The 132,929-nt window shown below is 44.6% G+C and overlaps 1 protein-coding gene across 1 annotated transcript; it reads left to right on the forward strand.

The window, feature by feature from the left end:
* The first annotated feature begins 7,927 nt into the window (after window positions 1–7,927).
* pclob (piccolo presynaptic cytomatrix protein b) lies at window positions 7,928–121,335 on the forward strand. Its single transcript, XM_031821403.1, has 34 exons — window positions 7,928–8,077; window positions 11,069–12,380; window positions 12,919–13,881; window positions 23,715–24,683; window positions 25,373–26,740; window positions 31,179–32,096; window positions 32,232–33,839; window positions 34,311–35,438; window positions 62,712–63,497; window positions 63,788–70,226; window positions 70,609–71,204; window positions 71,321–72,391; window positions 72,572–72,837; window positions 72,999–73,785; window positions 73,955–75,044; window positions 81,748–81,839; window positions 86,120–86,195; window positions 87,532–87,657; window positions 94,676–94,784; window positions 94,900–94,967; window positions 95,097–95,350; window positions 97,089–97,148; window positions 98,455–98,585; window positions 101,649–101,675; window positions 103,810–103,903; window positions 104,970–105,041; window positions 105,491–105,742; window positions 108,695–108,773; window positions 109,155–109,349; window positions 112,160–112,298; window positions 112,849–112,916; window positions 115,991–116,134; window positions 116,556–116,701; window positions 117,490–121,335. Exons 2-34 carry the CDS (start codon window positions 11,277–11,279, stop codon window positions 117,631–117,633), a joined length of 21,369 nt encoding a protein of 7,122 aa, XP_031677263.1. The 5' UTR covers window positions 7,928–8,077; window positions 11,069–11,276; the 3' UTR covers window positions 117,634–121,335.
* The last annotated feature ends 11,594 nt before the right edge of the window (window positions 121,336–132,929 follow it).

Raw genomic sequence — 132,929 nt, forward strand, 5'->3', positions numbered from 1 at the left:
ATGCACTCTTTTAATAGCTTACCTCCCTGTCAGTGAAGGGCTGTTGAGTCAAGAATCGAATTGAGGGGGTATGAGAGGGTATGACATAGGCCTACCTTTTATTAAGGAACACTGCAAAAAGCACAGACCCACCACTTGTTAGCTTAAGATTTAGAAAAAAATAAAAGGCATCCGATTATAAAAATGTATCTATAACAGAGCTTTGGTCCAAGATGCATTATACTAGAAACAAGCTGTAAAATATGTGGGAAAGACATGACTCTGATGCATATGGGGATGTCATTGCTTCGTTTCTTTGACATTCAGCAGCGGATCTAAACTTCTATAGCCGATGAGACAAAAAGTGACATTGCATGGGAAGTGTAATCTAATTATGTTATTATCAATTGATTAAGCTGTTAACTTTCTATACAATAGATGATGTTTAAACCCAGACAGCACTAAGGGAAACATCGGAAACATCGGTAGGCCTACTCTGTCTAACTTTTGAAAGTACCATTCTCAGATTCCTAATGGCTCTCAGATGTAATTATCTGTAAACAGGGACAGTTTCGTTGCAAACAAGACACACTGATTTGGCATTGGAGAAATATGATAAGATAAGCAAACATATAGGCCTGTCTCTCTGTCCATTCTTTGCCTGTAATTTCGGTAATTTATGTGGTATTAAAAATATTCTGCTAATATGTAAAATGTTATAGAATTGCCTGAAATCTTTATAAAAAGGCTGTTTTCTTGGACCTGCAAATAAAATGATAGATTCATGCAATGCTTTTTTACTATGAAGTAAATATTTTAACCCCTACTCTTATCCAATGTGGTCTGCAAACCCACAACCTTCTGGCCTGCAGTCCTGTGTGCTATCACAAATCCTGCGTTGCCATGTAAATGTTTACAGGACAAAGAGCTGTTTCTAAAACTGCATATCTAAGGCTCTGGTCTGTCCACTAAGTGAAGGTAAATGGTAGACATGTTCTCTGCTCTTTGTTTTAATTGTTATTTTTGGTATAGTTATTCTTTTTTCAAGTATTCAAGAAGAGTTTAGGTCAAATATATTTTGCTGACAGGAGAGCCATACATTTTAACTTCAGAGAGGTCTGATTTTATCCATGTAACCCTTATTATCAATAACGTTCACTCCCTTACACTCCAAACAGACTAAAACCAGTAGTATTCATGTTAGTATATGTACTGTAACTATAGCCTAGGGTCTTACAGAATGACATGTACAGCTGAGAACACAACTATATTGCGTGGTGCCAGTGGCAGTAAGTAGTATTAGGGGTAGTAATACTTACTCCTTCTAAGCAGCTGGAGCAGAAGCAGCATTACACTGTACAATCATCCTCAGGCCTCTTATGCTCCGTGCATTCTCTCTATCCCTCTTCTCTCCTTTCCTCTCCTGCTAGAGATCACTAATGATTTCCTGCCAGCTCCTGATTCGTTCATGTGGTCGAGAGGAGATTAGGGGGCTTGCTCCACATTATCACCTGGATTCTCCCAGGAAAGTAGGAGAAGAGGGGGAGCGGAAGAGATTGGGATGAGAGGGATGGAGGGAGATATGATTGAGAGAGGGAGGAGGGAGGGAGGAGGGGACAGTGAAAATGGTTAGTAGGATGCTGGCCCTTTAAGAGTATTTTTAATATGGCAATAATAATTGGTCGCTGTTCAGGAAAACCTTAGCAGGGGCATGAGACTGACACTTTTCACTTCCTAAAAGAGTAGTAGAGGGACAGGGGGAAAATACATTCCACTGGCACTATAGCAAAGCTTGGTACTTTTAACCAAAGCCTTCACTCTTAGAGTTAAGGGAAACTCAAGGAACCCTTGAGCTTGCTAGTAAATGCTGCAAAAGTTGCACATTTTGGTTGTTTGAGGGGATCTTGGAGGAACCTTTAAAGGCCCTGTGAGGTCAAAACAACTGATTTACCTGTGTTTTATATATACACTGAGGATACAAAACATTAGGAACACCTGCTCTTTCCATGACATATCAATCAATCAATAAAATGTATTTATAAAGCCCTTTTTACATCAGCCGATGACACAAAGTGCTATACAGAAACCCAGCCTAAAACCCCAAACAGCAAGCAATGCAGATGTAGAAGCACAGTGGCTAGGAAACACTCCCTAGAAAGGCAGGAACCTATGAAGAAACCTAGAGAGGAACCAGGCTCTGAGGGGTGGCCAGTCCTCTTCTGGCTGTGCCAGGTGAAATCTATGATTTTGTCAAGAGGTGCGTAACTGGTGGTATGGAAGTCAAACGCAGGAGAGCCGAACTTGGTAAATAGCCGGAGCCGTTTAATGTACATAACTACCAGCATACATAAATAACAAAACACATGGGCACAAAAACCCGTATCGCACCAGTCACATAAAGCACACATACTTACAATAAACAATTCCCGACAAGGACATGGGGGAAACAGAGGGAACATATACAACATCTAATTAGGGAATTGAAACCAGGTGAGTGCCACAACCAGACAAAACAAATGGAACATGAAAAATAGATTGATGATGGCAAGAAGTCCGGTGACGTCGACCGCCGAACACCGCCCGAACAAGGACAGGAACCGACTTCGGTAGAAGTTGTGACAGATCTCTTATTGATGTCACTTGTTAAATCCACTTCAATCAATGTAGATGAAGTGGAGGAGACAGGTTAAAGAAGGATGTTTAAGCCTTGAGACAACTGAGACATGGATTGTGTTTTTGTGCCATTCTGAGGGTGAATTGGAAAGACAAAATATTTAAGGGCCTTTGAACTGGGTATGATAGTAGGTGCCAGGGGGGGCAACTCTACAAATTTAACATGATTATTGACATTATTCTAACAGGTGCTAAAAATAACTATCTGAAAGCCACGCCTCCAACAAGCCAATAAGAGGTGTTCCTCAAGGAACCTTTTTGACCTGGAAAGGTAACCCCCTGTGTGGCAATTTTTACAACCCCAAAAGGTTCTTCCAGGCTCCTTTACTTCTAAGAGTGTAAGATGGCTACATCCATCACATTTTGTTAGTATGGTGGTACTGTTAAACAAGAACAAGCAAAAAAATCTATACTATAACCTTTTAGATTAAAAATAATTTGCTCGCTATAAACATGGTATTAGTCAAGAATTAAACAAATTAAATATTATACCACAATAGAGGCATGCATAATTCACCTTTACTAGACCAGAGTTGAGGTGTCCAATACTGTCCAAAATAGTGAGACTCTGTTTTAAAATGCATTCCTAGAATTTCTAGGAATTAATTTTATTCATATTCCTGACAAATTCATTCCATCTTTATGGCATCAGTGAAACAGTTCAGTGTCCCACCTGGTCTCAGTGTCATGGTCTTGTTACTCATCTACAGAGTACCGTTCCGGGTCCATATTTTCCCCTCCTCAGGGCAGATGTAAATTTAATGACGCTGGCAAAGTGTATGTGATCAGGTTACTGTATTGATTACATAGTGACCCTGCTCCGCTCTGCTCTGTCAGAGACTCAGAGACACAGAGACTCAGAGAGACCAACCAGGAGCAGGACTAGTAGCAGGCATCAGCTCCATGCAGGTTACAGCACCACACCGCTCTGTTCCAGGGAAAGACATGCCGGGCAAAAACTGCTTTGCCTTTCTGAAAGGCAAACATCAGAGGTAAGATACGATAACCTAAGTGTTATGGTCGTCGACACAATTGTGGTTAGCAACAACAACAAATATGTTACATGACACAGAACCTGTACACGGCAGGTGACTATTCAACTATTGATAGGGAATGGATCATTCAGAACTGAATCACCAAGAATAAAGTGTATGTTTTAAACAACTTTATCTCACAAGCTCACATAGCTGCACTGCTGTCAAATAATGAGTTGCTGGTTTGAAGTTGCAGTCTGACTTTCTGTTGATGTGCTGTTGAGTCGATGATGATAGCCAGCTTAATCCTCAGACAGACTTTCATTCAAATGGGAGAGTGAAAAGGAGGGGAAGAGAGATACAGGCAGGGAGTGAGAGAGAGAGAGTGAGAGAGAGAGAGAGAGAGAGAGAGAGAGAGAGAGAGAGAGAGAGAGAGAGAGAGAGAAACGTCTTTGTGCTTCATGCTTGAGTGAGCAGTGAAACATTGCTAGTGTAGGCTGGGTTGTGGATCACAGAGGCTGTTTGTCAGAGACGTGCCCCCATGTCCATAACATACTGGGATGACTCTAAAATGGCAGCCAGGTTGATGTAATGACTGGGCCTCAAAGGAAACTCTCTCCTCTCTGTGTCACAGTTATGTGATATGTACTGTAGCTAAAAACTGTAGAATGCAGGAAACGTTAAACGTTTTGTGTATTTGATATATTAAAAAGAATTCTGAAGTTTGTAATTTCCACTTTGAAATTTCTAACTTGATTTTCCCTTATGAAAAATGTATCAACCCCAATAAAAATGTCCATTAATTATAATCTATATAAAAATGCACATTTCCTGTTGCTGCAGATTTATTTTCCTGTTGTAGCGACCTGGTTCGAATTAAGATCCTACATCTATATGGAATGACAAGGCCTACTGCTCATAATTATGTGATTTTGTCAGAAAATGTGTCTGGTAATAGACCAATTTTACTCTGACCTATATCATAAATGCAAATTTCACAGATGAGATATTATTCATATTCCAAACATGAAGACTACTGCTATAATTCCCCATTGCAACCAGCTTTGTGTAAGATAGCAGAACAACAGTCAAACTGACAGTACAGTGACTAATGTCTATTAGTTGTGTACAGTAACAGATGAGGGTGACATTTTGACCCCAGGCCTTTAAGAGGGTGTTATTTAATAATGCTGAAGAACGGAAGTAATTTCAGCCCGAGTGAGCAGGGCAAAGCTTCATCCCCAGATGATTGTGTGTGTGTGTGTGTGTGTGTGTGTGTGTGTGTGTGTGTGTGTGTGTGTGTGTGTGTGTGTGTGTGTGTGTGTGTGTGTGTGTGTGTGTGTGTGTGTGTGTGTGTGTGTGTGTGTGTGTGTGTGTGTAAGACATATCTGGTCCTTTCCATAGAAAGAGAGAGAGAGAGTCCATCTTCCTGCTGATCTCACATGACACATTTCTTCATGCCCACTCACCACTTGCTCTCCGTCCCTCCCACACACGCACACACACACACACACACACACACACACACACACACACACACACACACACACACACACACACACACACACACACACACACACACACACATACACTCCACTCACAATGATGGACTGTGTTTGTGTGTGTGTGTGTGTGTGTGTGTGAGTGAGAGTGTGTGTTTGAAATCCTTGCTAAATCCTGTCCCCTGCTGATAGAGTCAGTGGTGCTTTATTATCATCCTCATAGCAGATGAGTGGTCTATAAAGGCTGGGAGCTGGTTTGCCCCTTGGTGCCACAGCTCTTTCTTCACAGCTCGCTGGTCGGAGTGCCATATACTGCTCTAAGCTTCAGTACAGCTGAGATAGTCAGGTGCCAGATATTGCTCCTAGCTTCAGAATAGCTAGTATTTTGTGTTGGTCTTCCCATCACTACCATGGAAAATGTTTCACTATACTCACCATTTGAGGTATTTGTATGTATTATGGATCCCCATTACTCTTCCTGGGGTCCAACTAAATTAAGGCAGTTATATAAAATTGTAAAAAACATTTAATTTCACAACACATTAAGTGCTTGCCCTCAGGCCAATACTTCTACTACCACTTCTACTACAACACAAAATCCATGTGTACGTGTGTGTATAGTGCATATGTTATCATGTGGGTGTGTATGCATGTGTCTGTATGTGTGTCTCTTCACAGTCCCATCAGTTCCATAAGGTACATTTCTACTTGTGAAGCCCTTTTGATTTCAGAAGCTGCTTGATGAGTGTAATAAACAAGCAAAAAGACTGATGTCCTAGACTCAGCATTACTTGAGTATTTCCTCTGAGTAACCCCACCTGAGCAGAGAGAGAGATAGTGGAGAAGGCCGTCTGTCATCCACAGCCCATCATAGTGACACTGGGCCAGAGAGGATAGCCCAGCAAGTCTCCTCTCATTACATCTGCACTCTGAAAGAAAAACTAATCTGGGACAGGTGCCAGTGTGCCAGCATGCCTAGGTCTGTAGAGGAGAGGAGGGAGAGTCTAGACTGGAGGAGCTCTAGTGTATGTAGTGCTGGGGCCCTGTGGTTGTTGTCTCTTCTTACTACTGAACACTATAATGTTTCTTCTCCTCCTATTACAGTATGTATTTCTCTGGACTAACCACATTTGCTGACGCTGAAGAGCGGTGTCTCTCAGCTAAGACCCAGGAGGGATTGTCTATTTTAAAAATGCAATAGATACCTAAAAATTGGTCACAGAAATAGAGGTACTGTAGATTCTAGATGAGCTGAATTGTGGGCCTGTGGGTGTTCTACTTCACTAGTACTTGATGCCTGTGTGAATGTGATGATGGGCCCAGAGATGGCCATATTATGCTCACTGTGTAAGCAAGCCATATTAGGGGTGCTGAGGGTGTTGCAGCACCCCCTGATACATTTATATTATTTCAAAAACAATATTAATAATAAAATACAAATATTACTCTTGTGTGAACTAGGACTTTATTACTCCTGTATAAGTAGAAAGAAAAAAAATACCCCCCCCCCCCAAGTTGCTAAAGACAGACTAGACTGTTAAAATGCGTACTTAACGCCCCACACTGAAAACATGTTGTTGCATGTTCTGCAGCATTTGTTGCGGCTGAAGTCCAGTCAATTAGGCCTACATGTCGTGATTTTCCAAACGCCATTTGAGAATACTCTTTCAGGGACTCGTGTCCAATCAGGTTTCGATGTGACAACACAATCCAGGCATTCTGTAACTCATGACAGTAAAGTTGTTGTCGATATTTTTCCTGGCAGGCTGGACGCTTGTCTTACCTATGACTTCAGTGTTCTCTACGGGTTGCCTACTGGCCAGGGCAGCGTGGTTAATAGTTTAGGAACGAGCCTATCCATTGTCACTACCGCGATGGGTGAGTTTACTTTCTATAAGAATATGTCATTCTTATTATACGGTTTGTCACGTTTTCTTTAACTGACAAGTAGGCCTACCTGTTGTCATTTGTCAGGCAAACATTCATGTATTGTGTCGTTTTGTGCCAACAACATGGCGCATAAAGTAAGGGAGAAGTGGGGATAACGTACTCAGTTACCTTATGCCACCATATATGGGGACAGTATATTTCACTAGCACGGGCTTCCTGAGACAAAGCCTATTGAAATCAGTTGGAGAACAGACTCCTGCATGGAACTTAGATTCATTTGAAGTTTAAGCCAAACATGGTTTTGCTACAAGTGAAGTGGGAAGAGACACTAATCCAAAGTATATTTTTTGTCAAATATATGATTTGTCATTTTTTCTTCTTTGGTCTTGAGCACATGGATGCAGTAGTCAATGATTATTCTTTGCACATGTATTCAATCAATCCTGCACCTATTGGAAATAACCCACTGGGCACAAACATAAATTCAGAATCATAAACACAACCTACTCGGTCTAGGTTTCAAATGTCTGATATAAGAGCCCAAGCATGATATAATATAATTATCTGCCTGACCAAAAGGCCAACCAATGAGCGAGCTAATAATATGATGCATTTAATTGTTCTTTTCTTTTCTTCATTAGGATCCCCATTAGCCGACGCCAAAGGTGACACCTAGTCATACTGGGGTCTCAAAAAGACATTACAGACAAAATAGTTGACAATTTACAAACATTTAAAACATGAACATTATTGATGAGAAATGCAAACATATGGCGCATGTCATTTATCGTTTAATGTGTGGCTGCCGGGGATAAGTCGCCGTGTGCCTTTAATTGAAATGTTCCTGCATGATGTATTGTGATTAACTGGCTGTCAGAGGGTAGCGCATGCGTATGCAGAGAGGCGGAATCAGTGGATGCTGTAGACTTGCGTTGCTCTGTGCCCGCCATCCCTCCGCAGCCAGGCAGACCGCAGAAACTGACAAGAGTAGCCGACTGACGGAGGGCTGAGCCAAGATGGGACGAGACATCTGGTACGACAGAGCCAGCTCAACAACAGGTAGCATTTGCGTCTTGTTTTTCAGAGAACCGTGTGATGTACATACATCTGTTTGATAAAGTGCCCGCGAAGGGTGAGGAATGCCGGACTGAATTATCCCCGGGAATGCCTCTGGCAGGGGGTTTCTTTATGGTGTCCACAGGGATGATGGCGGTTCCGTTTTTTTTTTATATATATATTTTTTACAATAGCTAGACTACGAGATGGGGGCGAATGCAGGTGTAGGCTAATGTCAAGGGTGCACATTGCTTCGTCCCGCAACGAGACATTGTTTACAGATGGCTCGTTGCGGAAGCTTCCGTAGCCTGGCGTCCTTTGGCTCGCTGCGGAACAAGCAAGGGCGCACCGAGCGAAAAACGGCTGAGCCAGGGGGTTCCTCCATCTCACTGCCGGGAGGATCGTGGTTTCAGAGCTGTCATATTTAAGGTCTGGTAGCCTACTGGTAGCCTACTCCACTATGCGGATTGCATCGTGTATACTCAAGTAGAGTTGCAGCTAATACAGCCTGTCTGTTTGACTTACCGACTGATGCAAAATCACGACCAGGCGCGGAGGAGATAATAGGTTAGACCACCCGTGTATCTATTTAAACTCGCATTGGCGACTGCCATGTCATTACTATAATGTTTTAATCTGATATCTAGGAAATTATATAAATATGTATTTCCATATCAGAGTTTAGTTCTCATTCATCATTTGTTGTCTCCTGTCCGTATGTGCCTGCGGTTTCTCTAGAGAGCACCAGATTGTGTGTGTATGTGTGTGTTTACTCGGGTTTCCGCTTTAAACCAGACTTTGGATTTAATTTCCTCTACAGTAATACTGGCTGTTGGGTGAAAGCATTCATTCGCCATTTAATGGGGCTACAGAGGTCACACGTTTTAAAGTGGCAACAAGCCTATGGGGAACGTGATATATTCCTGTGTAAATATGAATGTGGTTATAACCTCAGTACTTTAATTTGCTATGCAGTCTCCGCCTCCCATGACTGTGTAGGACCGTGGTCTGTATTGTATTTCTGGTTGAAAGGGATCTCTCTGGCTTGATTATGTATGAAACCGTGATGGCTCTATGCTGCTGTCCATGGTGCCGAAAGCCCAACAACAGCCCATGCTGAGTAAATCAAACCGAGACGCAATCATTAAAGCCTCAGCTGAAAGCACGCGACAATTTAATTTGCACATGATCAACGTTTTCAGCTGAGATATCGGTCGACAGTTACTTGGTTTTAATTTACACCCGTGTGCCACAGAATGTATATTCATATCCATGATGTAATTATTTAAAATATCAGTTCATAAGACACCACATGCTGTGATAAAATTTTGCAAAGAAAAGCATAGGTACACTGTCGAGATTCTTGACAAGGGTCATATTACATTATGCTTTTTTTTACACCTTTCATTGCCTACATTTGTTTATTGTATTTTAGTTAGTATATTGCCAATTTTAATATCCAAATGTAAGATGTAGGGTATTCACTATTCAGCATGTTGTTGCCACATGACAAAAAATCTCTCTCTCTCTCGAAAAGGTTAACATGTTGCATGGACAATCTGTTGCCATAGCCATGCAGTAATGTATGAATATGTGTATTTTCGATGCAGGATGTGAGAAGAGAGAGGTGTATCAGGGTGCAGAGCAGTAATAACAAACAGAACTCAGAGACATTAATGGCATTATGTGACCTGTGTCCTCATTACTTTCCAATATATCCTGAGATGTTGCTATTTGTTTACCATCCTCAGCCTGCCTGGGGCAGCATGTTTAATCAGAATATTGTTAATGCTCTCTCTTTCCCTCACCCTACCTCCCTTCCACACTTTCTCTCTCCCTTACCCCTTCTCTCTCAATTCAATTCAGTATACTTTATTGACATGGAAAGTCAACACTTACATTGTAAATGTGTACATATAGCGATGGTGAAAGACAGGAATATGCTAGACTGTTTGTAATTAAGCATTAATAATGATAGTGATTGTCGTATTAACAGGAATTACAACAAATAATAATAAAGAATAGGCAAATATAAGTAATCACACTATACTTCTCACTGGCTGTCCCACAGGTTGTGGCACGAGGCCACACATCTGGCTGCTAAAACACAGCATTTTGGTTTGCAGATCTGTCTCTATCACTTCCTGGGGGCAGCATGAGCACAGCCTGGCCTCTCTGGACAGCCAGGTTTGCCTGTGATGACTGATCTCCATGGCCAGGCTGTGATCAGTGAGTCTGTACATAGTTAGTGTTTTTCCTAAATGTTCTATCATTCACAGTGGTCAGATAGTCTGCCACCTTGCACTGTTTGTTTAGAGCAAAATATATATTTTTTGTGGTTTCTTTCCAATAGGTGATATATTTTATTTGTGCCCTGTGATAATTTGGTTGGCTTGGTAATGGTTAGTGAATTGAGACTCAGGACCATCTCCCTGAGGGAACTTTTCTCCGTGGTCACCTCTTGGCAGTTGAGGGCTTTGTAATGGTAGGAGTGGTGGGTCACTTGTATACAAATTATTACAACATTTAGTGGCTATTTTTAAAATATGAATCAGAAGAGGGAATTGGCTTAATTCTGCTCTGCATGTGTTGTTTGGAGTTTTTCTCTACTCTGAGAATGCTCTTACAGAATTACAGAATGTAGGATTTCAATTGGGTGTTTGTCCCATTTGTCAAATTCTTGTTTTGTAAGCAGACCCCACATTTCGCTCCCATACAGTGCAATTGGTTCTATTATTGATTTGAATATTTTGAGCCATATCCTAATTGGTATGCCTAATTTTAGAGATATTTTAATGGGCTAGAAAGCCCTCTTTGCATTGTCTTTCAGTTCATTCATGGCCATGTTGAAGTTCCCAATGGAGCTGCTTTTTTGTCCCATAAATGTCTTTGTGTGTGTGTATGTTCTATAGGTGTGAATCTGTGTGTTTCTCTCTCTCACACGCCACTCCCCTCCCCCCTCTCTCTGTGTCACCCTCTCTCTTGTCTCTGTAGGAAGTCTGGTGTAGAAGCTGAACCAGAAGAGAGCCCAGGCAGCAGTAGTAGCAGCGACAGCAGTGGTGGGGCGGTAGATGCCCTCCCCTCAGCCCCAGGCCCAGTTCCTCCTCAGGCCCCTGTAGGAGAGAAGAGAGAGGACAGCTCCTGCTTTGACAGCTCTGTAGACTCCAGCGAGGAAGAGGAGGACAAAGAGGAGGACCCTGCCATGTTCTCTAACTTTCTAAGTGGGGCCAACCCCCTCAGCTCTGTCTCCTCTGCTGTCAGAGGAGGTCTTTTTGGGGACAATGGGGAGGTTGACAAACAGAAAGCAGGCCCTCAGCATCCTGGGTCAGTTCCTGGCCCTGGGAATGCCCCACAGCAGCAACAGGGAGGACCCCAGCTGCAGGGGAACGGTCAGGCTGGTCAACCAGCCAAAACTAGCGGGCAGAAAGCCCCCGCTAAGGGTGAACCACAACAGCAAGGACCTCCTAAGGGTGGTCCACAACAGCAAGGACCTCCTAAGGGTGGTCCACAACAGCAAGCCCCTCAACAGCAAGGACCTACAAAAGGTGGACCACAACAACAAGCCCCCCAACAGCAAACCGCTGCTAGGGGTGGACCACAACAGCAAGCACCTGATAAAGGTGGACCGCAACAACAAGGGTCACCTAAGGTTGGCGCTCAGCCACAAGTGTCCCCTAAGGGTGGACCACAACAGCAAGGACCTGCTAAAGATGGACCCCAACAGCAAGGGTCACCTAAAGTTGGAGTTCTGCCACAAAATCCTAAGGGACCACAACAGCAAGGACCTGCTAAGGGTGGACCCCAACAGCAAGGGTCCCCTAAGGTTGGAGCTCAGCCACAAGGGTCACCTAAGGTTGGAGCTCAGCCACAAGGGTCCCCTAAGATTGGCACTCAGCAGCATGGTTCCCCTAGGACTACACCACAGCAGCAGGGTTCCCCTAGGACTACACCACAGCAGCAGGGTTCCCCTAGGACTACACCACAGCAGCAGGGTTCCCCTAGGACTACACCACAGCAGCAGGGTTCCCCTAGGACTACACCACAGCAGCAGGGTTCCCCTAGGACTACACCACAGCAGCAGGGTTCCCCTAGGACTACACCACAGCAGCAGGGTTCCCCTAGGACTACACCACAGCAGCAAGCCGCTGCTAAAGCCGGACCTATGGCTGGAGCTAAACCCCTGTGCCCAGTGTGTAACACTACCGGACTCAACCTACACTCCAAGGAGCCACCCAACTATAACACCTGCACACAGTGTAAGACTGTCGTCTGCAGCTTCTGTGGCTTCAGTCCTCCTGACTCTGGCGTAAGTAGAGCTTAATTTGTTATTAATTTATCATTATTAAACAGTAGGACAAATATTTATATTTTTGACCTAGGATCACCTTGTAGCATTAGTATGAATGACATTCTGTGTCAAATTTGTTTTGTATTTTTTTGTACAGTGGAGAATTGAGCATGCTTGAGCCTGGCAAGTGTGGTTTCATAAGTCAGTGTATTAACTCTAGTTACCACTTAGCAGGCTGCTTAAACAGAGTAGACTGATTTAGTGGCAGTTCATTCAGCATGAGGCATTGCCCACTGCAGTCATTAACAGAATATGAAGGTAGTGTTGTACGGTAAAGGCAGTAGCAGGAGATAAAGACACAGGGTTACTTTAATATTCACATCTTTTTTTTACGATAAGTCATAACCTTCATTATTTTGTATATAGTATGTATCTAGTATGGATTAAGGATTAAGAAAAAAAAACTGAGATATATTGATTGCAGTTTTTTCTTTGTTCATCTGTGAGAAAACCAAAAACCTTTATATTATGCGTAAAGCTGTGATTTCTATTGTAGGGTGAGGAGTGGCTGTGTCTGACCTGCCAGATGCAAAGAGCACTCGGAGGCTCAGACCCACCTGGAACCCCAAAGATGAAACCCCAGCCTTCACCCAACAAAGCCTCTATATCTCCTGCACCACAGAAGAAAGACACCTCTACACAAGGCTCCATCCAGAAAAACCCTATTACATCAGCAACACAGCCACCCAAGGCAGAGACTGCTAAAGCAGCAGACCCTCAGACACCGGCTAGCCCAGTACCTGCCCAGAATGCACCACAGGAGAACCGGAGAACATCAGGGCCTCAGAAACCGCCAGAGCAGCCAGGCCAACCTGGGCATAAGCAGAGTAATGCCACCCCATGCACACAGGAGGAGCCTGGGAAGCCTCAGCAAGAGCTTCCAAAGGATCGAGCCTCTCCTGCCAACGTTGTGCCACAGCTACAGGCTCAGGCCCCCAAGCAAGAGTCAGGGGGCTTCTTTGGTTTTGGTGGTCCTAAGTCTCAGCCTGCTTCCTCAAAGGCTGAAGATTCAGTGTCTGGTAAGATGTTTGGCTTTGGCTCCTCCATCTTCAGCTCTGCATCCACTTTGATCACCTCAGCTGTTCAGGATGAGCCCCACACCACACCACCAGGTTCCCCGAAGGTGTCTGCAGCAGCCCAGGCTTCTCCCAAGATGCCTCCTACAAAGGAGACCAAACCACCTGCTGCTCAGAAAGCAGAGGAGAAGAAAGCAGAGCAACCCCAACAGGCCAAGGTCCCCCCATCAGTACAGGTCAACGTGGACAAACCCCCATCAGAGCCTCCAAAGGGAACAGCATCCTACCAACCATCTCCCAAAGCAGGCCAGTCCATCTGTCCACTCTGCAAGGTGGAACTCAACATGGGCTCCAAGGACCCTCCCAACTACAACACCTGTACCGAATGCAAGAACACTGTCTGCAACCTCTGTGGTTTCAACCCCATGACAAATGTTACTGAGGTAAAATGGCTATATCGTTTTAATTCCGCTGTGGCTGTATTTATTGATGAATATTTGAAAACTATTTTCACATCTACAGTCGTTCTATGCTCTGGTAATGCTTTATGTAGACCACTTGGTTGTGTCACTATAGGATTTACAAGATGCTAGAGGTCTTCATGGATCCACCTGTACCCGAATACCCAAGACCTGATCCAGGACCCGAGCGGGTCCGGATCCAGAATTCTAAATAATGTCACGGTTTTGTGTCAGATCTGATAGGATTGTCTCGGGTATGTGTAATTTTAACTGACTTGTCCGGAAAGACCCGTACAGATCCGAACGCAACTGCTACATTTGAGATAATTGTATAATTTATGCTGCTGCTCTTGCTTTTCACAAGAGTGTCGCTTGTTGTTTGCCAATCATAAGTAATCAAAGCGGCAATAGGCTAAAGTCACAGAGCCTCTGTATGTGGAAAAAGTTAGGAGATATCTAATCAATGGAAGATAGAATTAAAATGATGGAATTAAAAGTTAAAGGAGAAGGATAGGCTACAACGACCAAAAGCCAACAGGTAGGCTGCTATTTAATTTTCTGAATGGATTTATTGTTGTTTGTGACTGTGTAGGACAAGAAAGTTCATGCAGCCTCAATTAGCCTAGCTAGCTAGCTTAACTAGCTTCTCCCAGTTTAATGCAGTCAAGACAGGTCCTACATCATCATATTGGATGATAAATAACCTTGCTATGGCAGCTATTAGTCTACTAAAGCACGAGTCAGATTGGTTGGTTAGTGTCTCTCCCTCTCTCCCTCCTACCTGCACCCCATGTCACTCGCTCTCATTCACAGTAGCCTACGCACACAGCACGACCCATGTTAGAGCGCCATCTCTCTCTACCTCTTCTCCCACGTACTTTATCAGCTCCGGTTGATAAAGTAGCTTAAAAATGGACTTTTCTGCTGCTTCTCCCACTTGGATTGAACCGGGTCTGGATCCGACCAGGTCTATACGGAACGGGTCTAATTGTCCTCACGTCCATTTGGAACGGGTCTCTATATTTAAAAAAATATTTATGCATATCAGGTCCGGATGGGAAAGTCCCATGTCCATTTTGGAACGGGTCCATCTTTTTGGAACGGGTCCACTGTTCAAATTACTTCAAAATTGACTGCATCAATATAGTGCAATGTAATGCTATGTAATATAAATGAACTGCTATCACTTTACTACACGCAATTAAATCTTAACATTTGATGCTGACAACTTATTAAGTTGCATTGCATTCAATGCATTGAGATAGAAACTGGGTTTCAGGAAGGATAATGTATACAGGCCCTACATCACACTAAATTCTGATTTCTACACAGTGGTCACTGCCACTCAGACTCACTCAGGTGTATATGATGGTTATAAAGTAAAGTATTTTTAGGATATTATGATCTCTATGAGAGTTGTAATGGGCTTGCTTAACAGGGCAATCTGTGATTGCTACATCAATATTTGGATTTATAAATTCATGATATACAGTGCATTTGGAAAGTGTTCAGACCCCTTTATATTTTCAAAATGTTGTTACGTTACAGCCTTATTTTAAAATGGTTTAAATTGTTTTATTTCCCTCATCAATCCACACACATTACCCTATAATGACAAAGCAAAATCAGGTTTTTAGAAATGTTTGCAAAAATTATAAAAATAAATAATACATTTACATAAGTATTAAGACCCTTTACTCAGTACTTTGTTATAGCAGCTTTGACAGCGATTACAGCCTTGAGTCTTCTTGTGTATGACGCTAAATGCTTGGCACACCTGTATTATGGGAGTTTCTCCCTTTCTTCTCTGCAGATACTCTCAAGCTCTGTCAGGTTGGATGGGGAGTGTTGCTGCAAAGCTATTTTCAAGGCTCTCCAGAGATGTTTGATCAGGTTCAAGTCCAGGCTCTGGCTGGACCACTCAAGGACATTCAAAACTTGTCCCGAAGCCACTTCTGCGTGGTCTTGGCTATATGCTTAGGGTCTTTGTCCTGTTGGAAGGTGAACCTTCACCCCAGTCTGAGGTCCTGAGTGCTCTGGAGCAGGTTTTCATCAAGGATCTCTCTATACTTTGCTCCATCTTTCCCTCGATCATCCCCACAGCATGATGCTGCCTTTGGCAGGTCAATGAAGAGGGGAGCAAAATGTTGACTTTTATACGTACAGTTAACCACAGAATTTATAACTAGGGATGCATAAAAGATACTGTTATGACCTGGTCTAAAAACAGACTGATGTACATTTAGAATACATTTCAAAGATAAGAAACATATTGGCTGAGAATTAATTCAGGATTCTAATATTTTAGCTAGGCAATAGAGTTTAGAAATAAGGCGATAATTATTTAGGTCATAAGGGTCATCACATTTGTGAAGGGACAGTACATTTGTGAAGGGAGAGTACATTTCCTCTTAACCCCTTAAACCACTTGAATGTTGCTTTAGCAGTATGCTTAGGGTCATTGTCCTGCTGGAAGGTGAACGTCTGTCCCAGTCTCAAATCTCTGTAAGATTGAAACAGGTTTCACTCATTAATTTCCCTGTATTTAGCGCCATCCATCATTCCTTCAATTCGGACCAGTTTCCCAGTCCCTGACGATGAAAAACATCCCCACTGCATGATGCTGACACCACCATGCTTCACTGTGGGGATGGTGTTCTCGGGGTGATGAGAGATGTTGGGTTTGCACCAGACATAGCGTTTTCCTTGATGGCCAAAAAGCTCAATTTTAGTCTCATCTGAACAGAGTACCTTCTTCCATATGTAAATTGTTGAAATGAAAACAAAGATTCACTAGAAGTTGACAGGTTAACCGTTTATTCAGCTGGAGGCTGGCAGAGGGAAGAGTAGTCGATTGACTGACCAGGGTCAATTAAACCACAGTTTCTCTCAAATAAAACGCCTACCGAGATAAAATGAGGATTAAATGCATCACTTATTCCTTTCTTCTCAGTTATGATGCCAGATTCAGAAAGAACTTGCTTAGGCAGGGAAGAAGAGGAATTTGTACTCTTCAGTTAATTTACTGTTTTGCAAAATATAGAAGGATCACCAGCAGAGTCAGCTATAGAACTTAAAAAATAGCTTGATTTAGCTTTCTATTTTTCGAGATAGTACATTTGTTTCTCAATTCACTGAAAAATTGCCAGTACACTACATAATGCTAAGATTTCCAGGCCTGATTTCTCATCGAATGAGCTCATCTGAAGGGTTAGATCTATCTTTGACTCTGAATTGTTTAAAAGGGGCACGTTTATCTGCCAGGGGAATAAATATGGAAGATAGATGTTCTAGAGCCAACTCAGTGTCAGCAATACAGGAGATAGTGGCTAAATCAGAGTAGAACATGTCATGTTAAAACCCTTGAGGAGAAAACATTAAAAAATGTATCTTCTTAATTAAACGATGATTAGTATTTTGCTGTTTCTTATGGGACAATGATCACTGAGATCATATGCAAATACTCCATTAGAATTAAATCAATCAATCAGGAGTTACCAGGATTTCTCCCATTTAGGCCGTGTGGGTTTTGATATCACTTGAGTCAGATTCAAATCAATGCATATACTCTGAAATTGATTTGAGGCCGGGGATAGCCTATCCAGATTCAAATCCCCTAAAATGACCAACTCCGAGGACGACAAAGATGCTTAACACTCGAATATAGCAACAATAGCATCCGTCATGGAGGCAGGGTAGCCTAGTGGTTAGAGCGTTGGACTAGTAACTGAAAGGCAGTTAACCCACTGTTCCTAGGCTGTCATTGAAAATAAGAATTTGTTCTTAACTGACTTGCCTAGTAAAATAAAGGTAAACAAAAAAAAAATGCCACCGGGGGGGTGGTAAATCCCAGCAACAAATACATGTGTATTTTAGTTTACGGACACATCGACAACCAGGAGCTCAAATTTTGTGGAACAGAAATATTTCAAGATTGGGAAGCCATGAAATTAGATTTGACAAATATGGCCACTCCTCCCCTTTCTTTAATCTGTCACATCTAAATACATTATAATCATTTACTTCAATGTATTTATCAGATAAATAACAATTTAACCATGTTTCAGAAAGAACCAGAATGTCAGGACATGAGTCCTGTTCCCAAATATCAATTGTGGCCATTTTTTAAATCATACTTGGCACATTTAGGTGCATTAGCCCAAGAGCCCTATGAGATTTAAAGTCATAGGAGGTATTCAGCTCATTCCCATAAGAGCTAACAGGCATTTGCAGCTATTTGTTGAGTGAGCTGAGACTTTGCCAAGGTCCTTGGCCAACCACGTGAGAGCAAAGCAGACTGAGCATTTGACAGACCTCCCTCAAGTCGCTGGATGAAGGGACTGGGGGGGAACTGGGAAAGCAGTGTTGGCAGAGCTCAGTCCACCCTGATGAAACTCCTGCCAAAGGAGTGGAGCTGCTGCAGGGGATGGGAGTGGCTGCCAATGCTCCATTCTGGGTGTGCACAGGAGGCCTTGGGGTGGCTCCTGTTGCAGGGTTGTGGCTGCCATGCCATGAAACATAAAATTAGATAAAGAATCTACTTGTAATAGAGCATGCTGGGAAATATGATAATGATTGGGATGGTTTTGGTTCAAAGTGATCTGCACCAGTTTCAGGCCTATGTATTTGGGTAAAACTAGACCCTCAAAATAAGGCCTTGTGAAATACATATGGTATGGTGTTAAAGATTATTACATTTTGAATGATAACATATTTGCTTTTGATCTCACTTGGTGAAGTCCAGAGAACCTAAAAATAGATGAATGCAACAACCATGTCTCTGTCACTAACACATATAATTATGGATGGTAACTCTACAATTTGCTCGAAAGGCAAGGCACTCAGGGAAAAATTTGAATAAGACTTTACACTAAGCAGTAAGTATGTTAATTTAACACTGTTCCAGTGTCTATTTAGGTCCACAGACTCAATACTTAGGAGTTGAATGTACTTCCGTGCCGACAGAGATGGCCGCCTCGCTTCGCGTTCCTAGGAAACTATGCATTTTGTTATTTTTTTACGTGTTATTTCTTACATTGATACCCCAGGTAATCTTATGTTTCATTACATACAGTCGGGAAGAACTACTGAATATAAGAGCGAAGTCAACTCACCATCAGTACGACCACGAATATGACTTTCCCGAAGCGAATCATATGTTCTGCCTTCCACCTAGGACAACGGAATGGATCCCAGCCTGCGTCCCAAAACAAAGACGTCGTAAAAGAGGGAAACGTAGCGGTCTTCTGGTCAGGCTCCAGAGACGGGCACATCGCGCACCACTCCCAAGCATACTACTCGCCAATGTCCAGTCTCTTGACAACAAGGTTGATGAAATCCGAGCAAGGGTAGCATTCTAGAGAGACATCAGAGACTGTAACGTTCTTTGCTTCACGGAAACATGGCTCACTCGAGAGACGCTAACGGAATCGGTGCAGCCAGCTGGTTTCTTCACGCATCGCGCCGACAGAAACAAACATCTTTCTGGTAAGAAGAGGGGTTGGGGGCGTATGCCTTATGATTAACGAGACGTGGTGTGATCACAACAACATACAGGAACTCAAGTCCTTCTGTTCACCTGACTTTGAATTCCTCACAATCAAATGTCATCCGCGTTATCTACCAAGGGAATTCTCTTCGATTATAATCACAGCCGTATATATTCCCCCCCAAGCAGACACATTGATGGCCCTGAACAAACTTTATTTGACTCTTTGCAAACTGGAAACCACATATCCTGAGGCTGCATTCATTGTAGCTGGGGATTTTAACAAGGCTAATCTGAAATCAAGACTCCCTAAATTGTATCAGCATATCGATTGCGCAACCAGGGCTGGTAAAACCTTGGATCATTGCTATTCTAACTTCCGCGACGCATATAAGGCCCTCCCCCGCCCTCCTTTCGGAAAAGCTGACCACGAATCAATTTTGTTGCTCCCTGCCTACAGACAGAAACTAAAACAAGAAGCTCCTGGGCTCAGGTCTGTTCAATGCTGGTCCGACCAATCTGATTCCACGCTTCAAAACTGCTTCAATCACGCGGACTGGGATATGTTCCGCATTGCGTCCAACAACAACATTGACGAATACGCTGATTCGGTGAGCGAGTTCATTAGAAAGTGCATTGATGATGTCGTTCCCATAGCAATGATTAAAACATTCCCAAACCAGAAACCGTGGATTGATGGCAGCATTCGCGTGAAACTGAAAGCGTGGACCACTGCTTTTAACCAGGGAAAGGTGACCGGAAACATGACCGAATACAAACAGTGTAGCTATTCCCTCCGCAAGGCAATCAAACAAGCAAAGCGTCAGTATAGAGACAAAGTAGAGTCACAATTCAACGGCTCAGACACAAGAGGTATGTGGCAGGGTCTACAGTCAATCACGGATTACAAAAAGAAAACCAGCCCCGCCACGGACCAGGATGTCTTGCTCCCAGGCAGACTAAATAACTTTTTTGCCCGCTTTGAGGACAATACAGTGCCACTGACACGGCCCGCAACCAAAACCTCCTTCACTGCAGCCGACGTGAGGAAAACATTTAAACGTGTTAACCCTCGCAAGGCTGCAGGCCCATACGGCATCCCCAGCCACATCATCAGAGCATGCTCACACCAGCTGGCTGGTGTGTTTACGGACATATTCAATCAATCCTTATCCCAGTCTGCTGTTCCCACATGCTTCAAGTAAGCCACCATTGTCCCTGTTCCCAAGAAAGCTAAGGTAACTGAGCTAAACGACTACCGCCCCGTAGCACTCACTTCCGTCATCATGAAGTGCTTTGAGAGACTAGTCAAGGACCATGTCATCTCCACCCTACCTGACACCGTAGACCCACTCCAATTTGCTTACCGCCCAAATAGGTCCACAGACGATGCAATCTCAACCACACTGCACACTGCTCTAACCCATCTGGACAAGAGGAATACCTATGTGCGAATGCTGTTCACGACTACAGCTCAGCATTTAACACCATAGTACCCTCCAAACTCGTCATCAAGCTTGAGACCCTGGGTCTCTACCCCGCCCTGTGCAACTGGGTACTGGACTTCCTGACGGGCCGCCCCCAGGTGGTGAGGGTAGGTAACAACAGCTCCACCCCGCTGATCCTCAACACTGGGGCCCCACAAGGGTGTGTTATGAGCTCCTGTACTCCCTGTTCACCCACGACTACGTGGCCATGCACGCCTCCAACTCAATCATCAAGTTTGCGGATGACACTACAGTGGTAGGCTTGATTTACCAACAACGACGAGACGGCCTACAGGGAGGAGGTGAGGGCCCTCGGAGTGTGGTGTCAGGAAAATAACCTCACACTCAACGTCAACAAAGCAAAGGAGATGATTGTGGACTTCAGGAAACAGCAGAGGGAGCACCCCCCCTATCCACATTGATGGGACATTAGTGGAGAGGGTAGTAAGTTTTAAGTTCCTCGGCGTACACATCACGGACAAACTGAATTGGTCCACCCACACAGACAGCGTCGTGAAGAAGGTGCAGCAGCGCCTCTTCAACCTCAGGAGGCTGAAGAAATTCGGCTTGTCACCAAAAGCATTCACAAACTTCTACAAATGCACAATCGAGAGCATCCTGTCGGGCTGTATCACCGCCTGGTACGGCAACTGCTCCGCCCACAACCGTATGTCTCTCCAGAGGGTAGTGAGGTCTGCACAACGCCGGGGGCAAACTACCTGCCCTCCAGGACACCTACACCACCCAATGTCACAGGAAGGCCATAAAGATCATCAAGGACAACAACCACCCGAGCCACTGCCTGTTCACCCCGCTATCATCCAGAAGGCGAGGTCAGTACAGGTGCATCAAAGCAGGGATCGAGAGACTGAAAAACAGCTTCAATCTCAAGGCACTAACATTGTTTGGCTGTGTGGCTGCTGCCAACACACTGACTCAACTCCAGCCACTTTAAAAATGGGAATTGATGGAAATTGATGGAAAATATATCACTAGCCACTTTAAACAATGCTACTTAATATAATGTTTACATACCCTACATTACTCATCTCATATGTATATGTATATACTGTACTCGATACCATCTACTGCATCTTGCCTATGCCCTTCTGTACCATCACTCATTCATATATCTGTATGTACATATTCTTTATCCCTTTACACTTGTGTGTATAAGGTAGTAGTTTTGGAATTGTTAGGTTAGATTACTCGTTTTTTATTACTGCATTGTCGGAACTAGAAGCACAAGCATTTCGCAACACTTGCATTAACATCTGCTAACCATGTGTATGTGACAAATAAATTTGATTGGATTTGAATTTGATTTTACATGTTGATTATTATTATTTTTTTTTACACTGGATAATTTGCTGTGCATCATGATGGCCTAAACTAGGAGTCCACAGAATGGAGAGCTTGCTGTGTTCATGATGGCCTAAACTAGGAGTCCACTGAATGGAGAGCTTGCTGTGTTCATGATGGCCTAAACTAGGAGTCCACAGAATGGAGAGCTTGCTGTGCATCATGATGGCCTAAACTAGGAGTCCACATAATGGAGACCTTGCTGTGTTCATGATGGCCTAAACTTGGAGTCCACATAATGGAGACCTTGCTGTGTTCATGATGGCCTAAACTAGGAGTCCACAGAATGGAGAGCTTGCTGTGTTCATGATGGCCTAAACTAGGAGTCCACAGAATGGAGAGCTTGCTGTGCATCATGATGGCCTAAACTAGGAGTCCACATAATGGAGACCTTGCTGTGTTCATGATGGCCTAAACTAGGAGTCCACAGAATAGAGAGCTTGCTGTGTTCATGAGTAGAGCAGGCTGATTATATAGACCCACCTCTTTTATAGTGATTAAGATAATGTAGGTGTCCATATGACAGTCTTTGCAGCACAACAAGGGGAAGTTGGGAAGAGTTTCACCTCTGACTTGGTTAACAGCACATATCTCAGAGCTGATGAGATCCGTTAGTGTTATCATGGCATTATGCAGACCAGTGACTCCCTTACCATCACAGAGGCCTCGTATCATTACAAGAGGCAGTGAAAGGTATGGTAAACTGTTCCACAAGCTTTACTAATGGCCTTTTGTCTGATAGACAGCATTATGTGCTTCCCTCAGGAGGACTGTATCGCTATCAGAGAGCAGATAAACAGATTAAAACACAGAGTTCATGTATGTTTGGAGACCTGATGGTCCCCTGCCCATTTACAGTAGAGGACATTTGAATTGTGAGTGCAGGCAGCGAGTTGTAGGACACATCATTTATTTCAAGACTGGTGTTCAGCTCCCTCCTAAGTGGGAGTGTGAGTGTCTCATAATAGCACAAAGGTATAGCCTTTTACTATTGGCTAATGGCTACTGTATAATAATATCAAGCAATAATTGCTTAATAACACAAAAAGGTGTAATTAGCAAAGATGGAATAATTATGAATGTATTTTACACAATGGGTGAACACTGTCCTCTTGGACAGTTAAATTCATACCTAAATTTCCTTGAGGACACTGACATTGAAATCGTCTTAGACTTGACACAACACATTAGAAATATTTAGTTACTGATGTCTAGCGGTAGCTTGAATTGTAAATAAGCTTGGACTTCTCTACAAAGACCTAAAACTATCTCATGATGACAGGCACAGAACATTGTGAATATTGCTTTGTTTACTGATTATGTGGAAGTTGAAGTTCACAAGTACCCATTATCACATTTGCAAGTATCGGTTGACAAAGGCATATTTAGTGATTCTGATTGAAATCATGTTACTAAATCATATTTAACCATGTTGGATAATGTGATTTGACCATTTTTACGCTGTCATTTTCTTTCAGGTGAAGGAGTGGCTGTGTCTGAACTGCCAGATGAAGAGAATGGAACCCACAGGACCTCCCATGATGAAACCCCAAGCTTCTCCAAACAAAGGTTCTGCACCTCAGAAGGCCACTGTCACACCCATCGCAACCCAAAAGAAAGACATTCCAACACCAGGCTCTCCCCAGAGAAAACCTTCTACATCAGCAACAGAGCCACTCAAGGCAGATGCTGCTAAAGCAGCAGACCTTCAGAAACCACCCAGCCCAGCACCTGTTCAGAAGGCACCACAGGAGAACCGGAGAACATCAGGGCCTCAGAAACCACCAGATCAGCCAGGGCAACCTGGGCATGAGCGGAGCAATGCCACCCTGTCACAGCAGGTGCCTGGGAAGCCTCAGCAAGAGCCTCCAAAAGGTGGGACATCTCCTGCCAAAGCTGTGCCAACACTACAGGCCAAGCCCCCCAAGCAGGAGTCAGGGGGCTTCTTTGGTGGCTTTGGTGTTCCTAAATCTCAGATTTCCTCAAAGCCTGAAGATTCAGTGTCTGGGAAGGTGTTTGGCTTTGGCTCCACCATCTTCAGCTCTGCATCCACTTTGATCACCTCAGCTGTTCAGGATGAGCCCCACACCACACCACCAGGTTCCCCGAAGGTGTCTGCAGCAGCCAAGGCCTCTCCCAAGATGCTCCCTACAAAGGAGACCAAACCACCTGCTGCTCAGAAAGCAGAGGAGAAGAAAGCAGAGCAACCCCAGCAGGCCAAGGTCCCCCCATCAGTACAGGTCAAAGTGGACAAACCCCCATCAGAGCCTCCAAAGGGAACAGCATCCTACCGCCCATCTCACAAAGCAGGCCAGTCCACCTGTCCACTCTGCAAGGTGGAACTCAACATGGGCTCCAGGGACCCTCCCAACTACAACACCTGTACCGAATGCAAGAACACTGTCTGCAACCTCTGTGGATTCAACCCCATGCCAAATGTTACTGAGGTAAGATTGACCTAATATCACTTAATTACTGTGTGAACAAATCATTTCTGATGTATTATTATGTGGACAAAGATAACTTTATTTTATATAAAAGTTCAGAGAGCCAATTAATCTCCACATGGATAATCTTGGTCATTCTGAAATGATGTTATCTTTTAGATTTGAAATGTCTATTAATTTCTATGTATTTCGGTTCCAGATATAACCTTTAGACATTGCACCGTTGGTCAGTTCATAAATTGTTCATTCTCTCTTCTTACAAATATAAACAACTTGTCTGACATGTTTTTAGCCTACATGGAAAGATTGGTATTTCACTTTACTTAATTAAGAGAGACAAATCAAAGTCTCAATTGTAGTGGTTATGGCTATTTAATTTCCTGACTTGGTCTTGACTCATAATAATTCTACCAACACTACCAACTAAGGAATAGAAGTGGAAGTGCAGAGTGCTTTGCATATGCAATACACCTAATACTTAAACTGCAAGTCATGTTGAAGCTCAAAACTGCAACAATGATGTATCACAGAGTGCTGAGTGATGATTTATGTCTCCGAGAGTAAGGAGAAATGTCTGATGATATCACGGCAGAAACATTTGCTTGTGCTGTTTTCCATCATGCAGATGTATAGCTGTATATGAAATTGATTAAATTCTGTATTCCTCTCACAATGGAAAACATTTTCAGGTGAATGTGTGGCTGTGTCTGAACTGCCAGATGCACAGAGCACTTGGAGGAATGGAACCTCAAGGACCTACCATGATGAAACCCAAGCCTTCCCCCAACAAAGTCTCTGCTCCTGCTGCTCCTCAAACGAGAGACACACCAACAGCATCTGGTCCCCAAAAAGTGGCCACTGCACCAGCCTCACCCAACAAGGAGTCAGTGACTCCAGCCTCTCAGCCTGTCCCCTCAAAACCTGAAGAGTCAGTGTCTGGGAAGATGTTTGGCTTTGGTTCCTCCATCTTCAGTTCTGCATCCACTTTGATCACCTCAGCTGTTCAGGATGAGCTCCACACCACACCGCCAGCTTCCCTCAAGGTGTCTGCACCCTTTGCGCTTCAAAAGCAGGAGACTCCCACACCAACTGGTGCCCAAAAAGGTGCACCAACACCAGTGTCACCCAAAAAAGAGGCTCAAACACCAGCCATAGCCCCAAAGAAAGACACCCCAATGCCAGCCTCCCCCCAGAGAAAGCCAGACTCCCCCACAATGACTGCAAAGCAGGACCAGAAACCTTCAAGTCCTTTAAAACCAGGAGACACATCAGGGGCTAAGCAGGGGAGTGCTGCACAACCGCAGCAGCAGCCCCTACAGCAGAAGACTCCACAAGTCCAGCCTCAGCAGACCCCAGCAAGTGCACTGAAAGCAGAACCTGTGAAGCCTCAGCAACAGTCTCCTAAAGTTGGGACCTCTCCAGGACCGGCTCAGAAGACACCACAGGAAAACCGGAGAACATCAGAAGTTCAGAAACCACCACAGCAGCCCAGCCCCGGGCGTAGGCAGAGTATTGCCATTCCGTCCACACAGCAACACCCCAAGCAGGAGTCAGGAGGCTTCTTTGGCTTTGGTGGTACCAAATCTCAGTCTACCCCTTCAAGGCCTGAAGATTCAGTGTCTGGGAAGATGTTTGGCTTTGGCTCCTCCATCTTCAGCTCTGCATCCACTTTGATCACCTCAGCTGTTCAGGATGAGCCCCACACCACTCTGCCAGCTTCCCCCATGGTGTCTGCACCGGCCTCTCCCAAGATGGCCCCTGCAAAGGAGACCAAACCACCTGCTGTTCAGAATGCAGAGGAGAAGAAAGCAGAGCAACCCCAACAGGCCAAGGTCCCCATATTATTACAGGCCAACGTGGACAAACCCCCATCAGAGCCTCCGAAGGGAGCAGCATCTTCCCAACTAGCTCTCAAAGCAGGCCAGTCCACCTGTCCACTATGTAAGATGGAACTCAACATGGGCTCCAAGGACCCTCCCAACTACAACACCTGTACTGAATGCAAGAACACTGTCTGCAACCTCTGTGGATTTAACCCCATGCCAAGCGTTACTGAGGTAAGAATGTACTATTCTGGGAATTCATTTAATAAACGTAATACAATTATGGCTACTCTGTCAAATTGCCTTTGCCTACCAATGTTTTATTCAGTTGAAAGTTACAATAATAGGGACATTTAAGGTACTTGTATTGAGTGCTTTAGTTACACAAATTGTAACATATCAATTCAACTTAAATACTGTATAATATTCAAGCAAGATACTTAGAGAAATGATGTCGTATGCAGACTGAATATTCAGATGGAAATATTCAGCATTATAAACTGGGTGGTTCGAGCCCTGAATGAAGATTGGCTGACAGCCGTGGTATATCATACCGTATACCACTGGCATGACAAAACATGTATTTGTACTGGTCTAATTGCATTGGTAATCAATTTATAATAGCAATAAGGCACCTCAGGGGTTTGTGGTATATGGCCAATATACCACACCCCCTCTGGCCTTATTGCTTAAATATACAGTGCCTACGGAAAGTATTCAGACCCCTTGACTTTTTCCACATTTTGTTACAGCCTTATTCTAAAATTGATTAAAATGTTTCTTTTCCTCATCAATCTACGCACAATATCTCATAATAACAAGGCAACAACAGGTTTTGGCAGCAATTACAGCATTGAGTCTTCTTGTCTATGACTCTACAAGCTTGGCACACCTGTATTTGGGGAGTTTCTCCCATTCTTCTCTGCAGATCCTTTCAAGCTCTGTCAGGTTGGATCAGGAGCATTGCTGCATAGCTATTTTCAGGTCTCTCAAGAGATGTTAGATCAGGTTCAAGTCCGGGCTCTGGCTGGGCAACTCAAGGACATTCGGAGACTTGTTCCGAAGCCACACCTGCATTTTCTTGGCTGTGTGCTTAGGGTCGTTGTCCTGTTGGAAGGTCAACCTTCACCGCAGTCTGAGTCCTGAGTGCTCTGAAGCAGGTTTTCATCATGGATCTCTCTGTACTTTGCTCCGTTCATCTTTGTCTCGATCCTGACTAGTCTACCAGTCCCTGCCACTGAAAAACATCTGGATGGTGCCAGGTTTCCTCCAGACGTGACGCTTTTCATTCATGCCAAAGAGTTCAATCTTGGTTTCAGATGAACTCTAGAGCTCTGTCAGAGTGACCATCAGGTTCTTGGTCAGCTCCCTGACCAATGCCCTTGTATCCTGATTGATCAGTTTGGTCAGGCGGTCAGCTCTAAGAAGAGTCTTGGTGTTTCCAAACATCTTAAATTTAAGAATGATGGAGGCCACTGTGTTCTTGTGGATCTTCAAGGCTGCAGAATTGTTTTGGTACCCTTCCCCAGATCTATTCATCGACACAACCTTGTCTCTGAGCTCTACAGGCAATTCCTTCGACCTCATGGCTTGGTTTTTGCTCTGACATGCACTGTCAACTGTGGGACCTTATATAGACAAGTTTGTGCCTTTTCAAATCATGTCCATTCAATTGACATTTTTACAGGTGGACTCCAATCAAGTTGTAGAAACAGCTCAAGGATGATCAATGGAAACAGGGTGCACCTGAGGTCAATTTCAAGTCTCATAGCAAAGGGTCTGAATACTTACAGTTGAAGTGAGAAGTTTACATACAATTAGTTTAGAGTCATTAAAACTTGTTTTTCAACCACTCCACAAATGTGTTGTTAACAAACTATAGTTTTGGCAAGACAGTTAGGACATCTACTTTGTGTATGAGACAGGTCATTTTTCCAGCTCTGTCAGGAGGAATGCGGCAAAATTCACCCAACTTATTGTGGGAAGCTTGTGGAAGGCTACCCGAAATGCTTGACCCAAGTTAAACAATTTCAATGCAATGCTTTCAAATACTAATTGAGTGTATGTAAACTTCTGTCCCGCTGGGAATGTGATGAAAGACATAAAAGCTGAAATAAATCACTCTCTACTGTTATTCTAACATTTCACATTCTTAAAATAAAGTGGTGATCCTAACTGACCTAAGACAGTTTTTACTAGGATTAAATGTCAGGAATTGTGAAAAACTGAGTATAAATGTATTTGGCTAAATTGTATGTAAACTTCCGACTTCAACTGTTTCTAAATAAGTTATTTCTGTTTTTAGTTTTTTTATATATTTGCAAACATTTGTAAAAACCTGTTTTCACTTTGACATTCTAGGGTATTGTTTGAAGATTAATGAGGATTTTATTTCATCCATTTTAGAATTAGACTGTAACGTAACAAAATGTGTAAAAAGTCAAGGGTTCTGAACACTTTCCGAAGGCAATGTTTATATATATCTTTTTACAAATCGATTCTTGGAATCAAATATCAATATATTATTGTTGAAAAATAATGTTGCGATATGTAACGGTATCGGTTTATTCCCCACACCCCCATCCCCCATACAGTGTTAGGTTCTAATTCTCACAGTAAAAAACTCTACGGACACTATGAAAGCCCAGAGGATCAATACAGCTGCATTAGACAAAGCATCTTTCCACCACCACAAGTATATACAGTGCCTTGCAAAAGTATTCATCCTCCTTGGAGTTTGTCCTGTTTTGTTGCATTACAACCTGTAATTTAAATGGATTTTATTTTGATTTCATGTAATGCACATACACAAAATAGTCCAAATTGGTGAAGTAAAAAAAAAAAACTTTACTTTTTTTTTTTTTTTACGGAAAAGTGGTGAGTTCTTGTGTATTCACCCCTTTGCTATGAAGTCCCTAAATAAGAGCTGGTGCAACCAATTACCTCCAGAAGTCATATACTTAGTTAAATAAAGTCCACCTGTCTGCAATCTAAGTGTCACATGATCTGTCACATGATCTCAGTTTATATACACCTGTTCTGAAAGGCCCCAGAGTCTGCAACACCACTAAGCAAAGGGCATCTCCAAGCAAGCGGCACCATGAAGACCAAGGAGCTCTCCAAAAAGGTCAGGGACAAAGTTGTGGAGAAATACAGATCAGGGTTGGGTTATAAAATAATATCTGAAACTTTGAACATCCCACAGAACACCTTTACATCCATTATTAAAAAATGTACAGAATATGGCACCAGAACAAACCTTCCAAGAGAGGGCCACCCACCAAAACTCACAGACCAGGCAAGGAGGGCATTAATCAAAGAGGCAACAAAGAGACCAAAGATACCCCTGAAGGAGCTGCAAAGCTACACAGCAGAGATTGGAGTATGTGTCCATAGGACTGCTTTAAGCCGTACACTCCACAGAGCTGGGCTTTACGGAAGAGTGGACAGAAAAACGCCATTGCTTAAAGAAAAAAATAAGAAAACACTTTTGGTGTTTGCCAAAAGGCATGTGGGAGACTCCCCAAACATATGGAAGAAGGTACTCTGGTCAGATGAGACTAAAATTGAGCTTTTTGGTCATCAAGGAAAACGCTATGTCTTGTGCAAACCCAACATCTCTCATCACCCCGAGAACCTCATCCCCACAGTGAAGCATGGTGGTGTCAGTATCATGCAGTGGGGATGTTTTTCATCGGCAGGGACTGGGAAACTGGTCCGAATTGAAGGCATGATGGATGGCGCTAAATACAGGGAAATTCTTTACGGAAACCTGTTTCAGTCTTACAGAGATTTGAGACTGGGAGAGAGGTTCACCTTCCAGGACAATGACCCTAAGCATACTGCTAATGCAACACTTCAGTGGTTTAAGGGGAAACATTTAAATGTCTTGGAATGGCCTAGTCAAAGCCCTGACCTCAATCCAATTGAGAATCTGTTGTATGACTTGAAGATTGCTGTACACCAGCGGAACCCATCCAACATGAAGGAGCTGGAGCAGTTTTGCCATGAAGAATGGGCAACAATCCCAGTGGCTAGATGTGCCAAACTTATAGAGACATACCCCAAGAGACTTACTGCTGTAATTGCTGCAAAAGGTGGCTCTACAAAGTATTGACTTTGGGTGGGATGAATAGTTGTAAACGCTCAAGTTTTCAGTTTTTTGTCTTATTTCTTGTTTGTTTCACAAGATGAAATATTTTGCATCTTCAAAGTGGAAGGCATGTTGTGTAAATCAAGTGATACAAACCCCCCAAAACATACATTTTAATTCCAGGATGTAAGGCAACAAAGTAGGAAAAATGCCAAGGGGGTGAATACTTTCACAAGCCACTGTATACTCCAATGTAGGCACTCCCCCTTCTCTCTAATCCTAACATCAATTGTGGTTTGACAGGAAGATGAAGTAAAGGGGTAATAAAGCATAATTTCTCCATTAAGGGGATCTGACCTGACCTCAACCCCTCATTTGCCCAATTCACAGATGTCCATCCGTATCCCCTATAGTAATCCTGTGTCTTCCTCCTGTCCACCCAGCACATTCCAAAGCCATCTGGCTCCGACAGATAACCATTCACTTCTGATGTAAAAATCAGTCTCTAGGATAGCAATGTACCAAGTTTAACCCAGTATCCAACAACAGTATGTATCTAACACAACACTGCACTTTCAGATGAAGGAGTGGCTGTGTCTGAACTGCCAGATGCAGAGAGCTCTTGGAGGAATTGAACCCCCAGAACCCCTCATGATGAAACTGTATCCCAACAAAGTTTTTGCACCTCAAACAGTCACTGTCACACCTATTGCAGCTCAAAAGGACATTGCAACACCTGCTGCATCTGTGAAGACAGACAGTCCAATCCCAAGCTCCCCTCAAAGGAAACCAGTTCCCCCTGCAGCTGATATATCAAAAGCTGAAGCTACTAAAGCAGCAGGCACTCAAATGCCGGCAAGCCCAGCTCAGATGGCATCACAAGGGAACCGGAGAGCTTCAGAACCTCAGAAACCACCACAGCAGCCCAGCCAGCCTGGGCGTAGGCAGAGTAGTGCCATCCCAGACACACAGCAACACCCCAAGCAGGAGTCAGGAGGCTTCTTTGGCTTTGGTGGTACCAAATCTCAGTCTACCCCCTCAAAGGCTGAAGAGTCAGTGTCTGGTAAGATGTTTGGCTTTGGCTCCTCCATCTTCAGCTCTGCATCCACTTTGATCACCTCAGCTGTTCAGGATGAGCCCCACACCACACCGCCAGGTTCCCCGAAGGTGTCTGCACTGGCCTCTCACAAGTTGCCCCCTGCAAAGGAGACCAAACCACCGGCTACCGAGAGAGCAGAGGAATCAAAAGCAGAGCAACCCCAGCAGGCCAAGGTCCCCCCATCAGTACAGGCTAAAGTTGACCAACCCTCATCAGAGCCTCCAAAAGGAGTAGTATCCTCCCAACCAGCTCTCAAAGCAGGCCAGTCCACCTGTCCACTCTGCAAGGTGGACCTCAACATTGACTCCAAGGACCCTCCCAACTACAACACCTGTACCGAATGCAAGAACACTGTCTGCAACCTCTGTGGATTTAACCCAATGCCACATGTTACTGAGGTAAATGAAATTGCAAGCACGTGGTATTTTATGTTCTTGTTTATTTTAAAAAATCCATTGAACACAGTCTGTTATTTTCAGTTTGATTATCATAGTTTACTCTTAAATTAAATGTAACTGAATATGTTTTTTCAGGTGAAGGAATGGCTGTGTCTGAACTGCCAGATGCAGAGAGCTCTTGGGGGAATGGAACCCCCAGAACCCCTCATGATGAAACCCCAACCCTTACTCAACAAAGTTTCTACACCTGTTGCACCTCAAAAGGACCCTCCGGCAACTCAAAAGTTAAAGGAGACTGCCATACCCGCTGTAGATCAGAAGAAGGCCGCCTCCACACCACAAAAAGAAGAGACAACCACTCTTACTGCACCCCAAAAGGAGACTCCATTACCAGCCTCATCCAAAATGGGGGAGACACGAGTTACAGCTTTAAAGCAGGACACTCCAACACCAGATTCACCACAAAATAAAAAATATCCTACACCACCAGGTGTGTCTGTAACAGATGAGGTCCCAACCACAGCTTTGCCTGTCAAGAAGGATGTTTCTGCCTCAGCCCTTATCAAGGAGGAACCAACTTCTGCCTCCCCTCTCATCAAGGAGGTCACTGGTTCACCTCTCACTAAGGGGGCACCAGCCTCACCTCAAAATAATAAGGAACATATACTACCAGGGTCACAAAACAGAAAGGTGTCCCCAACACCAGGTTCAACCCAAGATAACTATGCTGTACAATCAGGTTTACCTCTGAAGAAGGAAGCACCATTTTCAACAGCAGTAGAGACTAAAGAGGTCCAACTTCCAGCTGCAGTTATAAGCAATGAGGCACCTGTTCCAGATTCACTCAAAACAAATGAGACAACACTTGGCTCCGCAATGAAAAACGAGCGTTCATCTACTGAGATCTCAATTGACAACCAGAAACCTGCAATTGTTCAAAGGTCGATGGAGCCACCAGCCACACCTACAAACAAGCAGAACGAGGTTGTTCAACCCTTACAGCAGCCAGAAAAGAAAATGCCTGCTGCACAGCCTCTGGCACAAGTACAGGCCGAGGAAGCTCCAAAGCTAGACCCCAAAATCACTCCCCCAAAGCAGGAGCTTGCGAAACCAGCCAGTTCAGCACCTGCTCAGAAGGCACTAGAGAACCGGAGAACATCAGAACCTCAGACACCACCACAGCAGCCCAGCCAGAGTAGTGCCATCCCATCCACACAGCAACCCCCCAAGCAGGAGTCAGGAGGCTTATTTGGCTTTGGTGGTCCCAAATCTCAGTCTACCCCCTCAAAGCCTGAAGAGTCCGTGTCGGGTAAGATGTTTGGCTTTGGCTCCTCCATCTTCAGCTCTGCATCCACTTTGATCACCTCAGCTGTTCAGGATGAGCCCCACACCACTCTGCCAGCTTCCCCCATGGTGTCTGCACTGGCCTCTCCCAAGATGCCCCCTGCAAAGGAGACCAAACCACCTGCTGTTCAGAATGCAGAGGAGAAGAAAGCAGAACAACCCCAGCAGGCCAAGGTCCCCACATTATTACAGGCCAACGTGGACACACCCCCATCAGAGCCTCCAATGGGAGAAGCATCCTCCCAACCATCTCCCAAAGCAGGCCAGTCCACCTGTCCACTCTGCAAGGTGGACCTCAACATGGGCTCCAAGGACCCTCCCAACTACAACACCTGTACTGAATGCAAGAACACTGTCTGCAACCTCTGTGGATTCAACCCCATGCCACATGAAACAGAGGTAATTAAACTGTCTATGTTTCATCAAAGTAATTTGACTACTCTAACATAAATGTTGCGCTTTATTTTACAACAGTTATTTAAGAATACTAACTATGCATTGACAGTGTCTATAGTTGCCAGTCATCTCTTTCATCTGAGTTGTAAGATAGGATAACAAGAAGCTTTGATGGAGCTCTTGTTATAACTATTCTCTTTTCTCCAAATGGTCTAATATTTGTTTATGATCTTCCTGGAAGCAAATTGTAATCTGGAAGAATTGTATTAATATAGTCTGATATAAATTATTCATTGATTTAACATCTTCAGATTTAGAGCATTATGTCAGTAGTTTTACTACATGTTTGTAAAATCTAGTATGAAGCATTTAAATAGTAACTAAGATAAGAGCATCTGTAAGTCCTTAGACTGCAATACAATTCTACAAGATTGTTTGTTGAAAAAAATGTTCAATACTGTTATTTTATTTCAGGTAAAGGAATGGCTGTGTCTGAACTGCCAGATGCAGAGAGCTCTTGGAGGAATGGAACCCCCAGGACCGCCGATGATTAAATCCCAACCGTTGCCAAGCAAAGTCTCCACACCTGCTGCATCTCTAAAGCTGACCCCAGCACCAGCTAAACCCCAAAAGGAGGAGATTCCACCACCTGCGGCTGCCCAAAAAGAGATTCCTCCACCCACTGTACCTCAGGAGACACTAATACCGGCTGGAACCCCATCAACGGCTGCAGTCAAAAAGGAGGAGACCCCAGCACCAGGATCCCCACAAACCAAACATGCTCCACCTGCTGTGGTTGCAAAGGACAAACAGGAACCTAGAATTGTTCAGAAACCAGTGGACCAAACAATTCCAGTGATACCCATACCCAGTGGTGCTGCTACACCTGCACAACAGCCAGAAAAGCTAACTCCTCCACTGCAACAGCCTGATGCTAAGCCCCCACCACAACTACAGCCCCAGCAAGTTCCAAAGATAGACCCCAAAACTGATCCCCTAAAGCAGGAGCCTGGAAAGCCTCAACAACAGCTTCCAAAAGGTGGGACCTCTCTTCTCAAAGCTGTATCACAACCACAGGCCAAGCCCCCAAAGCAGTCAGTGGGCTTCTTTGGCTTTGGCGGTGCTAAATCTCAGCCTGCTCAGTCAAATCCTGAAGAGTCCGTGTCGGGTAAGATGTTTGGCTTTGGCTCTTCCATCTTCAGCTCTGCATCCACTTTGATCACCTCAGCTGTTCAGGATGAGCCCCACACCACTCTGCCAGCTTCCCCCATGGTGTCTGCACCGGCCTCTCCCAAGATGGCCCCTGCAAAGGAGACCAAACCACCTGCTGTTCAGAATGCAGAGGAGAAGAAAGCAGAGCAACCCCAGCAGGCCAAGGTCCCCACATTATTACAGGCCAAAGTGGACCAACCCCCATTAGAACCTCCAAAGGGAGCAGCATCCTCCCAACCAGCACTCAAAGCAGGCCAGTCCACCTGTCCACTCTGCAAGGTGGAACTCAACAAGGGCTCCAAGGACCCTCCCAACTACAACACCTGCACCGAATGCAAGAACACTGTCTGCAACCTCTGTGGATTTAACCCCATGCCACATGAAACAGAGGTAAGACTGTGAAAATATGTTAATTACATTTGATTTTGTGTATAACTTAAACATGTTTCAAGGCCTCTGTAATCCCCAATGCCTCGTTGAGCATGTGTAATTTCTCGTGCACTATTCAGAAAATGCTAACCCCATAGGCACATGGCAGAGGTTGATATACTCACTAAACTGTTTTATTATCCAGCCTTAGACTAGTTATGTTGCTTCTAGAGGAGCCAGGTCTTATAGTTTTGCATTGTGTCGTGTCTTTACTATCATTATATTTAAGACTTATAGTTTTTATCAAAGATTTTCTGTAATTAGTATTACGCGATCAACTTATTAATCATGTAAATGTAATTAACCAAGGAAAAATATTCAGATTGCAAAGTTATAATTTTCTAAAATAACTTTTCAGATATTTTATCTGATCAATTAGTCTTCGAATTAATGAATTATTTACTTTACCTCACGTTAGTCTAATTCCAAACGTCGTAAATTGTTGGTTATCTGCACAAACCCAGTCTTCACTATGAGTCATCCATACATCAATTGTCTTAAATAACTTATTTATTACTAACTAAGTAATTCACTGAAATGCATAAACAAACAGTAAATATGGTTACAAGAAATGATAGGAGAATGTGCCCTAGTGGGCTAAACCGGCATGGCTGCTTGTTAGACAAAAGGGGAAGTGGGGGTCGACTAAGAAGTCACTGCATAGTGATAATTATAACAATTCAAATGCGAATCCTTTGCTCATGAAGGCTCACTAATTCGGGAACAATTGCAATCAATATATATATTTACACTCAGTGTGTCGTCTCTCTCTCTCTCTCTCTCTCTCTCTCTCTGTCTTGGTTAGAGGGGATAGTGCAGAGTGAGATTCATTCATTTGTTATAGAATGGATGTTTCGCGGTTGTCATTCTTCACGTTCAATGATACTGAATTCCTAGCTGCAGACTAGTAATTAATATCAAAGACTTGTTCTTATTCTGTTGGTATCGATAGTCTAAGTGTTTAACCATGTGGTATGGTTAAAAGATTCAGCAATGGTCTACAGCCTTTGCCCCCTCCTAATGGAGAAAAACATGGTCTGCTGATAATTTCTCAAAGTTGGGTTTTATTCGGAATTGCATAAAAGGGCTGTCCCAGGATGTCTGACCCTAACTGGGCTCAGGGGCGGTCCTCTGATTTAGTTAACTCCAATTCCGTTTTTGAGTTTTCCTTCATTAAACAGTCCAAAATCACATTGTAAAATTGTGTAAACAGTATCATGCTCACTCATCCATCTTATACAACAATTAGATGTAAACCTCATATCTGAGGCTATTATATAAACAGCGTTATGGTAATGTGGCCACACCGTCTCCCATGAGCTTCCCCAAGTTGTAACAAATGGACCAGTTCGTAGCTGAATTCTTCACCGATCTTTTATACTTTCTCCGGAACATGAAATTTGTTCATACCTCAAGTTCTGTGAGTTGGAAGGAATTCCTTTGTTCTCTATGAAAATGTACTCTCTCTGTACTGTGTGTCCATGAGGAGATCCTCAGGAATTTACGACGTCTCTCTGACCACAGCAACCTAGTTGAAGGAGGAAAGAGGGAGGCAGGGAGAGGGGGATGGGGCTCGCCACACCCAAAGAGGCAACGTCATGACAATTGGGTTTTAGCTCAAATCCAGGTCCAGACCATGCAGACCAATTTTGGATTTGCATTTGCTACAGAGGTCTTCTTATTGTCTTACATTGGATGAAAATGTATCAGTAGTAAAGCACCAGTGTTTGATATATCTCCCTTTGCTTGTGCTGTGATACGTGATTTTGGACACTGTAGTCTACTCAATCAAATGTTTTCTGAAACAGTGACTCAGTAACAGCGTAGGTCATTACAGGTTACTTGTGGTGATTTTACCTGCTGATGACTAATAATAACAGGCCTTGGCTTCCTGCTCAGACAGCTCACAGCAGTTCACCCAGCTGCTGGGGACGGATTGATGGGTGGATGCTGACAGGGCTAGGGCTGGCAACATGGATCCTCTCTGCTATATGCAGTTAACCGGGCTGTGATAATGGAGGTTTTCAGTGTTGTTGTGTTTCGCTCAAGACTTTCTAAAGGTTTAGTGGGTAAAGGGCCAATAAAAACATTAGTGGCCAGCAGGGACTAGCGGTGCAGCTTTCAAGAACCTTGAAATGCTAAGTGATTGGCACCCATTCCAGCCAAACAGACTTGTGTTTAAAAAACCACTGGCAATAGAATGAAATGTGCTGACGAGTTCATTCTTCCTTGGGGCAGAGCAGTTTATATTTGACAAAATATAGCATTTTCTCCACCATGTTTTGAGAGTGAGATGGATTTCAAAGTATGAGACCTCTACAGATGAGAGACTGATCCCTGCATTGGAAATGTGTGGAAAAGGATTGCCTGGAGAGCTGCCCAGACAATGCATTAGCACTGAGGTCTAAGTACAATGGCTCTATGTAATCTTTTGAGGGGCCTCAAACAGTATTAAAACCATAGTCTAATGCACTCTGTGTGGGTGATGGCTGCCTGCCTCTTCCTGGGACATCCCTCTCATGGCTAGGTCTCAGTGGATGTGACATTACATAACGGCTCATGCGAGGCGATGTCTCAGCCTCGGCGGTCCGGCATCACTGAAACTGTATTAAAGTGATTAAGAGTTGTGCAACAGCATTAGCGAGATGGGATCTGCTGCTGCCGCTGGCTGGGGACTCCAGCCCCCGTGAGAGATGGCAGGGCCCTATGATATGCTAATAGGCAGAGGTGAGCTGGATTAATTCCAACACAACACAGCATCAGTACAGCAGCAGCATGTGTCTCCTGCGGCCATCTGCTCCCCTCACAGATCACCGGCTCCCTGCACTTCAAAGGTTTCCTTTCAATTATACTCCACACGTTTGTTTGCTGCTAATAGTGGTGCACGTCTGTGTTGAATTTTAGTCACCAACACATTGACGCGCGCTGGCATGTTGGGTGCTGCTCTCGCCTCTCGGTCATCTTTGGGTTAACTAGTGTTAATTAAGGAACACCCTATTTCAAATCAAATCAAATTGTATTTGTCACATACACATGGTTAGCAGATGTTAATGCGAGTGTAGCGAAATGCTTGTGCTTCTAGTTCCGACAATGCAGTAATAACGAACAAGTAATCTAACTAACAATTCCCCCCAAAAAACTACTGTCTTATACACAGTGTAAGGGGATAAGGAATATGTACATAAGGATATATGAATGAGTGATGGTACAGAGCAGCATAGGCAAGATACAGTAGATGATATCGAGTACAGTATAACATATGAGATGAGTATGTAAACAAAGTGGCATAGTTAAAGTGGCTAGTGATACATGTATTACATAAGGATGCAGTCGATGATATAGAGTCCAGTATATACGTATGCATATGAGATGAATAATGTAGGGTAAGTAACATTATATAAGGTAGCATTGTTTAAAGTGGCTAGTGATATATTTACATCATTTCCCATCAATTCCCATTATTAAAGTGGCTGGCGTTGAGTCAGTGTCATTGCCAGTGTGTTGGCAGCAGCCACTCAATGTTAGTGGTGGCTGTTTAACAGTCTGATGGCCTTGAGATAGTAGCTGTTTTTCAGTCTCTCGGTCCCAGCTTTGATGCACCTGTACTGACCTCGCCTTCTGGATGACAGCGGGGTGAACAGGCAGTGGCTCGGGTGGTTGATGTCCTTGATGATCTTTATGGCCTTCCTGTAGCATCGGGTGGTGTAGGTGTCCTGGAGGGCAGGTAGTTTGCACCCGGTGATGCGTTGTGCAGACCTCACTACCCTCTGGAGAGCCTTACGGTTGAGGGCGGTGCAGTTGCCATACCAGGCGGTGATACAGCCCGCCAGGATGCTCTCGATTGTGCATCTGTAGAAGATTGTGAGTGCTTTTGGTGACAAGCCGAATTTCTTCAGCCTCCTGAGGTTGAAGAGGCGCTGCTGCGCCTTCTTCACGATGCTGTCTGTGTGAGTGGACCAATTCAGTTTGTCTGTGATGTGTATGCCAAGGAACTTAAAACTTGCTACCCTCTCCACTACTGTTCCATCGATGTGGATAGGGGGGTGTTCCCTCTGCTGTTTCCTGAAGTCCACAATCATCTCCTTAGTTTTGTTAACGTTGAGTGTGAGGTTATTTTCCTGACACCACACTCCGAGGGCCCTCACCTCCTCCCTGTAGGCCGTCTCGTTGTTGTTGGTAATCAAGCCTACCACTGTTGTGTCGTCCGCAAACTTGATGATTGAGTTGGAGGCGTGCTTGGCCACGCAGTCGTGGGTAAACAGGGAGTACAGGAGAGGGCTCAGAACGCACCCTTGTGGGGCCCCAGTGATGAGGATCAGCGGGGAGGAGATGTTGTTGCCTACCCTCACCACCTGGGGGCGGCCCGTCAGGAAGTCCAGTACCCAGTTGCACAGGGCGGGGTCGAGACCCAGGGTCTCGAGCTTGATGACGAGCTTGGAGGGTACTATGGTGTTGAATGCCGAGCTGTAGTCGATGAACAGCATTCTCACATAGGTATTCCTCTTGTCCAGATGGGTTAGGGCAGTGTGCAGTGTGGTTGAGATTGCATCGTCTGTGGACCTATTTGGGCGGTAAGCAAATTGGAGTGGGTCTAGGGTGTCAGGTAGGGTGGAGGTGATATGGTCCTTGACTAGTCTCTCAAAGCACTTCATGATGACGGATGTGAGTGCTACGGGGCGGTAGTCGTTTAGCTCAGTTACCTTAGCTTTCTTGGGAAGAGGAACAATGGTGGCCCTCTTGAAGCATGTGGGAACAGCAGACTGGTATAGGGATTGATTGAATATGTCCGTAAACACACCGGCCAGCTGGTCTGCGCATGCTCTGAGGGCGCGGCTGGGGATGCCGTCTGGGCCTGCAGCCTTGCGAGGGTTAACACGTTTAAATGTCTTACTCACCTCGGCTGCAGTGAAGGAGAGACCGCATGTTTTCGTTGCAGGCCGTGTCAGTGGCACAGTATTGTCCTCAAAGCAGGCAAAAAAGTTATTTAGTCTGCCTGGGAGCAAGACATCCTGGTCCGTGACTGGGCTGGATTTCTTCCTGTAGTCCGTGATTGACTGTAGACCCTGCCACATGCCTCTTGTGTCTGAGCCGTTGAATTGAGATTCTACTTTGTCTCTGTACTGGCGCTTAGCTTGTTTGATAGCCTTGCGGAGGGAATAGCTGCACTGTTTGTATTCGGTCATGTTACCAGGCTGGCAATGAAGAGTACTTCCCTTACAGCTAGCATTACAGTCTTTCCCATTGGTTGTTCACTCGCAGGTGTGTGAGCATGCGATAGCATATGTGATTGAATGACTGAGTCCAACCTCAGCACTCATCCATGAGTACGTCCTAAAGGTTAATTAGGTGTATTATTACCATTATTATTATTATTATTGTTGTTGGTTCCTCAAATTATAGCCATATCATATCAATATTCAGTATTATTATTGTTTCCTCATATTATCATTTCGATAGCGTAAACTCTCCACATGGGACGCAAATGGCACCACTCTGATGTCAGTGTTCATACAGTGGACTAGCTAGCCGATACACCAGGGTTCCAATGTAATAACATCTCTTAGTCACACAACTGGAGACCTTTTCTAAAGGTCATCTTTTGATGCTAATGCCTTTGTAATAAAATGGTGGGTTATTTTACACAAGCCTCCACAGGCAGGACACAAATACCACTGGATTAAACCTGAAAGCAGCTAGCATTGAATGGAAACGCAAAGGTTTAGGTAGCCCACTTCATTTTTATATTTTTTTGCTTTGGTTGCATTCTAGGTAATATATGATTATCAGTATTTGTTGCAGGTGACATACTGCATTTGCCACATTCAGAATTTTAATTTGTGTGCTAGTTGAAAAGCCTGTTCCTTCATACGCGCCTGGATGTTGAATCTCACTAACAGGGCTATGAGAGTAGACCTCTCTGCCGTGTCTGAGCTGTTATGCTGTGGTGCTTCTCCCAGAGACAGGTTTTCAACAAGGCTCAGCCTAGCTCATACAACACTATGGCAGAATAATGCTCCATTTTATGAGGGTCTTACATAATCGACTCTCCTTCTCGTGTCTTTCATGGAGAGCAGACAATGCAGCCTGAGGTGTGGGTTGTGGGATACAGGGACACTGGCTACTACTGTATGTACATCACTCAACACACGCCTGTGTAACTCTGAAGGACGATGGCTGGGAATGTGTAACTGCAGGGGCAGCTGACTGCCACATTGTCATACTGCATTGTGCTTCTCTTGAACCTTTTTTTCAGATTGCCAGACATGCTGCCAAAGCCTTTTTAGTCTCTACAGAATAATAAAAAGCAGTGGTTTGGTTAGAGGGAGGAGCATTAGAACTAGATGGGCAAACGCCAGTAGCAAGTCTGTTCATTTCCCCTCTCTCTCTTTCTACTCTATCTTATGAAAAAGGCTGAGTGCATGTTCTGTTATCTAGGACACCTGTGTTCGATCCCTGGGTCTGTTTACAGCTGTTTGCAATTGGACCACGATACTGGCTGTTTGGTTATAATGTTCCATACAGGGTAATATAGAGAGAAGCATTATTGCTGTTTGGCAGTCTGATAGTACAGATGTGCTGGCACCACCAATAGCCTCTGTATAAAAGGACAGTGCTATAACTTGTTATTTTCTCCAATAAAAAGGACTCCTCAAAGATGTAAACAACAAAAAAAGCTCCTGAAAGAAGTAAACAACAACAAAAAGCTGCAAGTCGTGGTCCACGTCTACCTCATAACCTTTAGGCCTATAGCTGTAAGGCAGCAATCATCACACCCACCTCCACATCAAATTAAATGTTATGTCACATGCTTCAGAACAGGTGTAGACTCACAGTGAAATGCTCCAAGGTTATTAACCAAGGTCAGTGGCTTAATCTGTGGTACATTTGCTGTACTCTCAACTCGGAATTTCGAAATGTTGAGATGTGTTCCACTGTAGGCCCTGGTCCAGGCTGTTGCTGCTGCGATAAGGATTAACCCCTTGGTGCATCCTTTCAACTCTTCTTCACAGACTGTGTGTTTCACAAGGTTCTAGCCAAGCTCTTTCATGTAGGGTTTATAACCATAGCACTTTATTTTTCAGTGTGTTTGTCTCAAAGCTCAAGTCACATTTATTTTAGACTTCTGAGGCTGTATGTTTGAAAGGATAGCCTGCAGAGCCAATCTGATTGAAAGGTGCGACCTTGCGCTGTCTTGGACCTGGTCTTCCTCAAATGATAGTAACCTTGATACAATTAGGGCTATGTAGAATCTCACTGCTGTACTCAGAGTGTAAGGGTGTTTAACTGGCGGTAGAGAAGTCAGACGCAGGAGAGAAATAACTGTGTTTCCAACGGTGCAGTTTATTAACAAAAAAAAACACCGGAAAACAGAATAATAATACAAAATCAATGGGTAACATAACCCGACACACACCAGTACAGATGTACACATACACTTACAATAAACAATCACCGACAAGGACATAAGGGGAAACAGAGGGTTAAAATACACAACATGTAATTGATGGGATTGGAACCAGTTGTGATGGAAGACAAGACAAAACCAATGGAAAATGAAAAATGGATCAGCGATGGCTAGAAGGTCGGTGACGTCGACCGTCGAACACCGCCCGAACAAGGAGAGGGACACAAAGTAATATCTCTGTTACTTTAGGGCAGTTGGTGTGTTGTGCATAGGAGCAGTTCCTAGCTGTGATGTGCATCCTTTAAGCTACAATATCCCTTCAAAATGGGAAAGTAGTGCTGCTTGCTATTTTGAAGGGGGTCTTGGCTGTCAGTTGAAGGAGAGGGAATAGAATCTCCCCCTAGAGACCTGTCCCCTTTCTTTCTTTCTCACTGCGGTGATGGTCTGCGCCAACTTTCTGGCGCAGCATGGGCGGCGTCCCATGTTTCCTCCGCGTGCCGTCATCCACTGCAGGAGCCTCGGTCTGACTCTGATGCCAAGGAGCTAGAACTGGCTGATACCCCAATATACACTGGAAGGGAGAGAGGCCAGTGGAGGAGTGGCGAAGCAAGTTCTGGGCCATCTCTGCCCAGGGCACGAACGCTGCCCACTCCCCCAGCCGGTCCTGGCAATGGGACCTCAGAAACCTACCCACATCCTGGTTAACTCTCTCCACCTGCCCGTTACTCTCGGGGTGGAAACCTGAGGTAAGGCTGACCGAGATCCCCAGATGTTCCATGAACGCCCTCCAGACAGTCAATGTGAACTGTGGACCCCGATCAGACACTATATCCTCAGGCACCCCGTAGTGCCGGAAGACGTGTGTAAACAAGGCCTCCACAGTCTGTAGGGCCGTAGGGAGACCGGGCAATGGGAGGAGACGACAGAACTTAGAAAAACGATCCACAACGACCAGGATCGTGGTGTTACCCTGTGAGGGAGGAAGATCGGTCAGAAAATCTACCGACAGGTGCGACCACGGACGTTGTGGAATGGGTAAGGGTTGTAACTTCCCTCTGGGCAGGTGTCTAGGAGCCTTACACTGGGCGCACACCGAGCAGGAGGAAACATAAACCCTCACATCCTTAGCCAAAGTGGGCCACCAGTATTTCCCACTAAGACAGTGCACCGTCTGACCTATCCCAGGATGACCAGAGGAGGGTGACGTGTGGGCCCAATAGATCAGACAGTCGCGGACAGCAGACGGAACGTACAGACGCCCAGCTGGGCACTGGAGGGGAGCCGGCTCTGCATGTAACGCCTGCTCAATGTCCGCGTCCAGCTCCCACACTACCGGCGCCACCAGGCAGGAGGCCGGGAGTATGGGAGTGGGATCCATGGGCCGCTCCTCTGTGTCATACAGCCGAGACAATGAGTCTGCCTTAACGTTCTGGGAGCCTGGTCTCTAGGAAAGGGTAAACACAAAACGAGTGAAAAACATGGCCCACCTTGCCTGGCGAGTCTTCAGTCTCATCGCCGCCCGGATGTACTCCAGATTGCAGTGGTCAGTCCAGATGAGAAAAGGGTGTCTAGCCCCCTCAAGCAAATGTCTCCACGCCTTCAAGGCCTTGACGACAGCTAACAGCTCCCGAGTAGAGGTCTAGTAGAGGTCTAATTGTAACAGGAACCCCTGGCAGTTGGCAGCACTCCCGTCGTACACCTGTGGCAAGGAGAGACGGATCCCACTGGGTTCAGGCGGGAAAGGGGCGCTCAGGGGAGACCAGGGTTATGCTGGTGGAGGCGCTGGAAGAACTCCCTGTCTCTCCCAGGGGTCCATTGTCTGGACAACGCGGTCCATGGCGGCACCAAGATGGTAAAGTATTACTGCATGCTCCTGGACGCGCTCCTCCACTCCTATGGCCGGGGTATCGGCTCCGTAGTTCTGGTCGGTGATTCTGTAAGGGTGTTTAACTGGTGGCAGAGAAGTCCGACGCAGGAGAGAAATAACCAACGGTGCAGTTTATTTACAAAAGAAAACACCGGAAAACATAATAATAAAAATCAATGGGTAACATAACCCGACACACACCAGTACAGATGTACACATACACTTACAATAAACAATCACCGACAAGGACATAAGGGGAAACAGAGGGTTAAAATACACAACATGTAATTGATGGGATTGGAACCAGTTGTGATGGAAGACAAGACAAAACCAATGGAAAATGAAAAATGGATCAGCGATGGCTAGAAGGTTGGTGACGTCGACCGCCGAACACCGCCCGAACAAGGAGAGGGAACAACTTCGGCGGAAGTCATGACACAGAGTAATATCTCCGTTACTTTAGGGCAGGTGATCGGTGTGTTGTGCATAGGAGCAGTTCCTAGCTGTGATGTGCATCCTTTAAGCTAAAATATCCCTTCAAAATGGGAAAGTAGTGCTGCTTGCTATTTTGAAGGGGGTCTTGGCTGTCAGTTGAAGAAGAGGGAATAGAATCTCCCCCTAGAGACCTGTCCCCTCTTTCTTTCTTTCTTTCTATTTACTCCTCTCTCTCCATATCCTCTTCCCTTCTCTCCCTCTCTCCCCTCCCTCAATCTTTCTCTTCTATCTTCAAAGGAAAATATGTTGACTTGTCATTCATCAGATTTCAGAGAGAGAGCAGGGCCTGGGCTCATCGTCTTTAGAATGAAGCACTCTGCTTATTGCAGATTAGTGGGTCAACAAGCTCTATTATCAGAGGGCCAGATTGATGAGAAGTGTGAGCACTTCGGGCGCTGCTAAAAGAACACTATATTAGCCAGCTTCAGCCGTTGCCAAAGGCAGCTGCCAGGAAATTAATAAGGAACCTACCAACACGAGCTTCTATAAGAATAGAGTTTCTCTGATGGCCTGAAATATACAGCTTCTAACACAACCCACTGAACTTTTATTCAACTCACCTCTCGGATGGGATGATATCAGATGTAAATCTCCAGTATTTCTGTACGCCAGCTGCTAGGGGCCTTGGCTAGCGCACTGTGTGCTTGTGAATAGAGTAATGCAGCCAAGCTATTGGTTATGTTGTGTTTATGTTGACATGTGGACATGTTTACGGAAATAGTTCATGCTTGCTTACAGCAGCAGTGTGTTGGACCTAGAGGCTCTCAGGTTTCACATTTGTTTTAAAGAGCATTCTTTGCTGAGTTGCACACCTGTGCTATTTGATATCGATGCCTATCGATGTTGTAGCTGAATAAGATGAATGCCTCTTGTCGCTCAAGCCACTGTAAATGCTGTAAAGATCATCACACTAAAATATCACACAAAACTTCATTGTTTCAGCTGGTTGATTGTTGGCCCAATGCATTAAAGAGAATGTGTGATTTAGTGTAGAGCTCAGCAGATACACAGTGGTGGTGTTATATCTCTAGCTGGTATGGGGTCCCTGTGTGTCAACATAGCAGCTTCCTGAGAGCTGTCACTGTGAAGGCCTTGTTAATCCAGCTCTGAGACTAATCACAATTGACGACTGCACAGCTCCCCTGCTCCCACTGATCTCAACACAGAGCTCCTGCTCAAACTTATTTAATTAAAGGAATGGATGATGGTAGGCCCAGGAGTCAGGAGTCTCTACTGGAGTGGAAACCTAGTAACAGCCATATCATTACAAGGTTCACCTCTCGAAACATTGTGTCTTCGACTCTGGCAAACACATGTATCTTAATCCTTCTAAACTCCCATTACTTGTATGTGTTGACATGATGTAGTGCCGATGTGTTGGTGTAATAGTAGTTGCTAAATATTACAACTTTACCTCATCTTACGGATACATGCAAGTAATCTATAATATATTGGATGCTTCAGCTTGGACTGAGGCCAGTATCCCAGCTGGAGAGGTGTGAGATACTAGTCCATATTTAGCCAGGGAGAGAGGAGAAGTACTTGGAGACAGGGTAGTGTAGAGAGGAAAGGGACTGGGGGACAGGTTAGTGTAGAGAGGAAAGGGACTGGGGGACAGGTTAGTGTAGAGAGGAAAGGGACTGGGGGACAGGGTAGTGTAGAGAGGAAAGGGACTGGGGGACAGGTTAGTGTAGAGAGGAAAGGGACTAGGGGACAGGTTAGTGTAGAGAGGAAAGGGACAGGTTAATGTAGAGAGGAAAGGGACTGGGGGGACAGGTTAGTGTAGAGAGGAAAGGGACAGGTTAGTGTAGAGAGGAAAGGGACAGGTTAGTGTAGAGAGGAAAGGGACAGGTTAGTATAGAGAGGATAGGGACAGGTTAGTGTAGAGAGGAAAGGGACAGGTTAGTGTAGAGAGGAAAGGGACAGGTTAGTGTAGAGAGGAAAGGGACTGGGGGACAGGTTAGTGTAGAGAGGAAAGGGACTGGGGGACAGGGTAGTGTAGAGAGGAAAGGGACTGGGGGGACAGGGTAGTGTAGAGAGGAAAGGGACTGGGGGACAGGGTAGTGTAGAGAGGAAAGGGACAGGTTAGTGTAGAGAGGAAAGGGACTGGGGAGACAGGGTAGTGTAGAGAGGAAAGGGACTGGGGGACAGGGTAGTGTAGAGAGGAAAGGGACAGGTTAGTGTAGAGAGGAAAAGGACTGGGGGGACAGGGTAGTGTAGAGAGGAAAGGGACTGGGGGGACAAGTTAGTGTAGAGACGAAAGGGACAGGGTACTGTAGAGACAAAAGGGACTGGGGACAGGGTAGTGTAGAGACGAAAGGGACATGGTACTGTAGAGATGAAAGGGACTGGGGGGACAGGTTAGTGTAGAGAGGAAAGGGAATGGGGGGACAGGTTAGTGTAGAGAGGAAAGGGACTGGGGGGACAGGTTAGTGTAGAGAGGAAAGGGACTGGGGGGACAGGTTAGTGTAGAGACGAAAGGGACAGGGTACTGTAGAGACAAAAGGAACTGGGGGACAGGGTAGTGTAGAGAGGAAAGGGACAGGGTAGTGTAGAGACGAAAGGGACATGGTACTGTAGAGACGAAAGGGACTTGGGGGACAGGTTAGTGTAGAGAGGAAAGGGAATGGGGGGACAGGTTAGTGTAGAGAGGAAAGGGACTGAGGGGGACAGGTTAGTGTAGAGAGGAAAGGGACTGAGGGGGACGGGGTAGTGTAGAGAGGAAAGGGACTGGGGGGACATGGTACTGTAGAGAGGAAAGGGACTGGGGGACAGGGTAGTGTAGAGAGGAAAGGGACTGGGGGGACAGGTTAGTGTAGAGAGGAAAGGGACTGGGGGACAGGTTAGTGTAGAGAGGAAAGAGACTGGGGGTCACAGGGTAGTGTAGAGAGGAAAGGGACTGGGGACAGGTTAGTGTAGAGAGGAAAGGGACAGGGGGGACAGGTTAGTGTAGAGAGGAAAGGGACTGGGGGACAGGTTATTGTAGAGAGGAAAGGGACTGGGGGGACAGGGTAGTGTAGAGAGGAAAGGGACTGGGGGACAGGTTAGTGTAGAGAGGAAAGGGACTGGGGGGACAGGTTAGTGTAGAGAGGAAAGGGACTGGGGGGACAGGTTAGCGTAGAGATGAAAGGGACAGGGTAGTGTAGAGACAAAAGGGACATGGTACTGTAGAGACGAAAGGGACTGGGGGACAGGGTAGTGTAGAGAGGAAAGGGACTGGAGGGACAGGTTAGTGTAGAGACGAAAGGGACTGGGTGGGACAGGGTAGTGTAGAGAGGAAAGGGACTGGGGGGGGACAGGGTAGTGTAGAGAGGAAAGGGACTGGGGGGACAGGGTAGTGTAGAGAGGAAAGGGACTGGGGGGACATGGTACTGTAGAGAGGAAAGGGACTGGGGGGACAGGGTAGTGTAGAGAGGAAAGGGACTTGAGGGGACAGGGTAGTGTAGAGAGGAAAGGGACTGTGGGACAGGGTAGTGTAGAGAGGAAAGGGACTGGGGGGACATGGTACTGTAGAGAGGAAAGGGACTGGGGAGACAGGGTAGTGTAGAGAGGAAAGGGACTGGGGGGACAGGGTAGTGTAGAGAGAAAAGGGACTGGGGGACAGGGTAGTGTAGAGAGGAAAGGGACTGGGGGACAGGGTAGTGTAGAGAGGAAAGGGACTGGGGGACAGGGTAGTGTAGAGAGGAAAGGGACTGGGGGGACAGGGTAGTGTAGAGAGGAAAGGGACTGGGGGACAGGGTAGTGTAGAGAGGAAAGGGACTGGGGGACAGGTTAGTGTAGAGAGGAAAGGGACTGGGGGGACAGGGTAGTGTAGAGAGGAAAGGGACTGGGGGACAGGGTAGTGTAGAGAGGAAAGGGACTGGGGGGACAGGGTAGTGTAGAGAGGAAAGGGACTGGGGGACAGGGTAGTGTAGAGAGGAAAGGGACTGGGGACAGGGTAGTGTAGAGAGGAAAGGGACAGGTTAGTGTAGAGAGGAAAGGGACTGGGGGACAGGGTAGTGTAGAGAGGAAAGGGACAGGTTAGTGTAGAGAGGAAAGGGACTGGGGGGACAGTGTAGTGTAGAGAGGAAAGGGACTGGGGGGACAGGGTAGTGTAGAGAGGAAAGGGACTGGGGGGACAGGTTAGTGTAGAGAGGAAAGGGACTGGGGGGACAGGTTAGTGTAGAGAGGAAAGGGACTGGGGGGACAGGTTAGTGTAGAGAGGAAAGGGACAGGGTAGTGTAGAGACAAAAGGGACATGGTACTGTAGAGACGAAAGGGACTGGGGGACAGGGTAGTGTAGAGAGGAAAGGGACTGGGGGGACAGGTTAGTGTAGAGACGAAAGGGACAGGGTAGTTTAGAGAGGAAAGGGACTGGGGGACAGGTTAGTGTAGAGGGGAAAGGGACTGGGGGACAGGTTAGTGTAGAGAGGAAAGGGACTGGGGGACAGGTTAGTGTAGAGAGGAAAGGGACTGGGGGGACAGGTTAGTGTAGAGAGGAAAGGGACTGGGGGGAAAGGGTAGTGTAGAGAGGAAAAGGACAGGTTAGTGTAGAGAGGAAAGGGACTGGGGACACAGGGTAGTGTAGAGAGGAAAGGGACTGGGGGGAAAGGGTAGTGTAGAGAGGAAAAGGACAGGTTAGTGTAGAGAGGAAAGGGACTGGGGGACAGGGTAGTGTAGAGATGAAAGGGACTGGGGGGACAGGGTAGTGTAGAGAGGTAAGAGACTGGGGGACACAGGGTAGTGTAGAGAGGAAAGGGACTGGGGGACAGGTTATTGTAGAGAGGAAAGGGACTGGGGGACAGGTTAGTGTAGAGAGGAAAGGGACTGGGGGGACAGGTTAGTGTAGAGAGGAAAGGGACTGGGGACACAGGGTAGTGTAGAGAGGAAAGGGACTGGGGGACAGGGTAGTGTAGAGAGGAAAGGGACAGGTTAGTGTAGAGAGGAAAGGGACTGGGGGACAGGTTAGTGTAGAGAGGAAAGGGACTGGGGGACAGGGTAGTGTAGAGAGGAAAGGGACTGGGGGGACAGGGTAGTGTAGAGAGGAAAGGGACTGGGGGACAGGGTAGTGTAGAGAGGAAAGGGACAGGTTAGTGTAGAGAGGAAAGGGACTGGGGAGACAGGGTAGTGTAGAGAGGAAAGGGACTGGGGGACAGGGTAGTGTAGAGAGGAAAGGGACAGGTTAGTGTAGAGAGGAAAAGGACTGGGGGACAGGGTAGTGTAGAGAGGAAAGGGACTGGGGGGACAAGTTAGTGTAGAGACGAAAGGGACAGGGTACTGTAGAGACAAAAGGGACTGGGGACAGGGTAGTGTAGAGACGAAAGGGACATGGTACTGTAGAGATGAAAGGGACTGGGGGGACAGGTTAGTGTAGAGAGGAAAGGGAATGGGGGGACAGGTTAGTGTAGAGAGGAAAGGGACTGGGGGGACAGGTTAGTGTAGAGAGGAAAGGGACTGGGGGGACAGGTTAGTGTAGAGACGAAAGGGACAGGGTACTGTAGAGACAAAAGGAACTGGGGGACAGGGTAGTGTAGAGAGGAAAGGGACAGGGTAGTGTAGAGACGAAAGGGACATGGTACTGTAGAGACGAAAGGGACTTGGGGGACAGGTTAGTGTAGAGAGGAAAGGGAATGGGGGACAGGTTAGTGTAGAGAGGAAAGGGACTGAGGGGGACAGGTTAGTGTAGAGAGGAAAGGGACTGAGGGGGACGGGGTAGTGTAGAGAGGAAAGGGACTGGGGGGACATGGTACTGTAGAGAGGAAAGGGACTGGGGGACAGGGTAGTGTAGAGAGGAAAGGGACTGGGGGGACAGGTTAGTGTAGAGAGGAAAGGGACTGGGGGACAGGTTAGTGTAGAGAGGAAAGAGACTGGGGGTCACAGGGTAGTGTAGAGAGGAAAGGGACTGGGGGACAGGTTAGTGTAGAGAGGAAAGGGACAGGGGGGACAGGTTAGTGTAGAGAGGAAAGGGACTGGGGGACAGGTTATTGTAGAGAGGAAAGGGACTGGGGGGACAGGGTAGTGTAGAGAGGAAAGGGACTGGGGGACAGGTTAGTGTAGAGAGGAAAGGGACTGGGGGGACAGGTTAGTGTAGAGAGGAAAGGGACTGGGGGGACAGGTTAGCGTAGAGATGAAAGGGACAGGGTAGTGTAGAGACAAAAGGGACATGGTACTGTAGAGACGAAAGGGACTGGGGGACAGGGTAGTGTAGAGAGGAAAGGGACTGGAGGGACAGGTTAGTGTAGAGACGAAAGGGACTGGGTGGGACAGGGTAGTGTAGAGAGGAAAGGGACTGGGGGGGACAGGGTAGTGTAGAGAGGAAAGGGACTGGGGGGACAGGGTAGTGTAGAGAGGAAAGGGACTGGGGGGACATGGTACTGTAGAGAGGAAAGGGACTGGGGGGACAGGGTAGTGTAGAGAGGAAAGGGACTTGAGGGGACAGGGTAGTGTAGAGAGGAAAGGGACTGTGGGACAGGGTAGTGTAGAGAGGAAAGGGACTGGGGGGACATGGTACTGTAGAGAGGAAAGGGACTGGGGAGACAGGGTAGTGTAGAGAGGAAAGGGACTGGGGGGACAGGGTAGTGTAGAGAGAAAAGGGACTGGGGGACAGGGTAGTGTAGAGAGGAAAGGGACTGGGGGACAGGGTAGTGTAGAGAGGAAAGGGACTGGGGGACAGGGTAGTGTAGAGAGGAAAGGGACTGGGGGGACAGGGTAGTGTAGAGAGGAAAGGGACTGGGGGACAGGGTAGTGTAGAGAGGAAAGGGACTGGGGGACAGGTTAGTGTAGAGAGGAAAGGGACTGGGGGGACAGGGTAGTGTAGAGAGGAAAGGGACTGGGGGACAGGGTAGTGTAGAGAGGAAAGGGACTGGGGGGACAGGGTAGTGTAGAGAGGAAAGGGACTGGGGGACAGGGTAGTGTAGAGAGGAAAGGGACTGGGGACAGGGTAGTGTAGAGAGGAAAGGGACAGGTTAGTGTAGAGAGGAAAGGGACTGGGGGACAGGGTAGTGTAGAGAGGAAAGGGACAGGTTAGTGTAGAGAGGAAAGGGACTGGGGGGACAGTGTAGTGTAGAGAGGAAAGGGACTGGGGGGACAGGGTAGTGTAGAGAGGAAAGGGACTGGGGGGACAGGTTAGTGTAGAGAGGAAAGGGACTGGGGGGACAGGTTAGTGTAGAGAGGAAAGGGACTGGGGGGACAGGTTAGTGTAGAGAGGAAAGGGACAGGGTAGTGTAGAGACAAAAGGGACATGGTACTGTAGAGACGAAAGGGACTGGGGGACAGGGTAGTGTAGAGAGGAAAGGGACTGGGGGGACAGGTTAGTGTAGAGACGAAAGGGACAGGGTAGTTTAGAGAGGAAAGGGACTGGGGGACAGGTTAGTGTAGAGGGGAAAGGGACTGGGGGACAGGTTAGTGTAGAGAGGAAAGGGACTGGGGGACAGGTTAGTGTAGAGAGGAAAGGGACTGGGGGGACAGGTTAGTGTAGAGAGGAAAGGGACTGGGGGGAAAGGGTAGTGTAGAGAGGAAAAGGACAGGTTAGTGTAGAGAGGAAAGGGACTGGGGACACAGGGTAGTGTAGAGAGGAAAGGGACTGGGGGGAAAGGGTAGTGTAGAGAGGAAAAGGACAGGTTAGTGTAGAGAGGAAAGGGACTGGGGGACAGGGTAGTGTAGAGATGAAAGGGACTGGGGGGACAGGGTAGTGTAGAGAGGTAAGAGACTGGGGGACACAGGGTAGTGTAGAGAGGAAAGGGACTGGGGGACAGGTTATTGTAGAGAGGAAAGGGACTGGGGGACAGGTTAGTGTAGAGAGGAAAGGGACTGGGGGGACAGGTTAGTGTAGAGAGGAAAGGGACTGGGGACACAGGGTAGTGTAGAAAGGAAAGGGACTGGGGGGAAAGGGTAGTGTAGAGAGGAAAAGGACAGGTTAGTGTAGAGAGGAAAGGGACTGGGGGGACAGGGTAGTGTAGAGAGGAAAGGGACTGGGGGGAAAGGGTAGTGTAGAGAGGAAAGGGACTGGGGGACAGGTTAGTGTAGAGAGGAAAGGGACTGGGGGGACAGGGTAGTGTAGAGAGGAAAGGGACTGGGGGGAAAGGGTAGTGTAGAGAGGAAAAGGACAGGTTAGTGTAGAGAGGAAAGGGACTGGGGGACAGGGTAGTGTAGAGATGAAAGGGACTGGGGGGACAGGGTAGTGTAGAGAGGAAAGGGACTGGGGACAGGTTAGTGTAGAGAGGAAAGGGACTCAGGGGACAGGGTAGTGTAGAGAGGAAAGGGACTGGGGGGACAGGGTAGTGTAGAGAGGAAAGGGACTCAGGGGACAGGGTAGTGTAGAGAGGAAAGGGACTCAGGGGACAGGTTAGTGTAGAGAGGAAAGGGACAGGTTAGTGTAGAGAGGAAAGGGACTGGGGGGACAGGGTGGTGTAGAGAGGAAAGGGACTGGGGGACAGCGTAGTGTAGAGAGGAAAGGGACTCGGGGGACATTGTAGTGTAGAGAGGAAAGGGACTGGGGGACAGGGTAGTGTAGAGAGGAAAGGGACTGGGGGACAGGATACTGTAGATATGCTGTTCAGGGTACACAGAGGCTTTCCTCAGCCCTCTAAGTGAGCTGTTGTTTCCTCTTCCTCCAATGTTTCCTCCACACCCCCTGCCAAGTGTGCTCTGTCACATGGAACCTTGTCCATTTTAATGAGTTATGCAAATTACCTTGTGTTGTAGTTCATTGACAATCCAAGGACATCTCAATCTAAGATGTAATGGTGGGAATAAAATAAATATAATAAGGAAGCATAATAAAATAAGTAAGAATTTACATGATGATTTCGCCTTCAGACAGTGCTGAGGTACAGTGCCTTGCAAAAGTATTCATTCCCATCACTCCACAAATATCTTGTTAACAAACTATAGTTTTGGCAAGTCGGTTAGGAGATCTACTTTGTGCATGACACAACTCAGTTTTTCGCAATTCCTGACATTTAATCTTAGTAAAAATTCCCTGTCTTAGGTCAGTTAGGATCACCACCTTATTTTAAGGATGTGAAATGTCAGAATAATAGTAAAGAGTGATTTATTTCACAACTTTCATCACATTCCCAGTGGGTCAGAAGTTTACATACACTCAATTAGTATTTGGTAGCAATGCATTTAAATTGTTTAACTTGGGTCAAACGTTTCGGATAGCCTTCCACAAGCTTTCCACAATAAGTTGGGTGCATTTTGGCCCATTCCTCCTGACAGAGCTGGTGTAACTGAGTCAGGTTTCTAGGCCTCCTTGCTCACAGATGCTTTTTCAGTTCTGCCTACACATTTTCTATAGGATTGATGTCAGGGATTTGTGATGGCCACGCCAATACCTTGACTTTGTTGTCCTTAAGCCATTTTGCCACAACTTTGGAAGTATTCTTGGGGTCATTGTCCATTTGGAAGACCCATTTGCGACCAAGCCTTAACTTTCTGACTGATGTCTTGAGATGTTGCTTCAATATACCCACATAATTTTAAGTGCACCAGTCCCTCCTGCAGCAAACCACCCCCACAATATGATGCTGCCACCCCCGTGCTTCATGGTTGGGATGGTGTTCTTCAGCTTGCAAGCCTCCCCCTTTTTCCTCCAAACATAACGATGGTCATTATGGCCAAACAGTTCTATTTTTGTTTCATCAGACCAGAGGACATTTCTCCAAAAAGTACGATCTTTGTCCCCATGTGCAGTGGAGCAGTGGCTTCTTCCTTGCAACTGATGTATTTGGCTAAGGTGTATGTAAACTTCTGACTTCAACTGTATATACCTGTTCTGAAAGGCCCCAGAGTCTGCAACACCACTAAGCAAGGGACACCACCAAGCAAGCGACACAATGAAGACCAAGGAGCTCTCCAAACAGGTCAGGGACAAAGTTGTGGAGAAATACAGATCAGGGTTGGGTTATAAAATAATATCTGAAACTTTGAACATCCCACAGAACACCTTTACATCCATTATTAAAAAATGTACAAAATATGGCACCAGAACAAACCTTCCAAGAGAGGGCCACCCACCAAAACTCACAGACCAGGCAACAATGGCATTAATCAAAGAGGCAACAAAGAGACCAAAGATACCCCTGAAGGAGCTGCAAAGCTACACAGCAGAGATTGGAGTATGTGTCCATAGGACTGCTTTAAGCCGTACACTCCACAGAGCTGGGCTTTACGGAAGAGTGGACAGAAAAACGCCATTGCTTAAAGAAAAAAATAAGAAAACACTTTTGGTGTTTGCCAAAAGGCATGTGGGAGACTCCCCAAACATATGGAAGAAGGTACTCTGGTCAGATGATACTCAAACTGAGCGTTTTGACCTTCAAAGAAAACACCCTATCTGGTGCAAACCCAACATCTTTCATCACCCCGAAAACAACATCCCCATAGTGAAGCTGGGTGGTGTCAGCATCATGTTGTGGGGATGTTTTTCATCGACAGGGACTGGGAAACTGGTCCGAATTGAAGGAATGATGGATGGCGCTAAATACAGGGAATTCGTGAGGAAAACCTGTTTCAAGTCTTCCAGAGATTTGAGACTGGGACGGAGGTTCACCTTCCAGCAGGACAATGACCGTAAGCATACTGCTAAAGCAACACTCAAGTGTTTTAAGGGGTAACATTTAAATGTCTTGGAATGGCCTAGTCAAAGCCCAGACCTCAATACAATTGACAAACTGTGGAAGACTTAAAGATTGCTGAATACCAGCGGAACCCATCCAACTTGAAGGAGCCGTTTGCCTTGAATAATGGGTACCCACCTTCCTTGCTGGATGTGGCAAGCTTATAGAGACATACCCCAAGAGACTTGCAGCTGTAATTGCTGCAAATGGTGGCTCGCACATTGAAGTTAACGCACATTCAAGTTTTCAGTTTTTTTGTCTTATTTCTTGTTTGTTTCACAATTTAAAAAAATTGTTTGCATCTTCAAAGTGGTAGGCATGTTTTGTAAGTCAAATGATACAAAGTCATGACCACAGTCAAATTCCACGTGACCAAGGAGTCTGGTAACTAGGCTTCTCCACAACTGCGCTCTGATGCCACTGATGGTCATTAGTAGCCTACCAAACTTGCTAATGGACAGTCGCTAATGGCCTGGTACTCAGGACTCCATTATCCTTCTAACCTAGGGTTTCCCAAACTCGGTCCTCAGGTGCACGTTGTTTTTTGCCCTAGCACTACACAGCTGATTCAAATAATCAACTAATCATCAAGCTTTGACAATTTCAATCAGCTGCGTAGTGTTACGGCGAAAAACAGTTTAGAATTTAGAGCAGAATATGATCACCTGTTGCTTGTAAGTGTTCCTGTAAGCCCATGTTGCAATGCGATTGCGTGAGAAAACAGAGTTTTGATGCCCTCTATTAAAAAGAGGAGGATCCCATCAGCTTTCTATAGGCTAGGACTATATTCATTTCTCAACTATCCTAATAGCACATTGCTTAACTTTACAACTGGAGTAGCTTACCTGCCTGGCATGAAAATCAACCTATGGAAAAGCGTCCTCAATTCGGTATTCAAGTGCATACGGATGACAGGTGCATGATAAGGTGCATGATAATGGCCCATTCTAAACTAATTTCATACATATATTTAGTGTACTGTATATATATAACAAGATTAAATTGAGAATAGTCTGAAGGGTCAGATTATTATCTCTTGGCAATGATGCCCAGCATGTGCTCACTTTTTCAAACCATAGTTGCATGCATCATATAGCCTAGCACATATGGCCTATATGTTTTCATAAGATTTGTAGAACCCCTGGAACAGGGTTGGAGAGCCCATAGCCTACAGAGCTTAGTAAAACATGTGTTCTTATGAGCCCAGTCATTGCACAATCGTGTGTGAAAACAGACTTGCCACTATTTAAAAGAGGATCCCAGATTTCTCATGCTGCTATATTTCTTCTTCTTTAGGATTGGGTTGGCAGATGAAATCCAACTTAAAGGTCTATACACCGCCACCTACTGTAATAAAATGTGAGGCCAGTCACTACCTACCAACATTAAATTATCTTCATTGTTCCTGTTCCTAAAAGGAAAAACTTGCACCACCAACTAACCCTATACCTATATACACACCACTATTTAACCCTATACCTATATACACACCACTATTTAACCCTATACCTATATACACACACCACTATTTAACCCTATACCAATATACACACCACTATTTAACCCTATACCTATATACACACCACTATTTAACCCTATACCTATATACACACCACTATTTAACCCTATACCTATATACACACCACTATTTAACCCTATACCTATATACACACCACTATTTAACCCTATACCTATATACACACCACTATTTAACCCTATACCTATATACACACCACTATTTAACCCTATACCTATATACACACCACTATTTAACCCTACACCTATATACACACCACTATTTAACCCTATACCTATATACACACCACTATTTAACCCTATACCTATATACACACCACTATTTAACCCTATACCTATATACACACCACTATTTAACCCTATACCTATATACCACTATTTAACCCTACACCTATATACACACCACTATTTAACCCTATACCTATATACACACCACTATTTAACCCTATACCTATATACCACTATTTAACCCTACACCTATATACACACCACTATTTAACCCTACACCTATATACACACCACTATTTAACCCTATACCTATATACCACTATTTAACCCTACACCTATATACACACCACTATTTAACCCTACACCTATATACACACCACTATTTAACCCTATACCTATATATCCACTATTTAACCCTACACCTATATACACACCACTATTTAACCCTACACCTATATACACACCACTATTTAACCCTACACCTATATACACACCACTATTTAACCCTACACCTATATACACACCACTATTTAACCCTACACCTATATACCACCATTTAACCCTACATACCACCATTTCATACAAATTAAAATCCTCAACCTATTAGCTCTTCTGCAGTAAATTATTGTACACCCATGTACTTATCTGCAGCTGCCACCTACGCTCATTAAACCCCACTACTCCATTCCACTACTTTGACCCTATCTACTCCTGCACCATGCCAAATGCCTGGGAGGATGGGACATCACCTCTCAACACACCCTGTAACTCTTCTGAAGTCAACTATCGTATTGCTGCTATATTAATTGCTCAATATTTGAAATGAAGCACCTTAATCCACTTTACAACCGGGGTAGACTACCTGGCAGTGGAGGCTGGTGGAAGGAGCTACAGGGCCTTCAGAAAGTATTCACACCGCTTAACTTTTTTCACATTTTGTATTGTTACAAAGTGGAATTATAATGAATTGAATTGTCCTTTTGTTTCTCAACGATCTACAAAAACTACTCTAAACTAAAATTCTAACATTTGTAAAACTATTTTGAAAAATATGAATGTATCTTGATTAGATAAATATTCAACACCCTGAGTCAATACGTTAGAATCACCTTTGGCGGCGATGACTTTTCAAAATGATTCAAGCTCTGCCAAGTTGGTTGTTAATCATTGCTCGACAGCCATTTTCAAGTCTTGCCATATATTTTCAAGCCCATTTAAGTCAAAACTGTAACTTGGCCACTCAGGAACATTCAATGTTGTATTGGTAAGCAACTCGAGTGTATATATTGTCCTGCTGAAGGCATCTGTTGGAAAGCAGACTGAACCAGGTTTTCCTCTAGGATTTTGCCTGTGCTTAGCTATATTCCGTTTATTTTTATCCCCCAAAAAACTCCCTAGTCCTTGCCAAGGAATAGCTTATCCATAACATGATCCAGCCACCCCTATGCTTGAAAAGATGAGTGGTACTCAGTGATGTGTTGTGTTAGATTTGCCCCAAACATAACACTTTGACTTCAGGACAAAAATTACATTATTTTGCCACATTTTCTGCTTTTTTACTTTAGTGCTTCATTGCAAACTGGATGCATGTTTTTGAATATTTGTATTCTGTATGTAACAGTGTTGCCTCCGCCCCTCTCCTCGCCCCTACCTGGGCTCAAACCAGACACATCTACAACTGCCTCCCAGGAAGCAGTGTTACCTATCGTTCCACAAAAGCCACGGCTACTTCAAGGTCTCAAAGCGAGTGACATCACCAATTGAAACACTATTAGCGCGCACCCTGCTAACTAGCTAGCCATTTCACATCGGTTACACTCACCCCCCTTTTGACCTCCCCCTTTTCCGCAGCAGCCAGTGATCCAGGTCAGCAGCATCAATGTAACAGTATAGCTTCCGTCCCTCTCCTCGCCCCAACCTGGGCTCGAACTAGAGACCCTCTGCACACATCAACATCTGCCTCCCACGAAGCATCATTACCTATTGCTAGATAACAATGCTTGGAGGGTGACTGTTGTTGATGTGTGCAGAGGGTCCCTGGTTCATACCCCTTAACTATCTCATGTTTTGATAATATGAATAAGAATGTAGTCCATTGAGTTTGGAAATCAGTATTTGTCCATTTCTCCCATAGTTCCCATTTTAAAGATAAAAAAATATGCATAGAGATTCACAACACTATAACATTTGAATGTTGTAAAATGCTGCCCTGCCTGGACACTCACATTCAAATCATTTTCACCTTTCATCGCTCCCATTGTTCCCGTTTTCAATCAAAAACTATAAATAAGAGATTCACAAGACTAACATTTGAATAATGTAAAGTGCTGCCCTACACTGGCTGGCAAGGACACTCAGGTGAAGCCATTGGATAAAATTAATTACAAGGAAATAAAGTTTTAAGCTTTTGAACCTATTTTTAAAATGCTATAGGCCTACATTTTTACCATGTATAGTTTGGACTGTCCTTTTCGAAACGTATGAAACATCAAAACATTCTAGAAAACCTTGCTATCACAACAGCTGTTCACTTTACTGTGATGCTGAAAATGATTTTCTGAATCAACTGATGATTGTTGAAACATTATAGGCTACAGCCTATAAGCAAAAGGCTACAGCTCGTTTCACAGCTTCCCCATGCTTCACAGCTTCCCCGGGAAACTTGACGGTATTGTAGCCTCATCGCAGACCAAAGAATAGTGGAGGAAGGTGTTTGGTTATGCTGCAGTGTTCGGAGTGAAATATTATGCGTTTCAGCGGTGCTTCGTCATTTTACAGAGTAATTGTTTGATTGAATATATGCTTATCATTTAGTAGGTCTATTGGTAATTGTTAATTACACTATACACGTAACATATGCTTGGGTTCCACCTTGTCATCCCTGATCTACTTGCCTAAATAAATTGGTCGCCAGGATTAGCTATTTGTATCTAGTCTCTTAATAATTGCAGAGCGGTGCAAGTTAGACACATGTTCATTATATTCATACTAAGTGGTGACGCAAGTCTCGCTACCTTGACTAGATCCTCTAGAGACTCACAGGGCCTGTTGCATTTATTCACATACTAATGGAGTCAGATTAATGAATGTAGTTTATTACATATTCAACACAATGGTTGGATCATTTCCATCCAACTATAAATGGTGACCCCTCCTCAGTTGATGGGGATTTCTATAGCCAACTACAAGCATACATAAAATCAACTATACAGTGATCATAGGGACAATAATGTAACGTGTACGCTGGAAGTCGGGAAGCAAGTACAGGGAGTGAATTGAATTTAAAAAATGAAACATGAACCAAAACAAGTAACACGAGTAGTGTACAGACATGAAACACAGGAACTGAATCAATAAAGCCTGGAGAAAGAACCAAAGGGAGTGACAGATATATGGGAGGTAATCAGGAAGGTGATGGAGTCCAGGTGAGTCTCGTGAAGCACAGGTGCGCGTAACGATGGGGACATGTGTTGTCATTGAGTGCCAGAGAGGAGGAGCGGGAGTAGACATGACAAATAACAGGGAACATGAAACAGTTAGCCTACATTCTCAGTGTAACGAAATGGGAATTCCATTTACCGTGGGTGCTTTTTTAAATATACTTTTATTTTGTGTGGTTTCAGTATAGCCAAGCAGTGGGCGGTGTTTGATGGTGCAGTACGCCTGAGCTGTTGTCTTGCAGTGAAGCTGGCCTCAATGTGAGGTCAGAAAGAGAGCATTTCCATTTCAGTATCTGACAAAAGCACCTAATGGATCTGCTGCTATCATAACGAACTTATTTTTTATTCTGTGCTGACCTTTGCACTGTGACCATATGCTTTCTTGAGTATTAAATCACGTTGTCACCCCTGTTGAGAGATGTTATGGAAACACTTATAAACCCTTTCTAAAGATATTGGAAATCCGAGTGCATGTGGAGATATTTGACTGTTTTGTGTCTATTCTAAGCATTAGGCTATGTAGCAAAGGCTTTTTTGTTAGTTGTGACCCCTGACCACAAATGTTCACACGGCAAGGGCGTGGTAGTGGAGGTATTTTGGGCTTGTTTCTGGGAACACACACGGGATCCCTGGCACATCTGGGTGTGGTTTGTACTACATTGCCTAAGCTTGGCCATGACAGAAGGTGGGTTACATCACTCGCTAAAGCTCCCATCAGCACGTGACATCCCCATGAAATATGATTAATATACGTCACTGGTCTCTGAGCCAGCACTAATCCCCTTGAGAAAGTGTGTGTGTGTCACCATTGACTTTCTTGAACAAGCAGTACATATTCTTCAACTTCATGATCTAGGAAGCACACTGAATCATCTTTGTCGTCCTCAACACACAATCAAAATTGGATCCAACTACAGGCTTACGTAGCTAAACAAATGTTGCATGCGTGCGTTTAGCTATCTTTATTCCTCCAAATATATACATCTTTGAATACGTACACTAATATGTACAGTAGAGCATGTGTTTATAAGTATCATTTAAGTGTTATGTGCTTCTACACCGTGCTTCTACACCTGCATTGCTTGCTGTTTGGGGTTTTAGGCTGGGTTTCTGTACAGCACTTTGAGATATCAGCTGATGTACGAAGGGCTATATAAATACATTTGATTTGATGTGTGCATGTGGGTTTATCTGTGCAAGCGTATGGTATATCCTAATATCTCACACACACATGGTGATTGAATAGTACACCACTGGCGCTCTGCTCTAGGCAGAGTTTACTGATAATGCTTTTCTTCTCAACTGGCCCAAAATAAATGGAGCAAAAAGTCAATGCTGATGTTGAGTGATTTCATGTAAATAGCAATAAGATTCCCTGTAAGATATGATTTGTTTTCTGACGAGGTAAGACATTTGTATGTAGTGACATCAAGACATTTTGCTGCTTTTGTATCGGTGATGAATGCTGTTCAAAAATCAATATTATGAAGGTGAATTATTTTTCCTCTATTGTATTTGGAACAAAGCCATGTGTTGGCTTGGAATAATGCCAACATGGTCTGTAATAAGCACTTGCCACCTGTGCGTTGTCCCCTCTATTGACAGAAGTAATAGATGATCTGACTACTAACCACTGTGTGTTGTTCTCTGTGTTGACAAAAGGAATGGCTGTGTCTGAACTGCCAGACACAGAGAGCTCTGTCGGGTCAGCTGGGAGACATGGGGATGATGGCCCAGCCACAACTCACAATGACTGGTGCCCAGCCCACACCACAGCCTGTAGCCACATCCACCAGGACAGAGCCCCTGTTTCCAACAGCAACCACAACCGAGGCCCAGGCTGTTCCTCTCATATCAGAGCCCATTCCACCTACACTAACACCTGCTCTTGCACAAAAGGAGCTGGAGCCAACGGTGAGAGTCTCTGAGGCTGAAGCTCCCAATGCGGTCGCAGAGGCTGAGGCTCCAAAGACAGAAGTTCTCAAGGTGAAGATCGCCAAGACAGAGGCACCAAAAATGGAGTCTTCTGTGGCAGAAGTTCCTACAAATGAGCTGCCCAAACCAGTGCCACCTAAATCTGAACCACCCAAGACTCCAGTGGTAGCTGCTCCTGTTGTCTCTGTCCCAATGACTGAGGCCATGATTGCTCCTGCTCCTCTACCCACCACAGTCGCTACTGCCATTGCTGTCACTCCAGCCACTGCGAAGGCTAAGGCTCAACCAGCAGAGTTACCTAAACCAGCAGAGGAAAAGGTTGAGAAGCCAGCAGAGAAGGTTGAGAAGCCACTGAAGCAACAGAAACCAGTACCTGTCACAGTGCCTGAGAGGGTAACTCCACAACCAGTCCCAACAGCTGATACTATCAAGAAAGAGGCCGCTCCATTGGTTAAAAAGGTGGATGATGTCCTTCCTGAACCTCAGCAGATTCTCACTGAGGAGACTGTGGAGGCAAGCATTTGTTCAACAGTTTAAATCAATGTATTGTTGTTTGTGTTTGTTGTTAACATAATTCCTACAAACTTTAGTCAAGATTGTGATTCCATACAAATACAGATTGCTGCCATAGTTCTTAACTGTTCACACAAATAGAATGTGCTCCAGGAGCCATAAACTAAAACAGATAGCAAAGTGTGTGAGACATATGGCTTATCCCATATCCCATGTGTGAGACATATGTTTTTATTTGTCCATGCATAGGACAAGCACATTTTAATGTGATGCTTTTTTTTCATTTTCAGGAGGAGAAAGAGTCAACTGCAGACTCCCTCCTAGCAGACCAGGTAGTAGTTGAGGTACCGTCCAGCCCAGCCAGTCCATTTGAGGCTGACACCAAGACTGAGGACCATAGTATCAAGTCCCAGGATGGACCAGATATACTTCCTATCTCACAGGGCTCCTACAGCTCAGAGGAAGAGCTGAAGGAGTTGCAGACAGACAGAAATGTCCCTATGATTGACACGACCGCTGACACAGCCATGCCTTCCAAGGAAGAGGTGAATGTGGAGAAGAGGCGTCTGAATTATGTACAGATGGAGGAGAGCAGTGGGAGCGAACCCTCTCCCTCGCCCCAGGTCCAGAGACGGAGGTTAAGTGCGATAGCAGTCAGCACGGCAGCCTCATCCAGTAGCGAGGACTACAAAGCAGACAGCCCAGACTCATCTGTGGATGAGGAGGAGTTCATCCGCAGGCAGATCATGGGGATGACAGGAGAGGAGGAGATGTTTCTCTCAGAGGAGGAAAAAGATGAGAAAGAGAGTAGAGAGGAGGAGACCAAGGAGGCTGAGGTGGATAACGAATCAGGCAAATCCAAACTTCTGCTACAGAAAGGCATTATGGATAATGAAGACAGCCCAGCCAGGAGACCATCTCTTCCAGGATCTGAGGCTAAAACCACTGCAGATAGGTCTGAGCTCACCACCACTGTGTTTAAGAAAGACATGACGTTACAGAGAACAAAGAGCATGGATGATGGAGATACTGAGGTGGAGAGCATCACAGAGTCTCTGGAGGACAAATCCAAAGGTGAGGGGTCATCCAGTGTCCAGGTGTCCAGCTTCACCCCTGGAACCTCCCCCACCTCAGCCTCTTCTCTGGAGGAGGACAGCGACAGCAGCCCCAGCCACAAGAGGAGTGGGGAGGGGAAACACCACCGCAAGGCCAAGCACAGGCAGGCAGGCCAGTCCCTTCCCACCATCGAGGACTCGTCAGAAGAGGAGGAACTCAGGGAGGAAGAAGATCACCTCAGGGAGCAGGGGAAACAGGAGTCGGACCAGCAGCAGGGGAAGAGGAGCTCCAAGAAGTCCAAGAGGGATAAAGACGAACTACAGACTCAGAGGAAATGGGATAAGCCTGTAACCTCGCCCAGTAACCTGTCTCCTATTGAAAATGCCTCGCCCACTGTGGAGATGAGGCAGGCTAGAGAGATGGAAGTGTTTCACAAGTCCTCAGGCTCTGACTATTCTCCTAGCATGGAGTCTGATTCAGAGGCGTTTCACACAGAGGCCAAGATAGCTGTCCCAAAAGGACAGAAGTTCAGTACTGCAGAGCCACTAAAGAATGCAGAGGATGTATATGAGGAGATGCTTCAGAAAGCTAGATCTCCTAAAGGAGAGACAGAGCCAGTCCCTGAGATAGAGCCACTCTACGGAGGCATGGCCATAGAGGACTACCTCTATGAGTCCCTAGTGGAGCCTGAAGCTAAACCTAGTTCAGCCCTACCGGAGCAGCCCAGTAAAGACCATGCTAAAGAGCCAGGGAAGAAAAGTTTAAGATCTCCTGAAGAGGTGTATGAGGAGATGATGCTGAAGAAGAAGGAACTGATGTTGATAGAGCAGGAGTTTCAGAGGGCTCAGTCAGCGATGGACACTCCAACTCCAGAAATACATGTGACTGCACCATCCAGTGCTGCAGCTGAGAGCTGCAAAGTTGGTGAGGCACAGGGAGAAAAGCCTATGTTAGATGCGGATTCTACCTACGTTAAGAGGAAGAAACGCCCTGCTCCACCACGACCCTCTGAACCTCCTAAACGGCCCGAGGTCTACGTTGCCAAGCCAACAGTTCCTCAGGATATGACTATGAGGAGGGCTCTTTTCCCCATACCGGATTTGAAGATCACCCAGTGTTCCTCTGGAGAGGATGAGACAGATGATAGTATAATAGAGGAGTATGGAGTGGGAGTGTCCTCTGATATTACCCCTAGCGATGAGTCTGAGACTAAAGAACAGGTAGAGTCCCCTCCAGTTTCAGAACATACACCAATAACAGAGGCAGCTGAGATTGAACCCATCATTTTAGTGTGTGAGGTTCCCCATTCGAAAGCTACTCCAGCTCCTGCCCCTGAGACAGTTCTAGCCACCAGTACAACCACCACAACATCACCAATCTCTCCAGTATCACCTCCCACCTCACCAGCAACTCCAGACTCAAGTCTAGCCTCCAATGCTACTTCCTCCTCCTCTTTCCAAGCTCCAAGTCCTCTCTCCTCTGACTCTACTCCAGTGTCTACTCCAACACCAGACCTGGCCAAAGCTGCAGCTCCCTTCGCAGCTCAGCTGCCTGCTGATATCTCCCCTCCTTCTATTGCTCCCATTATGGCTGTTTCTCCAACCACAGTTTTGGTCACAATTCCAGATGTGGTGACAGATCCAACCCAAGCACCAACACCAGCTACAACTACAGTCCATGCTTCTGCTCCACTAGCCCAACCCCAAGCCTCAGTCCCTGCCTCAGTGGTGGTGCACATACCTGATCCGGTTGTAATCCAAATGCCAGACCTGGTTACATCTCCATCCCAGATGTCTGTTCAGGGTCCACCTTCTGTACAGGTCACAGCACCAACTCCAGTACCAAGCCCAGTACCTTCTGAAGCCACATCTCCGGTCCCAGCTGCTCCCAGTGCAATGTCAACTTCGGCTACAGTCTCTGCTCCAACTCCAGCCCCAGCTCCAGTTGTAGTCCAAATGCCAGACCTGGTTACCATCACCTCTTCAGTTTCACCCCAAGCCCCACTACCTGTGACATCCTCGGCTCCTGCCCAGGCTACAGTGGTGCATTCAGTCCCTGTCCAGACTGCTGCCCCACCTCCAACCCCAGTAGTAGTCCCAGCCATAGGGACACGCCGAATTCAGAGACAAGCCTCCACCAAAAAAGCCCCACCTCCCCCTCCACCTAGGTCTACATCTGTCTCCCTGCCCCAAACCTCAGCAGAGCCTACCTCTATCAGGGCCATCCATAATGTCTCCCCGACCGTGACTACCACAATAGCCATGGGAGCAGCTCTGCCTGTGGTGGTGAATGTACAGTCGCTAGTGGAGGATGTCCGGCCAGAAGGTGTTGCTGGCTCTCAGGTTATGATGCCCCCAACCAGACAGGGGCATATAGTCATCATAGTTCCCAATGTGGAGAACATGTCAGTGCTCAGCCAGACAACCCAAGACCTTGTGGCAAACTCAGTTGCAATAACTACCACCTCTGCTGTGGTTGATGGCAGTAGTCAGATAGCAGCAAGGCCTGTGGTTGTCAGTGTTGCTCCTTTCTATACTGCTCCCTCTGTTCCTGCTGTACACAGCTCAGACACATATATACCTTTGGCAGATACCCCAACACCTCCTTTGCCTCCTCCACCACCCCCTGCCACATTACTAAAGCTAGCTGTTTATCCCAAAAAGCCTTCCATTTCCATCTCACCTTCAGTCCCAACATCAGTGCCAGTCTCAGCTGCTTTGACAATGGCACAGGCAACTGTAACAACCTCAGACCCCAGTCCAGTACACAAGGCCCCTGCACCCCCTCCAGTCCCCCCCAAGCCTGTGTCCATCCCTGCAGGGCTGGTGTTCAGCCACCGACCAGGGGAGAGTGTCAAACCTCCAGTGTATCCCACTGCCAGCCACACACTTCCCACGACCAGAGAAGTGGTTCCGAAAGCCAGCTCAGCAGATCCATTCACAGCCACAACACTGCCCAGGACCAGAGAACCTCCCAATGCCCTGTCTCTGAGTCTGACCACCCCAGTGGAATCCAAGATGAGTGCTACCTCACCCAGGTCCCCTCTTTCTCCAAGGAACGCCAAGTGTCTGGAGACGTATGTTGTGATAACTCTGCCCTCAGAGCCTGGTACACCCACAGAGGGAATCACTGTCCAAGCCCCCATCAGAAGAGGTTCCATCCTCCCCTCTAAGCAGACAGGCCCGGGGGTTAGAACCACACCGTCAGAACAGCAGTCACCCATTGAGGCCTTCTCAGCCCAGGACAATGTCAGGAGAGCATCAGTTCCCTCATTGAGGCAGCCACCACCACCACCAGCAGCAATAGGACCAGTCGAAGTAGCAGCACCCCTAGAGGGAGTCACTGTTCTAGCAACAGCAAGACGGCCTTCCATACCATCAGCTATGCAGCCTCCGTGTGGTATGGCTGAGGTGGTGACAGTTTCAGCTGGGTCTGAGATGCCTATTCAGGTACACAATGTCCCAGCTCCAATCAAGAAACCGTATAAACCTCCAACAGCCAAGCCACCGCAGACAGTGTCTGTGGTTATGACGATGCCATCAGAGCCACGGGTTCCTGTAGAAGTGTCTGCAACTCAAGCCTCTGGTAGAAGGGCATCAATACCTGCTGTACCTCAGCAGCCACAATATGTGGCTGAAGTAATGGCTTTACCAGCAGAGCTGGACATACCTACAGAGGTCATTTCAATTGAGGCCATGTCTGGAAGAGCAACAATACCATCAGAAATGCAGCAACCACAAACCATGGCAGAGGTAATGCCATTACAGCAGGAAATACCAACGGGAGCTATGGCCACCCAAATCCATGTAGAAGCTACACCCTCAACCATGCATCAGTCACCATCTCTGATAGAGGTGGTTTCAACTGAGGCTATCTTTAGAAGAGCATCAATACCATTGGAAATGCAGCAACCACAAACCATGGCAGAGGTAATGCCATTACAGCAGGACACACCATCAATACGATCATCTGCACCACAACCACAAGGAATGGCTGAAAGAATGACTTTTCCTCCAGAGTATGAAATGCCTACGGAGGTTATAACAACTGAGGCCACTACCACTAGAAGGACATCCACATCCTCTGTAGCACAACAACCATACACATTTGCTGAAGTAATGACTTACCCATCAGAGTATGAAACTCCCACCCAAGTGGTTACAACTGAGGCTATTTCCACTACAAAAAGAGCGTCTATAACCATGCAGCAGCTTCTAACTATGGCCCAGGTTATCACAATTCCTGCAGAGGCAGAGGTACCTCTAGAGGCATATGCTGCCCAAGTTCAATACAGGAGAGAATCCATCCCCTCAGCAGTGCAACCACCACAGGCAGTATCAGAGGTCCTGAGTTACTCATCAGAGTATGAGACCCCCCTGGAGGTCATTACAACTGAAGCCTACACCAGGAGAATGTCAATTCCCTCTGGCCAGGAGGTTCCCCAGACTGTCCCCATGGCTCCAGTCACCATCACCAGGAAGTTCCACCAGGAGTCGATAGAGAGCCAGGAAATCCGTGGGCCTGAGAAGGTGGTGTCCAGCCTGAGCCACGTGTACTCCTCCTCTATCTCCACCTCAGCCCAGCCCCCAGAGAGGCTGCCCAGCTTGGTCACTCAGGTGGTCACCACCGAGGTTCAGAGAACCACTGTGTCTGTAGTTCATGAGAGGCTGCCCCAGGCTCCTGCGTCAGACGCATTGGCCATCCTTATCCAGCCAGACCTGGCTAAAGTCCAGCCCTCTCCCAAACAGAACGGGAAGATCTACTCCGGTGATGCCATTGACCTCTGCACCATTAAGGTCGGTGTAAAGATGACCGATTCAGGGATGGACTTGACGCCTCAGGAATCGAGTCGCCAGTCTGTCTGTAGCAACTCTAGTGGCCGACATACGGCAGTGCAGCCAGAGATAGTGAACCTGAGTGCTGAGATCACCCCTTCCACCACGTTGGCTGTTGTCACTGATAGCATCACTATTGTCACCTGTTCAGCCACCATTGCCTCCTACACCAGCGAGCCAGAAGAAAAGCCTTTAGATCTGCAGGGTTATGTTGCCTCCATGCCTCTCCCTCTTACCACATACAAACCATTCGAGCCTCTGGCACAGATAGTGTATAGGCGTGTAGACTGTCCACCTATCGTCAGCACGGTGATAGCCAGAGACACAGAGACACCAATTAACCTGTCCTATGGAGCCTCCACAGTAGATAGCAGGCTTCCAGTGACCATGGCCCCAGCTGTCAGCAATGGGGGATCCATGCTCTCAGAGCTGGCTGGGGCCGTGGACCTGTCCACCTCCAGACCCCTTAGGGCCATGGTGGCTCTGTCCGGCACCAGCCCAGGTGTGGTGACCACGATTGTAGAGGATGATGGGACGCCCATAGATCTGACAGCTGGGAAAAATGTGTGCTGTGACGTCATCTACAAGCTACCCTTCACAGGGAGCTGTAGGACCCATCCACCAGTTATTACCCAGCCTGACAACCTCTTCGGCTACAGAGACGACCACTACCAGTATGATCATGCTGGGGTCTATGGAATCAAGGTCTTGAATGGCAAGGCCTTGTCTGAGACCAATCTGGCTGATGCAGGACTCTTCCTCTATAATGGAAAGAACGAATATGACTATAAAGTCTTGGACAGTGCGGTAGACCTGACAGCTGGTAATATATCTGCAGGTTGGTGTGTTCCTTTTTTAACTGCTTGAATTTGATTTCTGAATGTAAAATTATTTCAGTTATCATTGTTTTCCATTATGATTTTAATGAGCATTTACTGTACTTTTGCATGATTTATGAAATTATCTAGATTTCCATCAATGTTCTGTTCCTTTTGTCTTTTCTTTCTTTTTACACAGATGCATGCGTATGCCTTCGTGTTCTCCCACGATATTTTGGCTTTGCATCGTGCTAGCTGGACAGACTGGAGATGCTTGCATGCTTAGTGCTATGATCTCCCCAAATCAAATCTGCATGGCCTTTATTTTGTACAGAACATGTATATACAGTATGATGTTTTACTCATTGACTTAAACCTACATTTCTGGACCCGTCATGACAGGTGAAGCTCTAGACTACACTAGTAAAGCTGTTGGGGCCTACACTGGGATATCCACTGCTCCATATTCCCAGGTCTCTGCTTATAGTGTCCTTAGATCCTCAGACGGAATGGTATACTCCTCCATAGCAGCCCCTGTTCCTTCTACATATGCCATTACCACCCAGCCAGGGTCCATCTTCAGCACCACCCTACCCCCTACCACCACCCTCCAGGAGCAGCCAGCCCAAGCTCCATACCCCTATGGCTTCATCCCCACCACCGACCCAGGCAACCAGATCATCAGCCTGGGAACTGGCCTGCCCAAGGACCTGCTGCCCAGCGCTCTGGCTGACATCATGACTGGCTTCCCTGCCCTGTACTCTGACCAGACCCTGGAGGCCATCGCAGCCTCTCTGGAGGCCCTGGCCTCGTTGCCCATGTTCCCCGGCCTGGATGACAGCAAGATCACCCAGTACCAGATGGAGAGGGAGTTCCTGCAGCTGGAGAAGCTGAAGCAGCTGTGTCTGGCAGAGGAGCTGGAGTGGGAGAGGCAGGAGATCCAACGTTACCGCGAGCAGGAGCAGATCATGGTGCAGAGGGAGCTGGAGGAGCTGCAGGTATGAATGTGTGTGTATATGTCTCCTGTGCTAATGTATCTGTTACTGTAAGAGGATGGACAATTGGCTGGACAACAATCTTATTCTAATCTATTCTAGTCTATTCTATTCTACAGGCTCTGAAACAGAAGTTGTTAGTTCAACAGGAAGAGGAGCACCAGGCACACCTTGTAGCACAGCAGGAGACCTACAACCAGCAGAGGGAACAGCTAGAGCAGATCCAACAGCTCCAGGTGCAGCTACAGCACCAGCTAGAGGAGCACTACGGTACCACAGGAACCTCAGATAACCTGCTAGAGGCACAGTATGCAGGGGTGGGGGATAACGGTCAGTACTGGCCTGTTAGGGATGAGTCCACCACCTCATCCACTGTCATCCAGCTAGAAGGTGGGGTGCAGTATGTGACCGGTGAGGGTCAGAGAGAGGTTGGAGGTCAGGACCAGCTGCAATTCAGTAGGAAACAGTCGGCAGGGTCTAAGCAGCCTGGTGACCAGGGGTATGGTACAGGGGTGGTAGGGAAGAGGATAGTGGACAGTGGGGTCCAGACAGACGATGAGGACTCGGTAGACAGAACGTATGTGGGGAGGAGGAAGAGGAACAACAGGGGGAGGGGTGTAGACAGCAGTGTTCAGACTGATGATGAGGAGGACCAAGAGGATGAGTGGGACATGCCAACCAGGTCGCGGCGGCGCTCCCGCTCAAGCAAGCACAGCGGCGAGGGAAAACACAGTGGCTCTAAGGTCTCCAGCATTGCCATCCAGACTGTGGCAGAGATCTCTGTCCAGACCGACCACTCTGGCAGCATCAAATGCCCCAGCATCCAGATGGACACTAAGGTGGAGATCATCAAACACATCTCAGCCCCAGAGAACTCTCAGAGAGGAGGCAGCCTCAGCTGCCAGACAGACACAGACCGCAGGCGCCACTTGCCCGTAGAGGTGGGCTACAGCGCCTACCTGAAGGCAGACCTCGCCCCCAAGTCCCCCAAAGTGCTTTACTCTCCCGTGTCCCCCCTCTCCCCGAGTAAGGCCATGGAGGAAGGGCAGAAGAGGCTGACCACTGACCCATCCAGGTTTTCCAACGGCCCTAGGATGCTGAAGCCTGGACCGAAGTCTCTGCCTGACCCCAAGTCTCTCAGCCCCACCACCGAGGACAGGATAGGCTACCACTACACAGAAACCTACTCTGTAAGTCACTGTAGTAAGCATAATGTTAACATAAGATAGTGTTAAACATGACCACGTTAAAGTGGGCATAGTTAAGCACTTTCATCGCATGCTGTTGACATTTTTGTTGAAAATAAACCTGGCAATAGTATTAAGTATTCTATCTTATCTTGTATCATATTGATTTTCCCTCTGTCCTAGGGCCAGGGCTCTCCGTCAGGCACTGGAAAGAAGGTGAAGAGGACCCTACCCAACCCTCCCCCGGAGGATGACCCTCTGACTGGCCCATCAGGCTACAGCGCCAACTCAGCGCGCCGACGTCTCGGCCGTCACACCACCATGGCCCGGGCCAAGATCTTGCAGGACATCGACAAGGAGCTGGACCTGGTGGAGAGAGAGTCATCCAAGCTCCGCAGAAAACAGGCCGAGCTAGACGAGGAGGAGAAAGAGATTGATGCCAAGCTGAGGTAATTTATTCATTTAACAATTTGTGAACCAGGCAAGTCAATATAGAACCAGTTCTGATTTACAATACAATAACATGCTTTGGTGTGTATGAAGTGATTCCACATTTTTAGCACTTGGAAAGCACTTGTATAAATCCAATCCCATCTTCTCCTTCTAACAGGTACCTGGAGATGGGCATCAACCGTCGTAAGGATGCCCTGCTGCAGGAGAGGGAGAAGAGGGAGAGGGCCTACCTGCAGGGTGTGGCTGAGGAGAGAGACTACATGTCGGATAGTGAGGTCAGCAACATCAGGGAGACCAGAGGGAACAGCCACGGCCTGGAGAGACCCAGGACAGCTCCACAGTCAGAGTTCGATCAGTTCATTCCCCCTGAAACTGAGGCTGACTCCCAGTACTCCACTCTTACCAGTCCCTACTCCCACTACACCCAGTATGTCCCCCAGACCCAGGCCATCAGCCACTACCCCCAGCAGACCCTGTACCAGCAGCAGGCCCTCTACCAGCAGCACCCCTACCAAAGTCAGTCAGTCTACTCCTCTGTGCCAAGCCTGTCCTACCCCCAGGCCTCCCACTCCCACCAGCAGGCCCAGTCCTCAGGCTACCTGTCCAAGAACACCACCAACTACGAGGTGATCCGGAACCAGCCCATGATCATCGTACCCTCCTCCAGCGAGGGGGGGTATGGGGTGGGGAAGTACGGCAGCCTGGAACTGAGGATGGGCCTGGAGGAGAGGAGCATGGCCTCCAGCCCCATGTCTAGTATATCTGCTGAGTCTTTCTACGCTGACATCGACCACCACAACGCCAGGAACTATGTTCTGATAGAGGACATAGAGCAGCTGACTAAAGGTTCTGCAGGGCTGGGGTCAGGGTTCAGTCTGCCTGATAAGGACCTGTCTAAGGCTGACAGGCTGCTCCGGGCCGCTGAGGCCAGGCGCACTGCAGAGGTAACTGATATGTAAATAGTAGATGTTCTTCTGTGGAATGGGGATGTTGTTACATATTGTATGTCAGTGTGTTTTACTCAGGTTTTTTTGCTGGTATTTTGCTATACCGCATTTGCCTGTTCACTTGGGTGTTGTGATGATGATAAATTATTGTATTGTCTTGGTTTAGGTTGCGGAGTTCCTTGGTAACTCACGTCTGCACAGCTACGGTAAAGGAGAGGAGGACTCTATGGAGGAGCCTTATGAGCTGAAGCTCCTGAAGCAACAGATAAAGCAGGAGTTTAGACGAGGGACGGAGGGTCTGGAGCACCTCTCAGGCCTGGGCATGCCCCAGTACCTCCCCACTGACCCCAGCTACAGACACTTCCCTAAGGCTGACAAGTACAGCATCAGCCGGCTGACCTTGGAGAAACAAGCTGCCAAGCAGCTCCCTGCCGCCGTGCTCTACCAGAAACAGATCAAGAACCAGAAGAAGGCAACCCTGATGGACCCCAAGATAACCAAGTTCTCCTCCATCCAGGAGAGCAGAGACCTGGAGCCAGACTACAGCAGCTTCCTGGGCTCTGGAGCCTCGTCTGTCACCAACCTGTCCACGCGAGCCAGACTGCTCCAGGATGAGATCACCTTTGGCCTGAGGAAGAGCCTGTCTGAGCAGCAGAAGTACCTGGACTCCTCCCTGGGATCTAACCTGGCTGGCTCTCTGGGCCAGAACCTGGGCCAGTCCCTTGGCCTGGGGGGGCCCACCATGAGGACTACCCTACAGGACGACACCACCTACCCCAGCGGCACGCGCTCTCGCCCCTCCTCCCGACCCAACTCCCGCCCCAACTCCCGTCCCACTTCCGTCTATGGCCTGGATCTGTCCATCAAACGGGACCTTTCCAGCTCCTCTCTCAGGCTGAAGATTGAGGGAGAAGCATTGGACTCAGCGTTCGGCACGGGGGTGGCCAGGACCAAGCCCACCAGCCTGCCTATAAGCCAGAGCCGCGGGCGCATCCCCATCGTGGCTCAGAACTCAGAGGAGGAGAGCCCTCTGAGTCCTGTGGGAGAGCCCATGGGCATGGCCAGAGCCTCAGCTGGCCCTCTACCACCCATCTCAGCTGACTCCAGAGACCAGTTTGGCTCTAGCCACTCCCTGCCGGAGGTCCAACAGCACATGAGGGAGGAGTCCAGGGCTACACTGGGACATAGTGGGGTCTACGACAGAGACATAGCCTTCATCATGGACGACCTGGGAGGAGCCATGTCTGACAGCGAAGGTAAATGGCTGCTGAGGCTGTCACAGCACCCTGACACTCTGGACATGCTGCTACCGCATGCTCCTGACTGTGTTTATGTCTGCCTGAGAAGGCTCCTGATCACCTATTATTTCTCATATTTTGTGGCTTTTGTCACGTAACTGTGTTTGTGTTTTGTTCTGGTTTCTGTTTTGTTTGATGTCTGCATGCAACACTATTTATTTTCTTCACTGATACATAATACTGTTGATGTTATGTATGAGACAGCATGTCTGGGTTGTTAACTCCATCTATGATGTTATTAGCATGTTCCAGTTCTCTTCTCTTCTTTTACATGTTGGTTTTCTGCTTTCATCACTGACCAAATGTGTATAATGGGATACAGGGCTTCTTTAAACCATACAGAACAGTGAAATATCAATAGTGGATAATAGGTGATCATAAATAACACACACTTTAAGTGCCTCTGCGTACTGCTTTTGAAGAGAAAGAAAAGAGAGTGATAATATATTTGAATGAGCGGGAGACTAATGAATATCTAACAGTATGTCACTGCCATCTGGGTGCTGTCTATAGCCTATAGGCACGTTCATGTACACCCCTCCTTCCCTCTCCTTCTTTTTCTTCTCCTTTCCCCTCTTCTTCTCCATACATAAAATGTTATCTGGCTCTTGCAGGAAGTATGTCAGGCCTTTAGATAGACATATAGTATATTTACTTTTCCAAGCACCTTTGGAGCTATTGTGGAGCTTGGCCCCCTGGTAGCAGCCATTTTAAAGGCCTAATGGCCACACTATGTGTGGGTCTGGGTCTACTTACTGTAATTGTTCAGACGATGCAGACAGCCATTTATATAGAGCACCTGCCTCCCTCACTTCGTCTCCTGGCCAGCAATACACACATTTACTATTACAGCAGTAATAATACAGAGAGCATTATACTCACATTCATATTGCAATGCAATGACATTTTTCCCCTAAGGATTATAGAGTTGTAGATTATTTTTTTGTGTATATGAGTTTTAGATTTGAACCCATGTTGATAGTAGACATACAGTATATTTCATGATACTCACACCACACATAGTTATTTATAGCATATTCATCCCTGTCCATCTTGAGTATTTTGGATTTTGGATTCATGCATGTTGCTCTGAGATTAAATGAGTTTGAGTTTCCATTTCAATAAAGCTTTAAAGCATCTTTTGCATGACGTTGGTTGCTATGAATGTTGGTTGCTGTGAATGTTTCTAGGGGATTGTAAATGTGCATGCTCTCTTCTGATTGGCAGCATATGAATGTGTTCTCTCCCCATCTCCTCCTGGGGAGTAAGTGTGAAATTACAGCTGTCCTTGCTTCTATCTTAAAGGGATACTTTGGGATTTTGACAATGAAGCCCTTTAACAACTTCCCTAGTCTCAGCATCCAGTATGAAGTTAGATGTTGTTTTGCAATCAAATGCTAACTAGCGTTAGCACAATGACTGGAAACATGCTAGCAGTTACCATAGACGTCCAGTCATTGCGCTAACGCTAGTTAGCAACTTCCTTAAATCTGCATGAAAATACATTAAAATGGTATCCACGAGTTCATCTGACTCTGAGGTAGTAGATAAAGGGCCTCATTGCCAAAATCCTGAAGTATCCATTTTAGTGTTTACTAACCAGGACAACACTCCTAAATATGTCCCTATGCTTCTGTTCCTATGTTTCTATCGGCCCGGCATAGTGTAGTCAGTTTCAGAATGACCATAATTTAATTTAGATATTTAAAAAAACAAAAAAAACATTAACAAGCAGAAACACAAACCAATAAACATTCATATGCAAGTGGATTCATTTTAGATAGCATAGATAGCATAGACATGAATATAGTACCGTTTTAAATGTACTTCAAAACTGACTCCAATGACAGACTGGTGAGTAGTTGATCAGCAGCAGACATAAATATGACCCCACATAAATAAGAGTGTCTATCTGCCTTGGTTCCAGCCCTAACTGACTCCATGCTGACTCTGAACAGAGATGATCCCAGAATCTTTCATGAGAGTATCAGACACGGTAGAGTATTCTAGTTTAGAATGCTGCCTGCCCTCCACTAATACAGCAGCACCATGTTAAAGGGACACTCCGCAATATGATACCCAGCCATGCGTCAAGGAAAGGCGCCAATTGGCAAGAGCAAATACGTCGCCACACTGTGATGTCATATAGCTGAGTTTACCTTTAATATTTAGACTGCTTTAGTCCCCATGTGTCTTTACAGTATCTAACGCGATGATATATTAGTAAATACCCATGCATTTGTGATAGATCATTTGACAATTATTCACAATTGCTCTATTATGACATACATCTTTCATGCACTTCGCTTCAGAAATGCAAAAACTCCCTGATGGACTATACCGTTATAAGATGTATTTATTTGCTTACAAAGCATGTGCTGACTTAGATTTAGTCCAGTGCATGTGATATACAGTGTAAGTGGATGGAGACATAGCCCACTGAGAAAAAGTCTTAGATTCATTGACGTTGTGTTGTAGCCGTTTCTAAACATATAACTTTACACCCCAGCCGGAGGCCCCAACTGGAACATAGAAGGTGAGAGCTGCAGCGTGAACGGTCTAGTCCAGACCACATCCCAACCCCATGTAGCTTAGACAATGTCTGCCTCCACCCCACAACACCCCACGCCCCATGGTGCTCAATGACCAGATGTAGATGGTATCATACACACAAACATATCAAACCCATTTCTGGAATGATACTTTACATATATCAAACTCATCATGGAATGACCCATATGTAGATGCCAATGTATCATATTGTAGTGGTTAAGCAATCCATATCTGGAATGACCCACATTTAGACGGGTCTGTACATACACTACATGATCAAAAGTATGTGGACACCTACTCGTTGAAAATCTATCCTCATTGGTGAAGTGGACACCAAGGAACATGAAATTCTCGAACCGCTCCACTTCGGCCCCATCGATGTTAATGAGGGGCTGTTCGGCCCTCCTTTTCCTATAAACTAAGATCAGCTCATTTGTCTTGCTCACATTGAGGGAAAGTTTGTTGTCCTGACACCACACTGCCAGGTCTCTGACCTCCCTGTAGGCTGTCTCATGAATGTTGGTGATGTCTGTTACCACTGTTATGTCGTCAGCAAACTTAATGATGGTGTTGGAGTCGTGCTTGGCCACGCTGTCATGGGGTGAACAGGGAGTACAGGAGGAGACTAAGCACGCACCCCTGAGGGGCCCCAGTGTTGCAGATCAGTGTGGCAGATGTGTTGTTGCCTACCCTTACCACCTGGGGGCGGCCCGTCAGGAAGTCCAGGATCCAGTTGCATAGGAAGTTGTTAAGTCCCAGGGTCCTTAGCTTAGTGATGAGCTTTGTGGATACTATGGTGTTGAACACTGAGCTGTAGTCAATGAACAGCATTCTCACATTTTTTATTTTTTATTCTATTTAACCTTTATTTAACTAGGCAAGTCAGTTAAGGACAAATTCTTATTTACAATGACGGCCTACCCTGGCCAAACCCTAACCCAAATGATTCTGTGCGATTGAGATTGTGTTATCTGTGGGTCTGTTGGGGTGCTTCATGGCTACCAATGTGAGTGCTACGGGGTGGTAATTATTTAGGCGGGTTACCTTTGCTTTCTTGGGCACAGGGATTATGGTGGTCTGTTTGAAACCCATAGGAGGTGTTACAGACTTGGTCAGGGAGAGGTTGAAAATGTCAGTGAAAACGCTTGCCAGTTCATCCGTTTGAGTACAGGTCCTGGTAATCCGTCTGACCCCGCGGCTTTGTGAATGTTGACCTGTTTAAAGGCCTTACTCACATTGGCTATGGAGAGTGTGATCACACAGTCGTCCGGAACAGCTGGTGCTCTCATGCATGCTTCAGTGTTGCTTGCCTCAAAGCTAGCATAAAAGTAGTTTAGCTCATCTGGTAGGCTCGCGTCACTGGGCAGCTTACGGCTGAGTTTCCCTTTTTAGTCCATAACCGTTTTCAAGCTCTGCCACATCTGACGAGCGTAGTAGAATTCAATCTTAGTCCTGTATTGATGCTTTGCCTGTTTGATGGTTCATCTGAAGTCACCTTATACAGCTCATTGAGTGCGGTCTTAGTGCCAGCATCGGTTTGTGGTGGTAAATAGACGGCTGCGAATAATATAGATGAGAACTCTCTTGATAGATAGTGTGGTCTACAGCTTATTATAAGGTATTCTACCTCAGGTGAGCAATACCTCAAGGCTTCTATAATATTAGACATCACGCACCAGCAGTTATTGACAAATAGACACACACCCCCGCCCCTCGTGCTACCAGACATATCTCCTCTGTCCTGCCGATGCACGGAGAAGCCAGCCAGCACAATATTATCCATGTCGTCATTTAGCCACATCTCAGTGAAACATAAGGTATTACAGTTTTTAATGTCCCGTTGGCAGGATAGTCTTAATCGTAGATCGTCCAGTTTGTTTTCTAATGATTGCACATTGGCCAATAATACTGAGGGTTGTGGTGGTTTACATACTTGGCTAATTATTTTAAGGCACCCCGCTCTCCCCTCCCTTTTTCTCCATATTTTCTTCATGCGGATGACGGCCTATTTGGGCCTTGTCTCGACAAAGCAGCATATTCTTCTCGACAGACTCATTAAATAAAAAATCTTTGTCCAGTTCGAGGTGAGTAATAGTTGTTTTGATGTCCAGAAGCTCTTTTCCGTCAAAAGAGACGGTAACAGCAACATCATCTATCATATGTTACAAACAATGATAAAAAACAAACAAAATAGCAATTAGGCGATTATGCCTGGCTTGCACTCGGCATTCCAATTCATCCCAAATGTGTTCGATGGGGTTGAGGTCAGGGCTCAGGCCAGTCAAGATCTTCCACACCGATCTCGACAAACCATTTATGTATGGACCTCGCTTTGCACGGGTGCATTGTCATGCTGAAACAGGAAAGGGTCTTCCCCAAACTGTTGCCACAAAGTTCACAGAATTGTCTGGAAAATGATTGTATGCTGTAGCGTTAAGATTTATCTTTGTTGGAACTAAGGGGCCTAGCCTGAACAATGAAAAACAGCCCCAGACCATTATTCCTTCTCCACCAAACTTTACAGTTGGCACTATGCATTGGGGCAGGTAGCGTTCTCCTGGCATCTGCTAAACCCAGATTTGTCTATCGGAATGCCAGATGGTGAAACATGATTCATCACTCCAGAAAACGAGTTTCCACTGCTCCAGAGTCCAACAACAATGAGGTTTACACCACTCGAGGAGACGCTTGGCATTGCGCATGGTGATCTTAGGCTTGTGTGTGGCTGCTTGGCCATGGAAACCCATTTTGTGAAGCTCCCAATGAACAGTTCTTGTGCTGACATTGCTTCCAATGGCAGTTTGGAACTCGGTAGTGTGTGTTGCAACTGCAGACAGACGAGTTTTACGCGCTACGCGCTTCAGCACTCATTCTGTGAGCTTGAGTGGACTATGACTTCACGGCTGAGCTGTTGTTGCTCCTAGACATTTCCACTTAACAATATCAGCACTTACAGTTGACTGGGGCAGCTTTAGCATAGGAGAAATTTGACAAACTGACTTATTAGAAAGGTGACATCCTATGACGGTGCCACATTGAAAGTCACTGAGCTCTTCAGTAAGGCCATTCTACTGCCAATGTTTGTCTATGGCGATTGCATTGCTGTGTGTTCGAAACAGCCAAATCCACTCATTTGAAGGGTGTCCATATACTTTTGTGTATATCAATGGCATTTCTGGAATTCATGTTCATGCACTATTGCAAGGCCGCTCAGATACGGCTCACATTTGCATTACATACATGTGTTACCACAACAATGGTATGTCTGAATACTAGGTAAGTATGTGTCGAGGGTCTCTCACACAATTATAGATGTAACACTGATCATGCTGTTGGATCACCCTGATAACACCATGTACTACCTCACTGTCTCAGGGCAAAGGGAACTGTACTGTGACTGTGGCACACTTCCACTTCCACCTAAAATCTGTCTACTGTGTCCTTGACCCACTGTGGAGATGTTTCACTCTCTCTATGCATGACCTGTTAATCTGAACACACACACACACACACACACACACACACACACACACACGCACACACAAACAAACACACACACACGCACACACACACACACCGGGGACCTCTGCATGCCAATGTGCGCATGACATACCTAGTTCAAATACATCCATCCCCATCCAGCCTCTTAAATGTTCACTGATCTGATAGTACTGGGGATGGGACAGTAGCTGGTTATCTACCATGCTGCCTTCACCTCTCCAGACAGCTCTGATCACTGATCACTTACGAGCAGTAAACATGAAGCAAAGGATGTGTTTATAAAGTATTGTAAGGGGCTGCTACTTATACCCAATTTCACATTGCCATCTTGCTCCCACCCCAAGACACCTGCGTAGATCTGATCATCCACATTACGTAGACTCCGCCAAGCCTACCAGAGAGTGATTTGGAGTTATTAAAATATTGCAAATACCTTTAGATCTACAATAAGTGCATATATGGTCCGTGGCTGGAGGCTAGTGGTTTATTTGGAGTTGGGCATCCATCCTGCTTATATTGTGTTTGACAATTGAGTATCCCCTCTCTGTCTGTGTCCCTGTCCCCTCAACCCCTGTGTCCCCCTACCCCCATCTCTGTCCCTGTGTAGCGTACCACCTGAGGAGGGAGGACACTGACTGGTTTGATAAGCCTGCAGAGAGACAACATCAGGAAAATGGACAGCCTCTGGACAGGAGACAGGTGAGAGGAGCTGGATAGGATAAGTCTAAATTAGTGAACTATATTTAATAAATAAACTGCTATATACATCTTCCCCCTCATTAAATATACATTGATAGTGCCTGTTTTGTTCATGTTGTCTTTAGCAAAGTTGTACTCAAACTGTAACCAGTGCCTGCAACCTGGTTCAGGTTATCAGTCAAACTACCAGGTTAGTTACAAACAGCACAGGAATGAAATCATCAACATGTATTGATTTGACTAATGTTGCAGAAATGTGCTTTAAAGCAGTATCCAAATCCATAAGATGTAGTGATCACAATATAATAGCCATATCTAGGAAAACCAACGTTCCAAAGGCTGGGCCTAATATAGTGTATAAGAAATCATACAATAAGTTGTATAGGGATTTTTATGTTGATGATGTAAAGAATATTTGCTGCTCTGTGGTGTGTAATAAGGAGCAACCAGACGCTACACTTGACACATTTATAAAATTGCTTATTCCAGTTACTAATTATCGCGCACCCATTAAGAAAATAACTGTAAAAACTGTTGAATCCCCTTGGATTGTGAGATATTGAAAAATTTTATGGTTGAGAGGGATGAGGCAAAAGGAATGGCACATACGTCTGGCAGCATAACCGATTGGCATACCGATTGAAATCATGTGAATAAACTAACTAAAAATAAAAATAAACAATACTATGAAACAAAAATAAATAATTCAAAGAATGCCAATAGTAAGCTTTGAAGTAAAAAAAAGTAAAAAAAAAGTTAAACTCGGCCATTATTCATTGAATCAGATGGCTCATTCATCACAAAACCCACTGATATTGCCAACTCCTTTAATTATTTTTTCATTGGCAAGATTAGAAAATTTAGGCATAACATGCCAGCAACAAACGCTGGCACTACACATCAAAGTACATCTGACCAAATGATGAAAGAAAGGTATTGTACTTATGAATTCTATAATGTGAGTGTGGAGGAGGTGAAACAATTATTGTTGTCTATCAACAATGACAAGCCATCAGGGTCTGACAACCTAGATGGAAAATGACTGAGGATAATAGTGGACAATATTTGCCATATCATCAATTTAAGCCTACTAAAAGGGTGTGCCCTCTGGCCAGGAGGGAAGCAAAAGTCATTCCGCTACCCAAGAATAGTACAGCCCCCTTTACTGGCTCAAATGTGATGACCGCCTTAATTTGGTCTTATGTATCAATATTTGAAATGGTGTTCTTTAGATTGGTTAAAAGCAGAGATACAGAGCTACACAATGGTATATCATACACTGTATTTGAGGAACAATGCGAAAGTAATTCTGCTTTGAAAGTTGAAAAACTTTTGAGAAAATGGCCCTTGAATGTTTTGGTACACCTACTGGAGAGCTTTTCATTGTCTACACCCATTCAGAATTGTTCACACCCTTTTAAGCCAGCCCCACCCATCTCTTTAAGGATTCACATGTGAGGTCATGTGCTAAACAGAGTAGTGTAGTAAAGATTTAGACAAAAAGTTATAGCCAACAATAAGTAAAAATTCCAGGTAAACAGAAAGTGTCCAAATCAAAATAATGTATAAATATTCGATGACGCTTACCCAGACACACTTTTCTAAATTGATGGGTAATGTGAAAGAAATGCTATAACCCCCAGCCACATCTTGTTAAGTGGATGGGTCTCTCCAGAAGTTGTAAACGGTACAGCGAAGTGGTTACTTGCAAAGTAGCAATATCAAAAATAGATAGTAAAATAAATATAAAGAAAAAAAGAACAAGTGTCAATGCCAGTAGAGAAAGAACAAAACAATATACATTATGTTCAAGAACAATATCAATAAGGATATCAGTGAAAGATGAAGTAGGTATATGCCATCAATCAGGGGTAAAGTGGCTGAACAGCAGGATAAAAAAAAAGTAGCATCAACGTATGTGTTAGGAGAGAGTCATGTGACAAGAGGCACTGAAGATAGTGCTGATAGCTGCGATCTCGCCCCCAGTGATTAACTGGTCCGTCAGAACCACGCATGAACAAGGGAAACTGTATTCAGGGAGCCTGTTTCTGTTCTGCCCTTGACTTGTCCATAGCCTCTTCCTCGCAAAACTCCCTGATCTTTTCAAAAAGATACGTTTGTCTAGCTGTGTCCAGTCCAGGTGTTGCTGGTACAGGCAGACCATCTATGGGAGGAAAGATGTCAGCTTTGCGCAGCAGCTAAAACCTGGTCCCGACTGAGTCCGAACGCTCCTTGGCGACAACAGCACCAGACTCCAGAGCATTGAAGCTGTAAAACAAAAACAACAAAAAACTTGAGAAGACATTACAACTTTGCATAACATCAATTCACCTCTCAAATTTATATAAGAAGAATAACCTCAATAATCTTGTGTCAAGTCACTCTGGTTGAGAGCAGTAGCAACACATTTGCAGTTCTCCATGGCTAACATTATATATTTTGAAAAAACTGCATTAGAAAGGATTATCTACACATAACGAGCAGCTCATTTTATAGACAGAAGATGCTACAGGGCAGACCAATCCAAACTCATCTCTCGGCATGTCCAGCCCATTCATTCAGTCAATCATGGCTAGCAGAAAGGTTCCTGTCTTTTTCTGTGGCTAAACCAACTAGGCTCATAATTTAACAATGTATTTCATATTTACAGATGGCATACAATTTTTTTTATTAAGGCACATGAAAGTTCAAATGTTCCAGAAGGCATTTCTGCCAAATAACGGATTAAAAAAAAAAATAAACGTTCAAATGCCTCTCCTGTGAAGTCGTGACTTGCGACATACGCCTAGTTTCCTGAAACTGGTCACAAATAGCCGACCAATCAGCCTGTTACCAAACCTTGGTAAACTTTTTGAAAATAATTGTGTTTGACCAGATACAATGTTGTTTTACAGTAAATGAATTGACAACAGACTTTCAGCACGCTTATAGGGAAGGGCATTCAACAACCACAGCACTTACACAAATGACTGATGATTGGCTGAGAGAAAATTATGCTAAAAATATTGTGGGGGCTGTTTTGTTAGACTTCAGTGTGGCTTTTGACATTATTGTTCATATTCTGCTGTTAGAAAAATGTATGTGTTATGGCTTCACACCCCCTGCTATATTGTGGATAAACCGTTACCTGTCTAACAGAACACAAATGGGGTTCTTTAATGGAATCCCCTCCAACATAATCCAGGTAGAATCAATGCCACTGGCTTTGAGTAAAGCCAGTGTGTCCATGTGTGTCTCAACGCTATACATGTCAGCTACTACAGCGACTGAAATGACTGCAACACTTAACAAAGAGTTGCAGTTAGTTTCAGAATGGATGGCAAGGAATAAGTTAGTCCTAAATATTAAAAAAACGAAAAGCATTGTATTTGGGACAAATCATCCACTAAACTATTGAATAATAAGTTGAGGTGATTAAACTGTTTGGGGTAACCCTGGATTGTGAACTTTCATGGTCAAAACATACTGATATAACAGTGGCTAAGATGGGGAGAACTCTGTCCATAATAAAGTGCTGCTCTCCCTTCTTAACAAGGCAGGTCCTTTTTAAGAAGGCAGGCCCTAGTTTTGTCGCACCTACTATTCAGTTATGTGGTTAGGTGCCACATAGAGGGACAATTGGCTCTGAACAGGGCAGCACAGCTGGCCTTTAAAAGTACACGGGGTATGTATGTCAATGATGTGCATGTCCATCTCTCCTGGCTCAAAGTGGAGGAGAGATTGACTTCATCACTACTTGTTTTTGGAAGAAGTGTTGATAAACTGAATGTACTGAGCTGTTTGTTTAAACTACTAGCACACAGCTCAGACACTCATGCATAACACACAAGACATGCCACCAGAGACCTCTTCATAATCTCCAAGTCCAGAACAGACTATGGGAGGCACAAAGTACTACATAGAGCCATGACTACATGGAACTCTATTCCACATCAGGTAACTGAATCAAGTAGAATCAGATTTAAAAAACGAGGTAAAATACACCTTATGGAACAACAGGGGCTGTGAAGAGACAAACACACAGTTACAGACACACACACGCACACAAGCACTAGCATACGCACTCTACACACACGTACATTGTAATATTGTTGTATGGTGGTATTATACATGTTGTATTGTGGACATATAGCAGTGTAATAATGTTATATGATGTACCATTTTATCTTTTGCGTCACATGTAATGTAAGTGCCTTAATGTGTTTGGACCCCAGGAAGAGTAGCTGCTGCCTTGGCAATTTTTTTTTACAAACACTCCATGCTCTGTGTGCCTCCCCCAGATTAAGCTGATTCCCTATGTGTTCCCTCACACCCGGCTCAAACTACAGAGGGACCCCAAGGACACCAGTGTCTCAGGTAGAGCAGAACACAGTAAACATTCTCTAATATGTAGATATCTGCTCATTAATGATAATAATAGGATCATCTCATGGATTTCCAATATAGCCATTGATATATTGTTACACTGTATATTGTCCATTGATATACACTACCTTTCAAAAGTTTGGGTGCCACTTAGAAATGACATTGACTTTGAAAGAAAAGGACATTTTTTGTCCATTAAAATAACATCAAATTGATCAGATATACAGTGTAGACATTGTTAATGTTGTAAATGACTATTGTAGCTGGAGACGGTTGATTTTTAATGGAATATCTACATAGGCGTACAGAGGCCCATTATCAGCAACCATCACTCCTATGTTCCAATGGCACGTTGTGTTAGTTAATCCAAGTTTATTAGTTTAAAAAGCGAATTGATTATTAGAAAACCCTTTTGCAATTATGTTAGCACAGCTGAAAACTGTTGTCTGATTAAAGAAGCAATAAATCTGAGTACTTTCTTCGGAAACTCGTCAGTCTATTCTTGTTCTGAGGAATGAAGGCTATTCCATGCGAGAAATTGCCAAGAAACTGAAGATCTCGTACAATGCTGTGTACTACTCCCTTCACAGAACAGCGCAAACTGGCTCTAACCAGAATTGAAAGAGGAGTGGGAGGCCCGGTGAACAACTGAACAAGAGGACAAATACATTAGAGTGTCTAGTTTGAGAAACAGACACCTTACAAGTCCTCAACTGTCAGCTTCATTAAATAGTACCCACAAAACACCAGTCTCAATGTCAACAGTGAAGAGGCGACTCCGGGATGCTGGCCTTCTTGGCAGAGTTGCAAAGAAAAAGCATTGTACCAGATCTTCAGTTTCTTGGCAATTTATCACATGGAAATATCCTTCATTTCTCAGAACAAGAATAGACTGACGAGTTTCAGAAGAAAGGTCTTTGTATCTGGTTATTTTGAGCCTGTAATCGAACCCACAAATGCTGATGCTCCAGATACTCAACTAGTCTAAAGAAGGCCAGCAGTACTGCTTCTAACATAATTGCGAAATTATTTTTTGATGATCAATTAGCCTTTTAAAATGATAAACTTGGATTAGCTAACACAACATGCCATTAGAACACAGGAGTGATGGTTGCTGATAATGGGCCTCTGTACACCTATGTAGATATTCCATTAAATATCTGCTGTTTCCAGCTACAATATTAATTTACACCTTTGACAATGTTTACACTGTATTTCTGATCAATTTAATGTTATTTTAATGAACAAAAAAATTGCTTTTCTTTCAAAAACAAGGACATTTCTAAGTGACCCCAAACTTTTGAACGGTTGTGTGCGTTCCCTGCAGGGAATGGCCTGGGGATCCGTGTGGTGGGAGGAAAGGAGATTCCTGGTTGTCATGGTGAGATAGGAGCCTACATCGCTAAGGTTACACCCGGAGGAGTGGCCGAACAGACAGGGAAAGTGGTGGAAGGTAAGTGTTTGTGAACATGTACTTGTGTAAGGTATAAATGGAGCAAGGGAAGGAGGAGAGAATCTCTGTTCATACACGGACAGTCTGATTTAAGGTTGAGAAAATACTGTGGGCTATAGCCGATGGGATCGTCATTATAGTGGGATTTTAATCTGTGTGGAAAGTAAATGAAAGTGACATTTGGAAAAAAACAATGATTAACAATCTTATACAGCAGTATCATAACTCATAAGCTCATGTTGTATGCATTTCAATTTGTCTGAGATAAGCTGGATGAGGTATATTGATTATTTCACACGTGCTCTCGACGAGATAGACTTCTCAATGTCAGATTTCAGCTCAGAGCAGATTAGCTACTGGTTTAAGCAGAAATCTATTATTATATGAATCATTTCAGGCCACTGTCAGCTCACTGTGAATATATTTGCCAAGCTCTCTGTGCACCATAGAGAGATAAGAGGGTGTTTGTGTGTGTACAGTATGTTTGTGTTTGCGTGTGTGTCTGTCATGTCTCATTCTCTGAGACATTAGATAGCCAGAGAAAAAGCTCTGTCTCTTTGCACTGCCACAAGACTAGCCATTATGCTGTATTTAGCACACACACAGTCATTCACACTCTCTCCCTGTATCTCTATCCCTCTCTCTCTCTCTCCCTGTATCTCTATCCCTCTCTCTCTCTCTCCCTGTATCTCTATCCCTCTCTCTCTCTCTCCCTGTATCTCTCTCTCTCTCTCTCTCTCTCTCTCTCTCTCTCTCTCTCTCTCTCCCTCTCTCTCCCCCTCTCTCTCTCTCTCTCTCTCTCTCTCTCTCTCTTTTTCTCTTTCTCTCTCTCTCTCTCTCTCTGTCTCCCTCTCTCTCTGTTTCTGTCCCTCTCTCTCTGTCTCTAGAGAAAAAGCTCTCCCTCTCTCTGTCTCCCTCTCTCTCCCTCTCTCTCTTTTTCTGTCCCTCTCTCTCTGTCTCTATTTCTCTCTCTGACAAACCTAAATGTTCACACACACACTGACACACACACCATATCAAATTGCAAATTGCAAGTGTAGACTAACAGTGAACTGCTTACTTACGGGCCCTTCCCAACAATGTAGAGAGAAAGAAAATACAAAAATAATACAATACAACAATAATACAACAAAAAAGTTATAATAAACACACAATTAGTAACAATAACTTGGCTATATACACAGGGTACCAGTACCGAGTCGATGCGCAGGCGTACGAGGTAATTGAGGTAGCTACACTATGTACATATAACTTGGAATAAAGTGAATGATAATCAACAGAAGCAGCAGCATATGTGATGAGTCAAAAAAAGGTCAACGCAGATAGTCCAGGAAGCTATTTGGTTAACTATTTAACTAACCATTTAGCATTCTTATGACTTGGGGGTAGAAGCTGTTCAGAGTCCTGTACACACACACACGCAGACACACACTGAAACACACGCACACACACACACACAGTATTTAGCCCCCCTCCCCCTCGTTCTGCTTCCATTCATAATATTACTGTAAAACCCTCCTTTCTGAAGCACATAGATTAGTACAGGCTATAGGCAGAATATAACAAAGTAGAAGAGACTTCAGAACACACCACTGTACTTACCAGACCTCCTGAACAATGTGTAGGACAGTAGCTTTCTCCTACTGATATATTTCAGGGACTTACTGTCACATGTAGGACGTGTCTCTGCATCCAGCCCTCCTGGGTTAAACCCGAAGGAAAGCCTGGTTCTTTATAGTTCTATAGCGTAATCCACTGCAGTTAGGGATGTTTCTGACAATGAGATAGTGTTCATCTACTCCCTCTTGCTGTCATACTCACTTCAGATGCTGTGACGTCACACCCTGGTGGTGACACTTGCGACATGGAACAGCCTGGACTTTTCTGAGAGAGGAGTTTGAAGGACAAATAGACACACACACACTTTCTCTCTCTGCATATGCCATTTCCCTAAAATCCCCTACAGTTTATAATAGTATTGAGCTTATACAGATTGTGAAAATGATTATGTAGCTAGAGTAAGTATCTCAGTGTATCCTAATTTTGACAGAATGTTTAGTTGTTTGTGTTTCTCTAACATATACAGGACCAGTCAAAAGTTTGGACACACCTACTCATTCTTTATTTTCTTTATTTTTACTATTTTCTACATTGTAGAATAATAGTGAAGACATCGAAATTATGAAATTACACATATGGAATCATGTAGTAACCAACAATGTGTTAAACAAATCAAAATGTGTTTTAGATTCTTCAAAGTAGCCACCCTTTGCCTTCATGACAGCTTTGCACACTCTTGGCATTCTCTCAACCAGCTTCATGAGGTGGAAAGCATTTCAATTAACAGGTGTGCCTTGTTAAAAGTTCATTTGTGGAATGTTGTTCCTTCTTAATACGTTTGAGCCAATCAGTTGTGCTGTTACAAGGTAGGGGTGGTATACAGAAGACAGCCCTATTTGGTAAAAGACCAAGTCCATATTATGGCAAGAGCAGCTCAAATAGGCAAAGAGAAACGACAGTCCATCATTACTTTAAGACATGAAGGTCAGTCAATGCGGAACATTTCAAGAACTTTGAAAGTTTCTTCAAGTGCAGTTGCAAACACCATCAAGCGCTATGATGAAACTGTCTTTCATGAGGGCTGCCACAGGAAAGGAAGACCCAGAGTTACCTCTGCTGCAGAGGATAAGTTCTTGCAGCCCAAATAAATGCTTCACAGAGTTTAAGTAACAGACACATCTCATCATCAACTGTTCAGAGGAGACTGTGTGAGACTGTGTGAATCAGGCAGAATTCATGGTTGAGTTGCTGCAAAGAAACGACTACTAAAGGACACCAATAAGAAGAAGAGACTTGCTTTGGCCAAGAAACACGAGCAATGGACATTAGTCCTGTGGAAATCTGTCCTGATGAGTCCAAACTTTATATTTTCGGTTCCAACCGCGGTGTCTTTGTGAGACACAGAGTAGGTGAACAGATGATCTCTGCATGTATGGAGGAGGAGGTGTGATGGTGTGGGGTTGTTTTGCTGGTGACACTGTCAAGATTTATTTAGAATTCAGGTCTCACTTAACCAGCATGGCTACCACAGCGATATGCCATCCCATCTTGTTTGCGCTTAGTGGGACTATTATTTGTTTTTCAACAGGACAATGATCCAACACACCTCCAGGCTGTGTAAGGGCTATTTGACCAAGAAGGAGAGTGATGGAATGCTACATCAGATGACCTGGCCTCCACAATCACCTGACCTCAACCCAATTGAGATGGTTTGGGATAAGTTGGACCACAGAGTGAAGGAAAAGCAGCCAACAAGTGCTCAGCATATGTGGGAACTCCTTCAGAACTGTTCGAAAAGCATTCCTCATGACGCTGGTTGATGGTACGCCAAGAGACTGTTAAAACCTCTTTGGGCTAGGGGGCAGTATTTTCACGTCCAGATGGAAAGCGTGCCCAAAGTAAACTGCCTGCTACTCAGGCTCAGAAGCTAGGGTATGCATATTATTAGTAGATTTGGATAGAAAACACTCTGAAGTTTCTAAAACTGTTTGAATGATGTCTGTGAGTATAACAAAGCCCGAGGACAAACCATCCAGGAAAAAAAAAAATTTGAGGTCACTCTCTTTTCAATGGGTTTTCTATAGGGATCTAGATTTCTAAGGCACTTGCTTGCAGTTCCTATCACTTCCACTGGATGTCAACAGTCTTTAGAAATTGGTTGATGTTTTTCCTTTGAAATTGGTTGATGTTTTTCCTTTATTTACAAAAAAATACCTACAGTTTAATCAGGAAAGTTGTTTAAAATATTTGGACAAAGATTACAGGTAATTCATGAGATATTTTGCAGTCATGTTGCGCGAGTTGGAACTCGCAACGGAATAACGATGGAATTAATCGAACAAAATTACCATTTGTGATGTTTATGGGACATATTGGAGTGCCAACAGAAGAAGCTCATCAAAGGTAAGGCATGAATTATACCTTTATTTCTGAGTTTCGTGTCGTGCCTTGGAGGGTTTGAAATATGATTGTCTGTGTTTGTTTGATGGGGTGCTATCCTCAGATAATAGCATGGTTTGTTTTCGCTGTAAAGCCTATTTGAAATCTGACATGTTGGCTGGATTAAGAACAAGTGTAGCTTTCATTTGTTGTATTGCATGTGTGATTTCATGAAAGTTGAATATTTATAGTAATTTAATTTGCATTTGGCGCTCTGCCATTTCACCGGATGTTGTCGAGGGGTTCCGCTAGCAGAACGTCTAGCCGTAACAGGTTTTAAGACTGTTTTGCTATCACAGACTGGAACATGTTCCGGGATTCTTCCGATGGCATTGAGGAGTACACCACATCAGTCACTGGCTTTATCAATAAGGGCATCGAGGACATCGTCCCCACAGTGACTGTACCTACATACCCCAACCAGGCAAAATTCGCACTGAGCTAAAGGTAGAGCTGCCACTTTCAAGGTGCGGGACTATAACATGCATGAGAGCACCAGCTGTTCCGGACAGCTGTGTGATCACGCTCTCCGTAGCCGACGTGAGTAAGACCTTTAAACATGTCAACATACACAAGGCTGCGGGGCCAGAAGGATTACCAGGATGTGTTCTCCGGCATGTGCTGACCAACTGGCAGCACATTTTCAACATGTCCCTGATTGAGTCTGTAATACCAACATGTTTCAAGCAGACCACCATAGTCCCTGTGCCCAAGAACACAAAAGCAACCTTCCTAAATGACTACAGAGAGCAGGTCGAGTGGAGCAGGTTGAGAGCTTCAAGTTCTTTGGTGTCCACATCACCAACAAACTACAATGGTCCAAACACACCAAGACAGTTGTGAAGAGGGCACGACAAAGCCTATTCCACCTCAGGAAACTAAAAAGATTTGGCATGGGTCCTGAGATCCTACCCGGACTATTTGCATTGTGTCCCCCCCCCCAACCCCTCTTTTACACTGCTGCTACTCTCTGTTCATCATATATGCATAGTCACTTTAACCATATATGCATAGCCACTTTTACATATGTACATACTACCTCAATTGGCCCGACCAACCAGTGCACCAGCACATTGGCTAACCGGCTTATCAGCATTGTTTCCCACCACCCACCACCCACCAACCCCTCTTTTACGCTACTGCTACTCTCTGTTCATCATATATTCATAGTCACTTTAACCATATGTACATGTACATACTACCTCAATCAGCCTGACTAACCGGTGTGTGTATGTAGCCTCGCTACTGTTATAGCCTTGCTTCTGTATTTGGCCTCCCTACTGTTACAGCCTTGCTACTGTATTTGACCACCCTACTGTTACAGCCTCGCTACTGTTTTTCACTGTCTTTTTACTGTTGTTTTATTTCTTTACTTACCTATTGTTCACCTAATGCCTTTTTGCACTATTGGTTAGAGCCTGTAAGTAAGCATTTCACTGTAAGCTGTTCTGCGCACATGACAAATAAACTTTGATTTGATTTGAAGCTGTCATCAAGGCAAAGTGTGGCTACTTTGAATCTCAAATATAAAATATATTTTGATTTGCTTACTTCATTATCCTTTGTGTTTTTTCATAATGTTGATGTCTTCACTATTATTCTACAATGTAGAAAAATAGTCAAAATAAGGAAAACCCCTGGAATGAGTAGGTGTGTCCAAACTTTTGACTGGTACTGTATTTATATGGTTTATTGTCACATACACCAGATAGGTGCAGTGAAATGTGTTGTTTTACAGGGTCTGCCATGTAGTCCAGCACCCCTGGAGCAAATGTGGGTTAATTGTCTTGCTCAAGTGCACAGATTTTCACCTTGTCGGCTTGAGTATTCGAAGCAGCAACCTTTCGGTTGATGGCCCAATGCTCTAACCACTAGGCAACTAGCCACCCTATTACACAGTAACCCTCCTAGGAATGGAAGCAGTCATAGGACCATTGTGTTGTTGTGGTCTTATGTTGTGCTTCTATCTGACTCTCTTCAGAGGACTAAATTACCTTAATGCAAATTCTGGGTTTAGACTTTAGTTGAAAGAGACCATGGAACTGAACACTTGTACCCTCAGATGCAAAGATAGAGAGAATGAGAGAGGGGGTGATGAGAGACAGAGAGGAGAGAGAGAGATAAATAGAGAAAGAAAGGGAGAGATGAGGAGTGGGGGAATGAGAGACAGAGAGAGAGAGAGAGAGAGAGAGAGAGAGAGTATTCTAAATGTTGCTGTGGCCTTGACTCTCTAACATACAAAGAGAGAGATATGTTAATAAAATCTTTTGTTGTCACAGCAGCTGGCGAGTTACTTCGTAATCAAAAGTCTTATCTGAAGACGAGGTTTCATTTGTGTAAGTGCAGCCACAGCACCGATGCTGGCATGGGTTTGAGTTTACTGTGCACTTTCTCCCTTTCAATATCCATCATACAGCTCTTACTGCTATATACTCTGTCATGCTCTCTGAGTCTTGTCTGCTGTGTGAACCAGAACCTGAAAAATATATACTCTAGTCTAGTGGTTCCCAACCAGAGGTACTAGGACCCCCTGGGGGTACTTGGCCTATCCACAGGGGGTACTTAAGAAGACCCATGAGACCACACAGTTACTGGTCAAATGCACTATGGGGGTACTTATTGGGTACTCCGGGCTGAGCCAAATGAAGTAGTCGGTACAGTAAACAACAAACGTTGGGAACCACTGTTCTAGTCAATGAAATGAAAGGCAGTGGTGTTTTTAAAAGATGTAGCGCCTACTCTTGAGAAGGAGTAAGACATTTCTCCCTGAGCTAAACTTGTTTGGGTTGTGTTTTGTGTTCTGAGATCCATTGAGACCAAGGTGTCTGTAGTCTGAGCTTGTCTCAAGACCCTGACTGCAGGATCGAGAATCGATCTGTGGTGCCATAGCAGTTTGAATCATGTGTCATAAACATACATAAACCAAACAGAGATACGTGTGATATTATGAAGGGTTATGTGTTGTTATGTTATCTTACTGGCGTCAAAGTGCTCTCTCGCTCTCTGTCTCTCTCTGTAGGAATGCAGGTGTTGGAGTTGAACGGGGTTCCTCTGATGGGGAAGACTTACGAGGAGGTGCAGTGCATTATGGGTCAGCCGTCTGCAGAGACTGAGCTCTGTGTGAGACTGTGAGTCAAATATCTTATTCCTCATCGCTCTCTATCCTTTCTCATCCCTCTCTCCTCTTATCCCCACTTCATTTAGATGAGACCTAAATTGGACCTTTCTGTCTGTCTCTCTCAGTGACCTGAACATGCTGTCTGACCCTGAGCATCCCCAGGCCCTGGAGAACCATGACCAGCTGAAGCCTGGTACACCGCTACATTGTTATAATGCTTCATCATGACTTTTGCACTATTGTTATAATGTATCATAATGTTTATGTAACTTTACAATGCTTCATTGTGAATGTTACTGTGTGTGTGTCTGTGTGTGTGTAGGTGACAGGCAGTGTTCTCCAGGAGTGGACCCTAAGCAGCTGGCTGCAGAGCTGCAGAAGTTTTCCCAACAGCAGGCCCCTGGGATGGGGGTAGGAATGGGGGCGGGGGGGCCAGGAGGAGTAGGGGTCCTCTCTGCCCTTGACCGCTCAGCTCTGTTACACTCAGGCAATGCATCGGCTAGCTCTAGTGCCGTACCCAGCCCCGGTCAGCCTGCCTCCCCAGCCATCAACAAGAAACAACGCCACAGCGCCAAGGTAATGCCTTCACTAGTAGTACATTATGATATTGAGAGCCCGTAGCTCCCTGTAGAGTATGTTATTACATCCATATGGCTTGTGAGTTCATAATTAATCATTCACAAATGCTGTGCATGTGTACGTTTGTTTGTGTGGTAGAGGTCAAGGTCAACTGCTGTGGCTGCATTGTGGATCACAGAAACATGACAGGCTAATTATAGAGAGACATGCATGGTATATGTGTCTAGGGTATCAGGAATCAAGCTAAAAACCCAGAGGTGGACACGTCGAATTAACAATGGTTTAATAATCGAACGGCGGCAGGCAATAGACAGGTCAAGGCAGGCAATAGACAGTTCAAGGCAGGCAATAGACAGTTCAAGGCAGGCAATAGACAGTTCAAGGCAGGCAATAGACAGTTCAAGGCAGGCAATAGACAGGTCAAGGCATGCAATAGACAGGTCAAGGCAGGCAATAGACAGGTCAAGGCAGGCAATAGACAGGTCAAGGCAGGCAATAGACAGGTCAAGGCAGGCAATAGACAGGTCAAGGCAGGCAATAGACAGGTCAAGGCAGGCAATAGACAGGTCAAGGCAGGTAATAGACAGTTCAAGGCAGGCAATAGACAGTTCAAGGCAGGCAATAGACAGTTCAAGGCAGGCAATAGACAGTTCAAGGCAGGCAATAGACAGTTCAAGGCAGGCAATAGACAGGTCAAGGCAGGCAATAGACAGTTCAAGGCAGGCAATAGACAGTTCAAGGCAGGCAATAGACAGTTCAAGGCAGGCAATAGACAGGTCAAGGCAGGCAATAGACAGTTCAAGGCAGGCAATAGACAGTTCAAGGCAGGCAATAGACAGTTCAAGGCAGGCAATAGACAGTTCAAGGCAGGCAATAGACAGTTCAAGGCAGGCAATAGACAGTTCAAGGCAGGCAGCGGTCAGTAAACCAGAGAGGTGGGGCAACGGTACCGGACGGCAGGCAGGCTCAGGGTCATGGTAGGTAGAGGTCAATAATCCAGAGGTGGGGCAAAGGTACAGGTCGGCAGACAGGCTCAGGGGCAGGCAGAGTGGTCAGGCAGGCGGGCTCAGTGTCAGGACAGGCAAGGGTCAAAACCAGGAGGGTGAGAAAAAGAGAGGGTGAGAAAAAGAGAGACTGGGAAAAGCAGGAGCTGAGAACAAAAACGCTGGTTGACTCGACAAACTGGCAACGGACAAACAGAGAACACAGGTATAAATACACAGGTGATATAGAAAGAGAGAGATGCATGCATGGGTGTGAGTGTGAGTGTGTAAATACACATTGTATTAACTACTTTCTATGTATTAACTTCTTTCTATGGTAGGTAGATTATGTAATATACTGAATATACTGAATTAACCTTCTCTGACTGTACAGAATGATTTTTTCCGGTTTGTTAATCCTCTTCTAGTAAGTTTTCGCCTGGGTCTTATAGAGTCCATTCAGAAAGCGCTACTCAGCATCTCCAGGACAAGGACAGGTCCTTGATATGTCATCTGACCATAACTATCCTACACAGGGGCTCTCGCCAAACTACTGCTAATTAAAACCATAATATGATGGACACAGTAACTAAACTTTTCAGGCAGACCAGAGGCCACACTATAAGCAGGGCTTCTCATGGCAGTGTGTGTGTGTGTGTGTGTGTGTTAATGTAGAGTGTGTGAACATGTATCAGTGAGACTGATAGCGGCATAAACAGAGTGTATAATCGATGCTTGTGTTTGTTTTTCAGTCGGCAGCGGATGTGCAGGTGCTAAAGTTTCAGCCTCACCCTATAACAGGAGAAATACAGGTAGGCCTGCTCAGGGGCAGCACCAGAGGAGGGGCATGTGGTGGCACCAGCCACACCTCAAATATGATTGGCCAGCCTTAGTGCCCCTCTATTCTCATTGGATCAGAGAGCTATCAATATGGCTCAGATTGGAGAGAAAAGACAATGCTTTTGTTCAGGCAAGTCATTGTGGCTGGCTTTAGGATCATGCGGATACCTTGGAGTGGGCGCAAAGGCTGTGATTGGCTGGCTGTCTTTAGGATTATGGAGAGCATGGCTACAGTGAGGGAACACTGAACAGTGCAATCTCTCTCAATTGATATGTGGAAAGCAGAGCAGTAAGGTGGCTAAGGAACTGCTGGTTGAGTTGACAGGAAACTCAACTAGTGTTTAGCTAGTGTGTAGCAGCTATCAGGCCGACAGCCTCATAGCATCAATACTGTAATCAATTCTGCAGTCAAACTTTTTTCATTATGTAATCCAACATTTTAGTGGATATGTGTGCAACAAAAGTTCAACAGTCACCTTTTGCCACTATTTCTGTCAAGTCTATGCATACAGTTTGATGCATACATTTCATAAATCCAATGTATGAGGAACACAGAACGCACTGCAACAGCCTCTGCAATGTAATGCTGCAAGGCAAACACAGCATTCCATTGGAAATGAATGTACTTCTGGTGTAGCAAAACGCATTGATGCTGTCGTTCTGATCGAGGTGTCATTGCTGTATGGCATGTGTTTGTCCTTTATCGACTAAGGTGAAATGAAACTACAGCAGCCAAGGTGAGAATGGCTGAAGTCATTTTTGCTTCTTTTTTTAATGTTCTCCAAATATAATTTTAGAGCTTTTAAATTGTGTAGAAATAGAGTAGACCTAAATCAGCTTTAAAAAAAATATATATATATTCCTTGTAGGGGGTTACCACTAAACGTGTATCTAACGTGAATATTTTCCCAATGTTAATATTCAAATGGGTTTATTTAAATAAATTAGGGCAGTTACAAATAAACAGTTAGTCAATACAATGCATGTAAGTTTAAGCCAATTTGCAATGCAATTTGTGATACAATTTGACTGGTTCTTGGTCCCCCCTTGGCAAACCCCAGTCTCACACCTACTCTGTTTGCTACTGACTCCTCCAGTCTGGAGTCTGTAGAGTGTGCCTTATATTCCTGAATTCCTCCACTTGATTGATCCACCTGTCAAGAGTTTGATGATAAGTCAGAATCAGGTTGTCTAGTGTTGAGAAACACTGGTCTACATGCCTGTAGAACCTAGTTGAACATACTGCATGTCTCTCTCTGTCCACTCTGCCCCCTGCAGCTCCAGATCAACTATGACAGGAACCTGGGGAACCTGATAGTGCATGTGCTCCAGGCCAGGAACCTGGCTCAGAGAGACCCCAACAGATACTCTGACCCCTTTGTCAAGGTTTACCTCCTACCAGGGAGAGGGTGAGATACTTCACAATGCTTTTAACTCCTTCTAGACTGCTTTTTTATCGCTCTCTCTCTTTCTTTCTCTCTCTCTGCCTTGCATTCTCTCTCTCTCTCTCTCTCTCTGCCTTGCATTCTCTCTCTCTCTCTCTCTCTCTCTCTCTCTCTCTCTCTCTCTGCCTTGCATTCTCTCTCTCTCTCTCTCTCTCTCTCTCTCTCTGCCTTGCATTCTCTCTCTCTCTTTCTCTCTGCCTTGCATTCTCTCTATCTCTCTCTCTGCCTTGCATTCTCTCTCTCTCTCTCTCTCTCTCTCTCTCTCTCTCTCTCTCTCTCTCTCTCTCTCTCTCTCTCTCTCTCTCTCTCTCTCTCTCTCTACCTTGCATTCTCTCTCTCTCTGCTTTGCATTCTCTCTCTCTATCTCTCTCTCTCTGCCTTGCATTCTCTCTCTCTATCTCTATCTCTCTCTCTGCCTTGCATTCTCTCTATCTCTCTCTCTCTCTGCCTTGCACTCTCTCTCTCTCTCGTTCTATCCCTCTCTCTTTCTCTCTGACTTGCATTCCCTCTCTCTCTCTCTCTCTCTCTCTCTCTCTCTCTCTCTCTCTCTCTCTCTCTCTCTCTCTCTCTCTCTCTCTCTCTCTCTCTACCTTGCATTCTCTCTCTCTGCTTTGCATTCTCTCCCTCTATCTCTCTCTCACTCTGCCTTGCATTCTCTCTCTCTTTCTCTCTCTGCCTTGCATTCTCTCTCTCTCTCTCTGCCTTGCATTCTCTCTCTCTATCTCTCTCTTTCTGCCTTGCATTCTCTCTCTCTCTGCCTTGCATTCTCTCTCTCTCTCTATCTCTCTCTCACTCTGCCTTGCATTCTCTCTCTCTCTCTCTCTCTCTGCCTTGCATTCTCTCTCTCTCTCTCTGCCTTGCATTCTCTCTCTCTCTCTGCCTTGCATTCTCTCTCTCTCTCTGCCTTGCATTCTCTCTCTCTATCTCTCTCTCTGCCTTGCATTCTCTCTATCTCTCTCTCTCTGCCTTGCACTCTCTCTCTCTCTCGTTCTATCCCTCTCTCTTTCTCTCTGACTTGCATTCCCTCTCTCTCTCTCTCTCTCTCTCTCTCTCTCTCTCTCTCTCTCTCTCTCTCTCTCTCTCTCTCTCTCTCTCTCTCTGTACTCTAATGAGTATTGACTGTTACTCTGATGTGCCTTTATTAATCTGTGTTAGATTTACTGTGAGCTCTCTGATTGTAAGTAGAAGCATAGGAGTCCATAAAACATGATAGTGACACGTCCAACTGTGGGCTACTTTCATTTCTTATCTCCATGGCTTCTAACTGGCCTCAGTTGGCATATTGAGTGTACATGTATTGGTATTGTGGCTAGTCAGATTAAGATAATAATTTGATTCAAATGTTTGCATGCTTTGCAAGAAGAACGATTTCCCTATTAACCCTGTTTACATCAGGCTAGCTGATGGCTCTCTGATAACCGCAGAAAATCACCAATCAAAATAAATGTTCAACCACAGTGACCAAGTTATTTTTGGGAAGTATATTTGATTCTGAGTTGGGACATATGAAGTCTGTTTGTGGAAACGACTTCTATGACACATACATTCAGTTGATTCAAACTCACTTCACTCATGCTAAAGAGGGAGGCTCTCGGCTGGTGCTAGCACACGCGCAGATCAAATACCACTGGAACGCCGATTAAGGTGTCCTAATAATTCAAAAGATTGCTCCGAAAACCAGGTGTTTTAATCGGTGTATGTTTACTTAGATTTTGACCTTACGCCGATTAAGATAAGCAGAGTAATGTGTTTACATGTCTATTGTATAATCTGACTACTGCCATAGCCTAGTGGTTAGAGCATTGGGCCAGTAACCGCAAAGGTTGCTGGATTGAATCCCTGAGCTGACAAGGTAAAAATCTGTTTTACTGCCACTGAGCAAGGCAGTTAACCCACTCTTCCCTGGGCGCTGTGGATGTTGATTAAGGCAGCACCTCTCTGATTCAGAGGGGTTGGGTTAAATGCGGAAGACACATTTCAGTTGAATGCATTCAGTTGTACAACTACCCCTTTTCCTAATCAATTTAATATCAAATGATGAACCTTTATTTAACTCGGAAAGTCAGTTAAGAACAAATTCTTATTTACAATGAGGGCCTACCCCGGCCAAACCCGGACAACGCTGGGCCAATTGTGCACCGCCCTATTGGACTATCACCGGAGGTGATACAGCCTTGATTCGAACACGGTGCATGTAAACGTACTCATGGACAGATACTACAACTTGATGGACAGATACTACAACTTGATATGAAACACTGTTTGGTCACTGTATCAAAGCATTCTATATTTACTCTAAGATATTCTCTAGAATGCTGATAGTGTGTGTGTGTGTGTGTGTGTGTGTGTGTGTGTGTGTGTGTGTGTGTGTGTGTGTGTGTGTGTGTGTGTGTGTGTGTGTGTGTGTGTGTGTGTGTGTGTGTGTGTGTGTGTGTGTGTTTGTGTGTGTGTGTGTGTGTGGTCTCTAGATTGGCTGCAGTGTTCTCTTTCTGAGTGCTCTGATGTGATAGTGTAGTAAGGTTCAACCCTCCCACGGGACTGCGATTATCAGTTTATCAGCATCAGCTTAGCGTATCCCTCTCTCCTTCCCTGCCCCATCATTGTCTCCATCCCTCTCTTCCTGTGAAAAGGCAGAGAGATCGATAGTCTTTATCTGACCTATAACACTATCTGCTTTCTACTAATGGCTCTATCAGCCATGTTCATAGGATTTTACAGTACAGTGCCAGAGACTCTACCCTGATTTCGGATTGGATCAAAGAATCAGAGACTGTATCCTGATTGGATAGAAACTGCCAGCACACACACACAGACACACACACTGTCCTTTAGCTCAGTATATAGGGACTGCTTGATATGTGTTTAAACAGTAGACAGTAAATAAACCATGTCTTTATGTTTCTATGTTGTCGTTCTTTATCTCCTTCCCTTTATGTCTCTGTTTCTCTGACGATTTCTTTCTTTTTGCTGTTCTTGTTGTTTGTTGTCTGTTGTCTCTACCCTCCTCTCCCTCCCCTGGACTCTCAGACAAGTCATGGTAGTCCAGAACGCAAGGTAGTGTAGTGCTTCTCTGCTTCTCTCCCTCTCTTCTTCTCTTCTTCTCCGATTCTGTTCTTATCTGCTTCTATCCTTCTCTGCTTCTATCCTTTTCTAATATTTTCCTTCTCTGTTTCTCTTCTTCTCTGTTCTTTTCCTTCTCTCCTTCTCTGCTGCTATCCTTCTCTGCTCTCCTTCTTCTCTGCTGCGATCCTTCTCTGCTCTCCTTCTTCTCTGCTGCTATCCTTCTCTGCTCTCCTTCTTCTCTGCTTCTATCCTCTGCTCTCTTCCTTCTCTGCTGCTATCCTTCGCTGCTCTCTTCCTTCTCTGCTTCTCTTCTTCTCTGCACTCTTCCTTCTCTCCTTCTGTGCTTCTCTCCTTCTCTGCCTCTCTCCTTCTTTGCATTCTGTCTCTGTTTCTCTGCCCCTCTGTCTCCTACTTTCCTTCCCTCCCTCTTTTTCTATCCTTCTTACCTTCTCTGGCTCTCTAATTATCTGCCTCTCTGCTTTCAGTCTGTTTCCCCCCCTGCTTCAATGTGCAATGTGATTATCTGATTGTGCAGATGTAGCCAAGAACATTGCCGGGTTGAAATCAAAGTTGAAATGTGAAATCATTTCATGAGTCAGATGTGTTTTTCACCTCACCTTGATGCTCTCTGCTACAGGAGTGGAGCTGTGCCTTACAGTCAAATATTGATTCAACCAGACAAACATACATACATCACTATTTCTTTGACTTTATTCTTGTTTCATGTTGTTATCCTGTCTAGCCAGTGTGTCTATACACTACCGTTCAAAGGTTTGGGGTCACTTAGAAATGTCCTTGTATTTTAAAGAAAAGCACTTTTTTTTTGTCCATTATAATAGTATCAAATTGATCAGAAATACAGTGTAGACATTGTTAATGCTGTAAATGACAATTGTAGCTGGAAACGGCAGATTTTTAATGGAATACATTAGAGTGTCTAGTTTGAGAAACGGACGCCTCACGAGTCCTCAACTGGCAGGTTCATTAAATAGTACCCGCAAAACACCAGTCACAAGGTCAACAGTGAAGAGGTGACTCCGGGATGCTGGCCTTCTAGGCAGAGTCGCAAAGAAAATCCATATCTCAGACTGGCCAATAAAAATAAAAGATTAAGATGGGAAAAAGAACACAGACACTGGACAGAGGAACTCTGCCTAGAAGGCCAGCATCCCGGAGGCGACACTCTTCAGTGTTGAAGAGTGTCGCCTCCGGGATGCTGGCCTTCTGGTGTTTTGTGGGTACTTTTTATGAAGCTGCCAGTTGAGGACTTGTGAAGCGTCTGTTTCTCAAACTAGACACTCTAATGTACTTGTGCTCTTGCTCAGTTGTGCACCGGGGCCTCCCAATCCTCTTTTTTCATTCTGTGAAGGGAGTAGTACACACCGTTGTTCGAGATCTTCAGTTTCTTGGCAATTTCTCGCATGGAATAACCTTCATTTCTCAGAACAAGAATAGACTGACGAGTTTCAGAAGAAAGTTATTTGTTTCTGGCCATTTTGAGCCTGAAATCGAACCCACAAATGCTGATGCTCCAGATACTCAACTAGTCTAAAGAAGGCCAGTTTTATTGCTTCTTAAATCAGGACAACAGTTTTCAACTGTGCTAACATAATTGCAAAAGTGTTTTCTAATGATCAATTAGGCTTTTAAAATGATAAACTTGGATTAGCTAACACAATTTGCCATTGGAACGCAAGAGTGATGGTTGCTGATAATGGGCCTCTGTACGCCACTGTAGATATTCCATATAAAAATCTGCCTTTCCAGCTACAATAGTCATTTACAACATTAACAGTGTCTACACTGTATTTCTGATACATTTGATGTTATTTTAATGAACAAGAAATGTGCTATTCTTTCAAAAACAAGGACATTTCAATGTGACCCCAAACTTTTGAACGGTGGTGTACATTTGACCCTCATCCAACATTTGCAAGTCATCATGTACAATATATGATGATATAATTATATTGAATCAGATATTCAATTATTGACATCCTGCTATATCATCTTTATATCTATCATCAAATGTCATTTGGCAAAATCTACAATAATGTGGACATATTAGCATATTAACAAAGACCACATCTGAGACTAAATGTGTTCCTTTGCTATGACATCATAGTGGTGAAAACAAGAGGAGGACCAATTACGTTCAGAGGAGTCTGAACCCAGAGTGGAACCAGACCGTCATCTACAAGAACATACACCTGGAACAGGTAGGAACACACACACACAGACACACACACACACACACAGACACACACACACACACAGACACACACACACACACACACACACACACACACACACACACACACACACACACACACACACACACACACACACACACACACACACACACACACAGACACACACACACACACACACACACACACACACACACACACACAAAGCACCCACTAACCCATCCGTCACACACACATCCATACACATCCACATTGAACATTATTTTGAATGAATTGATTTAGTTAGTCTTATTTCAAGTTGAATTGGTTGCTCTGAATCCTTGTGGATGTTCTGACAGTCTCTCTGCAGCCTCAGTACCCATTACCAATCCCCTGAATCCCATAACACCACTCTAATGGCTAGGTTTAACAACCCTCTCCACCCCTCATTCTGAGCCCTTACAGAATACAAATCACCAGCAAGAGAAAGAGAGAGACAGAGACTTCTTCATTCAATCTAACAGTAGCCCTTGGCTGCAATTTGGACCACTTAAGATGAGTGAAGTCTATCCTTACAGCGCTCTCTCTCAGTGGACAATAGCATCTCAAGTCTAGTGGCTCTTCTGTGACTCTTTTCTCTATTCTGCCCAATGAGGTTGTAAACGCCGCAATATCACTCACTCACTCACTCACTCACTCACTCACTCACTCACTCACCCACTTCTCTGCCAAGCGTGCACACACACACACACACACACACACACACACACACACACACACACACACACACACACACACACACACACACACACACACACACACACACACACACACACAAACACACACATATTCATACACACACACACACCCACTCACAAACACACAATCACAGAGTCCCCTGACAGGCTGGTGGAATGAGATTGGTCTGCGTGGGTGTGTACTTGGCATAACTTGTTTAAATGCATTTGTAAATTTAAGTATATATCTCTCTCTGTCTCTATGTCTCTCTCTCTCTATCATTATCTCCCATTCCTTATTTTCTCCCATCCCTCTCACTCTCTCCCTCTCTCCTCCCTCCTATCCCACTCTCTCTCAGCTGAAGAAGAAGACTCTGGAGGTGACAGTGTGGGATTATGACAAATCTTCCTCCAATGACTTCCTGGGAGAAGTGAGTGTCTCCAGAATCAGACACACTCTGGTTGGACTGTCACATACATTCACTTGAGTCGTCCCTTTACCCTAATGTCTCCTGATGTTTTTAAGTGTTCTCCAGCCAACAGAGGCTTATAAGTTCAGCCTACTCTTCCCAATAATACTATATTCACAGGTAATTTGACGTTTTATCAGTCTGTAGAATGAATCCCATTGATCCTCTGCTAAATGGACAAAGAGCCTAATTATTTATAAAGCAGTATGATGGTATGTTTCAACATCACAGAACCCCATGTCTGAAAACGATGTACTCTATTTTCATGTATCTACAGTATAAGTATTTGCTTACACATGCCTACTCTCTACCCCTCCTCTCTCTCTCTCTCTCTCTCTCTCTCTCTCTCTCTCTCTGGCTTTGTCTTTCTCAATCTTTATCTCTCTCTGTCTCGCTCTCTCTCTCTCCAGGTGTTGATAGATCTGTCTAACACAACTCAGCTGGACAACACTCCTCGCTGGCTGCCTCTGAAGGAGCAGAGTGAGAGCATTGAGCATAGCAGATCACATCACACCGCCCAGGGGCCTGGGGGGCCAGGAGCAGGGGCAGGGCCGGGACAGGGGCCCATAGCGGGGCAAGGACCAGGCAAGGACATGGGGCCAGGATTAGGACAAGGACAAGGCCTAATGCATGGACAGGGACAGGGGCAGGGGCAGGGGCAGGTACTGTACAGTATTCATTGTCTAACATCTATCCTTTTCATAATGGATTGTATGTTTTATTCACTCTTAGAAAAAATGGTTCCAAAAAGTTTATTTGCAGAGGAATAGTGTTCGACCAAGAACCATTTTGATCAGAAGAACCCTTTTTGGAAGACAAGGATTCTTTGTAAGTCAAAGGGTTCTTCTTAGTATATAATCCTAAGATCTGTTTTGGGAAGAAATTGTTATTTGATGATTTTGTGGAAGACAAGAAGGCAGTCACGTCCATGTATTTGGACAGTGACACAATTTGTATCATTTTGGCTCTGTACGCCACCACAATGGATTTGAAAGGAAACAATCAAGATGTGCTTTAAGTGTAGACTTTCATCTTTAATTTAAGGGTTTTGTCAAAATTATTGTTTGAACCATGTAAGAATTATAACCCAATTTTAGGGGCTCAAGAGTAATTGGACAAGCTAACATAATCATAAATTAAATTGTGAGTTGAAATCCTTTGCGATCAATGACTGCCTGAAGTCTGGAAGCAATAGACCTCACCAGATGCTGGGTTTCTTCCCTGGTGATGCTCTGCCATGCCTTTACTGCAGCTGTCTCCAGTTCCTGCTTGTTCATTGGGCGTTTTGCCTTTAGTTTTGCCTTCAGCAAGTGAAATGCATGCTCAATTGGATTCAGGTCAGGTGATTGACGAATGCAGAACATTCCACTTCTTTGCCTTACAAAAGTATTGGGTTGCTTTCGCAGTATGCTTCGGCTCATTGTCCATCTGCACTGTGAAGCGCCGTCCAATGAGTTTTGAAGCATTTGGCTGAATCTGAGCAGATAATATAACCCTAAACACTTCAGAATTCATCCTGCTGCTTTTGTCAGCAGTCACATCATCAATAAATACAAGGGAACAAGTTCCATTGGCAGCCATACATGCCCACACCATAACACTACCTCCTCCATGCTTCACAGATGAGTTGGTATGCTCTGATCATGAGCAGTTCCTTCCCTTCTCCATACGCTTCTCTTCCCATCATTCTGGTACAAGTTGATCTTTGTCTCATCTGTCCATAGGATGTTGTTCCAGAACTGCACTGGCTTTTTCTGGCAAAGATATTTTCTGGCAAACTCTAATCTGGTCTTCCTGTTTTTGAGGCTTACCAATGGTGTACATCTTGTGGTAAACCGTCAGTATTTACTCTGGTGAAGTCTTCTCTTGACTGTTGACTTTGACACAGATACACCTACCTCCTGGAGGAGGTTCTTGATCTGGCCAACTGTTGTGAAGGGTTTTTTCTTCAACAGTGAGATAATTATTCTGTCATCCACCACAGTTAACCCACTGTTCTTAGGCCGTCATTGTAAATAATAATTTGTTCTTAACTGACTTGCCTAGTTAAATAAAGTTTAAATAAAATAAAAGTAGTTTTCTGTGGTCTTCCGGGCCTTTTGGTGTTCCTGAACTCACCAGTGCGTTCTTTCTTTTTAAGAATGTACCAAATAGTTGATTTGGCCACACCTAATGTTTTTGCGATCTCTCTGATGGGTTTGTTTAGATTTCTCAGCCTAATGACGACTCGTTTCACTGGCAGTGACAGCTCTTTGGACTTCATATTGCGGGTTAACAGCAACAGATTCCAAATGAAAATGCTGCATTTGAAATCAACTCTAGACCTTTTATCTACTTACTTGTAAATAAACTAATGAGGGAATAACGCACACCTGGTCATGGAGCAGCTGAGCAGCTAATTGTCCAATTACTTTTAGTCCCTTAAAATGGGGGGAGGGAAATATACCGCGTGATGTAATTCCTACACCATTCACACGACTTGGATGTAAATACCCTCAAATTAAAACTCTGGACTTTCAGCTTCTATTCATTATTTATTTTCAACTCCAATATGCTGTGGCAGATAGCTAAAATAATAATAACTTGGTCAGTGTACAAATATTTATGGAACTGCCTGTAGAACCATATACAGTATAATATCTCCCAGCATGCTCTACTGCAGGGAGATTAGAATAAATAGTTTGTTTTACTTTAATATCTGTGTTTTTGCATGTACATTGATTGGTTCATTAATTTAATGCTACAGAAAGATAAATAACATACAGTTTTGTAACCTAATCCAATCTGTTAGTAATTGCATTTATTGCACCCATTACTGAGATGGTTGTTCCAGTATGTGAGTGAGGTAGTCACAGTTAATGTTGTCTTCCCTACCCTGGCAGTCATTCTGAATGCAGGTTGCAGGTATCCTAACTCTGACTTCCAATAGGAATTACAGATCACTTTGCAAGTCAGCATAATGTGACTTGAATGCCTGATGTGGCCTGTAAACTAGGAGATTCCTGCCCTCAGAGAATGGCCTTGTGATATATGTACTGTCATGAATCATTCAATTTTAAAGGCTAATAAGGCTGGTGGAACTCTTCAAAGATAAAAGGGTTCTCAGTAGAACCACATTATTAACGGTTCTAAGAAGAACCTTTAGATACAATTATTCTTGGTAGAACCATATACAGGAGGATCTTTGAACAATCCTACATAGAGGGTTCTAGATATAACTCTCTGCAAAGGGTTCTATCCAGCACCAAAAAGAGTTTCCCTATGGGAACAAACCGAAGAACCCTTTATGGTTCTACTTAGAACCTTTTCTTCTAAGAGTGTATGCGTAACGGATGTGAAATGGCTAGCTAGTTAGCGGTGTTCGCGCTAAATAGCGTTTCAATCGGTGACGTCACTTGCTCTGAGACCTTGAAGTAGTAGTTCCCCTTGCAATGGGTAACGATGCTTCGAGGGTGACTGTTGTTGATGTGTGCAGAGGGTCCCTGGTTCGCTCCCGGGTATGGGCGAGGGGACGGTCTAAAGTTCTACTGTTACATATGTTTGCCTTAATCATGTAAGATGATACATTATAATGCATATTAAGCACATAGAATTGAATGTAAACCTATTGACAGATGGAGGAGTGCCTTGAGTCCCCCAAGAATTCTGTGATAAAGAGCAGAAGCCACGGGATCTTCCCTGACCCAGCAAAAGGTAAGAGCCTCTTCCAGCTGCCTTATTGTGTTACTTTACAGTTTTTCTTCTTGTCTGTTTTGCTGATTGCCACTCTGTTGTCATAGTGATATAACATGTAGTCATGGTGACAGTTTTAGGAATGGCTACTCAGCTGTCATAATTATACTTTTAGTGTCAGTCACTTCTTTGGCTCAGTGCCATCCATGTTGTGGAGACCTGACCCATAGACTTGAGGCACAGCACAAATGTCTAACTACTACATGGCGCTTTTAGTGACTTTTACAGTAAAGGCACTTTAAAGACGTTCCCTTTCTTTCATCTATCTACCTACCCGCCCTCCCTCCCTCCCTCCCTCCCTCCCTCCCTCCCTCCCTCCCTCCCTCCCTCCCTCCCTCGCAGACATGCAGATGGTGACTCTAGAGAAGTCCCACAGTAGTCCCGGCAGCTCTAAGTCATCGTCAGACGGCCAGCTTCGTTCCCACGGTCCGTCCCGCAGCCAGAGCAAGAGCAGTGTCACGCAGGCCCACCTGGAGGATGCTGGGATAGCTATAGCTGCTGCAGAGGCTGCTGTGCAACAAGCCCGCCTCCAACCGAGTAATCTACACCCCTTCCTGTGACACACTTCCTCTCCGTTCCACAACGCATGCTAGCTCATCTTCTCTCTGTTTATCTCTCCTCCTGTTCTATCACTCTGTTCTAGCCTTCTGATTGGTTCTTTTACGCAATTAGTAGGTTCCTATAATTAGGCGAACAGTTCTATGTTGTTAGGTTTTCTTGTTTGATCCAGTGGTGCAACAGAGTTCATCACTAAAACATTGCTGGGGAAAGTTGGCCAAAACACCATTTCCTTTACATACATCAGAGACACTCACAGCAGCCCAGAGTATGAACAGAAAGAATACAGGACAGAGAAGGTAACAGACACAGTTCAGCCGCTCCTGTCTCTTCTCTAGAGTGAAGATATATGTCTATATATTGCGTGGTTTTTACTCTGCCCCAGTGTGATCCCCTGTCAGTCCTCCACGTCTAGAAACCACGCTAAGGATAGCAAACACTCATTATTCAAACTATGGGCCCTTCAGTTACTTCTGGACAGAGCTTGACCCCAAGTTGTGGCATACAGTCCCCCCCCCCTGCTGGTGTTTGTTTGGTTCTCTGGACCACTCCCCCCAACAACTCACCTCTGGAGAATAGAAGAGGTCAAGCACCCATGTGTGTGTGTATGACCCCTGACCCCTGACCCCTAAGCTGGTTCAATGTAACAATACACACACCCTGAGATGTACATTCTAGCACTACCCCTGATGAGATTTAAAAACTGACCAAACACACCAGCAAGTACAGACACAGCAGCACGGGGGTCAAAGGGCAACAGGAAACTGACTCTGCACTCACTGGCCAATTAGAGTACAGACAGGAGTCAGCTGACCTTCAGGGGAACAGCAGTGTATAGGGAAGGTGAGACAACAGGACAGAAGTGTAGATATTTTGAATCAAAAGAAGTACATACAACCTCACTAATCAAACTAAAGGCCATTATCTCCTCTAGAGAACCATGCTCTCAGTAAGGACCATAATACAACTTCATGATGATGTAAACCATCTAGAGCTCAGATAAATACGTGTAAATAGTCAAAAACCTCTCAATAGCTGCTTTAGTATTTGTACCCTTGCATTGAAGAACCATACTGTATGTGCATTTTCACCACACTACAGTGTCAAATAGTTTGTTTATATGACATCAAGAGATATCATCACACTTCTCTCTTTGCTTGTGTTTTATCTCATCCTTCTTTTCCATACTTTTTTATAATGAGTCATGAAGTCAATCAAATGTTTTTCAAAATGCACATATATGGTTCTTCGTCTGCAGGATGAATTCATTTAAATTCATAGTAAATGTACAAATCAATTCAAGTAATTACCATAACTATTATTTTATCATCACTCTTCTCTGTTTCTATTAGTATATTTCAGTTATCCGTCATTTGCTTTTACATCTCAAACTGGCTGTTTTTTATTTGGGATCATTATGAGATTGCCACACGGATACAGAATGTACTTGCTCGGTCATCCAGTTTGGATGGATGTCCTGATCTTGGCAGGGTCTTGGTGGTGCCATACACCTTCCACTTCTGATGAATCATCTAGACCATTCTCCCAGGGATCTTCAAGGCCTTTTGAAATATTTTCATATCCATACCCACATCTGTGCCTTTCCACAACTTTGTCACGTAATTCTTTTGAAAGCTCCTTGGTGCTCATGGTTGAGTGTTGGCTTTGCAATTCACTACCCAGAATAGGGAAGAGAGAGTAGAGTATAGTAGAGTATTAATTTAGAAATCCAAACTTGGTAAATTGTTTTATCACAGCATGCATCATGAATGATTTACAACGACAGGACATGCAGCAATGACCAACACATGATAAAAAACGAAACATATTATGACACACAAAGACACACCCTATTATCACTAAATGAGTAGTCTGATTCCAGTGCTATTTTCTATCCTACTCTTGGGGAGAAAACAGGCAACATTTTCCAATAGGAAGATCTCAGTTACACTCAATCAATTACACTCTCTCGTGACAGTGGGTAAAAATGACCGTCCAAACCTCTCTGTGGAACATCTGGGAAGGATGAACCTGCTACTAAAGCTGCTCCTGTGTTGGATTAGAGTGCTGTGGAGTGGGTGTGTGTCAAAGTACATGACCATATGTGTTTTTAGTTGCAGCCTTTTTATGAACTGATTCCAGGCTGCAGCCAATTGTAGCACTGGCTTTGTTAATGATTTTGTCAAGCTTGTTAAAGTCTTCCTTAGCTAAACTGCTGAATTTATCCTGAAATCACGTAATTCTCTACAATTTTACACAGGTGGAGGACTATTAACTTGGTGTGTAATTTTGAAGGTGATTGGTTACACCTGAGCTAATTTAGGATCGCTATTACAAGGGCGGTGAACACTTTGCCAAACAAGGTATTTCAGTTTCTTCATTCTTTTTTAAAGTTGTTTAGATCAATGGGGGGGAAAGCGATATTAATTACAGGCTATAAGGCAACAAAAGGTGAAAGGGAGTGTAGAGTTTCTATAGGCACTATAATAATGGATTCTAATATACGTTAGAACCGCTAACGGGGAACCAAAAATACACTTTGACCCCCAGGTGTAGCTGCACAATTCGCATATGCATCTAGTAATAACAGTGTGTATTACTATGCTTTATAGTATATTATGGACACACACACACACACACACACACACACACACACACACACACACACACACACACACACACACACACACACACACACACACACACACACACACACACACACACACACACACAGTCATTCTATGCCCCTCCTCTCTCTCACTCTTTCTCTTTCCCCCACTCCTCTGTAGGACCAGGCCACAGGTTGGGGGATGTGTCTGGGCCAGTGGTGTCCTCAGCCCCCAATCTGCTGGAGGGGTATGGGGGTCTGGATGGAGAAGAGGGGGCTGGCACAGGGGTCGACAGCGCCATTTTCCAGGTCCCACACATGTGAGTAAATAGCCTGTTTGTGACTGTGTGTCTGTTCCCCAGTCTGCCCTGTACTGAGATTGTGCGCGCCTGGTATCCAAACATATATGGCTTGGGATGTGGTCACTGGTCGAATGTGTGTGTAAGCTACCTAGTTTAAATATTAACAGTAGTGACACAGCAGCTGCAGCATAACATTTGATTTACATCATCATCAATATGATTGGTTGGATAATAGCCCATGAGTAGCAGAGAGAGGCAGAAAGACAGAGAGGAGCGGCTGCATCTACGACCCTCCAACCCAACTCCCTTCTCTAGTCGGGAGTTGCACATGTTTTTCAGAGCACCAGCAACACAGGTAGTTTAGACTGTAGTTAATCACAGTATACTGAAATATCCACACAAGCCCCGAGCCAGCCAGCTACATACTGTATCATGAGTTAGAAGAGGGTATTTTTTCATTTTGAGCACCTGCCCCCTGAAAGGTCTGTGGCACGGCCCTGGTGTAGATGATCTATCACATACCACTTTGTCGTCTGTGTTTCTAAGTGAAATGTGTGTTTACCAACAGAGGGAAGACCATCCCCAACGGCATTGACAAGTCTAGAGGACTGCCACTCTCGCTATCAGACAATGAGGGTAAGACTGTGTCTGTTTGTGTGTGTGTACTTGTTTTCCTACCTTCTCAGGACCCCAATGTCACAACAATTCACCCAAATGTCCTGACAAAGAATTAAAAACAATAACCTTTTTCTCAATTTGTTCAAATGCTATTTTAAGCTTAAGGTTTAGGGTTTCGCTGTTAAGGTTAAGTTTAGTGTTAGGATTTTGGGAGTTAAGGTCAGGGTTAGGTTAAGGGTAGAGTTAGGTTTAGGGGTTAGGAAAAATAGGATTTTTAATAGTAAAAATAGGTTACTACCACAAAAATTAAGTTGTGTATGTGTGTGACTCCTTATAGGCTTTGTCTTCATATGTATGCCTTCTACTGGACAGAACAGGACATAACACCAACAGGCATAACAGGCCTACCTCTAAATGCAAACCTAGTCCCCTGGACAGAAAGTAACTATATCTCTCTCTGTGTGTCATAACTATATCTAGGATTCAGATAGCTCAGGTTTCATGGTTGCTCCTCACTCAAGTAGAAACTGGAGAGAGGAGAGTCTATTGGTCTATTTTGGTGCAGGCAGTATGTCAGTGTTGAATAATTTACAGCAACAGAGAGGAAGGGTGTGTGTATCTCACCATTACTATGTCTGTCTGTCTGTCTTTCTCTCTCAATTCAATTCAATTTTAGGGGCTTTATTTGCATGGGAAACATATGTTTACAATGCTAAAGCAAGTGAAAAAGATAATAAACAAAAGTGAAATAAACAATAAAAAATGAACCGTAAACATTACACTTACAAAAGTATATTCTTTCTGGGTCTGTGCAATCTGAGGGAAATATGTGTCTCTAATACAGTGGGGGAAAAAAGTATTTAGTCAGCCACCAATTGTGCAAGTTCTCCCACTTAAAAAGATGAGAGGGGCCTGTAATGTTCATCATAGGTACACTTCAGCTATGACAGACAAAATGAGAAGAAAAAAAATCCAGAAAATCACATTGTAGGATTTTTAATGAATTTATTTGTAAATTATGGTGGAAAATAAGTATTTGGTCACCTACAAACAAGCAAGATTTCTGGCTCTCACAGACCTGTAACTTCTTCTTTAAGAGGCTCCTCTGTCCTCCACTCGTTACCTGTATTAATGGTACCTGTTTGAACTTGTTATCAGTATAAAAGACACCTGTCCACAACCTCAAACAGTCACACTCCAAACTCCACTATGGCCAAGACCAAAGAGCTGTCAAAGGACACCAGAAACAAAATTGAAGACCTGCAAAAGGCTGGGAAGACTGAATCTGCAATAGGTAAGCAGCTTGGTTTGAAGAAATCAACTGTGGGAGAAATTATTAGGAAATGGAAGACAAACAAGACCACTGATAATCTCCCTCGATCTGGGGCTCCACGCAAGATCTCACCCCGTGGGGTCAAAATGATCACAAGAACGGTGAGCAAAAATCCCAGAACCACACGGGGGGACCTAGTGAATGACATGCAGAGAGCTGGGACCAAAGTAACAAGTCTACCATCAGTAACACACTACGCCGCCAGGGACTCAAATCCTGCAGTGCCAGACGTGTCCCCCTGCTTAAGCCAGTACATGTCCAGGCCCGTCTGAAGTTTGCTAGAGAGCATTTGGATGACCCAGAAGAAGATTGGGAGAATGTCATATGGTCAGATGAAACCAAAATATAACTTTTTGGTAAAAACTCAACTCGTTGTGTTTGGAGGACAAAGAATGCTGAGTTGCATCCAAACAATACCATACCTACTGTGAAGCATGGGGTTGGAAACATCAGGCTTGGGGGCTGTTTTCCTGCAAAGGGACCAGGACGACTGATCCGTGTAAAGGAAAGAATGAATGGGGCCATGTATCGTGAGATTTTGAGTGAAAACCTCCTTCCATCAGCAAGGGCATTGAAGATGAAACGTGGCTGGGTCTTTCAGCATGACAATGATCCCAAACACACCTCCCGGGCAACGAAGGAGTGGCTTCGTAAGAAGCATTTCAAGATCCTGGAGTGGCCTAGCCAGTCTCCAGATCTCAACCCCATAGAAAATCTTTGGAGGGAGTTGAAAGTCCATGTTGCCCAGCAACAGCCCCAAAACATCACTGCTCTAGAGGAGATCTGCATGGAGGAATGGGCCAAAATCCCAGCAACAGTGTGTGAAAACCTTGTGAAGCCTTACAGAAAACGTTTGACCTCTGTCATTGCCAACAAAGGGTATATAACAAAGTATTGAGATAAACTTTTGTTATTGACCAAATACTTATTTTCCACCATAATTTGCAAATAAATTCATAAAAAATCCTACAATGTGATTTTCTGGAATTTTTTTTCTCATTTTGTCTGTCATATTGGAAGTGTACCTATGATGAAAATTACAGGCCTCTCTCATCTTTTAAAGTGGGAGAACTTGCACAATTGGTGGCTGACTAAATACTTTTTTGCCCCACTGTATGGTCTAATACATATAATAATACATTTGGCAGGAGGTCAGGAAGTGCAGCTAATTTTCCACCTCATTTTGTGGGCAGTGTGCACACTGACAGCCTTTTTTGCAAATTCTTTCCAAAGAGTCAAGAAATTATCTTTTTGTTTAATCATGATTTGGTTGGGTCTAGTTGTGTTGCTGTCCTGGGGCTCTGTGGCGTCTGTTTGTAAACAGAGCCCCAGGACCAGCTTGCTTAGGGGGCTCTTCTCAAGGTTCATCTCTCTGTAGGCAATGGCTTTGTTATGGAAGGTTTGGGAATTGCTTCCTTTTAGGTGATTGTAGAATTTAACAGCTCTTTTCTAGATTTGATAATTAGTGGGTATCAGCCTAATTCTGCTCTGCATGCATTATTTGGTGTTTTACCTTGTACATGGGGGATATTTTTGCAGAATTCTGCATGCATAGTCTCAATTTGGTGTTTGTCCCATTTTGTGAATATTTGGTTGGTGAGTGGACACCAGACCTCATAACCATAAATGGCAATGGGTTCTATAACTGATTCAAGTATCTCTCTCTCTCTTTCTGTCTTGCCTCCCCCTCCTGCCCTTCTCTCCTCTCCTCCCCTCCTCCCGCTCTCACCCTCCTCACCTCTTACTACCTCTCCCCCAGGGGGTGGGGGTAAGACCCAGATGATGGGGGAGATCAAGGTGGCCTTGAAGAAGGAGGTGAAACAAGAGGGAGACCAGCTGGTCCTGGAGGTTCTACAGTGTAGAAACATCACTTACAAGTTCAAGAGCCCAGACCACCTACCAGGTGTGTGTGTGTGTGTGTGTGTGTGTGTGTGTGTGTGTGTGTGTGTGTGTGTGTGTGTGTGTGTGTGTGTGTGTGTGTGTGTGTGTGTGTGTGTGTGTGTGTGTGTGTGTGTGTGTGCGTGTGTGGACAGGAATATTAAACAAACAAACACTTTACCGATAGGGGACATAGGGGACATTTTTGCTATTTTTAAGGGGTTCAGGGTTAAGGTTAGAATTTGTCTTAGGGTTAGAATTACGTTAAAGGTTGAGTTTAGGGTTAGGGTTAGTACGGGCTAGGGTTAGGGGTTAGGGAAAATAGGATTTTGAATGGGACTGAATTGTGTGTCCCCACAAGGTTAGCTGTACAAGACTGTGCACCTGTGCATGTCTGTCTGTCTGCCTCACTGACTGTCTGACCGTCTGACTCTGTCTCTCTGTAGATCTCTATGTGAAGCTGTACGTTGTTAATGTGGCGACTCAGAAGAGGATCATCAAGAAGAAGACAAGAGTGTGTCGACATGACAGAGAACCCTCCTTCAACGAGACCTTTAGGTTCAGCCTCAACCCCACCGGACACTCCCTGCAGGTAACAAACACATGTCTCTGGTTTCCTGCTTCATTCAGACTGTTAATTGTTCTAATAGGCTCGTGTGTGTGTGTGTGTTTAATACGTGTAATTCTTGTACTTTTCACACACACACACATTTTTGTTTTACTATCCCTGAGGAGACCAAATAATTGATCCCCATTCAAAATCTTAACCCTAACCTTATCCCTAAACCCCTTACCCTAAACCTAACTTCAAAACCCCTTACCCTAAACCTAACTTCTAAACCCCTTACCCTAAACCTAACTTCTAAACCCCTTACCCTAAACCTAACTTCTAAACCCCTTACCCTAAACCTAACTTCTAAACCCTAACCCTAATTGTAACCCTAATCCTAACCATATCCCTAAACCCCTTACCCTAAACCTAACTTCTAAACCCTATCCCTAAACCGAACTTCTAAACCCCTTACCCTAAACCTAACTTCTAAACCCTAACCCTAACCCTAACTTCTAAACCCTAACCCTAAACCTAACTTCTAAACCCTAACCCTAATTGTAACCCTAATCCTAACTGTAACCCTAAACCAAATCCCTAAACCTAAAATAGCCTTTTTTTTCTTGTGGGGACTGGCGAAATGTCCCCATTTGTCTGAGTGTTCCTTGTTTTGCTATCCTGGTGAGGACTTCTGGTCCCCACAAAGGATAGTAAAACCAAACACATGCTCGCACACACACACACACGCAAACAAACAAACCAAAAAACATAAACACACACACACACAGGATACCCACTACAAGTATGTGTATGTTCTCTCCTGTCCCTAGTTGTTCCTGGTGTCTAACGGGGGTAAATTTATGAAGAAGACCCTGATAGGAGAGGCCTACATCTGGCTGGACAAGGTGGACATGAGGAAGAGGGTGGTCAGCTGGCACAAGCTGCTGGTCAATTCCACACACAACCAGTCCTGAGAGTTCAACTTGAGGTCACAGAGAGGTCAACCAGATGTCAGTGAAGGTCAATGAATTGTATTGGTCAGTGGTTGCTCGTAGAGGAGGACGAAAAAGAGGAAAAGGGATATGAGTTGCGTTACAGAGTGCCCTTCATCTCCTTTGTGTTATTGTATGAATGAATGAATGAAGGAATGAATGAAGGAATGAAGGAAGGAAGGAAGGAAGGAAGGAAGGAAGGAAGGAAGGAAGGAAGGAAGGAAGGAAGGAAGGAAGGAAGGAAGGAAGGAAGGAAGGAAGGAAGGAAGGAAGGAAGGAAGGAAGGAAGAGGGCCTATCCCCTCACCCTGCCATACATGGACTGTACCCTGATTCTTTATTGGATAGTAACAGCCAGAGACTCAATCCTGATTTCTGATTGGACCAAATATTCTGTACCCCGGATTGGATAGAGGCTGCCAACACACACACACACACACACACACACACACACACACACACACACACACACACACACACACAGAGAGAGAGAAATGAAGAAGTCCCCTTATCTGCTGTAAGAGGACACACACATCTCACTATCTCCCAGCTCTCTGCTGGACATGTCGGATGCAAAACCTGACGTCAACCAGGACTGTGCAGCAATACCACAGAGTAATTACCATGCCAGAACTACTCCTTTCTGTTTTGTCTGGATCTGATGCTGTTGTCTATGGTTTATCATAGCCTCCACTTTAAGATCTTTGTGATCTGTGAATCTTTCTGTCATTCAGTCAGTCGGTGGGGTGCAAATCAATGTATTTGTTTTTTGTCCTGAGCTGCTTGACAAAGTATGGAATGTTTGTTGTATGATACTATTCATGTAATGTAAAAAAAAACACACAAAAAAAACAAGGTGTATGTACATTGAAAATCTATGGTTGATATTGCAGTAACTGAAGCTGACATTATCTGAACACTTCCGTCCAGTAGGTGGCGGTAATTCCCTATTACAGTTAGTTGTCAACCGCCATAAAACTCCAACTCGACCTTACCTGGACAAGTGTTAATGTACATTCAGATGTAGATAGATATATGTCTGAATATTAAATATATCAAAGACACACTGTACAGAGAAATGTTATTTATGAACATAGAGTTTATAACAATAAAACATACAGATATTGCAGATGATGCGAGGGGTCTCCTCATGTGCAGTTTATTCTAAAGACTAAATGTATTCTGTACAGAAGGTATGTATGGAAGGAGCACAGACAATCCAATCACTTTATCTCTGACGTTATGCAGTTATACTGGGTGTTATTCATTGGAAAAAATTGGAAAATGAGGTTCAAATGGTGAATGTAGAACTCATTTTACAACTGAGACATTAGAGGAGAACTTCCACATGGATATCCCTCCTCTTACAGGTGGGGAGAAGATAACAGATAGAAAGGGGATGTCAGGTCCCTTCCCCTTTAAGCTATCCCCTATTATGTCCTGAATGTTACTGACTGGGGAAGATCATGTGATTTTACTGGACTCATCTGACTTGATGTTTTTGTGTTGTCTTTCACACACGTGACTGGAGGCTTAAACAATAGCTCTTGTTTGAGAGAGAAACCTGGATTGCTGGCCACTTTGCCCGACCTGCAATCGGACAGAGGGATGTGTGGCATCTCTCTGGTGAAGTGCTCTGCTCCCCAGACTGGGCCGCTCACCTGTTCTATGTCAAAGCAACAGGTAAACACACCTGTCCTCTCGGTGTGTGCCATCACAGTCTGGTTCTGTATGCTGTGTGTGTGTGTGTGTCTTAATGTCGTCACACATGGCCTATTTTCCTCTCAAAGATTAGCGTAAAAAGAAAGTGTGAACTGTTCTTTTAAAAATCAATGTGTGGTTTGTTTATTAACATCCAACATCATGCTGTACACAGTACACTGCAAATTGTACACTGTGCAGTCGGTGTCAGTGTAAGTGGGGGTAATGCAACAACACAGTGAACCAGCCTGTGGCACTGTCTCTGCTCAATGCTCTAAGTCATTACCTATGGCCCAGTCATCACATATGGCCGGGACATGCTGATACACACTTATGTACAGTATAGGTCTATGTTACTGTCAGTCATCACGATAGTAGCCTGGTTTACTTCTCGGTTCAGCTATTACATTACATTCCTTGTACTCTGTGTCTTTGGTAAATGACAGGAGTGGCAGGGAGGGGAATATTAGCTAGAATATTAGCTAGCTAAATATTTGTACCCAGACTATGAATATATCATAGTAAACAACATCACCAGGTGACCCAACAGACCTACTACCCTCAACCCGACTGCTAGTGTCTAGGCATATCACTGAGGAACTAGGGGTGACAGATGCAATTTCCTAATACATAAAGTCCATATCAGAGGCTCGAAATGCAGACACTGAGTCAAGATGTCAGAATGTTCATGAGTCAAGATGTCAGAATGTTCATGAGTCAAGATGTCAGAATGTTCATGAGTCAAGATGTCAGAATGTTCATAAAACAAAAAATAAACATGATTTTAAAGAAAGGTAAAAAAGTTTTACAAAAATTAAATTGTCGTGCCAACCTTATTTTGTAAGCAAAATCTATGGTTTTGGTTCTGTTGAAGTAATTCTATGCAACATAGACTTTGTGTTTGAATGCATTTTCTTAACATGTAATATCAGTGAACATTGCGTCTGAAAATATGTATCTTATGAAGAGAATTTTGATTTATTTTGATTTATATATTATTAAAGAAAAATAGAAAAAAATATAGATCCATTTTTTTACTACCTGTATACAGTCATATACATAAAGCTTGTGCACTTTAGTATTACATTGTTGACTGATTTCCTTGTTCCGTGTAAAGTGTCATAACATGCAAGTGGAAGTGGCTGTTCCAGTTAATGTCTTTATGTATTTATATTTATGTTGAGATGATTTTGAGTTTGTGATGTATGAAGGAGTTCATATGACACTGTTTTGAATTTACATGGCAAAAGAAAAACTCAAATTAAATCTACAATCACAGACAATGTAAGGTACATATTGCTTCATATCTGAGGAGACACCATCAAACTGTATGGTTGATATAACCACCAACACATGTATGTATAAATCCATGATGTTCAGTCTGAGAAGAATTATGAGGTCATTTTCAAAGCCCAACTCCAGGTCTGTCCCCCCCTTCATGTTCTCCTCAGATTACACTCAGCTAGATTGTCAATATCCATTGTCGCTCAGTCCGTTCCTAGTAACCATGAAACCAATCAAACGTGTGTATCTGTGAGGGGTGTGAATGTGGCGTACTCATCTGATCCATGTAAATATAAAGTGTTTTTATTTTCTACAGAGATTGATTGTTCGTATTGTCTGAGGTTTGAGCATGTGAGTGTAAAACAGAAATACAAAACAAAACAATACAAAACCTGTCTGTCTGTCTGTCTCTAGTGGAGTGTGTGAGAAGGTGATTATGTGATCTGACCGTGCGTTGTCAACCCATGGGTGTCTGACTGTAAAACTATGTCAAAGATGCCCAGCCAACCAGAGGGGACAAATCTACTTAATTTCAGTTGTTTGAGACTTCCTGTTACCACACTGGATGTTGCATGTCTGTCAATATTTTGCTTCCAGATATGTTCAAAAAGAGGGAGATAATATGTATAGATTTATCGGAAGTTGTATGCCGACTGTATAAAGATTATGCTTGTAAAATGGTCTTGTTTTTCACTCAGTGTAAAAATGGGGAATCTATCGTTCTGGTTTTGTGGTTGTACACAGGATGTGTTAAGATATTATTATGCAAATTGTGCTGTAAAAAAGGCTGTTTCCCTAAAATTTAAAGAATAAATATAAAAAGAGATTTATTCCACAACCTAAATGGAGTTTTGGTTACATCTTTGAGTGTGTTCTGTATTATGCATCTATAATATTTACCTTCTGCTCTCATGTACATACATGTATTATTATAGTAATACTATCATTCCTGTATGTACACTGTATGTACAGCATGGGAAAGCAGCCTCTCGGTGATGGCTTGTTATGGACCATAGCACAGAAATACCGCTTCTGGACACTACACATGTTGTACACTCACATGCACGCTCTCACGCACGCAGGCACAGACATTCACACACACACACACACACACACACACACACACACACACACACACAACACACACACACACACACACACACACACACACACACACACACACACACACACACACACACACAAACATACACAAACAAAGACCTGTGCTGTGCTGAGAGAGTGTATATAGTAACCATTAGTCTAGCTCTAGCACCTCTGCATCGCCAGTTAACTGAGAGAGACTGGGGGCTCTATCTCCATCTCTGTCTATTATCTGTCAAGGCCTCCTGCCTTTCAGCACTACCATGTCCTTCCTTTGACTCGCTCTACTTCTCTCCTCTTTTCTCCTCTCTCTGTCTAGGCAGATCTCACTGTAGAATACATTACCATGGAATAATTGCTCCCTTGCTCACACATCTGTGTGAAGAAGAGAGCGAGATTATGTGTATGTGTGTGTACTTGTGTGTGTTTGTGAGTGAGAGCGAGGGGGGGTGAGAGAGAGCAGGTGAGAGGACGAGCTAGACGGTGTGTGGTTGCTTAGCAATGATTGACAGCCAACAATCCCAAGCATTCCGGCTGTGTTGCCCTGCCCTGCCTCTGGATTGGACTATCAGACTGGCTCATCTGTTGTCCAATCAAACATGGCCTCTGTCACCTGATACATAATATATACAGTAGATTGGTTACATTGTTTTCACAGGCCGTTTTACATTGAAATGTATCACCAATATTGAAGGACACAACCCATAGGCAAAACATATACAGTAGACTAGGCGATCGTGTGATGTTTACTGTAACACCAAGTCTCTGCTATACATATAATAAAACTTGTCTTGTTAGCGAAGCAACCAACGGCTATGCAGGCCCAGCTTTTGGCACAACATCCTTGGCCCGGTAACAAGTATGTAACTCATAGTGCTTGTAAAGGTAGTGCATCTTGTAAAACCCTTCAGATGCATCACATTGTAAAGGATTAAATTTGATACTCAAAGGTAAGGCATGGGGGTCCGCGAAAATATACACTACCGTTCAAAGGTTTGGGGTCACATTGAAATGTCCTTGTTTTTGAAAGAAAAGCACATATTTTGTCCATTAAAATAACATCAAATTGATCGAAATACAGTGTAGACATTGTTAATGTTGTAAATGACTATTGTAGCAACCAACTCTCCTGTGTTCCAATGGCACGCTGTGTTAGCTAATCCAAGTTTATCATTTTAAAAGGCTAATTGATCATTAGAAAACCCTTTTGCAATAATTATGTTATCACAGCTGAAAACTGTTGTTCTGATTAAAGAAGCAATAAAAATGGCCTTCTTTAGACTAGTTGAGTATCTGGAGCATCAGCATTTGTGGGTTGATTACAGGCTCAAAATGACCAGAAACAAAGCACTTTCTTCTGAAACTCGTCAGTCTATTCTTGTTCTGAGAAATAAAGGCTATTCCATGCGAAAAATTGCCAAGAAACTGAAGATCTCGTACAACGATGTGTACTACTCCCTTCACAGAACAGCGCAAACTGGCCCTAACCAGAATAGAAAGAGGAGTGGGAGGCCCTGGTACACAACTAAGCAAGAGGACAAGTACATTAGAGTGCCTATTTTGAGAAACAGACACCTCACAAGTCCTCAACTGGCAGCTTCATTAAATAGTTCCCGCAAAACACCAGTCTGTCTGTGTTCTTTTGCCCGTCTTAATCATGTCATTTCATTGGCCTGTCTGAGATATGGCTTTTTCTTTGCATCTCTGCCTAGAAGGCCAGCATCCTGGAGTGGCCTCTTCACTGTTGATGTTGAGACTGGTGTTTTGCAGGTACTATTTAATGAAGCTTCCAGTGTATATGTCCCCATGCCTTTACACATTAATCAATCTTTAAGCTTTGGATCCACAGTCAGCACACAGCTTCGGGGCTTTGTGTGAGCAAGACCTACAAACAAATCTGTTGATCTGTCACATAGTCTTTATGGGCCTTGTTTCAGGTGTTGCATAATCTCTCTGTAGCGGTGGCATGTTCTCTCTGAAAAAGTCCACCCCATGCCTATCAAACCAAAATGACTCCACAACCATTCTCTTTCTGCCATATGACCTGAGTTCATCCATAGACATGTCACACGTATTGATTCCTTTTCTGTGTGCATGAGCAACAGTACAATCTCTGATGTGCCGCAACATCTGCATGTCAAATTAACTTGTCACTCTTTTTTCTACCCAAACAGTGCCATCCTTCTCAGACTCCTGTCTCAGCTTGGCAGTTGGGATCACCGTCTCAGTTGGCTCTGTTCTGGTTTTTCTGCTGATAGGCTTGGAAGAGGAGGCTTGAAGTCAACATCAGAATCAGATGAAGACTCTTCATCAGCAACTGTTGATTTAAAGCTCAATATCTGATCCTCCATCCAACCCCAACTCATCTAAATTCTGCAGCATTTGCAATGATTCGTTTTGTTTGGCTTGCCACTGTGAACTACACACATTGTATGTTGTACTCAGTGTCTTATTTGACTCCCTGAGGGGAAAATATATACAATTTCTAGCCTTTCATAATAAAATAATTAGACCGCCCACAAATCATTACACTATTGTTCTAAATTCAATCACCCTCATTATTCAGATCAATCAAATTCAATCATCCTCATTATTCAGATCAATCAAATTCAATCATCCTCTTCATTCAGTTCATTGAAGTTACATGCACCATTATCAGTTTCTATCTGGTTTCTATCGTTCATTCATCCACTGTAGCCTATTTTATGTTACTAGTTGTTGCTTACTAGCCAGAGCAATGCTGCCGTGCCAGCACAGATATTCTTGGAAAAAGTGAAATTTGGAAAAAGAGCTGCACCTCTTAAATTTGTAGTTATATGATGAAGGTAAGTGTCATAGGAACTGCAGAATATGACCTTTCTAGTACTATATAGAAATCAAAATGATCAAAATGATATTAACTGCAGGTTACTTTGATAAAGTGATCCTCCTTTCCCTGCATCTGTAAATTACAAGATGCGACCATCTCTTCATGTACAATTTAACAACTGATAGGCCTGATATTGTCACTAATCAGATTTTTGTTAACTTAATCTTGTCTATAGGCTATCTCATATTATGTGGGAAATTAGTTTCAGTGTAGTTTATATCAGGGGCACAACTTTGGTTTTAGAAGTGGGGAAGACATAACCTGGCGGGTGGTCTGGGGGTCCTATGTCAGAATTTGTTTGGGTATCTAAAGATAATAAGATAATAATTTCCTGCATTTATACACAATCTAAATATGGCCCTTTTGGGGTCACTTAAATTGTAAATAAGAATAAAATATGTTTCTAAACACTTCTGCATGAATATGGATGCTATCTTGATTATGGATAATCCTAAATGAATTGTGAATAATAAGGAGTGAGAAAGTTATAGATGCACAAATATCATACCCTCCCAAAAATTTGAACCTCCCCAAGATGGCGTAGCAGTGCAGACGTGGTTTGACCTCCTCTCGTTTACTTTTTGTATTTTCCGTATTCTTTGAATATATTTAAATTTATTTTTCAATCTCTTTTCAATTTTTTTATTAAATATACCTTCCGGTAAACCGCCTCACTCAATGTGACACACTGATCCGCAATTTTTTTTAGACCTTATAGCCAAAACTTTTATCTGAAGCTAGCCATCAGAAGCTAACCAGCTAATTAGCTACTAGCTATTTAGTCATTGTTAGCCACTGCTAGCGGCCTTTACCCTCTGCACAGGCAACAGATTTTTTTTTTGCCTGGATAATACCTGCCAGCCTCGGACTGTTTTTCTGCACTACAACGCCGGATTCCTGCCGTAAACCCTGGACCATTACTCCTGATCATCACAGCTAGCTAACTGCCACCGAGTGAACCAGCTCCAAAGCTAGCCCTGAGCCAGGCGCATCTCCCGGATGGCAAACAAAATTACTACAACCACATTACCTCTTTCGCCATCTGGCCCGGTCCCTTCGTCGACACGGCGCCCCGCCGTACCACCACGACTGGTCCGCAGACAGAATTCCATCCGCTATGCCCTCAACCGGCCTTTGCCGGACGTCGGAGCAGAAGCTTCTACTTACCCCGGCCTGCTAACTTTAAACGCTGTGTCTCCCGCGTGCTAGCGTAGCAATGACTACCCCGCGGCTTCCCTGTTCGATCTATTGCTGTTCACTGGACCCTATGATCACTTGGCTACATAGCTGATGCCTGCTGGACTGTTCATTTATCACTGTACACCACTTTGTTATCTTTTATTTATCTGTCGGCCCTAGCCCCGAACTCAGGCCCTGTCTGTAGTTAACCGACCCTCTCTGACCATTCATCGCCATTTTACCTGTTGTTGTTGTCTTAGCTGATTAGCTGTTGTTGTCTTACCTGTTGTTGTCTTAGCTAGCTCTCCCAATCAACACCTGTGATTGCGCTATGCCTCGCTTTATGTCTCTCTCAAATGTCAATATGCCTTGTATACTGTTGTTTAGGATAGTTATCATTGTTTTAGTTTACTGCGGAGCCCCTAGTCCCACTGTACATGCCTCAGACACATCCTTTGTCCCACGTCCCACACATGCAGTGACCTCACCCAGTATAACCAGCGTGTCCAGAGATGCAACCTCTCTTATCATCACTCAGTGACTGGGCTTGCCTCCACTGTACCCGCACCCCACCATACCCCAGTCTGCACATTATGCCCTGAATCTATTCTACCACGCCCCAGAAATCGGCTCCTTATTTCTCTAGAAGACCAGTTTTGCTAGCCTTTAGCCATACCCTCATCCTACTGCTTCTCTGTTCCTCGGGTGATGTGGAGGTTAACCCAAGCCCTGCGTGTCCCCAGGCACTCTCATTTGTTGACTTCTGTAATCGAAAAGCCTTGGTTTCATGCATGTTAACATCAGAAGCCTCCTCCCTATGTTTGTTTTACTCACTGCTTTAGCACACTCCGCCAACCCTGATATCCTTGCCGTGTCTGAATCCTCACAGCTATCTTCAGAGTTTGTTCTGTTAGGTGACCTAAACTGGGATATGCTTAACACCCCAGCAGTCCTACAATCTAAACTAGAGGCCTTCAATCTCACACAAATTATCAAGGAAACCACCAGGTACAACCCTAAATCCGTAAACATGGGCACCCTCATAGATATTATCCTGACCAACTTGCCCTCCAAATACACCTCTGCTGTTTTCAATGAGGATCTCAGCGATCAATGCCTCATTGCCTGCATCTGCTATGGGTCCGCGGTCAAATGACCACCCCTCATCACTGTTAAACGCTCCCTAAAACACTTCTGTGAGCAGGCCTTTCTATTCGACCTGGCCCGGGTATCCCGAAAGGATATTGACCTCATCCTGTCAGTCAAGGATGCCTGGTCATTCTTTAAAAGTAATTTCCAGGCCTCCCGGGTGGTGCAGTGGTCTAAGTAACTGTGCCACCAGAGACTCTGGGTTTGAGCCCAGGCACTGTCGCAGCCAGGCGCGACCGGGAGGCCCATGGGGCGGCGCACAATTGGCCTAGTGTCGCCCGGGAGACGCTAGGCCAGCATGGATATCCTTGTCTCATCACGCACTGGCGACTCCTGTGGTGGGCTGGGCGCAGTGCACGCTGGCCAGGTTGCTAGGTGTACGGTGTTTCCTCCAGCACATTGGTGCGTCTGGCTTCCGGGTTGGATGCGCGCTGTGTTAAGAAGCAGTGCGGCTTTGTTGGGTTGTGTTTCGGAGAATGCATGGCTCTCGACCTTCGCCTCTCCCGAGTCCATGCGGGAGTCGTGGCGATGGGACAAGACAGAAACCTCCAGCATTTGGATACCAGGAAATTGGGGAGAAAAGGGGTAAAATATATATTTTTAAATAATCATAATTTTTTAAAAAGTAATTCCCTCGCCATCTTCAATAAGCATGCCCTTTTCAAAAAATTTTGGCCTGACTGCCCTCGACCAGCACAAAAACATCCTGTGGAATACTGCACTAGCATCAAATAGTCCCCACGATATGCAACTGTTCAGGGAAGTCAGGAACCAATACACGCAGTCAGTCAGGAAAGCAAAGGCTGGCTTTTTCAAACAGAAATTTGCATCCAAAAAGTTTTGGGACACTGTAAAGTCTATGGAGAACAAGAGCACATCCTCCCAGCTGCCCACTGCACTGAGGCTAGATAACACAGTCACCACCGATAAATCCATGATACTCGAACATTTCAATCTGCATTTCTCTACAGCTGGCAATGCTTTCTTCCTGGCTTCCCCAACCCCGGCCAACAGCTCCGCACTCCCCGCAGGTACTTGCCCGAGCCTCCCCCGCTTCTCCTTCACCCAAATCCAGATAGCAGATGTTCTGAAAGAGCTGCAAAACCTGGACCCGTACAAATCAGCTGAGCTAAACAATCTGGACCCACTCTTTCTAAAATTATCCACTGCCATTGTTGCAACCCCTATTACCAGTCTGTTCAACCTCTCTTTCATATCGTCTGAGATCCCTAAAGATTGGAAAACTTCTTCAAAGGGAGTGACACTCTAGACCCAAACTTTTATAGACCTATATCCATCCTGCCCTGCCTTTCTAAAGTCTGTTGTCCGGACCTCTGGCAGTCTCTATGAGGGTACCACAGGGTTCAATTCTCGGGACGACTCTTTTCTCTGTATATATCAACGATGTAGCTCTTGCTGCGGGTGATTCCCTGATCCACCTTTACGCAGATGACGCCATTCTGTATACTTCTGTCCCTTCTTTCGATACTGTGTTAACTAAGCTTCAATGCCACACAACACTACTTCCGTGGCCTCCAACTGCTCTTAAACGCTAGTAAAACCAAATGCATGCTTTTCAACCGTTAGCTGCCCACACCCGCCCACCCGACTAGCATCACCACTCTGGATAGTTCTGACCTAGAATATGTGGACAGCTACAAAAACCTAGGTGTCTGTAAACGCTCCTTCCAGACTCATAACAAACACCTCCAATCCAAAATCAAATCTAGAATCGGCATTCTATTTCGCAACAAAGCCTCCTTCACTCACTCCGCCAAACTTACCCTAGTAAAACTGACTATCCTACCGATCCTCGACTTCGGCGATGTCATCTACAAAATAGCTTCCAATACTCTACTCAGCAAACTGGATGCAGTTTATCACAGTGCCATCTGTTTTGTTACTAAAGTCCCTTATTCCACCCACCACTGCGACCTGTATGCTCTAGTCGGCTGGCCCTTGCTACATATTCGTCGCCAGACCTACTGGCTTCAGGTCATCTATAAGTCTATGCTAGGTAAAGCTCTGCCTTATCTCAGCTCACTGGTCACGATAACAACACCCACCCGTAGCACGCGCTCCAGCAGGTATATCTCACTGGTCATCTCCAAAGTCAACACCTCCTTTGGCCGCCTTTCTTTCCAGTTCTCTGCTGCCAGTGACTGGAACGAATAGCAAAAATCGTTGAAGCTGGAGACTTACATTTCCCTCATAAACATCAGCCATCTGAGCAGCTAACCGATCACTGCAGCTGTACATAGTCCATCTGTAAATAGCCCACCCAATATACCTACCTCATCCCCATATTGTTTTTATTTACTTCTCTGCTCTTTTGCACACCAGTATCACTACTTGCACATCATCATCTGCTCATCTATCACTCCAGTGTTAATCTGCTAAATTGTAATTACTTTGCTACTATGGCCTATTTTTTGCCTTACCTCCTCACGCCATTTGCACACATTGTATATAGACTTTCTTTTGTTTCTATTGTGTTATTGACTCTACGCTTTATTCCATGTGTAACTCTGTGTTGTTGTTTGTGTCGCACTGCTTTATCTTGGCCAGTTCACAGTTGTAAATGAGAACTTGTTCTCAACTAGCTTACCTGGTTAAATAAAGGTTAAATAACATTTTTTTAAATAAAAAAAAATATTGTAATGGTGAGAGGTTAGCATGTCTTGGGGGTATGATATTTGAGTTTCTGTAACTTTGTCACTCATCATTATTCACAATTCATTCAGGATTATCCGTAATCATGGTAGCATCTACATTAATGTAGAAGTATTTAGAAACAAATTATATTCTTATTTGCAATAAAGTGACTCCAAAATGACACGATACATTATTTACCATTAATTTCTGTTGGGCACAAAATAATCTGAAACACAACCAAAACAAACGGCAAATGTATTCAACAAATGTGTAGTCACAAGCTAGATGTAATCATTGTGTGCTATGAATGTGGAATCAAATACTTAACTTTTTACTACTTTAATACACATTCAAGTGAATTTGTCCCAATTCTTTTGCTCCCCTGAAATGGGGGGGACTATGTACATAAAGTGCAGTCATTTCTACAAGGTTCAACCGACATGGACGAACATACCCTAAAATGAAAGCTAACAGTCTGCACTTTAACTTCATAGTTTGATTTCAAACTTTGCCATTGTGACATTGTGGGAGGATAAAAACCTTCAATTAGTTTATTAGCCACTATACAGTAAATGCTAGGTTACACAATTTCTTCAGATAACAGTCTCCAATATCAACCTTTCCAATCAAACAAAAACAGGGAGAAGAGACAATCTGTAGACATGCTGAGGTAAAAGAACATACTCTTTGCCAGAATTCAGCCAGCCTTCACAAGAGCAAAACATATGCGAATATGTCCCCTTTTGTTTTTTTACACCTCCAGTAGGGGAATTATATTTCTGAGTGCACTATATTCAGTTTCACTGGTGTATATACTGAACAAACAGAAATACTCCTCAGTTTCATCAGCTTCCGGGTGGCTAGTCTCAGATGATCCCGCAGGTGAAGAAGTCGGATGTGGAGGTCCTGGGCTGGCGTGGTTACATGTGGTCTGCGGTTGTGAGGCCGGTTGGACGTGCTGCCACATTTTCTAAAAACAAAGTTTGAAGCGGCTTATGGTAGATAAATTAACAATCAGTTCTCTCCAACAGCTCTGGTGGACATTCCGTCAGTCAGCATGCCAATTGCACGCTCCCTCAAAACTTGATACATCTGCGGCATTGTGTTGTGTGACAAAACGGCACACTTTAGAGTGGCCTTTTATCATCCCCAGTATAAAGTGCAGCTGTGTAATCATAATTCTGTTTAATCAACTTCTTGATATGCCACACCTGTCAGGTGAATGAATTATCTTATCTTGAGAGAACATTTCTGGGATCTTTTATTTCAGCTCATGAAACATGGGACCAACACTTTAGATATTGCATTTTTATTTTTGTTCAGTATAGTATGTTCTATGAAAGGTCTTACATTTCTGGACATTCAAACATATCTGTATCCATTCATCATCATCAACAGTGTCTCCTAGGTCTTCCTCACATTTTTGTTTGACATGTTTTGTGTCATCGGGGAAAGTCTCTATCAACCCTTGATACAGTTTGGAAATCAACTTTAGAGGTTTGTCAGACAGCTTTAAAATAGTTTCAATCTTTGAGGCTTCTGGCTTGTCCAGTGTTTGCTGCACAGAGGGAATAAAGTGTTGAATCTGCAAAACTTTACCTCAGCTCCATCACTGACTGGTCTTCCCTGGTTGTCTGACCCCACTGAGACCCCTGTCACCATCTGATCCTGCTCAGATGAGGCATGGCAAAGAATTACCTTGGTGTACATTTATACATTATATCATCCAAGAATAGAATCAATGGTTCAATAACTGAAATTACCATTATTCTCAGATCCCAGACTGTAGCCTACCCATCAACTCAACTATGTGTCCATGCACTGATTGTCATAATATACTGTAAAATTCACCTGATCTCCCAATACTGGTCCTCCCTGGCTGTCTGACCCTGCTGGGACAACTGTCACCATCTAATCCTCTTAAGACATGATGGGTATAGTGTTGTGAACTGACTGTGCACCATGACAGTGAAGCATGTAGAGCTGTTTATAACAGGTCAGTGTGAAAAGTAGGGAATTACCTTGGGAAACTGACAGATCATTAAAGTTATATTTCTATACTGACTTTAATATAAACTCACATTGCTCTGTAAAAAAATGTCAGATTATCGGTTTCACCTTTTGGCCGCTGGTTTCATCGTTTGATTCAGGTCTAGTGTGATTGAGGCAAAAATAAAAGCTACAGTTAGTGAGCTAGCTAGTTAGTGAGCTAGCTACAGTTAGTGAGCTAGCTACAGTTAGTAAGCTAGCTACAGTTAGTGAGCTAGCTACAGTTAGTGAGCTAGCTCCCTAGCTAGCTTTAATGGTAGCTACATAAACTGGCAAAAACTAGCCAAGTTAATTTACTTCTGTTGAAATGTGACAAAAAAAGGCTACAAAACATTTCCATACACGCAATAGCTGTTAAATAGTGCTACCTGACAGATAGCTAGAGGCTAGAGCTGAACTGGCTGTGGTAGCTAATGTTACATGTCAGCTACACTACTAGCTCAGCACTGGAAATGTTTTTTTCTCTGTTAAGTAAAACAGCAGTTTCCTTGCCAGCTACATCAGTCGTATAAATACTAACCAGTTTCTGCTCTGCTTCCTTTAACAACTTGGAGAAAAAGCACAACACACAGAGACAACAACTGCCTCTTCACATGCTCTGTGGTGTCCATGCTGTCCTAAATCCAGCCAGTTGAAACCGCCAAACAGCCTACCCAACCGCTCTGAGGTGTCCACATGGCCTAAATCCAGCTGGTTGAAACCGCCAAACAGCCTACCCGACCACTCTGAGGTGTCCACATGGCCTAAATCCAGCTGGTTGAAACCGCCAAACAGCCTACCCGACCGCTCTGAGGTGTCCACATGGCCTAAATCCAGCTGGTTGAAACCGCCAAACAGCCTACCCGACCGTTCTGAGGTGTCCACTTGGCCTAAATCCAGCTGGTTGAAACCGCCAAACAGCCTACCCGACTGCTCTGAGGTGTTCGCATGGCCCTGAAGTACACCGTTGACGCTTTTTGGATCACAGTGCAATGATAAAAATGTTGGGGGGGATTTTAGAATGTGGGGAGGTCATGTCCCCAGTGAAAGTTGTGCCCCTGTTTAGGTCTAGTTTTGATGGGCCGGAGGTGCAGGCTCACAGGCATCGTCTTTTTTCTCGCTCATCCACTTGGATAGAGTCAAGGATATGTTTTGCATTACTCTAAAGGCCTACTACAACCCAGCATGTTTTCGTTTCCCTTACAATACATTTTATTAGTAATAGAGTTACAGTAAATGAAACGGTCCTGTAACGGATTATTTTTACAAAGTAAATCGTTGAAGAGAATGGTATTAACGCGCAAGGCACACGG

Source organism: Oncorhynchus kisutch, linkage group LG4 (genome assembly GCF_002021735.2).
Source record: "Oncorhynchus kisutch isolate 150728-3 linkage group LG4, Okis_V2, whole genome shotgun sequence".
NCBI lineage: Eukaryota > Metazoa > Chordata > Actinopteri > Salmoniformes > Salmonidae > Oncorhynchus > Oncorhynchus kisutch.

Coding starts and splice junctions, on each gene's coding strand:
- pclob (XM_031821403.1), top strand. CDS start 11,277: ATGTTCTCTAACTTTCTAAGTGGGGCCAACCCCCTCAGCTCTGTCTCC. Junction 13,882..23,714: donor CCATGACAAATGTTACTGAG/GTAAAATGGCTA, acceptor ATTTTCTTTCAG/GTGAAGGAGTGGCTGTGTCT. Junction 71,205..71,320: donor GGGAGCTGGAGGAGCTGCAG/GTATGAATGTGT, acceptor TCTATTCTACAG/GCTCTGAAACAGAAGTTGTT.